Source organism: Podarcis filfolensis (assembly GCF_964270895.1).
Source record: "Podarcis filfolensis genome assembly, chromosome: 8".
NCBI lineage: Eukaryota > Metazoa > Chordata > Lepidosauria > Squamata > Lacertidae > Podarcis > Podarcis filfolensis.
The window spans coordinates 47,765,666-47,909,844 of record NC_139611.1 but is presented as its reverse complement, the minus strand read 5'-3'; the positions used below and the strand labels follow the sequence as shown (position 1 = coordinate 47,909,844).

The following is a 144,179-nucleotide window of genomic DNA, read 5'->3' as shown; positions in this document are numbered from 1 at the left end:
AGCTTTCTCGGTTGGGTGAATAGGACTCTGCCATTCATGTCTAAATTGCTCCCCACCTCCGTTTCTGTATTCTGTTTTGTTTTTCATTTTTTTAGCTGCTTTTATTAATCTTGTAAATCGCCTTCAGATACTGTGTGGAAAGCAATAAATAAATAATAAATCTTTACACCACTTTCCCTTATAAATATGCTCACAATAGCTCACAGAAGAACAAAAGTGTAGATCAATACACCACTCAAATAGAAATCAAATACTACATCATTTCAAAATATAATGTGGCAATGCAACAAATAACATTTTTGAAACAAGTTATTGATTTTTCCATTAATAAAGATCAAAGAAGAAGGAAAAAAGGGGGAGAAAGCAATTTTTTACATAACATAAAATTGGCACAACAAACAATACAATGTAATATATCAATGATACAGCTAAATTTTTAAGTCTAATAGATGTCAAAAAGCCTAAGATATATCAACCTATATTCAAATAGCCCAGGCATAGAAAAGAATGTGATACAGGGGGATGTCTAAAGCTGTCCCCTTCATTAATGTTCCTGAAAACACTGACCAATCTTTATCAAATGTGTTGACTTTCATAACACCCTGAATGGCTCTGGGATACTAAGATGTTCCAAAAGGGCTATATCCCATACAATATATAATTATACCATCTCTTTAGGCAAAGGCACTTGAGCTTGCAATTGCAGCAATCAACAGCAAAAAAGCCAATGTTTTATGCAACACAACTTCATTAAGATCACTTTCTAAGGACAATAATATTGATGGTGGTTCAGGAGTCCACATCTGGTTGGTGATAATATTTCTGAAGAAATCCATCCCAAGAAACTCTGAACTTCCCCACACTCTTACCACATATGCAAGAAGATATGAGTATATAAACATTTTAAGGTCATCATAAAACAAACTATCAAACATTAAAACGTATCAATTAATGAGACATATACTAAACATTCACCTGTCAACAATAGCATAACCAGCAGACACAGCATGGCAGTAATTTGTCGAATAGTACAAAAAACTAAAAAACTGGGACGCGGGTGGTGCTGTGGGTTAAACCTCAGCGCCTAGAACTTGCCGATCGCATGGTCGGCGGTTCGAATCCCCACGGCGGGGTGAGCTCCCGTTGTTCGGTCCCAGCTCCTGCCCACCTTGCAGTTCGAAAGCACCCTTAAGTGCAAGTAGATAAATAGGTACCGCTTTCTAGCGGGAAGGTAAATGGCGTTTCTGTGTGCTGCGCTGGTGCTGGCTCGCCAGAGCAGCTGTCACGCTGGCCACGTGACCCGGAAGTGTCTGCGGACAGCGCTGGCTCCCGGCCTCTAGAGTGAGATGAGCGCACAACCCTAGAGTCTGTCAAGACTGGCCCGTACGCAGACCTTTACCTTTACCGTTACAAAAAACTAATGAAGTGTGAAGCGTGCATTAAAATTTATAAGATAACTAATTTACAAAAATGCATTATATTGGTGAAAATTTGCAAAAATATGTATATTAGAATTTTGCACTACATTGCTGATAAAATTTCACAACAATTTTAAAATAGTAATAATGACATATTGATATGGAAATGTGGAGAACTGAAATTAAGATTGGGGAAAATGAGAAACTCAAATTGACAGAATAGTCTTTCCCTGCTTTGGATCTCATTGACAGAGCGACCCAGTAAACCCTTTCTTGATCTTCTGCCAGCAGGTAAAGGCTTTTTATTTAGGCCTTTGTTCCACAGGCTGAGTAGGAAATATATTGCAATTAAGCCTGAGCTGAATGGCCAACTTCTTCTCAGACACTGTTTGGGAAGTGGGGGGTAAAACAAAAACATGAAGTGGATAAGACATTTCTCTGCAATATTTGAGCAGGGTTGCCACTTACCCTTGCAAAGTGGCCAAAGGATTCGGGTGGAACTTACCCCCTTGGTTTGATATTTTTTTATGTCCTGTGCTGCACACAATGGTGCATGGTTTTTTTTTTACTGCAACTTCCTGCCAAGCTCTCTTCCTGAAGTGCTTTGGGAGCGACACAACTTGATGTCATATGCTGCTCCCAAAGTTTGACAGGAAGTGAGGCAAGAAGTACTGCAAGGCTATCCCCACAGCTTGGTGACAGCCACACTTCCTGAAATTCCTTGGGCCTGATAGATCATGTTGCATCACTCCCAAGGGGTTCCTGGAAATGTGGCTGTTTGGAAGCTGCAGAAAGTTCCTCAGACCACAGAACAACCCCACCACACCTTCTTCACAGGGCCTTCATTTAGCTCCCAAGCATTTCAGGGAAATTTCTCTCTGCACCCCATGAGAAAGCAGCAGAAAATTCACATATTGTTTTCACAGGGGGCCAACATTTTGGGGAAACTAGGGGAAAGATTTCAGCCCCAAATCAGTTGCAATTGGTTTCAACTGGTGTCATTTCATTTTATTGATATTATTATTGTTAGCTGCCTTGAGTACCATTTGGTGGAAAGGCAAGATATATAAATTTAAGCTTCCAAATAAAAAAATGGAGTTCAGCAAATTAGGTTGCTTGCCATGCAAATTGATTTGAAGCTAGAAAAAATCTATTAAGATTTGTGAGTCTGTGTTTGTGTATGGGTTAATAATTTTAGCTTGTTGAACTTCGTTTTCCTTTAGGGTGTGGATTTTTGTTACTGTTTGGTTTAATGGGTACAGGATTTTCCATGTGGCTGGTCCTATTGCCTAGATTTGGCTTTAAGCTGGGATCAGAGGGGAAAAAACATAATACTCTAAGAACTAATTACAGCTTTAGTGGATAAGCTAACTTTAAAAGATGTAGGAGAATCCGTACTCATCGAACAGTGTGTGGGTGCATATGTGTGTGTAGAGGGGGGGTGGTGGATTTCTTTGTCAATTGTCTTTGTTGTGGGAAAGTATGGCAGACATTTCAGGAATGATAACCTGGTAAGTGCCAGAAAAGATGTAATCATGTCACTGATATTGATGGGAAAATATAACTTGGGGGTTTCATAGGGATTGCCTTGGTAAATCAGCTAAAGTGTACTTGACAGGATTAGTCTTGTCAATGAGACACAGTGGGACTGGTCAGCATGGTCTGAACAACTTTTGATCATTTGTAGTCTAAAAGTCTGAGAGAGAAAAATGGGCGGCTAAGTATGTTACAGTATAGGGTCTAATAATAATGACTCCCCAAGGATCACCTTAAACTTTGCAAACTGTTAAGTTAAAACCTGGCCGTTGCTATCCCTCTAATGGATTTTCACTTTACCTCTTACTGCTTCTATTTCTAGCTTGGGCTCAAACTGGAGCTGGGTTCAAATATTTTCCATATACATGAAGGAACACATGAAGAGGGAGAAAGTGGTGCTGTGCTACTGGCCCTGTTACTAATGCCTCATGCATCACTGGGCCCACTTCTTTGACCTTTGTGTGTTCATGTGACATGCTGCCTACATGTGAATGTCAAGAAGGCCAATGACTCTCTTTCTACATTTATTTAGCATACATTTGGAAAGGGCCTGGATATGGCATTCCAGTGACTGCTAATTATTTAAGAGCATTTCTTTGGACTCAGATTTTCAGCTATCTGGAAGGTGGGGAAGCTGAGCAGTTAACTACTGGCATAGAGCTGAACAAAAAAAGTTTCTATTTTTTCAAGAACACTTTTTAAAAGTGCAGAAAACCCTTCAGTTTTTGAAGAAGTTCTCTTGTAAAATAGTTTCTTCTTCACTTATGTTGCCCTCACTTGTCCACCGTGTTATAACAATGTAGTCAAATCTGGCTAGCTATGCATTGAGATAATATCCAGTGTTTGATCCCTGATTGACTAATATTAGAAGGGGGAAGTGGCAGAAGTCAGGGGATGCAATGGTACTGAATGAAAAGCAAATATTCACATACACTTAAGTGTTTTCCAGGAGCAGGGAGAAATCATTTCCCACAGGAATCGCTATTTTCTATCCCAAGATGGAACTGAAGAATATTCAGTACAGCTCTAAATGCCTATATAAATCTTAAGACTGTTTGAGTGAACAAAATTTAATCCACAATGGCAGTTTAAATAAAAATAAAATACAATCCTTGGGTCTCCCTTCCCCCCTTTCCCTCCCCCCCTCTCTCTCACACACACCACAATGGATATGTCAGACATATGTCATTGGTTACTATTACGCCCATGAACCATCATCTTTAAATTAAAGTGTTTGGGTGGCTTGGTTTTTGTTGTTGTTGTTCCTTTTTTGCTTTATATTAGACATGTAGCAGATGCTACTAGGTCAAATAAATCTCTGAACAGCATCATTAAAAATAAATCAGACACATGACATGTTCCAAACCATGATCTTAAAGATACTTTGTAAATTGGATGCCCTTCCAGGGTAGGGATAAAGCCGGGTCATCCCTCATTTGGGCCTTAATTTGTGCAAAAGTTTGCCAGGATCTGGTTGTTAACATTTTCAGTACATGAAGTTAAAAAACCAGTGGTTTGTATCCAAGCTGTTTCTGCTCTTTGGCCTGAGCCCAGAGCCGTAGCTAGGTGATCTTGCGCCCCTGGCAGAACCGTCCAGATTGCATTCCCTAGCCACAGACAAATTAGCTCTTCTTTCTGCCTCTCCCCCAATTCAATTCACCCTCTATTTAAAACCATTTTTTATGAGGCAATAATTGATATTTATATTTCTGGAAATATTTTTAGCTGATTTTGCACCTCCCAATCATCTGTGCCCCTGGCGGGGGCCCACCTCACCACCCCCTAGCTATGGGCCTGAGCCTGGGCCTTTTGGCATTGGCAGTCTTGAAGACTGAGGGGCAACTCCTCCTCTGACATCACCAAAGGCAGGGCTGCCACACATGATGGATTGTCCCAGGATTTCAAAGGCAGAAGTGACGTTTGGGAGATTTTCAAATATGGCTACCCTAGCCAAGGATTCTTCAGCAGGTCTCCCGCCAAAGGACTCCTCCTCCAGGAGATCCTCAGCACTAGTTCCTAGAGATCCTGCTTGCTCCTCAAAGTCCTAGATCTGTGGAATGCCTGGTTTGCCCTCCAAGGGCTCGGGGTCTGGCACCAGGGCTAGGAACTGACAGAGGTCATTACAAAAGGTAAGGAGTCAACCCCAATCTTCTTCTCTTGAAATATGATTACCGATGATAAGCATGGAGTGATGCCATCTACATTTTCTGTTGCAAAATATCTAATGTTGGGGTTTTATATAAGTCCACTACACACAGTGTGGTTTTCTATGGGCACATGGTGTACAGTAAACACTTAGCATGCGTTTCAGGTCCTTGTTAGAACAAGTTTGACAATCCAAAGAGAAGAATGCTTTCAACATTGCAACACCCAAAGCCACTTTATAGATCTTGTGGGAGAAATCCCATCCTTGATGGGCTTGCACTCTTTTATTTCTTTATCCAGAGTGTTTACATCTTTGTGGTGTTAGTAAGACAGACTCAGCTTTAAAATACCGCACTGAGAAGGAAGGAACATTAAATCTTTGAAATGTGTCCTCGGGATGTAGAGTGCACGGGGGGAGAATTTAAACACAAAACAGCAACTTTTGGCTAAAACTGATAGCCTAGATCTCACCAACAAATATATTGTCATATTTTAAACCAAAATCATATTTTGAAAGAACATAGTGTCTGTTGTTGTTATTCATTCCAAAGAATATTGAAACGTAATAGGAAATTTAGAAAAGGACAGAAATGCAAGATTGGCTTTCCCACTCCCTCTCCTTCCTGGTAAGTGACAGTGACACTGTTGACAAGGAGGTCAAGTATGTGCCCTTGCCCCACTCTGCTGATCCCTACTGGTATTGGATCCAGAAAGACAGAGAAGTAAATGGATAGCGGCAATAGCAATAGGGAGACGAAATGGGTGGCAATCAAAATGAATTGCAGTGGACTTTTTAGTGGACCAGCATGCTTCACTTCGATCGTTTTAAGTAATGATTTGATGAACACCACAGCCATAAAGAATAGGCTTAATTTCACATTGTATTTGGGAATGTGTGTTATTTTGCTCATCAGCTAGATGGTGCATGGTAAGTATAAACTGAGCTGAAAACTTTGCCCATGACAAAGCCTATCAGGAAGGCATGTAGGGGAGGTAACGTAACTCAATGACTCAGTGATAACCATACATGCTTTGCACATAAAAGATAGTAGATTCTGTCTGTTGCATCACCTGGAAAAGAGGCAATTAGGAGATGACACAATGGCCATCTTCAAAGATTTTAAGAGCCACCAAATAGATGACGGAACAAGTTTGTTTATTGTTGCTCCAAAGGATCCAAACCAATGTGTTCAAATTACAGGAAAGGGGATTCCAACTAAATATTAGGGAGCACTTGATGACTTGCAGTTGAATGTGTGAGCACAGTGATGCATTTGACAGGCTTGTTCTACGTGAGATGGCTCATTCACATGGTAAGGCACCTCTTTTGAGGCCACAGTCATCAAGTAATGAATATGGAAGTATGAATGGGCAGTTGTCACATGACTTCACTGCCAGCGATTCCCCCTTTAATTCCCAGGAATCAAATCACATTTAGTGCATGTTTAACTGAAGCCAGTGTCTGTGTGAACAGGGCCTGTTTCATTCTCACTTGCTCTGATGCATATGTTTCTGCCTGGTTTCACAGCTCAGACCCTGTGCATTCCTGACAAGGGTCATGAGGTCTATAAGCTGCAACTGAAGGGTCCAGATAAACAGATGACTCATCAAAAGGCAGTTCAGGGAGGAGGCAGGAATAGCCTTCATTGAAAGCTTCAAGAATCAATTGAGACATTAAAAGGACAATGTTGAACTGCCATGATTGCTGGGCAGTTTCTCTCTATCACTACCACCTCCATTACAATATGGTTACTTGGAATAGCATGCATAGTTCAGACAGAGTCTGCAAGTGCTATGAATGGCAAGGCTAATGGACACTCAGACAGAAAAGAATCACAACTGGGTAGAAGAGCTAAGTGGCTGCTTTGCTGATGGTATCAGGACATTGATAATGGGACTCTTGTTTATCTTTCCATTGTCAAATACTCATTCTACTATCACTATAACATTAGATTGTCTTAGGAGGGCTGTCAACTGATAAATTATTTTGTTACAAGATAGGAAAATTGGAAGCTGCTTTATACTACTGTCTAGCCCAGTATTGTCTGCACCAGGGATAGGGAACCTGTGTCCCTCTAGGTAAAAGGTAAAGGGACCCCTGACCATTAGGTCCAGTCGTGGTTGACTCTGGGGTTGTGGTGCTCATCTCGCTTTATTGGCTGAGGGAGCCGGCGTACAGCTTCCAGGTCATGTGGCCAGCATGACAAACCCGCTTCTGGCAAACCTGAGCAGCACATGGAAATGCCGTTTACCTTCCCGCCAGAGTGGTACCTATTTATCTACTTGCACTTGGACGTGCTTTCGAACGGCTAGGTTGGCAGGACCAGGGACATAGCAACAGGAGCTCACCCTGTTGCGAGGATTCGAACATTCTGATCGGCAAGTCCTAAGCTCTGTGGTTTAAACCACAGCTCCACCCACGTCCCTCTAGGTATTGGACTACAATTCCCATCATCCCTGACCATTTGTCATTGTGAATGGGGCTAACGAGGGCTGGAATCGAACAACATCTAGAGAGTCACAGCTTCCCTATCCCAGGCCTACACTCAAGATTCTGTGGAACACAGTATGAAAACCACTGCTTTGGTGTGATGAATCTATTACCTAAGCATGTGAATTTTTTAAGCTAGCAAGATGTAAGTAAAAGATAAATGTTTTGAAATAGGCTAAGTGGGAAGAGAATGTTGTTCTTCTAGTTCAAGGTAGCTTCAATCTGCTACATCAGCATTTGGGCTGTTTGACGTAGTAGTCGTGCCAGAAAAATGGCATTCGTGCAGTGATGGAACATACGCTTCTGCATTCTAGAAAACAAGAAATGACAGGAATATGTTGTAAAAATGTATCCTCTCTGCTGGGAGGTTATTTCATTGCACAATACACTTATTCTAGTTAATTTGAAAATCACATTTCCACCATGGGCTCATCTTTGCTTTAACAAGTGTTTTGTATTAGCTGAAATAATGGGTTTTTCATTGCAAACTGAAATCTACTTTCCTTGTTTTTCCAAAGGGCATCTCTCTAAAGGATTATTTGGAAGAATTGAAATCCAATCCACTTAAAAGGCAGCAGCGAATTCTTTGTCAGGGACTGAAAGGGAGGGGAAAAGATCAGTTTTGATTTAAAGCGTAAAGCACAGTGCAGTTACAAGATATGCTGACTCAGTGTATTTCTACACTGCTCATCTCTAATTAAGAGGATCAGATTATTTTTTTAGTGGACTCTGCTCCTGCAGTACAAATAGTGTTTTGGTACTTGCAGCAACTGGTTTGCTGGATCATACCAAGTTTGATCTAGGCTAGTATTCTGCCTCCAACAGAGGACAGCATGATGCCAGCATATGGTTTTCAGTGGTATACTGACTCTGAACACAAGCCTTTTTATCTATCATATATTTCATGAAATTGTCTAATATTTTCTTAATGATATCTGTTGGCTGTTGCCATTTATTGCAATTGTGAATTTTGTATGTTAAGTATGCACTATATGCAATGAATTGGCCTCAGAAATTTTGCTGCCTGAGATGGACAAAAGAGTGCACCTCCATTTCACACAAAGACTGGACAGGCAGTTGACTCTTACTTCAACACGGATGACATGAGAGGTGCAGGGCTAGCTCTGTGGCAGACACAGATGTGCTATTCAACTCCTTGCTGTCACCTGCAGCACCTGCCACCCAAGAAGAGATGTAGTTTGCCATAGACTTTTGTCCCAGCTGCTATTCAATGGAACATTTATATTTCCTAGTCCATGGCTATTTGCAATCTGCTATATCTTTACCATCCCACTAAATTATAGTGGTGGAATCTAACATTATTGCTGACCTCTAGTCTAACAATAGTGTAAATGGTCTCTTACATAGGTATCTAATGTAGCTTCCAATACTACAGATGTTTCCTGGTTGTTTCTATTAAAAAATCAATGAGCCAGATAATTGCTTATCAAGTAACCGTCTGCCCACAAGACATGAATGGTGAAAGGGCACCACCCAATATTATTGATAATGTCATCATCAGCATCACCACCAGTGCTTTTTTGTCTGGGGGTACTTACACATACACAGGACTTGCACCTCCCCCCCACATGTTAAAAGTGTGGCACTTACTGTAACAACTTCATGTTGAGTATTGGCACCTTTTTTTTTTTAAAGGCACTGATCACCAACATCATCAGATAATGAGGCTTGCTATGGATAAATATCAACTAGATACTATTTAATATGCAGTTAACTCAGAAAGGTAGAGGACCCATGTTGGGGTGAAGGGAAGTCTCAATACTTCATTATATATCTTTACTTTATTTCCAACATTTCAGTATATTCTTTTGTGTATATTTTTGATGGAGAAGGTTAACCGTGATGTATTCCAAAAAGCAATAAAGATTAAAATGCGGACAGATAATGAGGCTTGCTGAGATGAACTCAACAGAAGAATTTTAGAGTATTTTGTGATGAAGAAACTGAACACCCTGACTTAACTTGCAGTTTTGTGCTGTGGTTGAAAAGGGAACACAACAAAAGTTTACTCCAATACCAACTGGATTATCATCATTAGCAATGCCCTGCCTTCTTGTGTTTTTATACTTTTCCTAAATACATTGGTCAATGTTTGGATTGCAATCCATGCACCGTGTTTTTCTAACCTGACTCTAGGAATGTTAACAAGTTCTCCACACATCCAACAAAACAGTCCTGCTTTACATTAAAATGAATGCAGCTTATGTATGTTATGTAAATAGTCACATAACATACATTAAATAGTGGACAGTGAGATGAATAATGTAGTATTTGGCAGAAGCTGAACTGCAGTGGAATGCAAACAGTGCTGATTGTGATGAATAGGTTAGAAGAGAGATCAGTGTCTTCTTACATTCCTGTTGGTGGCAATCAAGATGTTGGACTTCAACCCCCATCAGTCCCAGTTTCATGACCAATTAATAACATGAGAACATAATATTGTCAGGCATAATATTGTTAGTCCAGCAATATCTGCAGGGCCAAAAGATAGCCATCCCCTCATTCACTATTTGAAGCTTTACACTGAGTCAGACCAGTCAGTGGTCCATCTTGCCACTGACTGGCAGTCTTTTCCAATCAGAACATGGTAGTTGAGAGATCATATTATGAAACCATGCTTATGACTAAAAAGGTTTGAGGCAGGCACTCCAATTATGTACTATAAAAGCTTAAGTGGCTTACTCTCATTAGCTATATTTGACAAGGGTATGAATGCAAGGAAACAGATGCTGCAGCCTTGAGTTCAGCATGCAGTTTTGGGTCTTTCCTTCTGAGGAAACCAGTAACAAGAGTGGGTGGTGCTAGTGTTATTTCTGGACCACAAACAAATGTGTGCATGCGTGTGATTCTCTTCCTTGTATCCAGTGGATTCCAACAACAACACAACCTCATAATGGAGGAGATGTGCTGGAGAAGGAGTTTCAGTTTCCACACCATTTAAATGGGAAGGTTGCACCCAAATACCTGGGGAACCATGAAAACATAGATTTTGTCTAAGCCAAGCTGACAGAACTGTCAGGATGTTACAGTTCTCTCCTTGGTTCTTTGCCCAGCATGGTCACTTTTTCAAAGAATAAACTATGGAAGAAATGAATTGAGCTGGAATTCAGAGGCCCGATGTCAGGAGGCAATAAAAAGCGAGGGCAAAGCTTTCAAAGGGGATATGTTGGGAAGGTAAGAGGCATTACCTTTGCAAAATACTGTGAACATTGCAGCAGCAGTGTAATTCACTCCTGTGGCTAACAGAACCACTGCCATCTATGTCCTTGTAATGAATTCATTCACTCATAAGGCAGTGAAAGATGTGGAGGAGAGAGAGAATGGAATGAAACTACCACACAAACCAAAGCAGTTGCGATTTGCAAATCATCTGTCTTTTCAGTAATATTTCTGAGGTTTGGCAGCAGGAGAGCAGTTTCATTCCCCCCAGAGAAGCACACTCATAATGTTCTAAAATGCATTTGCTCTTATGGGAAAGATGTTGAGCGCTTTGAATGCAGCAGCCTGATCTGAGCAGCTGTTCACTTCAGACTCTCCTATGCAAGGGCAAGGGGGGGGGAACGTTTTAAAAACGTCAAATAGAGGTTCCCATGTGTCCCCTCACTCAACCTCAAGGAGAGTCTTTGCAACACAGCTGTCACCTGTCCACAGCAAGGAAAGCTTTATAAAGGGCCTATTCCTTTAAAAAGGGCCACGCTTTATTAAGGGAATCCTGCAGCCAACTGTTTGACACCATGGTCAAAGCCGAATTCAGCTCTACTACCAGGCTTAGAATTCCCATGACCCTCAATATCCCATGAGGGTTACCGTCTACAGCAAAAAATGATAGGAATCTTTTGCCTTTGACAAGCAGTAGCATTTCATGGGAAGGATAGGGGGGGAAATGGTTTGCATTTTAATGCTCATGCTTCCTGAACTGAAATGCAGCTTTCCTCCAAAGTCCATGCTTTCTCCAAATTTCTGCGATGAAGTTCTTCCGTCCCGAAATACATATCATAGGGAAGAGTGAGCACAAAATCATGCTTGGAGAAAGCCCTGGAGAGGAGGAGACATAGGCAGTGGTGGGGACCTTTAGGCTAAGCAATTGCTTCATGGGGGCAAGAGCTGCTGGAGATGAGGCCTGACACTCCTGTGCAGATCTTGTTTTTGCTAATGAAGAGTTAACTCCAATTTGCTCAGTGTGATTTACTGCTGGCTTGTTTCTGTCATCTACTAATAAGGTTGAAATCATTATGATGCTCTCAGAAATAACATTCGCTCACCCCCTAATCTATTGACTATGAAGGTTTTGATAAAAGCTGCAGGTTTTTCCCCTGGAATGTGGGAATCTGTTAAACATCGCTCTCAAAAAGTTTATTGCCTAGCAACCGAATGTTCACCTTCCTTGGAGCATGTACCGTTCAAAAGCCATTTTGTGAATTTGGCTCACAGCATTAAATCAGTGCTGTAAATGTTCTTTTTTTTTTACATTTTTGTTACTCTGAGAGCCATCTGGCTTTTAAAAAACCTCAAAAACCACCCTTAATGTTAAACATTGTTTTATGTGTTAATTGGTGGATGGACACTGGAGAGAAAGAATAGGGTAATATGCAATGAAGCTGCAGCAACAGAATTGTATTAGAGATCTATGCCAACGGTCTTCCCTGAATGCTGTGGCTGATTTGGAATTTCAGCACTCCCGCTTTGTTCGCAAGAGCTACCTATTTTTTATTTCTCACTTTTGATTTTGTTCTCTTAAGACATAAAGAAAATAGAATTATTCTTCCAGGTTTGACTGCAACCTTGTTCAAAAAAATTAACAAGAGTGAATATGAGTGAATTTCATTCTTCTAGTTGGTTTTTTTAAATTATTTTTTTAAAAAATCAGAATTTGATTTTAAACACCCCCCCAGCAAGGAGCCATTGCACTATTTAGATGTAGATGAGTGAACAGACTTTTAATCCAGAGATTACTAGTGTCCTGCCATCCAGATCTCGCCTATGAAGGAAGCCTTGCCAAAGTTTTAATGAAGAAGTGGTAAAACTTTTGCCTGCAATTTCCCCCCTTGTAAGATAAAAACAAGGTATGTACAGACTGTCAGAAAGTGTGGATAGTGAATACTTGGTGTGGGTGTAGGAAATGGAAGTAGTTCTCCTTTTTCTGATATCATGGATTTGCCCTAAGATCTGGCTATAAGACACATTTAAGTGGTACATGCATAGGTTCTGTTGACATACTTGGAAATCCAGCAAAAGGCAATTCCTCCAGCCATATCTACAGAGATGTGCACATCTAGACTTTTCAGAGCCTTTAGTAAATATGAGGAGGTCAGGAGCAAGGACAGTAGGGGTTAAAGTGCCCACTTAAGTGGTGCAAAAAATGAGGAACAACATCACAAAAGAAGAAGACACAATTGCATAAAATACATATGCTAATTCATATCTATAGCTATAGGTGCAAATATAGAAGTAATGGTTAATTTCCTTCAAAGCAAGGAAGACTGACCAAGAGATCCTTCTTCTTACTAGCTGCTAATGGTTGATGGGCAATTTCCAGACCTTTCTCTTCATTCTTAGGGTTTTCTTTAAAGCAGATTCAGACCGGACAGTTCCTCAAATACACTAGGAGTGGGCAGCAACATCTCAAGGGCCAAACCTGGAGTAGGGCCACATCCAAGACCGTGACTAAATTTGTCCAGGTACTTTTCAGCCCCCAATGTTATTTCAAAACTCCTTCAGCTCCAAAAAAGTTTGTTTGCCTGATATACTTTTCCTCCTTCATCTCAGCATTGCCCTTGTAGAACTCAGCAGGGATAAGGATAAAAACAAAACTATATTTAGTTGGATCTGCTTTTATTGGCCCTGACTCTAGCTGCCATTGGGCTCCCTGCCTTCTGCCCCATCAGTACCAATGGGCACCCATTACCACTGCTCTCCACAAAATGCTTCTCAGTAGATGATCTTACAGCTGGGTTACATGTTGCTCCTATAGGTCAGCTGGCTAGCCAGCTAATTCACATGAAATTGCTATAGATCACAGACTGACACAACTCTTTCTCACACGCACATAATGTGCACACACAATGACTCATACCATATGTTTTCATTAAAATAAATATACTATAATCGAGATAACATACAATATAACCCCAGGCCTCACTGCTGTCAGGGTTTCCTCTTGGAATCAGCATTTATGAGCACATAAGTCATTTCAATATGAAGCCTAGTTTGCATTAATTAACTGATAAAACATATTGTTGGACTGTGTAGATAAGCACCATGTTCAGGGCATTCAAAAACAGAAAGCCAAACACTGGGCTGAAGAGCTGTTTTATAACATTAAAGATCCAGGGGAAACTGAGGTCTTTAGAATGGGAACTCTTGACATAATTGTAATGCATTATATAATATCATTTTTCTTTTTTGGCCAATGAAGTGATGGCTTCCCCTTTTTATTTTTAGTGCAATGGTTGCTTAGAGCTCAAGCAGACTTCTTAGTCATCTTTCCGCATCAAAGGGCAGAGGTAAATATTTGATTAACAGATGTCTGAAGGAGGAAACCTTCATGCTCATGCCAACACTTACTTAGCAAAGACAATAATGCCTGTTCCGCAGTTATGGTTATCATTGTTCTCAGACAGAAACCCTCCAGAACCATGGTTATAAAATATCCCTTTGTTGTCTCGACAGAATAATTGTCAGACAGAGTGCGGTTAAGTGGGACTTGGCCAGAAGCTTATAAATCGCCGTCAGAAGTTTATAAATCTCCCTTGTCAACTTTCCTCATCATTGTGGTCAGCTTGCACAACCTTGTTTGGAATTGTCCCTCCTTGTCAAAAACAGTGAAGAGTGATTCAGACAAACAAACTTTCTTGGAGCAGATGGCATTCTAAAATCACCCCAGGGGCTGAAATATACCTTGACAAATTTAGCCATGGTCTTAGATGCATCCCTACTCCAAAAATGGGGAATGTGCTGTCCTTCAGATGTTGTTGTTGGATTCCATTTCCCATCAGTCCCAGCCATCGTGGTCAATGGCTAGGGGAGATGGGAGTTGTGGTCCAATAACATCTAGAGAGCCACAGGTTCCCTTTCCCTGCACTACAGTGTCAATCATAGCTGGAAAGATTAGTTCCTTCCCCATTCATAGCCCTGCCCTTCCTCTCCTATCAGTCAATTTTGTTTTTTTAAATAATTTTTTTATTAACTTCCCACATTTTTAACATCTTTACAACAATCATTTTTCACCTCTATTTTTTAGGTTCTTTTGAACCTTTGGGCTTCCCTCCTTCCCTCTGTGGGTTCTTTCCTTCTCCCATAATTTACTGTTTCTTTTACATTTTCCAATTCATTATATATATCACAAGTAACATATAGTAAAATTTCACATTGCAAGTATCTTCACATTCCTGCCGGTGTCTTTAAATTTTTACAGTGATCTTTTGAATAAAGTATAAATTTATTCCAATCTTTTTCAAATGCTTGATCTTCCTGGTTTCGGATCTTTCCTGTCAATTTCGCCATCTCTGCATAGTCCATCAGTTTCATCTGCCATTCCTCTTTTGATGGCACTTCTACTTGCTTCCATTTCTGGGCTAGTAGTACTCACGCTGCTGTTGTTGCATACAGAAATAATTGCTTATCTTCTCTCGGTATCTCTTTACCTATGATACCTAATAAAAAGGCTTCTGTTTTTTTGTTTTTTTTAAATGTGTTCTTAAACATTTTCTTCCTTCCATAATTTTTCCCAAGATGACATTTGAATATTATATCCAAAGTCTCTAGCCCATTGTATAATAACTGCCTTAACCTCTTCATCCTTTGTATGCCATTCCAAAAGTAATTTATACATTTTCGATAGTATTTTCACTTTATCATCCAACAGATCTATTTCAAACCTTGATCTTATTGTATCAAAACCATTCTTTTAATATATTTGAAAGATATCATTTATCTGATGGTATTGTAACTAATCCATCATATATTCTTTTATTTCTTCAAGTGTTTTCAACTTTAATTGGTCTTCTGCCTCAATTAATAAATCTCTATAGGTGGCCCAGTTCCCTTTAATATTTAGCTTTTTGATGGAAACTACTTCTAAGGGTGAGAGCCACCAAGGTGTTTTCCTTTCTAATAAGTTTTTATCTATCCCATACCTCGTAAATTGATTTTCTCAATGTGTGGTTCAAGAATCCTTTATGTACTTTCACTTTATCATACCATAAATATGCATGCCATCTGTTGTCATGACCTTCCAAGTCCAAGAAATCTGTATTATCTAACAAAATCCAGTCTAGTAGCAAACAAAGGCAGGACACTTCATAATATAATTTCAGGTCTGGCAAAGAGAAGTCACCTCTTTCCTTAGTATTGGTAAGTAATTTATATTTTATTCTTGGTTTTTTTCGCTTGCCAGATAAATCTTGATATTACTTTTTGCCATCCCTTGAAGTGTCCTACCCTGTTAGTTACACTGGATAAAGGGTCTTCTACTGTTATTACAAGGTCATCAGCAAAGGCTTTCAACTGATATTGTTTTTGCCCCACCCAAATTCCTTTACCACCTTCATCAGATCTTATTGCTCTCTCCAGCCTATCAGTCAATTTTGGATTATGAGCAGGGGTTTTTCTTTGTTTCTGGGAAAAAAGATATCTCGTAATTGTAAGTGCTTTATACATAATAACTGATCTGTAGCAAAATGTTTCTCCTCAAAGGCAATTTGCAAGCTAAGAAAAATGGGATATGTTTTTGTTAATTTGTCTTTGGGAGAGGCAGTGAACATGGTGAACAGAACCTGGAAAACTCATTTCCTAGCCGGCATGTTTTAATTTCTATCATCTGGAATGATGCCATGTCACAGCATGGTATAATTTGAAGGATTATGCTGGCAGCTGCCTCCCTCCCATCCCAGAATGCATTGTAATCACCTGACTTTGAGTTGGTGCTGCTTACCAGATGGTAGAAGGAGGAGGGAAGAGGTGGGGACAATGCTGGTGCGGCGCAAATGCACTGATGGAGCCAACCTAGAGCTCCTGCTGGTGTGTTTGCACTGAACCAATATCCCTGCTGCCTCTTTCTCCCCTCTGCTTCCTGGCAAGCAGCAATGATGTGACTGACCAGAAGTCAGGAGAGTAGCACCACCCTACTATGATGCCCACTGTTGGTTGTGATGTAATGTCATTCTGGGGCATAATAAGGATTTAAACATGGGTCGAATTGTCAGGGGACCACTGGTGAGTTTCATGTCTCCCATCTGCAACAAAATGTGAAAATCAGTATTCAAAAATTCAGCCCAGTCCTAAACAACATGATGGTGGCTGTGATTTAGCTGTGATCCCTTCATTGTGGGGGTTTGGACTCTTGGGGTACCTTCCAACTCTACAATTCTATGATTCTGTGGTACTGAATTGGGTTCATGCAATAGTTCAGAATCTTACTTCCTCCGTACTCATTGGTGCCCTACTGTTTTGATCCCTTTAAACCGAGAAGAAAAAATAATTAAGGATACAGTTATTGGAGAAAGTCAACCTTCTTTCGATGGGAAACCTCACTCCAGCAGTGTATAATAATTATTTGATAGCATTATTCAGTATGTTGTAGATTCAGTAAACAACACTGTTGGATTTTCAAAACCTTTTCACCAAGTGTCTAAAAATGGCTTTTGAGGATATTACAAAAATGTCACCTGGTAGTAGATTTGCTTGGATGAATTTTACTTATTGCAGCCAAAGAATGTGTGCAAAGTACTTGGAGAGGTAGAGCCTGTCAGTGCCTCCTCAATAACCCTTGAGTCTTTACCTAACAATCTTCTGTCTTCCATCCATCCATGAATCACTAGATTTGACTTTACTTGCTCCCATCACCCACCAGAATCTTGGTCCACCTCAATTCTGCCCTCTGGTCCTATCCATAAGACAAGGGAGGCAATTTTTTTTATCAAAAGCAGAGACTCTCTCACCCTCTTATAAGTGAGGAGTTTTGGAGGACCATTATGCTCTCAAGAGAAGTTTTATTTGGAGTGTAGTCAGAACGTAACCCCCCCTCCAGGTTTTTGCAGCCTGGTTCCATATACTTACTTCCAACCTAAAATAATAGAAGTACTAACTGGAACAGGAACAGGCAGGGGCTGAAACGGAAACAAGAGGATACAAGCTTTTCAAGATGTGTGGTACTAATTTTCCCTCAACACAGTACAAGTTAAACAGATTCTTCTGTTTGCTGATGTGCCAGGGACAAGACCCCCAGTTCCTACACTTTTATTTTCTTTAATAAAAATCTTTATTTGTATCATACTGCAAAAACAAATGGCCTTCTTATGTCTGCAGCAGCAGCTAACAGCCTACCGGAGGGTGCCCACGACAGGAGGGCTTTGAGAGAAGCCACCCCAAAATTCAAGAGACCTGCCCTACTCATTTAGCTTTGAAACCAAAGATTCTTGAGAACTTCTTACATTTCCCTTCTGAAACTCTGTCCTGCTTCTCCTGAACGAACCAAAACAACAGCATGCAGGTCCACGCAAGTCAAAAACCGGTAGGAAAACCTGGTATAAGTTAAGAAGCAAATTCCAGTGTTTCAGTACGGGAAGGGGGGGGGCTTAGCTAGCTAGGCTATTGTGAATTGGGTAATAATCGAGCAAAGCAACTTGCCTACAGTTCAGAAAGTACAGGTAAAAAGTGAGACAAGGCTTAATAGGTTGGATTGGGTTCCTTCTTTGGGACTGTTGCTTTAGTAAGACCACATACATGTGAAAATATTATTATTGTTATTTTTTGAATTTATATACTTCCCTATCCCTGGAGGTCTCAGGGCGGTTCACATAAAAAGAGCACAGAATATAAAATTAAAATAAAAGCAATAACCGAATCATACCCCTCCCCAAGAGCCACATTTTAAAAGGGTATGGGATGTTGGTCAGGTCAACAAAAGGCCTGGTTAAAAAGGAACGTTTTTGCCTGGTGCCTAGAACTACTACTACTACTACTACTATTTTGGTACCGATTCTTTACATAGTAAGCTTGATAGTAATCAGAATACTTCTGGGGGGGGACTGAAAGCTTCAGAACTGCAGACTATGTCTCCTTTCATCTTTGTTGAAATGGTGGCAAAGAAACAGGGATGGGGGAGAAATCAGATTCAGTTTGTATTTGAAGGCAAACCTACCAAAATCATACTTTCTGAAACAATATATGTGCTGAAACACAGCTGCCTTTCGAAATTCATGCTTCTTCAAATTTTGCAATGCAGTTCTTTAGCCAAGTAATGAATATAAAATGCATATATTGGGGTAACGTATGCGTAAAAATGCATGTCTTAGGGCTCTTCCACACTTCCCCTTGTCTCATGCTTAGAAAGCATGGATCCCCACTCCTTTCCTAGAGAAAACACCACTCTTTAACGATAAATTGGAACAAATGGCAATCTACTGAATATCTGAATTGCCATTTGCTCCGAATGAGCACTAAAGAGTGTTTTTCCCCAGATGAAAGCAGCAGAACAAGTGAAAGTGTGGATAAGCCCTTAGGGAAAATGTTGTGCAAATATAATTAGTCAGGAAAAATTGCTTTGCCAAGGTGTGCATATTAAGCACACAGGAGAAATCTGCACTAAAATGCTTACGAATTTTCATGAGGACCTCTAGATATTTTTGCACACAGATTCCCCACTCTTGCCCAAGGGCTTTGCCATAGGTCAAGGTGTGCAGATAGGTTGTTGTGCAGATGTGGTTGGACTCCTAACTCCCACCAGTCCTTGGTCCACAAGGCTAATGGCAAGGGATAGTGAGTTTTGGGAGTCCAGCAGAATATGGAAGGCTACTGGTTTTCCACTGCTAAGAGGGGCAGACCAACCACAGTTGCCTACTAAAGCAAAGGAATGGGACTTGGAAAGTAACAGGAGTTACTACAGTGCTGAAATGCCTTCTTGTCCTCTAAGCAAGGGTTAGGGGGCAATGCAAAGCAGGAAAGACCCTTTGCTCACAATTATATTCCATCAGCCTGTTTGTTGAAAGACTTCTTATTTTCCTTGTCTCTTCTTTTGCTGCCCACCCAAATAGCCAAACATTTCAAACCAAGGTTTGAGTAGTGGAATGTGGACTACATTCTTCCCCTGCCTGGGAGCATTCATTGGAGGGAATTCTTGTGTTGTCTGTAATGAGTCAAAACACTGCTCTTGAATTAAATAATCACTGTTGCTACCTCTTCCAGCTGTTGAAGAAATCCAAGGCAATACTTGATGAAGACAATTAGCATCACAATCATGTTCTTTCAGGCCCAAAGCACGTGTCACTTTAAAAGATGTGGTGGCTGCTGATCTATGGTGATGTTTTGTTAAAGTAGACATGCAGCACCATCTCATTTATTTAGTATTAGTTTTAAACTAAATAGATGGTCATTTATGTATTATTTAATTGTTTGGCTCCACCTTTCTGAAATCCTCTACCCAAAAGGAAACTAATGAGGCATTAAATAGAAGAAACAAAATAAAATAAAGGATACAATCTCATAAGATGCTGAACACCATGTATACAACAAGCAGCTAAAAGCAGAAACATCAGCTGACTCAAAGCTATTCACCATTACCTAGAAGCAGAAGAGTACACTCAACACAACAACCCAATGGCCTGTCTGAAAAAGTATTTGCCTGCCAGAGGAAAGCAATTGAAAGGTCATTGAAGAAAGTTGCAAAGCCAGTGCAGGAGTGGGGGACCTCTTTCTAGTCAAAGGGCTGCACCTCTTTCTGGGCAAGTTGATGGCCATCACCACATCTTATGATAGTGAAGTCCGTAAATGTTTTTCATAAAGTAATACTTTCCTTTGTCTGTCCTGAATTTCCCAACATTCAACTTCATTGGATAGCCCTGGGTTCTAGTATTATGGGAGATGGAGGGGAAAAAACCCTTGTCTTTAATCCACTTTATTCACACAATGCATAGTTTTATAAACCTCTGTCATGTTCCTCCTTATTTGCCTCCCCCAAGCTCTAGAACCAGAAAGCCCCTAAAGTTGTACACTTTCCTTCTAAGGGGAGCTGCTCCACCATCAAGAGCCTTTTGGTGGTCCTTTTCATCCATCAAAACATTATAAAAATTCACACTTCCTGAAACAAGATGCAAATAAAAATACCGTCAGCTTTCAAAATCCACACTTTACCAAACTTTGCAATGCATTTCTCCAGCTAAGCTGTTGTTGAGAGTGTGCCTCCAAGAGTGAATTCAAACCACTGCGTTAGCAGCAGCAAAGTGACCTCTCAGGGGCAAAAGCCTGGGCAGTGTATATGGAGGTCCTGTGTTGCCCAGATGTCAAGACCCTCCTCTCAGCCTTGCTGAGGTGGTCCAAAGGAGAGCAGAGCAATATGTTTAGCACAGCTTGGCTGCAGGAGTTGCCAGAAGGAGGTGCAGAAGGCACCATCCAGCCATCTTAGAGACTCCACTCCAGATGTGTGTAGGGTTTACTCATTAGCCTTTCCTTTTTCTGAATATATTTTGCAAGGTAGCAGAGGTTTAGGAGGGACGCAGGTGGTGCTGTGGGTTAAACCACAGAGCCTAGGACTTGCCAATCAAAAGGTCGACGGTTCGAATCCCCGCGACGGGGTGAGCTCCCATTGCTTGGTCCCTGCTCCTGCCAACCTAGCAGTTCGAAAGCATGTCAAAGTGCAAGTAGATAAATAGGTACCGCTCCGGCGGGAAGGTAAACAGCATTTCCGTGTGCTGCTCTGGTTCGCCAGAAGCGGCTTATTCATGCTGGCCACATGACCCGGAAGCTGTACGCCGGCTCCCTCGGCCAATAAAGCGAGATGAGCACCGCAACCCCAGAGTCGGCCACGACTGGACCTAATGGTGAGGGGTCCCTTTACCTTTAGAGGTTTAGGATCCACCTCTACCCCTCACTTCCCTCTGCAGCACATGCAGTAATCACCTTCTTGACCATTAGACCTGCTATTGGTCACACCCACTCAATCTGCTGGAGCAAGTAATGTGTACAAGAATTGCATACCCATGGGGAACTCAATAGCACAGCCAAAAAACAGAGTTTGAACTGACTGCCTCCTAGCTGGTGGGTGCTTAGTTTTAGCCCCCATTTTCTGCAGGGGTTGGCTGCAAATAGCTCAGCTCAGCTCTTTGAAGTGCTGCTGATCAGTAGATTGGTGGCACTTTGAGACACAAGGGGCCTTCAAAGCACCCTATTGCCTAATGTCATTGACACATCAGGTGACTGACAGGTGGGTGGCCTCACCCATCAAATTTGGCTTGCAAGGAGTAGGGGAGTTCCTGATGCCTGCTTCAATAAATGAACAAATAAATATGGCAGGAAGCGTTCCCTGAAATATTCCACCAAGTAGGGCTTTCTGTGTTAAAATGAACATTTTGAAGCAGTTGCCATTGCAGCTGTTTCAGTACAGATGCTACATGAATATTTGTTTGTTTATTTATTTTTAATGCTGCCCTTCAGTCAAAGTCTAAGCTTGAAGACATCAGGGCATGGATAGCAGAGTTTAGCTCCCCATCTTCCTGCCAAGGACAAATCTGGTCTACTAGCTGAAGTTGGTAGCAACAAATACACATACAGAAGTGCTGTCTAGGACCGGCACTGCCATTAGGCAGAGTAAGGCAGACACCTCAGGTGGTGGATACTGGACACTGGGGAGGGGCTACATTCTCTGCTCCCACAGCTGATTCCTTGTGTTGGGGGGACAGAGCTGTGTGCACTCTGCTTAGCCTAGCCCACTGCCCTCAAGGCAGTTGGAGGACTCTGTCTCATTGCTAGTGTTGAAATAAGATTCATTTGCTTCTGTGCATGGAATGTGGTGGTAGTGGAGAATCATCCTGCTTTGCCTCAGGCAGCAAAATGTCTTGGACCAGACCTGATGTAAACCATCAATCAAGGTGACTGTCAGAATTCACCAATGAGTTCTTAAACATTCTCAAAATTTGTCTGGGATTATCAACATTTGTGCATATATGTTGACATTCACCCAAATGTATGTACTTGACCATATCTGTCAAAATCAATGGACTTAACGTGACCTGGATTATACCAATTGTTAAAATAACCTCCAAAGTCCCTGGTTCCTGGGTGGCAGTGATTATGATGGATGTGTGGGTACATTTATATTTAGTCTTTGTAAGACAACAATGTGTGGGAAAAAGTTGTAGAAAGCTCTGAATCTGTGAAAGTTAATTCTCCCCCCCTTCAAAAATGAACCTTTCTTTAGAAGAGCTGTTTATTTAAATGTCAACAGCAGACATCTCTTTTATGTGCTTGGCAAAAGGTTACCATTTTTTAATTCATTTTGACTTGATTAATTAGACCACATTGAAGACATTGGAAGGAAGGAAGCTGACTGGTGGCTTGTCTCTCTTTTGTTTGAAAAATAAACACACTCTTTGAGACCACCACATTCTTCTGCTTGAGCACAAAAGATTATATTTTCATGTGTTTTGGGTTTTTTTTAAAGAAAAGAAATCAAATATAGTTCTTTTTTGCAACTTTTTTCCTTTTGCACATCTGCATCAGTAATGGAAAGCAGGAAGAAAGACACAAATAAACTTAAGTAAGGCTAGCTGTAGCAAATTGTTTATGTGCAACGCTTTGCGGAATTTTTTGGAAATAACAAGAGGGACCAATGGAGGTTCTGCACTGGTCCTACTTTGGAAACAGACCAGGCAATTCAGAATTGCAAAGCTAGGAGAGAAAGAAAACATCACCAGTGCTTGGCATCAGCAATGGCCTCAAAGTGAGCCAATAAAATGAAGCAGAATCCTGAAAAGACTTAAGTTGTTATAAGTCCTTAGTTCTCAAGGCCAGGAAGTGGGGAGATTACCTGTTCTGAATGGAGTTGCACTCCTCTGGGAGAAGCAGGTACATAGCTTGGGTCCTGGATCCAATACTGCCCAACAATGTCATTGGAAGCACAGGTGGTCTCCGTGCCTAGGAGTACCTTTTCCAGGTCTGGCTGGTTTGCCAGCTGTGGCCCCTTTTGGGCTGAAAGACTTGGCTACTGTACTCCATACTCTAGTAACAAGTTTATTGCAAGCTGCTGTATGTAGGGCTGCCTTTGAAGATGTCTCAGAAATCTAAATTGGTCCAAAATGCTGCAGACATATTACTAGCCGTTGTCCCACTTATAACTCATATAATCCCCTTTTAAAAACAGCTGCGGGTGTTACCAGTTCTTAATCTAGGGTGGTGATGGCCTAAGAGAAGGCATTTGCTGTGGCAGCCCCTAAGTTGTGGGTCACCCTCCCTACAGAGATGCATCTGGCACAATCACTATGCAGTTTTTGTTGTATGCTGAAGATTCACCTCTGTACCCTGGCTGATATGTGAGGTGTATTATTTTAGGACCTACCCTATTCCTATGACTGCAATTTTGTTTTTAATTTTGCAATTAAAAAATTAAATTATTGTTAATTTTTTTTAAGGTCGTTCTGACTTCCACTAGGATCTTAGAGTCACCATTCTCCAAGACACTTTTGATATCCGAGGTAAAGAACAAGATGATGCCCTCCATTCCGTGTACAGAAACCAACTGGACCAATGGTTTAATTTCACTTCAAAACTGGTGATGGGGCACTGTCCCCCCTGCCCATCAGTGGGCAGCAGGCTCCATCCTCCAACAACTTGTCACCACTCCCTGTCTCCAGCACTCACTGCCCGGTACAGCTGCCTCACTCTGCCAGTTATGACAAATTCACCATCCCTGGTGGAAGGGTTGTGTGATGGGGATAGAGGGGCAAAATCACTGACATGGTCACTGAATGTGTGAATAAGGCTTCTGTTTGTTTTTAATTCATTTCCCACTAAGCATGCCAGAAACCAGGGGAATGAGGTGACATGTCTTCTATAGTTATATCCCAGTTGTCCTGAATTTTTTTTTAGTGCCGCATCTCATTTTTATTCTGAAATGACAGAGAAAAGAAACACCCAAATAATCACCACAGTAACCTTTCCCTCTCTTAACAGCTTCTAATGTATCGTTTTTGAAGAAGAAAAAAATCATTAAGACCCCATGGTCCCAGTAGCTAATTGCAACAAATGTATGTTTAGGAAAATAAATCTAACCAGGAAGGTTTAATTTAAAGTAGTGCTAAAACCTTCCTGCCTTTGGAGATCTGTTTTTCTTTCCTAATTTGTCATGCTGATTTGCAAAGCTCCCTCATTATTCTGGTAATAGAGGCAACCAAAGATAATAACAGACCTTCTTTTCCTTGGACAATTGCCAGACTTGCAAGTACATATCTCATTTGTCCAGACAGTTTGAGACTCTCTCAATTTTAAATTACAAGTTTAGCATCAGGAGTTGTAGCAACTAATTACAGATCGCCCATTCCAAAGGGCAGGGAGAAGAGTGTGCGAGAAAAAAACCTAGAGGAATGTGCTACCAAGCATTTTTATTTTTTTAAGATTTATGATAGGTTATTAAATGAATGTGATATGAGGAGTGCCAGCAATAATTATTTCCAAACTAAAAGGCCTTGACAATTATTGATTGTTCTAGTTTGGAATAGGACAGGATTTTCCTGTGCATCAGGCTGACTGTTGCTACTTTTCCTTCCTCTCACTTCTTTCTTGGCTTTCTCACTTGAAGCTGTATATATATATATATATATATATATATATATATATATATATATATATGGGCTTGTTTATTCTGTTTACCACAAGTGCTGTCTTGAATAGTATGCTTTATTTGAGAAATATCATTTTTGAATGGTGGTGGTGGTGGAATTTAAGTGACTCTAACTGTTCCTTCATCTGGAATTAGGGTCTTAGGCTTTCATTTTCACCTGTTCCTAAATTAATGCACAAAACAAAAGGAAAAGATGAGAGCTCAGTGGTGCAGCACTTGGTTTACATGCAGAAAACATGAAGTTCAATCCCCCGAGTTTCCAGGTCAGCCTGGGAAGGTCCCTGTCGGAAACCCTGAAGAGCTGATGCCAAGTTGACAGTGCTGAATTAGATGGACTGATGGTTTCACTTGGCATCATTTGCTTATTAGTTACATTTACTTCCCATGTCCCTATGCTCACAGAGTTATGGATGGATAAGAATGGGTATGTGCTTTGGTACTCCCATATGGACTGGTCATTATTCTTTTGTACCACTTTGGTTGAGGGGGAGCACTTAGGGGTCTCTGGAGGCTGAACTAAGTAGCCACTATTTATAAGTGCTTATTCCACCTCCTGCCCAGGATCTTCCAGAGGTTGCACCATTATGGAGTATGACCAGGAAAGAAAAGGCCCATGTGTGTCTGTGTCTGCTGCCATTTCTCCCTCACAGTGTTCTGGAGCAACACAGTGCCAGGGTGTTGTGGAGGAATACAGTGGCAGTGATCAAAAACAGTTCTACATTCATAGACAGAAAGAACGAAATAGGAAGGAAGGAAGGAAGGAAGGAAGGAGCGATGATCTTGGCTGCGTAATGCAACATCAGTGTGGGAATCAATTGCAGATGATAGCAGTGCCTGGAAACAGGCTGTCAAGTCGTTTATCCATAGCAGTAACCAGAGGAGAAATGACCACTGGGTGGAGTGCAGACAGAAGAAAAGCCATGGTGCATCTACAGCAGCAGCACAACTGAGCACCTTCATCTGCCCCAGCTGCAACAAAACATGTCTCTTCTGTATCGGTCTTTACAGTCATAGCAGGTGCTACAACCTTCCAACAGCTTGATCGTAGTGTTGGATTACCAAATAGGCATGGGTCCTACAACAATGGATCAAAATAATATTGACTTGGTCTTAAAGGAAATTAAAACCAAGCTTTCTTAGTTCAATGTTATTCCATTGAGCATGCCCCCCCCCCGAGATTTTGACTGCCTAGAGGCCTCCACAGGGTTTAATCCAGCACTGCTTGACCCCAGCCCAAAGGCACATGGTCTCCTGAGACAGATGGATGCCAGCATTTTTAATATGTTTCTATCAAAGAATAAATCTTCATTAGAAAACCCAAATTACCTTATAAAATGCTCTCTCTTTTTTTGCACACACAATTTACTTGCTAATGAAGAACAAAGCCAATTTTGTCCATAATTCCACTGGAAATCAGGAAGCCAGGCAGGCAGTTCCACTATATGGGCTCAGCCCTCCCTTATAATTAGCTATGGACTACAAAATAGCCAGTTGCTGCAGCTGCTCTAACTTGTTAGGCTCCTGAACTGAACTGAAATTCTAGCTAGCTAGGCTGACTTCTGCGGTGCTGTGTCAGTTCACACCAGTCAGAGAATATGGCTTCATGCTCCCAGTGAGAAGCCTCAGAGAAATATAAGCTCCCCAATGGCTTTGTAATATGATGCTGGAGCTGCTATGAACATCTTTGCTGAGAGGTGATGGGGATATGATGGGAGGTTATGAGAAAATCATCAGGTGTGTGGAGTGAGAAACTACAGTTCCATTGCACATGGAAAACACGTGACACTGAGGGTTGGCCTCAGACTAATGTCCACAGGTAGAGGAGTCAGCAGTGAAGGCAGTGTCATGCAGTGATTGCTGCAGATGTTCACAGCGACTTAAGTTTGCATGAACAATTGTTTCAAGACAAGTTTTAGACTGGGGTGTAGAACTTTTCCGGCCCAAGGGCTGTATTTCATTGTACGTGGAACCACATGCCCATGATGGGCAGGGCCAGAGACAAAACTGGGTGGAGCAGCAAATGCAACTGTACACAAGGCTACATTGCAGACTCTCAAAAAGCCAGAGATATATCCACACCCATCTCTGCATCCCTCAAATAGGCAAGCAGAGGCATTATTGCAGATCAGGGACAAGCTCCAGCCCGGCAAAAGCACTCAGAAACAGGGCCAGTGAGGGGTGTGGCCTAAAAGGAAGGTGTGGCCAGGAGAGAGTCCTCAGTGCCAGATAGGACTGGGGAGCCACATTTGGCCCCGCAATGTGGGATTGGTTCCCACATCTGCTCATGACATTGCCAGGAAGTGGAGGAGGAGATGACCCATAGGCCACATTCTGTGACTCCCCTTCCCCAACATAGCCATTACATGCCTAGTGGCGGAGCTTCATGCTCTGGCACCAGTGTGTGTGTGTGTGGAGAGCAGGCAGCGGCGGGGCTGGCACGCATCCTGGGGGTGGGGGGGCGCCGCCTGCGGGGGCATGGTGCCCAGCGCAGGTGGGGGGCCAGCCACAATGGCACCCTGGGGATCACGTTGCCGGGGGCGGTGCGCTCCCCCCACACTCCTCTTCCCCTGCAAGTGCTCATGCTGCCTCCCTCTCTAAAACTGGTAGCTAAGGAGACTGCACCCCTAAAAGTTGAAACAGACCCTTTCTGTCCTCCATGCAATTTGAACAATGACTACTATGACAAGTGGTTAAAGAAAAATCAACAGCAACAAATACAAAAATAGAAAAAATTGATCCAGAAGAGGAGCTTTTAACATGACTCTCTTGTTTTTGCTGCCATTTGCATTGGTGTTAGCTTGTTTTTAGCTAGCATTTTGATCTTATTGTAATGTGTTAATTTTTTGAAAGTTGCTTTCTGTACATCTGTAAAAAGTGTGAAGTTAGTAGTAATATTGTAATAGGAGACTGTTTTCTTCTTTTTGAACAATGAAAATGATCTTCAGCGGTTATGGTCTATTCAAGACTACACATGTCTACTCAGAAGTAAATCCTACTGTTGCCTTGGGGCTTAGTAACACAGAACGCGGCCTTATATCAAGCCAGACAATGGGTACAGATAGCTTAGTATTATCTACGCTGACAGTCCGTGGTTGTCCAGGGTTTCAGACATTGAACTTTCTTTAACTGGATATGCTAGAAATTGAACCCAGGACCTTTGGCAGGCACAATTTACTACAGAGCCACATCCCTTCCCCTACCTGGTTAACTCCCAGGTACGTTTGCATACATACTTAATGGCACCTACAGTATTGGAAAAGTATCCTCATAGGAGGGCTATCAAAGAGTTAATTTCAAAAAGATTTAAGCCCTGTGATACAAAATCTTCAAATAGATTTTTCTTTGACCGAACAGGACAAGTGTCAGCAGCTCTGAATATGGTAGGAAGCTAGGAGGGGGTGGATGGAATAACCCTTTGGATTTCAAACATCTTTCAGTGAGGAATTAGTTTGAAAAAGATGTACAACAATAAGCCCTGAAAGGGGTCCCCAGACACCATAATTCAAGGAACAGAATATGATATAAAACTGGCAAGCATCCAACTCTGAGCCAGGTGCTTGATTTGGCTTTGAGTCAAGTGCCCTACGGCCACCTACAGAGCTTTCAGGTAGGACCGAGAAGCTGCTCACCTCGATCTGCCCTTACTTTGGTTCTATTTCAGGTACATGCAAAGGATTCCCAGATGACTGGCTGGCGTCCAAAATAATATGCTTTCAGATCACATCATCTCTGCACGGTGATGAGGCTGCGTGGAGAAAAGAATGTATCTGGAAAAGAAATACTTCTCAAGCCTTTTGGTTTCTTCGGTGGAGAGCCTAGCTAGGAAGGGTATGGTTTGCACATGATTGCTGTGTTGGTGGCTCATAATATATGATGCTGAGCACTTAGGATAAATAAATAAATACACTCAGAATTACTTGTAGGAACGTCAGAGAAAACTGAAATGGAGTGGAAATTACCGATGTTTGCTTCTTTGTCCCATGTCCAGAGCAAAAACCAATCCAGCAAATGCAATTGGTTACTACTTCTTCTTCTTCTTCTTCTTCTTCTTGTTGCTGTTGTTGTTGTTGTTTTCAGTCCCCAAACTATAGGTAATTGTTTTTCTCCTATTTGTATTGCATTTCCTTTGCATTGTAATGAGTGGAGTGGAAAAACGAGCATTTCAGTTCAATGCACACAGGATTGGAACCCAGAAGTGGCCTGAAAAAGGGTGTAATGGGGGCGGGGCATAATGGGGTGTAACAGTGTGTAATGGGGCGGAGTGGGCTTACACGTCACAAAGGGTACTGCAAAGAATGAGTACAGGGTGGAATGGAAAGTGATGCCTTGTTGTATGCCCAATTACTGGCAGGTGGTGATGGATGAAGGTGATTAACCTCACTGGAGTAGGGAGAGTGGAGGAGATTTTCAGCCTTTGATTTTGCTTTCACATCTTCAGTTATTAGATATTGGAAGGTGTCTACCGTAAATGCACCATTAATTAAGTGTGGTTTCTTTATTTAATTTGAATGTTATTTCCTGCCCAAGATGATGATACACTCTCCCATATTAGGCCAATTGTGGTTAAAATATTAATTATAATAATAACTTTTCATCTCAGTTCTTTGGTTCTGTGCATATTAAAAGCATAAAGTTGATTCCAGCCAAGTCCTACACAGAGTAGACACAGCGATTTCAGGGTGTCTACAAGTCATGTCCATTAACTTCAATGGCTAGGACTAGCACTGAATACAGTGGTACAGTACTTCGGGTTATGAACTTAATTTGTTCTGGAGGTTTGTTCTTAACCTGAAACTGTTCTTAACCTGAGGTACCACTTTAGCTAATGGGGCCTCCTGCTGCCGCCATGCTGCCGCCGCACAATTTCTGTTTTCATCCTGAAGCAAAGTTCTTAACCCGAGGTACTATTTCTGGGTTAGCGGAGTCTGTAACCTGAAGCGTCTGTAACCCGAGGTACCACTGTACTACCATTAAACCTTATGGAAAGGAACTATACTACTATTATTTTTAAATATTTGACTGCTATCCTATACACACATACTTGGGAGTAAGCCTTGTTGAAATCAATGGGATTGGCTCCTGAGTGAAAAAGTTTAAAATGGTGCTGGTAATTAATGGGATTTAAGTTAAGTCATGATAGACTTTCCAGCTTATTTCATTTGGATCCAGCCATCTCAGAGGATTAGACAAATTCGTAGAGCACGGGACAATTAATATTTAATTTTATTCATTTAGAATGATCCGTAAGATGCTTGGGCCCAGTGCCATCACTCAAGATGGGCTTGTGATCCAGCAGATCTTTGAGTGGGTCAAGGAATCACTTCCAGTTTCAACTGCTGATGTTTTGCCGGCTGAGAGGTAGAATACTATTGTTATTTTTGTTAAATGTCGCTTGGAAAGAGCTGTCTGAGTTCGGGTCCTCATCATAGCTGTCAACTTTTCCCTTTTCTTGAGAGGAATCCTATTCGGAATAAGGGAATTTCCTTTTAAAAAGGAAAAAGTTGACAGCTATGGTCCTCATCACAGGCCACAGTATGGTTTTTTGGGGCCAGCTTGAAGAACAATAGCTTTCCCCAAGGTAATTTAAAGAGCAATTGCTTTTCCCTAAAGAATCATGGGAACTGTCATTTGTTAAGGGTGCTGAGAGTTGTTAGGCGCCTCATATTACCCTCACTAGAGTTACTATTCTCAGATTTCCCAGGGAAGAGGGATTGATTGTCAAACTTCTCTGAGAACCATAGCTGCATGAGCAGGATAGGAATCTCCTAATAACTGTCAGCACCTTTAGCAGCTACAATTCCCAGGATTCTTTGGGGGAAAGCCATGGCTGTTTAAAATGGTATTATACTGCAGGTGGGGCCTCAATTATGTTGCAGTCCTCGACCCACTGAGCCAGGAGTGAGACCAGACTGAAATTGTCAAGTCTTGCTTCTAAGTAGGCATGCATAGGGTTGCAGTGTTGGGTCCCATTATGCACAAGGCTTTGCAACCCCAACAAGCATCTGATTACTGGCATTTTGTGGACTGTGGCTTTGCCTGCATGATTTGATTGAGCACTGCATAGGCAAAAACGAGTCACCTGACATCACTGTGATGTCAGGTGATTGACAGGTGGACAGCTTCTCCCACCTGTCAAACTTGGCCCATGGAGCAGGGCAGGGTGTGGTAGGAGGGAGAAGAAAAGGATCTGGCCCACCGGCTGGATCCAGTTTCCCCAGCCAAAGTATATACACACACTTCCATAAAATATCATATATCACATTAAAAATCTATTTTGAAACCGTTTTTAAAAACTTGGTTCTGCTGCCATTGAATACAGCTGGAGAATTGCTGTTGATTCCAGTGCTATAGGAACAAGCCATTATCAGAATAACAGTGTAATTTCATTTCCTGTTCATTCCACCCTTGTGAAATTTCAGATCGCACAGTTGCTGAGGTAGGCAAAACCAAACACATTCCACTGAATGCAGACACAATAAGAAATTAAATAAGTGCTGTCACAGCAACCACTGGAAACAATGGTTTAGAAAATAACGTAAACCTCCTCGGCATGCCAGAGCATTTCTCTCTGGGATTTGATACCAGACAGTCAGTTGTCAGTTTTGTTTGCAAATTAGGAATTTTGCTTAAATAAATAAATAAGAAAGATGTGTGAGAAATTAGGAATTGCAAACTAAAAACAGATACTGTCTGTTGCGAAACAAGAGTTGTCAAGAATTGGCTCTTGCATAGAAAGCAAGATTAATCTACAGTCAATGTATATTTCTGAGCAATTTGTTTTTTGTTTCTCTCCCCCCCCCCCCAAGGAAAGGATAAAATTACTGGAGGCAGAACTAGCTGCTGTGAGAAGAACAGAGATGCTGCTCTGCTGTGTTTCTCCCCAACTTCCTTGTAACAGATAGTTTAGCTTTCCTCAGCCTGGTGCTCTGCAGATGCTTTGGACTACAATTCCCATCAGCTTGTCCAGAACCCACTAAAACGTAGAATAGCCCTGAATAAAGTGGCCAATGATGAAAGGGAAGGGAAACTTTGAGTGATGGCTTTGAGAAACCAGTAAACAGGACATAGTCCAGGGTTTTGAAAAAATAAACAAATCTGCAAACAATGACATTTTGCAAGGGGAACAAGCCAATTTTCTCCTTTGCCTGGGACGTGCATATTGAAAAGCATGGCCAAAGAAGGTAGGCACTCATGCCAAGTTCAAAACACTCAACAATCATCATAACAAAGCATGCCGTTGGGGGGCATAATGTTCTGGTGAGCACAGCTTCTGTGGAAGGGAAGACAAAAAGTGGCTTGCCATTCATTGGCCCTGACTCTGACCTTACTCTGATCTGTGCTCAGTTCAGTCCTCAGCATCTCCACAGGAAGGACTTATTGGTGGAAGGCCAGCCTTGCAAGTAGAAAGTCCCAGATTCAATTCCCGGTGACTCTAAGTAGAGTTGGGAGTTTCCCCCATCTGAAACTTGGCAGAACTGCTGCCTGTCACTGAGTGGCTTGCAAACCATCTTAGGAAGAATTTTTATTGAAAATCAGTGTACAAATTCATCATCATAATTGTTATTTTATTAATAATATTTTCATTACTGTCATAATTATTAATTATACTAAATAGATTTGTGGAGGTCAGGAGCAGGGACAGTGGGTACCAAGGTGAGCACCAACACAGAGCCAAGTTCAGCAACACTGGGAGGATCAAAGTTTCCCCATCGTTGCCTTAAGGGATCCTGAATGGAGTGGCAGCAAGTGGAGAAGCTGGGTCTTCCATCTGCCCTATTTCCTCACTGAAATCACCTTGTGAACCTGCTGGTTGCTCCCAGTGATGCAGTGTTTCAGAAGTGCTGATTTTGACCAGGAAAATAGTGTACAGTGAAGGGTCAGCTCTCCCCTCTCTATAGTATGCTGATGTTTCTAAGAAAAGAAAGAAAACAACCCTTGGGTTCACATTACAAGAAAAATGACACAGGCCAAATATTAGGAAGAACTTCCTGACAGTAAGACGTGTTTGGCAATGGAAGAGACTGCCTCAGAAGGTGGAGGACTCTCCTTCATCAGAAGTTTCCCAGGAGAGGCTAGATCAACTGGCTACTATCAGAGATGTTGTAGAAGTGGATTTTCTGCATCAACACAGGGTTGGGCTTGATTATCTTCCTGATTCTGTGATTCTTTGATTCTATAACTAGCATGCGAGAAACCATAGTGTGGTAAACATGTGTCTGATTTGGGGGCCAATCTGGCATTTTGATCTAACCTGGTATGATCCAGGTCCAAGCCAGCCTAGATCTTGACTCCAAAGTGAATCAAGGGCCTTGCACAGTCTTTAATTAGGGTTGTTTTTTTTTTAATTAGAAGACAATGAGATGCACACAAGCAGCCTACATGTCTTTCTTCCTCTTAGGGTTTTACACCCTAAATATATATGTTGTTGGGAAAGGGGGAGAAGAAGAGCCTCCTCTACTTGCCAACTGACCATGCCCCCTACTTTGAGAGCCCCAGATCACTCCAGATGGACCCAATCTAACCTGGGGCTGTCTCTACATGCTTCAGCCGAATTCTGGGTTGGCCCAAACTGGTTCAATCATCAGAAGCTGATGCACAGTCCTACTGTTGAGTGTTATTGAAACCAGATCTGAGAACTATGTCCTTCCAGATGTTATTGCAGAAAAGCTACCATTATCCTTGACCACTGGTTGGGACTGGTGGGGGCTGTAGTCTGGCAGCATCTGGAGGTCCACAGGTTTCCCAGTCCTAGATTAGTGGTCCACAGGATACAATGGGAATAACCTTGTAAATTCCACCATGAGCTTCTTACAGTGAGCATGTTGCAAATGTGATAACTAAAATACATCTCAAGGGTGATTCCCCCCCTCCCTGAAGATCAGGAGATAGACTGCTTAGCTGGAGTGGAATGCTCAAAAATAACTTTTTGTCTGCTGGGATGAAGCTGGGTTTGGTTGATGCTTAAAAGACAAATATCTGCAGAATTGCTGTTGGTTGATGGTTAAGACACACATTAAATCCCACTCCTGGTTCTTGGCAGTATCTGCTTTCTATCTCCAGTATCTCCTGTGTTAGACAAACGAGGAAGCTGCTGCTGGTACTGGCTGAGAAATGGGTAGATCAAATTTAATTCTTAATTGGAAAGGGCAGCTGAAATGTTAAATAATTCTACAGAGCAAAAGTTCAGAAAAGTCTGAAGCATTTTGGAAAGAAACACTATTGAATAAAGATGTTGCCTCTCCACACACGGAACTATTTTATGACTTCTAGTGACCCAAAGTTAAAATATAAATAATGATAAAGAGATAAATGTTTGAATAAACATTTGAAGAACTAAACACACACTGAGTTCTCATAGGAAGATCCTTGTTGGATGGGATCAGGGGCCCACCGTGATCAGTGAAACTCTGGGTAGCCTGCAAGTCGAGCACAAAGGCAGCAATTGCCATCCATTGGTTATTCCCTGAACCGCAGCTTGAGGCAAACTGCTTCTGGATACAAGATGGGATGTAGCCCAGAACCTGCTTTACTATAAATGCCTCTGCTGTGCAAAGCAGGGTCAACCTCAGTGGGGTGGTCCCTGAAGAGATTCTCCTCTTTGGCTCCTCACTTCGGGGACAGGCAAGGGGAGACCAGGCACTGGAGACCAGGCACTGTAGGAGACAGGCATGTGGCCCTTACCTAAGGTGAGAGCCTGTGGGAAGGGAAGTTTCATTTGGTGGGTTCCCACTGAGTGAAATATGGGGGGAAAGAGTTGTAGTGAAATTACTATCTTCCACCTCATAGTGTGAGGGGAGTTGCAAAGATGCTTCCCCAATTTCATTGGTGGTGGGCAGAAGAACTTATAATTGGAGTGGAGTGTCTGACCATCATTCTAGATGCTTGTTCCTGGTACCCTGTTTCAGTCACCCAGAAGTTACCAATAGCTTATCCACTGAACCCTCTGGTTTGGTGGGGCTGTCAGTGAATGCCAGTCCAGTTCATAATAAGACTATTCCCATCCATTATTTATTCCAAACTCAATGCAACAATTTAGACGAAATACTTCATTAACAAGCAAACACCCATATATGTGCAAGATACATCAAATGAACTTAACATTCTCAAACAGAACAAGCTAACTGACAGTCTTTCTCTTAATAGTCTATTCTTCTTAAAGATACATTAACAGGGTTGTGCGCAAAGGGAGATGAAGAATTGGAGAGAGGTGGTGGCATGGGCATGGGGCAATCTAGGTGCAAGGGAGAGTTGAGAAAAGTAAAGAGGAGGGTGGAGAAAAAAGGAGTGAAAGTGAAAATTGGGGAGCAAAGGGGATTGCAAGAAGGAGGGAACAGGAAGCATGGGAATGGGATTGAAGATGAAAGCAGGGTCATGAAAGGGTCTGAAGAGGAGGAGGGAGTCTCTCCCTAGTTGGGCAGAAGGTGAAAAGGGTGCTTAGTAGTAGCAATGTGTAGGAGAAGAAAGATGTGGGAGATTACCATGGAATGGCTTGTGGGGTTGCAGAAAAGGAGGGAGAGGGGGCATGGACATGGGGGTAAAGGTGAAAGGGGGCAAAGGGGGACTGCAGAATAGTAGAGAGAAACAGAAGGGAGGAGGGACCCAACACCAGATCTCCATCTCCAGTGTTGTTGGGAATGGAAATCCAATGTACATTTGGTACCTGGGATACCCTCATGGGAGCCAAATATTTTAATTCACAAATAATAACAAATTTATTAAAGATTATATAAACACCAGGCACATTTTCGCTCCAACAATCTTTTTCAGTGGCACAAGGAAATAATGCACAAACCTAGCCTCACCAACAAGCACATTGTGGGCAATTTAAACAAAGAAATAGAATTTAAAAGATAATGAAATATTTACGCAGATTTGTGGGCCACTAACTACAGGTGTTTGACTTCCTTTCAATGATACCTAGTAATGTACAGAACAACCTGAACCATGTCTTCCCAGTACAATTGAATACAATGCAGCTTATTCCCAGTTAAACGGATTAGGATTTGTATTGATTTGCATTAAGTTTGCTACTTCAATTATTTCAGATCAGTCCAGACGTTTCAATAAAATGCTTCTTTATGTATTTCTGATCCTGCTATTGCTGATTACCGTGTAAAGGTTTAATTCTATTTTTTATGATATTAAGACTATATTTGAAATTATGTTTTGTTTCGTTTTTACTCCCAGAACGCTGAAACTTGTATAGCATAGATTTGGAAACGACACCCTTACATCTGTCAAAAGGTGCAATTCATCTATGCCATTCCATCCCATTGTTCCAAAAGAAAGGGGGGCATTTTGGCATGCCTACGACACTGTAAAGTGAAAAAAAATGTTTTTATTAGAGTTCTGTGAATTCAGAGTTACCTGTTCTTTAATTACGCTGGGCAAGCTTCCAGGAAACTCCTCTAAAACAGAACACTTGAAAATTCTAATTTGGGCCACCCACAATGACACCCCTTTTCCTGCCCTACATTAATTCTGCTTACTGATGGATATTTTATTTAATTTTCCTTTGGGGAGGGGGGTGAAGAGAGAGAGAAAGAGATCCATTCCTGAATCACAGCTTTTCCCTTGTTCATTTTGCAGCCATCCAAGTGTTCAGTGCATTAAGACAGAAACTCGTGATATTTGGAAGCTGTCCAAAGGAATTTGCCCACTTTCTAGGATGTCTCTTTTGCTTTCCTGGCTTGGAATTCCCCTTTCTAGTGTGTGTGTTCATGTGTGTGTGTCTTTTTCTTTTTAAAAAATTGCTGGTGGTGACATTGGAAAAGCTAGTCATTTAATCTCTATTCAAATCACAAGCATTAGCCATTAGCGATCAGTGAACAAGAACAGAATCTCAGAGAAGGTGCTGTGTGTTAGCCCTTAAGCACTCAGTATGGAGGTGCAACCTTCATTCTTCCCTGGAATCCGGATCAGGCAGCAAAGCATGGAAAATACAATACAAGGATGTCAGCAGGATAGCTGGAACTTCATTCGCAGTGCCAGGAGAGAGGATATCCTAGCAAACATAAATAAATGTGTAGAACTAATCAAATTAGGATGACCATGCTGTGAGGTACAGAGCAATTCATGAAAGCAGAAAATTGCTATTTAATATTTGTAATCAAAGCATCTATTCGGGACCAGAGCAGTTTGAACACTCTGCGGAAATGTAAACACTGAGCTCTCTTGATTTCACTGAGAGTTTGGGGTGCAAGATGGAATGTGAGTTCAAGGCCTTTGTTCCATCTTAACCAGATTATGAAGCTGTGCAAAATGAAATTATCGGGATAACAATAACAACAACAACAATAATATGAATACGCTGACAACTAATTCCAATGAGATTGCTTTTTTTTGCTCAGAGCTTGCCAAGATTTGTAGGTCTCAGTCACAGAAATTGTAAGTTTTAGAGCTCTTTGGAGGAAATAACTCTACTCCTAAAATGATGTTTTGAGGCTTCTGCAGAATGTAGAATTTAATACAGAGACTGGGGAGATGATTGGAATTTTATTTTAGGAGTGTTCCTGGCTCACAAGGCACATAAATTAATGGAGGAACCATACCGTTTCAAGCCATGGATGTTTGTTGTTACCTAGTCTGTTTCCATGTCAGCTGAAATGTAGTTATCAGTACGGCGTGGTAGACTGTGTCCAGGAATAATTCAGTTAGCCATAAGCAAAATCAGCCTTCATTGTGGGATGCTTTAAATGTTATCTTGGCTGTGTGAGAGCTGATTTTTCATGAACTGTTGCTCATCGTCATGGCTTTTGACCTGTGGGGATGCATAATGGTCCATTCTGTCTCCTATGCTATTCAACATCCATATGAAACCATTGGAAGCTGACAAATAGGGATATGGACCATGGTGATTCAGTAGGCTAATGGCACAGAGTTCTATCTTTCCATTCTATCTGAATCAAGAGAATCTGTGTGGGTGGTGCCTAGAAGCAATGATAGGCTGGATGGGGGTCAATAAAGTGAGGCTGAATCTAGATTTTAAAAAAGTACTGTGGGTGACCAGTCCCTGTATCCAGGATTTAGGTGGACAACCTGTTACCGGAATGGTTTTATTTTCCTTGAAGGAAGACTTTTGCAGTCTGGAATAACTCTTGACTTTCAGTCTGTCACTAGAGTCCCAAGTGGCTTCTGTGGCTAGGAGTACTTATGTTTAGCTTAGGCTGGTTCACCAAATATGGCTGTTACTGGACCGAATTTTTTAGTCTTAGTTATACATGTCCTGGAGACCTCCCAACCCAGACTATTGCAGTGAATTCTATGTGGGACTACCTTTGAAGATGATCAGGAAGCTTAAGCCAGTACAGAATTTGGTTCATTACCTTCAGTGAGTCTACTCTGAGTATGTCTAGCATTGCATACCACTCTACATGTCCCATTAATCTATAGTATCTTATCTTCTAATATTCAACATATTCACTATCCCAAATCGCAAGCAAAGAACACAGAAGTTTCATGGTAGGAATTGATGGGAGCATCTCTGATTGATAAAAATGAGGAGACTAGAACTACCGCTTTCACCCGCATGAATTGGCATTGGAAAATGAGGCCAGAGTTGTCACATAACTGAGCACTCCCAAGTTATTTGCTTAGATATACTTAGTGGTTGCCAATGTGTTGCACAGTGAAGAATTTGCTCAAACAAAAGAAGCCAAAGCAAATAAGCTTATTTGTTCTGCATGCCTGTCAGTCCTGCTGATGTTAATATGAATTCTGCATGTGGGAAAAGACTGGAAGGCAAGAGGAACTCTTTATCAACTGTTTAGTGCTGTGACATTGGTTTCTCAGGAGAAAGAGAGAGAAAAATACTTGTTTAAAGGGGTGCAACCTTTTTCTGGAGTATCTTAATACTTAATACAGTACTTGCCCATGCAAGGTGCAAATAGATGACCAACAGACATTGGACTACAATTTTCATCTTTGCAGCCATTGGGCAGATGGGAATTGGGGTCCATCAACAACTGTAGGGTCACAGGTTCCATGTCCCTGATCTAAGGAATTCTTTACTACCCTAATATGGTTATGATTCATAATTTATATGGGATTAGACAAATTCAGTGAGGATGGGCATTAAGCAAGAGAGGTGGTGCCTGCAACAAAACATGCAGAACTCCAGTTCAAAGTTGCAGCCAGCCAGGCCCAATTCCAGGATATACCTTTCTACTTCCACTTGCCCCACCACTTTCTCCCACAAAAACCTGCTATTTACCACTGAATCGGAGCAAATGTCCATCATGTTTTCTCCAGGCTGATGTTTACTCTGATTTAGCACTGAAAAGTGGGTTTTTCAGGGGAAAGCAGTGGGGCAAAGGCAAAACCGCTTGGACCTAGAAACCACAAGACAAGCTTTTTAAACCCATATGAGGAAAGTTGCCCATGCAAAAGTTTCCATCGACCAGATGATTTTGCCACAGCGACTGCTTTTTATTTTTTATTTTTTTACTAGGGAGGTTGCTCAGGCATTTATTTTGGAAATTGATACATTTTATCAAGAGCAGGGATTGGGGAGAAACTGGATCTTGTTCACACTTTAATGAGAAGTGATCTAATTCACGCTTCTCAGGACAATATGTGAACGAAACACAGCCAACCTTCTCTCAATTTTGCGATGTGGTTATCCAACCAATATATATATATAATGCATATAATAGTGAAAATGACAACATGCAAAATGCATCATATTAGGGGAAATAACCAGTAAAAATGTGTGTATTAGTAAAAATTGCATACAAAAATAAATTTATTAAGAGAAATTCTCATTTTTAAGTTGCCAAATTTTTATGAGTCCCTTCCTCTTTTAAACAAATTGAAATTTCATGTGAAAATGTAGAGAACTGACTTTATTATTGGAAAATGAGAAACTGAGATAAACTGAAACTGACAGATTTATCTATACCTAGTTCTGCTTATTGTATTTAGACAGTTATAATGTGCCTTCTCCAGTTTTGTCAAGGCCACCCACAGTAAATAGCAATACCCATCACTCCCAGTGGACAGTTAGGAATGATAGGAGTAGTAGACCAACAACAATTTTGCCAGTGGAGGTTTTGATATCCAAGTCTGCATCTGTATTGGATTTGAAATGGTTTTATACATGACATTGTCCTAATTGTTTCTATATGTGAAATTGTTTTAACAGTTTTTATTGTTAGATCACTTTGAGAGGTTTCAAAGGAAGTGATTAATATTTATTTATTCATTTACTCCTTCCAACAATTGATATGCCATTTAATAACAATGGTCTCCAAGCGGTGTACAACTAACTCAATACAAATGCAGATAAAAGTCATTAGAATTATAAAATCAGATTTCAGTTAACATTCCTGCTGGAATTCTTTCTTTCTTTTTTTAAGTATTCAGTAGGCACCATTTAGCAGGGAGGGTCTATCTGATTTCAACTGGAATTGAGTTCCACAAAACTAGACCCATAAATAGAATTAAATAAATGATTTGGGAGGGCTGATGTCCCCCTTCCCTGCTACGGAAGGTTGGAAGGGAAAGAAACCATTCCAAGCTAAGGAAGTTATTTAATGTTTATGGACAGGAAACAATGCAGAGAAGTGAAATGTGCTTATTGGGCTGCATAATCACATTGCAAATAAACACCTTGCTTGTAAAAGGCAATTGGACATCTTCTCAGCTAAGTGTTTTTTGGTTGACAGGTATGTGAGACTGGAGCTGCCAAAATGGGACCCTGGCCCCTTATTGTGAGGAAGAGCTCCCCTCACCCCACATGTTTTCAAGTGTTCTATACCAGAACAGTTCAAACAAGGGAGTTGAATCTCAAGTGTCTCCCTTGAAACACAAGTGGTAAAAGCTACACCACAAAAAATAGATTTGGGTGGATTTTCCAAAGGTTAACCCCCAAAAGAAGCAAATCAAACCCTGCAATCAATGACTTTTGGTCTAATTCAGCCCAATTCACTTCATTTCTCTGGGGCCATTTCCTCCCCACTCTAAAACCACTTAAATTTATTGTCCTTTGAGAAGGATTCATGTAGGGAAGCCAGAAGTAGCATACAGTTAGGGTCCTTTTCAGATGAAGACTTTTCTTGCTGTTTCCTTGACATGCTAGTTTTTCTGTGGAAACCCTCCCTCTCAAATAGAGCACCATTCAATTACCGTATGCAAACCCCAAACTTGGCATAGCCCTAACATAGCTTTGGCACCTCAGCAAAAATTCAGCCTCTGGTTTAAGCAGTGCAAAGTGACTGCAAAGTGCTGTTCAGAGGGACCCCAACCACAATGGGTTCATTGGTGAGGGACTTATTTTGGTTGCACTGGAATCTCATGGTAGAAGCCATGTTTTTTCTATATTAAGACCTGTGTCCACTCAACTTCCATGGCATGGTTGAAGAGATATGGTGGTTATCTAAAGCTGGTATGAGCTAGTATGACTTTTTTTAAAAGAGGGTTCTGCTGGGGTGCTCAGACCCTGACACCTGTGAAAGGATGCATTGGTGCTAACCCTAAATGCTTATGTGTACACAATGAACACAGTCATCTTCAGAAGACATAGGAACATTGGGATCTATATTATACTGAAGAATACCATTGGTCCATCTAGCTGAGCACTGTGTACACTGACTGGCAGTGGCTCTCCGGGGTTTCAAGCAGGGGTCTCTCCCAACCCTACCTGAAGATGTCAGAGATTGAGCATGGGCTCTTCAACATGCAGAGGAGGTGCAATATCATGGAGCTATGGCCCTTACTTATTGAGCTCCTACACTACTCAGCATAGTGAGTAGCTCCACCCAGAGCATCCATGTGCTGGCCCCATGCCTGGTTTCACATCCTCTGCTCTCATGTTGTCCTCGTGTTGGTGGCAAGCCTGCAGAGGTGAGGCCTACTAAACATGCACAGGATATCCCCATTCACAGTGCTAGCAGAAGATGTGATAGCAGGGGTGGGGCCAGCATGTATGGTTGCACTCTCTGCTTATATGAACACTTTCTTGGAATGTAGTACATCTTAAGATGGCTGCCACAGTTTTATAGACATGGGAGAGCAAAACAACTTTGGACCCAAACTCCTGTCTGAATTTAAGCATCATCCTGGATGCATCTCCAGATATGTGAACTTGGGCAAAAGTCCCCCTATGCTGAAGTATACTTATATTCTTATACATGCACCTTGCCTTGCTATTGGGAAAGGGTGAATCTGTCAATTTTATTTTCCTTCACTTTCTCATTTTTCCAACCTTATGTCCAGTTTGCCAGATTTTCACATCAATTTGCATTTTTTCTTTAAAATCTGCACAAAATATCCACATTTATGTGTGGATTTCTCTTGATATATATGTATTTCCACATGCAATTTGGTCTCATATATGAATTTCTTCAAGTAATTTCTCCTAACACAATGTAGGTTTGTACATTATTTTCACTCATTGCTGCCTTAGGATCCCTTGGGAGGAAGGGCAGGACATAAATTTAATAAATGATAAATAAATAATATATGCATTTCTGCAAACACCTTTCACACTATATATATATATATATATATATATATATATATATATATATGGTTGAAGAATTGCACCACAAATTCAAAAAGTGCAGATAGCCATAAATTTTTATTGAAACTTTCCATCATGCAATGCAATTCAGTTTGTTTATGGGTTCAGAAAGTGCAAATTAATTTGCCTTGCATGAAAATGCAAAGTGAACACTTTTCTCCCCAAGGTGGTTGATAAGTTCTGATGCCATCTCTTGCAGAAATCTGTGATTGGTAGGGAATGTAGTGGATGATGTTTGTCCAGATAGTGGTGGCAAATTCCAGAGAGGGAAGTGGTGCTCATCTTTTCCAATAAAAATGACACTGTTAAAACTAAGCCAATTATTACAACATATGTTTTCGCAAGTTAGAAGCCACTTCATCCCATTCATGAATTTTAACATCTGTAGTGAGTGAGACAAAAAAATGTTTAATTAGGATGGGAAAACTAGGAAGACGGCACTGCCACCAATTATCACTCTGTTGTGAAGGTCGGTCCCTCTTCCTTTTCAGTTTTGCATGGAACAGGCACATACTGAGCAGTGATGGGGAACAGTGACAGGCAGGGATGAAGTGCTACCATATACACAGAAGGGATGATGATGTCATCTCCTGGGCCATTGTTTGGCAATCCTCTGCATGACAAATAAATAAGCTTGGGGTCACACCGGATAGCTAGATGAAGATGTCATCCAGTGTGGGGCAGCTGTGAATAAAGGTAAATCACGGTTGAATGGTTGATGGATTCCCATCCCAGAGTCATGCCTAGTGTTGAACTAGGACTCAAGTTCAAATCGCCACTCATCTATCAAACCCACTGGGCCAGACCCTTGCTACTTCAGGTGATTGTTGTGAGGATTAGATGGGTGGGGAAAGCGCCTTGTATGCTTTGCTGTGCTCCTTTGAACAAGTGTGGGATGCAAATGTAATAATAAGGTGTGCTTCCTGAATTGTTACTATTTCACAGGAAGGATTCAAGCACATTTAGGTTTGTGCAACCTAAGTAGATCAAGTATACTGTCACCCTAGTACAACAAATCCACTCTAAAAAAAGAAAAGGGCATTTTGTGGCTAGAAAAGTGGTGGGGAAGTGTATTGAATACTATGAAATGAATGAATGAATAATAGGAACACATATAAACCTATCACAAGCAAATCAGGATGAACGATCATTTTTATATAACCTCTACACAAACAAATCAGAATGGATGCTCAATAAAGACTGGATATAATCTAACCTCTACATAAGCTTTCTGCAAGCAAATCAAGATGCATGCTCATTAAATAAGTTGTTTGGAGTTCTAAATAAATGAAGTGTGGCAATGGGGGGAAAATCCGCTAAATTAATGTTTATGACAAAGGCTCTAGTTAATCACTGTTTCTGCCACAATGAAGCTGTAGTCCTATTATATACTTATCTTGGAGCAAGTCCTCCTAATTTCATCCAACAGAACACATGTCTGAGTATACGTGCATAGACTTGTTGTCAATCTGCTTATCTTTAAGATGCCAATATACTATTAGGGTCCTTCTTGAGTGTTGCTGTTTTGTGAGAGGGAGTCAAGCTCATGCCAACAAATTCAGGTTGCACAATAACCTGTGGACAACAAAAAATCAGACTATTTGCTGTGATGGAAAGTGCACACTGGAAAGCATGGCATAACAATTGCTTGTCATGATGTGTAACCCCTGCAAACAAATCAGGATGGATGCTCAATAAACAGGTTGTCTGGAAGTTGACCTTGAACTCATAGACCCTAGAGGGCAGGCAGAGGGAGCTAGAGCCTCTTAAGCTTGGCTGGGGGCACAGAAGGAATATTTGAGCAAAAAAGAGACTGGCATTGCAGGCAAGGCTGGCTGATGTTCTAGAAATGTTCTGGGTTTGTTAGCTTTTACTTTGTTCTGTTACCATCTCTGAGATTCCTTCCCCCCCCCCCCCAATCAAGCATAGGTATGGCAGGCATACCTTTCAACAATGGGTATTGTTGAACTGATAACCCATGAAGGAAGCCAGTGTAAAAATCCTCACAAAACAAGGCAACATCCTTCATGCCCTGACCACCTTTCTCCCTCTCCAATACCCCTCTCTCTGGCTATAGTCCTGTTTACACTTGCCTGGGAATGAGCCACGTTTGGAACATGTTTCTGAGTGAACCTGCTTGGAGTTGCTCTGTGATTTACTCCCTCTCCTCCTTCGCCAACGATGATGATCATTATGACCATGATTAGGAGCATAGGAACCTGCCTCAACGTCATGTCATTGGTCCACGTTGTTCAGCACTGTTTACATCAGGGATGGTTGACCTGCTGCCTCCAAATGTTGAGTTTCAACTCATATCAGTCCCAGCTAGCCTGGCCAACAATAGCTAGAAGGCCACGACATAGCCACCTGATCTACACTGAGCTCTAGCAAAGTCTCAGACAGGGGTTTTTAGGATTCTAAGTGATTTACAACCAATTACACAAGTTATGGTCATTCCTCCGGTGTATTAAAGCTAATACTTTATATCCAATCTTAGTCCTAGTTAGAGCAGCGCCTCTGAAATCAATGGGCATGCCTAACAGATCTATTAATTCCAATGGCTTTGCTCTGAGTAGCACTTAGATCACAGTAGCAGCACTTTGTATCCAAAGCTAGTTCCTCCGTCGAAGTTAATAGACACAACTAACTTAGCCTTGGTAACCAATGGGCCTACTGTGCATAGAGGTCGGCTGAATACAATGCAACAACAATAAGAAGAACAGTAAGATTCCAATGGCTAAAGAAGATCAAAGAAACAGAACCTAGGAAGGAGCAGCCCAGAGCAAGGGGAGCCTGCGAAGGGCCGATCCTTCTCTTCTCTTCCCTCCTCGCGCCCGCCCCATCCCCGGTAGTTGAGAGCAGGCGCTGCTGCCAAAGCGCCCGGAGCCACCAAGCAGCCTCCTCTCTCTCTCTGTCTCTCCCCCACCCCGATTGGTGCGCTCCATCGCTGCGCCCCCTCCGAGCCGTTGCTCCCGCTCCCCGGGGGCTGCGACGCGCAGCGAGTTAGCGAGCGAGCCGGGGCAGCTGCGCCTTGGGGCCGCCGCGTCCTAGTGGCGGAGCTGCAGCCGATTTCAAAAGCTGCGCGCTGGCCGCGGAGGAGGCGGGGAAGGCAGGCGGGCGGGCAGCAGCAGCAGCAGCAGCAGCAGCAGGCTCTCCTCGGCGCTCCTTTCTGCATGGGCTGCCCTGCGCCCGCGGTGGGCGGTGCAGGCGGGGGATGCCAATCCCCATGACCATCTCCCCGAACATGTGGCGGAGGAGACGGGATCTCCCGCTGCACGTGTCTGCTGCTGCTGCTGGAGGCGGCAGCGGCGGTGGCCGCGACAGGTAAACCGACCGCACCCCCACCCACCGCGCACTCCTGGCCGCCCCCTTCCCAGATGTACCGAGGCGAGAGGAAGAATCCATGGATTGCCTCCTGCTTTTCCTGTGGACTTTGCCCGTGGCGATCGGCAACGCCACCCCGATGCACTCGCTCACCATCCTCTGGCTCGGCAGCATTGCAAAGGTAAGTGGTGGTGGGAGCCATCGGGGCGAGATCCGATCGAGGTTTCCCCACGTATCCCTGAGATACCCCTCTTCTTTCTCTCTTTTTGCAGAGTCTGCAGCTGTGCTGCCTCTGTTGCGTGTCCTTGGCGGCCGCGTTAACCGGTGACAGCGGCGGCATCGGCGGATTTAACCACGGTTCGTATCCTTTTCCATTACAATGCGAATGAATGAGCCTCTTTCTCGCCTGTGCGGGAGCCCATGGGAGCAGGAGGCGGGAAACTCTTCATATTCTTTGGTTGGGAGTAGTTTCACCAGAGGCCACTGTGCAAACCATAGTTCAGCAGGGAAGGACTATAGCTCAGGGGCAGAGCACCTGCTTGGCAAGCAGAAGGTCCCAGGCTCAATCCCTGGCATCTCCCGGTAGTGTTAGGAATGGCCCCTTCGGAAGTCTTGCAGAGCTGCTGCCTGCCAGTGTGAATGCTCTTGAGCTAGATGGACCAATGCTTTGATTCTGTCAAAAGTAGCGATGACTGGACCATTGTGGTGGATTGAGTGCTGGAAGTTGGACTTAAGAGACCAGGTGTGTTCAAATCCTGATTTGGTTATGGAGTTCAATTGAGGGTGTGATGCTATACATACTTTCCTGAGAGTAAATGGTACGCAAATCGGTGGAATTTAATTCTGACTAGAGATGTGTATAGGATTGCACTGTGGGGGGACTGAGGCAGGTGACTGCCTCAGTGTGGCTCATCTGTAAAATGGGACTGTTTGAGGGTTGTGACAAGTGAGCAATGCAATAATTGCAATGAGCTATTTCTTTGCTGAGACAGAAATAAATAAGAGGCTAAACATTGTGATGGCCAGTTGTGTTAGTGGTTTGGTAAGAGTTGAACAATTTTGGGGAGAACGGCTTTGTTAATGGCTATTGCCCTTGATGTTTAAATAATAGAATCATAGAATTGTAGAGTTGGGAGTGACTGAAAGGGTCATCTAGTCCAACAGAAAGTTAAAACGGCTATAGAATCAATAGACTATAGGAACAGTCTGGAGAAATTGGTGGAAGGATTACAGAATATGTACCCTGATAGCTCAGACCCAATTAAGCTGTAATAAAAGTTCCATTTGTTTCAACATGGAGGATCAAAGAGTGGGCTACTTGGAAATTAATGTCACTGGAGCCAGAAGGGCTTGCTTCTGTGTAAATGAAATAGAGGTGGAGATCATTCCTGATGACTGGTGAACAAAAACTGGTGAATATCAGTCTCTTTGCACAACTCTTTCAGCAATATGGAAAGAAACCAGCCTGAAGTGCGAAAAGAAAGGAAGACAATAAAGCATATGTGCTTAAGGATTTGTAAGAAATAGATCAAGTCTCTCTCTCTCTTTGAAACATCTCAGTAGAAAGAATCTCTATACGTTCAAAGCACTTCCAGCCTTCTGACCAAAATGAAAGAAAGAGAATGAAATGCTAATGTAATGTAGCAGTGTATTAAAACGTGTGTGAACAGGCAGGCAATGATTCCTAGATTTCAAAGAGAACAGGTGATTGCAGGCAATCATCGACTGAAGACGAAGCTCCCATTTTAAAAAAAAGATAAGTTAATGTTACAAACAATTGCATGGCATGCTTTAGCACTCCAGCTCATATTGCAGAAGAATACAAAAAACCCTACTCATGTTCTGTGTGGATATCTATATACAAATAGATTCAGCAGGATGTCCAGCTGTGAATGTTCTGTAGCTCAGGAAGATCGAAGCGTGATGCTCTTGCTAGCTGGGAGTGTTAACAAGTACAGTGCGCACAGGACTGGGAAAGGCAAATCCTGGTGTGCCTTGTGTCTGTTCGCTGGGGAATTCCTCCCTCTCGCAGCTGCTTGCATTTTTGGCTACCAGCCTGTTTAGCATCCTGAACTTCTGCCACTGATTAACACCACTGGAAAGTGAAAGGCTTGTGATATATCATTTCCACTGTCTAACACAAAGGCAACCTATTGCTGCTTACATTTAATGGAGGCATAGAACTGTAAAGTTGGAAGAGTATAATGCAGGATGAGCTAGTTAGCAATTCTGCACCACTTTAACTCTATCTCTAGCATTTGTCCTGCCATACAAATTTGGCAGAGAAAGGTGCTCTGCCAGTTGCTTTCCTTGTCCAGATTACCATTAAGGAAAAAAGAAAAGCATTGGATTATATCCAACTCAATTTTATTCAAAGTAGACCCATTGACATTAATCAATCTTCACTAATTTTAATGGGCCTAGCTTTGGATATAGTCCATTATGATGATGGCATGTGGAAACAGATGTTGCTGAAGATCTAGAACTCCTAGGAAATCTGGGATTTTTAAAGAAATGCTTTAATTGGAAGGGCAGAATTTCCTATGGAGGCATACTTACTATGACAGATATTCCCCCACAATGTGCAACCACTGGGGAGTTGGGGGCATATTCCAGGAAATGTTCTCAGTTCATTTAGAACTAAAATCAAGCCTCTACAGAAAACTTTTTCATTCCTTCTGGGCAAACTTTTGAGGGCTCTATTCCTGTGGTGAGCAGGACCAGAGGCAAAACTGAGCAAAGCAATTAATGTAAGATTTACCTTTGGACAGCAGGCTAGTTTACTCCAGGCAAGCAAGAGCCATGATCAGAGTTCAGGGATACATTCCATCCAAGCAAAAGTGTAAAGGCAGGAGCAAAGTGGGGGTGAGGGGTGTGGCCTGGGGAGAGGGATAGTAGCTTGGGGAGAGTTCCGAGACCCAGCTAAGGAGACCTGCAGAGGTCACACACCCTGCTGGGCCTCCTCTAAGTCCCATTGACTGTTTTGGCAGGTGAGATAGTTCACTTACCTGCCAATCATCTGATGCTTTGCAGGTGCTGCTGATCAGCTGATTGCAATGCCTGCAAATTCTGCTTTTTGCAGGAGGTCGCATCTTTACCTGATGCACACTTGTTGTCATATAGAATGTTAGGTGCAGGGCAGGTGGGCATAGCTTGTTGGACCCAGAGGCACCCCACTGCTGCACCAGCCTATCTCCTGATTTTCTTTGCTATCACTGCCTATGTTCGTCTGCTGTCCCCAGGCATGCAAGCCATGACATGAGTTGAAACCTTCCACCTGCATTATGTGCTCTCTCTCTCTCTCTCTCTCTCTCTCTCTCTGGTTGTATGGATTGGGGCCAAAATGGGTGGGCAAGTGTGTGAGCCACAATGTCTTGGAGCGGGGGGGGGGGCTATAGAGAGAGGACCCGCCCCTCTGGAGTGCCTTGCCTCAATTTCAAAACCTGGAGCCAGTATTACATGCATATGTAATCCTTTCATGTTCATCCTGTCACCTATAAATGCACATAGGATCATAATCAGGATGCCAGTGATCAGCAGTGCATAGCTGTCAACGTTTTCCTTTTTTAAAGGGAAATTCCCTTATTCCGAATAGGATTCCTCACAAGAAAAGGGAAAAGTTGACAGCTATGCAGCAGTGCAGACCAGGTTTAGGAATTTTGTTCTAGGTATATTGCCTCACAATCTTTTCATTGTACTTCTTTGTTTATTTGATCATGAACAAGAAATCACACTGCAGCTGAATTAGCAGAAACAGGCAAAATTTAGAGGTTTGAGGTGATCTTTCTTAACAGCTACAACCTTAAAAACCAGACTAGCCAAGCTGCCATTGGTGGGATTAGTGGAGGAGAACGCTGAATCCTTTGAGACACTAATAATTAAATCCTTTAATCCAGTTGAACAAATTGTGTGCAATTCCTCCTGGGACTGCAGTATTCTTTGCTCTGCTTTTGAGAGACAGGGAGATTGCACGGGGGTGGGGAAGCCACCTTCCCATTTGTCATCAATTAATTGAAGGGACAACGGAGGAAAAAACGACACCTTGGTGATGACAAATATCTTTTCCAAAGTGACTGTGGGAAACTTCACAGCTACGCCAAGCCGTCTCTCCTGGCGGGAATGATCAGAGGGCAGAGAGGAAACTAGTCCAGTTTTATAATCCTTGTCATTTATGTGGGGCCGGCTGACATTGCTTTAGAAGTATTTATGCATGCATGGCTGTATCAACACAGACTGCAGACTCCCTGTGCCACTTTGCAAATGGTGATAACGAATGTGCCCTACTGAAAACCTGTTTTGCTGCATAAAAATGTCTTACAGAGGTTAATTTTTTAGGCAAGAAAGCCTAAAACTAACCAACTGATAAATGAACAGGCATGCCCTTGGCTCATGAAGGCTGATGGCTAATAAACCCTTTCCCTTTCCAGATTACATCTTTGTCACCCCTGTTGAAGTGGACTCCAGTGGATCGTACATCACGCATGATGTTTTGCGCAGTGCTAGAAGGAAACGATCAACCGCGAGCTCCAAGAGTTCCTTGCACTATAAATTTTCAGCATTTGGACAGGAACTTCTCTTGGACCTCCAGCTTTCGGCCTTTTTTGGCAATGGTTTCACTGTCCAGGTGCTTGGGGAAGATGGCATCGTGCATTCTCAGGAACATGAAGTTGAACAGTGTTTCTATCAGGGATTTATAAGGAACTATAGTTCTTCTTCAGTAGCCATATCTACATGCGTAGGCTTGGTAAGTGTATGCTGTCCCCTCAAATGCAACCTAGCCTCCAGACCCTTTCCTTTATTGCCTTGGCTTGTACCAAGAACACCGTTAAGGAACAGTAGAATCCAAAACCTGTTAAAGAGAATGCAGGTGGGATGGACTCATTTTGACACAGTTATTATGACCCTGCAACATTCAGTTTGACATACAATCCTTCTTCCAACTCCCCACCCCCATTACCTGTCTTGCCAATGTAATCATATTCAACAAGAGAGCTATAATTACAGATGATATCTTTCTGTGCTAAACTAGTGGTTATCTTAAGATTGGTTCCTGAAAAGACAAGCCTTCTGAAAGTACTTCTAAGGGCAATTATGTGCAGATGTTAATCCTTGGGAATTTCTTTTCTGCCCAAAATATTCACAGTGTATATATGTGTAACTGGTTGGAAAGGTTTGAGATCCTTCCTGTGTATGTATGTATAGTCTTTGCTCATACTTCTTCTACTGTTAACTCTCATTTCCTCATATGAACCACAGTGAAGGGCAGGGAAGCATAGAGGTTGTTTTCATTGAAGGCTACTCATTTGATGGCCATCATGACTAACACTCTTACTAAGAACATAGGCTATCAAAAAAGGGTCCAAGTTTTTAATTGCTGCAGTTGGTGCCAACCAATTGTCTATTAGACTCCTAGACTGTGTTTCTAGTCTTTATGGATGTGGATAATTTTGGGGGGAGCGTGTGATGAAATCACAGATGCTGGGAATAGAGAAGGACAATGGATGCTACTGATTTGGGACTGCACTCTAGTAAACTGCAGAAAATTCTCACCCAAAAAGTCTGTTACTTAAACTTCATAGTTGATGTTCACCAACTAACAGTGTCTCCAGCCTTCCGCCTTCTATCCTCCAATACACTCCCCAACTGCCCCTTTCTGCTGGTACCTGTCAGATTCCAAAAATGTCAGAATCATTGGGTTGTATGCAATTAACTTTACACAGAATAGGCCAGTTGAAATTAATGGACCTAAGTTAGTCATGTCCTTTAATGTCAATGAGTCTACTCTGAGCAGAGCTAACATTGGACCCAACTCATAACAACAAACAAACACACACACACACACAAACATTTAGAGCCAGTTCTTATGATTATACTGTTAAGGTTGTATCCAGATTGTCATATTTTGTGGGAGGGATTCAAGAACACACTGGAAATTTAGGTTTGTGAAATTGAAATGTATTGAAGTGTTTTTTGCTCCAGCACACCAGATCCACTTCAAAATATGCAACAGACTTTTTGTAGTTAGGAACGTGATGGAGAAATGCACTACAAAGTGTGGGAGGATTAGTGGGAAGACATATAAGCATCATGCAAACATATTATAGTGAATGAAAATGAGATGACTGCATGTTGCAGAACTTTCCAGCATTCAAATCAGACCAGGCATAGTCTAACCTCTGTGTAAGCTTTGTGCAAGCAAACCAAGATGAATGCTCAATAAACAGGTCATATGGAAGAGTCCCCGTTTTTGTTTTGAAGTAAATTGGTACATATGCTAAAAGAATGTTCTAAACCTCAAATCCTAATTAATTACTTAGCAATAGGTTCATGTAGGGTAGCTGAGTGAAAAATAGACTAGGGGTCCTGCATATGTAAAGTTACACCTGGTGAAATTCCCTTTCCTACTCAATTCTTCAGAGCATGGGATCCCTGTTTCCTTTTTCAGCTGGCCACCTTCAATTACTATTCACTGTCTTTTAAGGTAACAATATCAGAATGAGATGCTATGTTAATTGCACACAACTATGAGTGTTATGGGATGCGGGTGGCGCTGTGGGTTAAACCACTGAGCCTAGGGCTTGCCGATCGGAAGGTTGGCAGTTCAAATCCCCGCGATAGGGTGAGCTCCCGTTGCTCGGTCCCTGCTCCTGCCCACCTAGCAGTTCGAAAGCACCTCGAAGTGCGAGTAGATAAATAGGTACCGCTCTGGCGGGAAGGTAAATGGTGTTTCCGTGCGCTGCTCTGGTTCGCCAGAAGCGGCTTAGTCATGCTGGCCACATGACCCGGAAGCTGTACGCCGGCTCCCACGGCCAGTAAAACGAGATGAACACCGCAACCCCAGAGTCATCCGCAACTGGACCTAACAGTCAGGGGTCCCTTTACCTTTATGTATGTTATTATATTACTTACATGCAACTAAAATTAGCTGTGGCCCTGGTGTGATTTCATCCAGGGTTATTCTCAGTAAGCATTGAATCCCTGGAGTGCAACGTTGGCAGCAGAGTGGATTTGAATGTTTTGTGGTTTCAGAAAAGACTGCAATGATTAAGCTTTTTAAATAGCTTTTGAAATTTAGCTCAGAAGTGCAGACAAGAATGAAATACTGACAGTTACAGTAAAGTGACGTGCCTGGCTCTTACTGATGAAAATGCATTGGGAAAAATATAGCACTTTTTTGTTAGGTGAATAAATGAAGTTGCCCAATACTCTACAACTAAGCGTGAGATGGAGATGCAAGACATTCTTCAGAGTGATTTGTCAGAAAGGATTGGGGAGAAGGTTATAGCTTAGTGGCGGACCACATACTTTGTGCACAGAAAATCTTAGGTTTTGTTCCCTGTTTCATCTCTTAAAATGACCTCAGGTCTCAGGGCTGGAAAGACCTATCTGAATATTTTGAGAGCTGCATTCAGAGCCTCCCCAACCTGATGCCCTCTAGATGTTTTGGACTACAACTGTGATCACCCTCAGCCATCATGGTCACTGATCAGGGATGACTTGAATTGTTGTCCAACCAGGCTGGAATGGACAATGCTTTGATTAGATGGACCACTGGTTTGATGCTGTAGGACTCCTTGCCCCTGTGAGTGAATGAGGAGTTGGACCACACCTGGTGGTCCTGCTCCTAATGTCAGCTGTTCCCAGTTCTTACATATTCAGGTCTGAATGAGATGCCTTCATTTACTCAGTTGCATGGAGAACATAAGTCAATAACCACTTTTCTATCAGTTTGCAATAACAATGCAGTAACAATGATCAAGATTCTGTAAACAAGGAGTAGCTAATGTGATGCTTTTGTCCTCTGCACCAACCCTGTACCCTTGCTTAGAGGACAAACAGGCTTTTTGGCACTGAAGTTCCACTCCTGTTACCTACTGAGTCCCACTCCTCTGCTTCTGGCAATTATGGTAGGTTCCACCTGTCTTAATAATGGGAAACCTGCCACTCTCCATATGTTGCTGGACTCCTGACTTCCATTATCCTTGACCATTGAGCATGTTGTCTGGGGCTGAAGGCAGTTGCGAGCCTAAAAACGTTTGGAGAACTACAGGTTCTCCAGCTCTGACCTATCTCCTGGAATAAGAAGCAACACTCTTGATCAAGGGTGGGACCCTCCAGACATTGTACTCCATCAGCCCCCAGACAGCATAGCTGATTATCAGGGATGTTGGGGGTTGTAGTTCAACATGCTGTGGAGGACACCATTCTGGCTGCAGGGGTGTAACCACATGCTTGGAATCCTGTGCTGTGATTGAGAGTCTCTTGTGGACAACCACCATTTGTGTCTCCACCCCCCTTCCCTTACTATGTTTTGTCACTTGGCTAGCCTTCTTTCTTATTTGCTTTGTTCACTGCAATTAAACCGAAAGTGGTGTTGCTTCTACATGGTTGGTAGCACTAATCTTTCCATTGTTCCTTTCATTAGCAGTAGCTTCTCCACAATAAAATGGCAGTGACCCATTCTTTTAAGCCTGGAACACCACAATGTGATTTGGAAGCAATTGTATTTCAATAGACTGCAGGGATTCTTTGATCTCACTTGTTTTTTGGTCTCTGTGTGTGTAGTGCGGGGAGCAGCATGCTGGGGAGCATTCTCTAATTCAGCAGTTCAGATGTCTACTTCATGCTTTTGCCTGGATAGAAGATTATGAAGAGAGAAGAAAAGTCCCCCTATAAGCTAGCTGGGTGGGGGAGGACCAAGGACCTGGTGCTTTACTGCAACTCTGCAATGAGGCTGACACTGAACTCCATGTGTCATTGATTGACATATCCATCATGCTCCGTTCTTAAAAAAAGGGGGGGGTATAAGAAGTTGGACCTTTGGTTCTTCTAGCTCTGTCTTGTCTACACTGGCGGGCAGAAGCTCTCTAGGATTCCAAGTGAGACACTTTCTGGTATTATAGGAGATGGAACCTGAAACAGTTGATCTAACAGTGAGCTATGTCCTCCACTCAAAGAAGAGCAGAGGAAGTGGACATCCTGAGTCAGACAATTGGTCCATCTAACTCAGTGTTGTCTGCACCAGGGGTGGACAGCCTTTGGCCCTCAGGCCACGTTTGGCCCAGCATGGCTCCCAGTTTGACCCACGACTGTTTCCCATAACTCATGGCCACTTGTCCCACATGCCAGTGATGGCAAGTGTGTGGCAGATAGAGATGCACCTGGATCAGCTGCATGGCTGAGTTCTGCATGTGGGACTCACTTGTGAAGCCACTCCTTGCAGAATGCAGACTTGAAGTCACTGAATACTGACTGATGTACTATTTTTCAAGCCTGCTGCTTGCAAATCAGCTGCACTTCAAAGCACCATGCAGGGCTCTTTGCAAGGCCTTTGTGGTGCTTTGAAGTCTCAGCAATCATCACCTGACATCTTTGTGATGTCAAACCTCGTCCATGAGGGATAGGAAAGGTGAGGTTCTGGCCCACTATCCAGTTCAGTTTTCCAATCCTGGTCTATATTGACTGGGAGCAGATTTCCAGGATTCCAGATACAAGTCTTCCCTAGCCCTGCCTGGAGATGCTAGGCATAACATTAATAAATAACTTCAATAAATAATCAGCATGTCAATAACAATAATACAGTTCAAACATTAGCATATACAAGTGAGGCCTGCAACAAAATGCTGCAGCATAGTGTGCTGATGTTTGGGATTCCAGCTACTTTACTCCATCTCCAACCCCCTTGTTTTCATTCCTCTTCCAACTGTCAATCAGCATTCATTCATTCACACACACACACACACACACACACACACACACACACTTCATATAGACTGGACTGGCCCAAGGCATTTTGCTGTCTGAGGTAAAGGACAAGATGATGCCACCTCTCCAAATCCACATATAGAAGCGAAATGGACTTGCGCTTGAATCTTCCTTCAGCATTGATGATAGGGTAGCATCTTCCACAGTATCTGAGGGAAGCAGCCTAGGTTAGGGTTGCAGGGCAGATTGGGTGGCACATGCAACTCTGTCTGCTCCACAGCCCCTGGCGTCTGCTTCCTATCTCACTCTGTCTAATGGTAGGGCCGGCCCTGCATGTAGACATGGTCTGAGTGTAGATTCCTTGGATAAGAAAGCCACTGATTATGTTGCTGTCTGCCTTTCTGATCCTATCGGTGGGGAAAGGGACTTTGCTGCTTTCTTGCCAAATTCTTTTTTGGCAGGTCTGCTATGAATTTAAAGTGCACAGCAGGCACTGTGCACTGATACGCTCTGACATTGAATTGACTGGCTATGGACTGATGAAAGCTAAATTAGTTTTGGTTTCAAACAGTAGGGAATAGACTAGAATGCTGTGCATATAAAATTATATATATGGTTTAAAAAATCAGTTTTACAAAGGTGGCAGTCATGTTGACAAGGAACATGTCAAACGGGAATTTCGTTCCAGTTTAAAACTGATAACAGGGGATGCCAAATTGCAGTTGCTGACAATGAAATCTTTTTTTTTTTTTAAAAAAAATTGCTGTCTTCAAATACAGAAACTTGTCAGTTCTTGAAAAATCTTGATATATGGGTTTGCCGATGATAGGAGTGCTGAGAAATAATATCAAGCAGATACTTCTTGGCTTCCTTCTCCATATTTTTGGGGGAGGGATTTAACAGGTGCTGAAAAACAGTTAATGTGAGTTGTTGAAGGTCAATGCAGCTTAGCTGGAAAACCTTCCCAGAAATGGCCTGTACTACCGTTAGGCCAGATGTGGGGAACCTATGACCCTCCAGATACTGCCAAACTACAACTCCCATCAGCCCTAGCAAGCATGGCCAATGGTGAAGGATGATGGGAATTTATTTATTTCATAACATTTACACGCCGCTTGATTGTGAAAAACCAAACCAAACCCTCAAAAGTGGTTTACAGAAATATAAAACAAAAAAATCAAGAAAAAATGACAACAGTACTTTAAAACATACAAAAGTTTAAATATTAAAACTGATTAAAATTACCTCAACTTTCTAAGAATCTAGGCAGGCTTGTCTAAACAAGAGTTTTTTAAGCAAGTGCCAAAAAGAAATGCATGCCTGCTTGGTATCAATAGGCAGGGAGTACCAAAGTGCAGGTGCTGCCACACTAACTGAACTCTTACAAATCAGAACCAGTATTATGTAGCACCTGTATTAGCAGGGACACCATCTGGGGAGGGGCTGGGGGACTGAGGGCCTTCTTGGCAGTGGCACCTTCTCTGTGAAACGCTCTCCCATCAGATGTCAAGGAGATAAAGAACTATACAATTTTTAGAAGACATCTGAAGGCAGCTGTGTATTGGGAAGTTTTAAACATTTGAAGTTTTATTATGTTTTTATATGCACTGGAATCTGCCCAGAGTGGCTGGGGAAACCCAGCCAGATGGGTGGGGTATTATTATTATTATTATTATTATTATTATTATTAATAATAATAATAATTATTACTTTATTAAGCTGGCTCTGGATGGATGTAATAACGTTTGGGCACCCGATGTTGAAGAACACTGCCCTAGAAGTTACGTTACCAATCTTTTGCGACCGGTTTGCCCAAGCACTAGACAGCCTCGGCATTGTCTTGCCAGACATATGGCTAGATCTAGTCCTACTTAGCATCAGTGAGATAGTTCTTACTAATGAAAAGCCTGATGCATTTCGGGTGTAAAAGCCTTTCTAAGGCAAACTCTCCTGGTGCATACGTTACATATGAAAATCATGAAGTGTGAGGAATCTAGACTGAGCCTACTCTGTCCTGCTCTGGACCCTATGCACATGTAATTTATACATACATATGAAAGATTTGTTCTGACCTTCAAAAAAGTTTTTTTTTTAAATGCATGGACATCCAGAGTGGGGAATCCATATGCAATCCATACCCCCCTCCATATATTTGTGGAACATCTGTACAGGGCTACTGGTACCTCCGGGGTAGAATCTTGGAGCAGGGGTGGCCCAAGACAGGTTGCTGCCTGATGGGAAGGACAATATGGAGTCCCATTTGCATTCCATGGACAGAAGCTGGCTGGACAAGCAAGTTGAATTTTACTTCAGCACTGGTGATGTGATAGTATCTGAGCACTGATCTCATGTCTAGTTTGGTCCTTGGAGGGACCACAGATGCACTTTTTGCTAAATTACCAGTGGCAAACCAACTGAATGTTCATGGAATAAATAGATCATTGTAACCTTGCATTAGAACCAGAACAGTCATCCCCACCCCCATCTCTCTCTGCAAATTTTTATACTTAATTTGAGGAAAAAACACATATGCATGGGAATGTACTTATAGGGGAAAATAAACTTAAGTTCTGTGCCACATTCCTAATTCTGCATTGATTTTTTTTCCTCCTTCAAAGAGGCTTAGGATGTAGGATGTTATTATCAATCCCATATGCTTTAAATTAGTCTAGTCCAAACCACAGGAAATGTTTAAAGTTAATATTGTAATTGAAAATGTTTCTTGTAGGTAGAAATATATATAAAAATAGTCAAAATTTAGAAAACCTGCCAGTAGTTGGAAATTGTGTCAGATGAGAAGGCTGGGAACAAATTTGAGTTAGGAAGGCAAGTTCTGAAGCATAGCACCTGTTGTGCTGAGAGGATTTCCTGGGGAAGGGTTGATGTGGCAGGTTATTTGTAGGCAGAGATTATTCATTGTAAAAAGATGTGCATATTAGAGCTTGAGATTTAGATGTTTGAGATTGGGTAGCATGCTTCCTAAATATATTTTACTTGGAATCAAGATTGTGCCCATTTGCCCCACACCGGCCAATTTTCAAAGCAGGAGTGGCTGATCTGTAATTTCAGTCCAGATACTGTTGGACACTAACTCCCATCAGCTGTAGCCAGGGATGATGGGAGCTGTAGTCCAGCAACACTGGGGGTGCCAGAGGTTTCCCAACCTTGACCTAGGTGCTCGAATCATAGGTCACCTGTTCTGCACCAGTTACACTTACTATCTGTCTGGCGTTCTGTCCCAATTCAAGGTGCTGGAATTAAAGTTTTAAGCACCAAATGTTTTCTAACCACACTATCTGAAGGATCTCCTATGCCCATGTAAACCACCTAAGCTTTAAGGCTGGCAGCTGGGGCATCTTCTCTCTTGTATCGTGCAATGCCAGACACCTTTGCGATGCCAGTCTTTAAATATTTTGGGCTGACAAAAGAAAATGAGCATTGAAATATCCGGACTGTTAGGATTTTATTAATTTTTTTTTTTTATAAAAGTTCATCTGTGCAAGAGTGTCTATGTTAAGCTTTGTAAGATGTTACAAAGTAGTAATTTGTTTAGAACTTGAAAAGATTACAGACAGTGAAAAATGCACCCCAGATCAAGGGCAATGACCCTCTTAGTATGGCAAGCTAGACTAAGATATTGGCAAGTGGATGGTGCAACCCAACTGTCATTCACTTGAAATCATTGACAGGTGGGTTGTCCTGCTTATCAGTCAAAGTCCTAAAAATCTTCATTCTGACAGCATGGTGGATCAGGGTCTCGGTTGCTTTGTTTTTTAGGAGGCACAGGGCAAGCCACACAACTCACACAGCTCTGTCCTCCATCTGTCATTGTCCTTCAGCATCTGCTTGAGATGGTCACCTCACTCTTCCTAATGATAGAACCAGCCCTGTTCAGAGTATGATGTGTGGCTTTCAACCCAACAGATGAACACCAAGGCACTATATCACATTGCTTCTCTTTTAAAAGAAGAACAAAAGAACTAATATCCTAGTAATGATAAATGTGATGAAGATATAGGTTTCTACCTCAGACTGTGGAACAAGTTTCTACAACCTTTTGGCATTTTTTAAAAAAATGAATATGCATTGCAAGGGGATATTTGTGATATATATCTGCCACAGTGGTGAGACTATGTTGTGATTTCAAACATAGTTAAATATAGCATAACACATTTTGTACTGTTGAAAATAAATCACAACTCTGAAGTGTGACTATAAGGGGGGGGGGGAATGTCTCACTTACTCCAAGGGCAGACTAGGGGGAAGCAGCCCTGAAATGTCAAGGAGATGAATTAGATCTGTTTGAGATAAGTCTTTCCAATATATCATTGTATGTGTCTAGAACAAGCAAGGTTACATTTTGCAGGTGGTTAAAAATATATGCTAGATATATGCAGGTAAAATAAGATGTTCTTCTGCAAATCATTGCCTGATCCTGGATGGATAGTTCAGTTCTGGCTGCAATGCAAACAGTGTCACATGTCTTTGCTGCTAAACAAGGACTCTGTAGTAAGCATTTGATGTGACATGTAATCTTAACTTATGGTAGTTCACCTGTGATTACTCTTATAGGGTTGCCAAACGTCAACGAAAAGCTCAACAACTTTTCTGTCCGGATTGTCACTGTTTGAAATATGGCAACCCTACTTTCATGCATTCAAGCTGATTTGAGCTTGCTTCATGCATTATCCCTTTCCAGCAGGCTTGGGGCCAGCCCTACCATTAGACAGAGTTAGGCAACTGCCTTAGGTAGCAGATGCTGAGGAGTGGTGGTGAAATGTTGTAGGACACAGTTGTGTGGGCTGCATTGCCTTTGCTGTCCCTGCAATGTTAGTTTGCTACTCTTCGGAGAAAGCTGTCCCTGGGTTGAAAAAAAGATTGTAGTCCAATCATTTTCTGTATGTGGGATGGAGGATGGTGCCACCTTCTTTCTCAAGTGGCAAAATGGCTTGGACCATGCAGAAGATCCTGTAGGGTCAGGCTGCTAGCCCTGCCCCATTATTGCATGCCTTCCTGACTCCCATCCCTGACAAAGAGTTGTGTGTGGCTATCTGCATAGAGAAATCTGAAACCTTGATTGAACAAGGTTCCAGATCATGTGGAATCCCATGCAGATAAAACTCTGCATGCAGCTGCTGGGTGACTTTGGGCTAGTCACACTTCTTTGAAGTCTCTCAGCCCCACTCACCTCACAGAGTGTTTGTTGTGGGGGAGGAAGGGAAAGGAGAATGTTAGCCGCTTTGAGACTCCTTAAAGGGAGTGAAAGGCGGGATATCAAATCCAAACTCCTCTTCTTCTCTTCTTCCCTGTTCATATGCCCATATGAGATGCACAGATGTTGGAGGATCAGAAAGTTGTAGGATGTTGAAGGCAGGGTCAGCTGTATGGGTCCACTGTCCCTTTTGTACATGGTGCTGGATAACATATGAATGGAGGCTTAGATGTTGTTTTCATCAAGTTGCATGGGGCTTCTCAAATCTGTGAAGACACACCATTCCAAATCTCTCTAGAAAGGATCAGCAGTGCATACCACCTAGATAAAAAAATAGGGTAACTTCAGGCCAAGGAAATCCTCTGTTTGACCCCCAGACCATAACCTCCCTGAGTGCTTCTGCTGGGCTTCAATGCATGAACTGTGATAGTGCCTCTTGCTTGCTTAGCAGAAGGCTGGAGAGATGTGGTGTGTATGGAAACCTCTGGCTTTTGTATGGTTGGAATGCAGCCTACTGCACAAAGTTAACAGCCACATCCATTGCTTTGCATACTCTTGTGTCTGAATCTGCCCATCATGTGACCCCGGAAGGTTGCCCACAAGAGAATGCTGGCCTTGGATTGAAAAAAAGGTTCCCCACAAAATGACCACATCATTTTGATTCAGAGCACTGGCTAGCTGTTCTTTAATTCTGCATAAGTGGTGTAAATCTGAGTCCTGGAACACCCCCAGAATTCAAAATATCTGAAGAGTCTGCCTTCTTCCTGACTAGGAGCACCTCTGCCTTGTCTGGATTAAACCTCAGTTTGTTAGCCCACATCCAACCAATTACTGCCTCCAGACACTGATTCTAATTTCAATAGCTTCCTTTGTACTAATCATAATGAAGCGAAATTAAGACAAGGTCCATGCTAGTGCAGTCCTGTCCTCACTGCAGCCTTGTTACACCCTAGACCCACCTAGGTAATCAGCAGTGTCAAGTGGGTGGCTCTCCGACTTTGTCCCACCTCATGATCACAAATGCTAGCAAGGCAATTCTTATATAGGCCAACGGCTTAAAATATCTGAAGCTTATTAACATTAGCAGCAGTTCATGCATATAAATATACTCACGCCTTGCCTACCATTCAGAAATTCTTCAGTTTGGGATTACAGTTCTTGGAGTAACAGCCTTTTAGGCTGAACTCAAAGGGCCAAGTGCATGTAGAAGCATCACAGTAGATTAACAAGAATAACATATTCCTGAAAGAAAGAGAAATTTGAGCCAATAAAGGGATTACTGACTGTCATCCATGAATAAATCTCCAATTTGATTCTGAAGAAATCCTGTGAAGTGCACCCAAGCACCGAATTTCTGAATATTGTTATTCTGCTGGTCTGCACAAATGCCCTGAATAATGAGAGACAAGTCTCTGCTCACTGTGCAGTGGTCTGGGTCAGTTGCAGCGAGGGTGTTCTCTTTAGCTCATGGAGCAATCATTATGAATGGGCTAATGAAACTCACCTGCTATTCAAATCAGTCACAGAGTTCTTGCAAATTCTTTCTTGGAAAGTTTGCAAGGCTAAATATGGTAGCATTTTATCGCTTGGAGAAAGTGAATGCTCCCAAACAACCTCTGTATAAAATGAAGGACAGAACAATGCTATTTCATGGTGTTATTTCCTATCTACCCAAGACCACCCTCACTGGTGTAATGTGAGTTTCTTTTGTGGTGCTAATTTACCTGATTTATGAAGATGGCTGATTTAAGAACTAGTTTCTTCTGCTACTCTGGATTGCTACTTTTCTGTGACATTGCTGTATTGTGGTACAATGAATTGTTTGTGTGCCCTTTGCGCTGAAAGGTGGGTTATAAATGTAATAATAATAATAATAATAATAATAATAATAATAATAATGGCAAGCAGTGTTTTCCTATGATGACTGTTGCTGTTCTTATATTTCTGGTGGTCTACATATACTAATATGCATAAGGCAGTGATTCATGTATAAACGAGAGCAGTGTGGAGATTCTTGGTTTTGCAATCCTACAGTCCCTTGGAGGGTATTCTAGGGCCATAAGAAGCAACAGACAAGAGAGAGAGAGAGAGAGAGAGAGAGAGAGAGAGAGAGAGAGAGAGAGAAAGAGATATTAAAACTTAAACTTCTTCCACAGGCCTTACTCTACTATGTCAGAGCTCTGAGTTGTTCCATCTAGGTCAGTATTGTTTACACTGACTGGCAGAGGTTTTCTAAAGTTTCAGACAGGGTTCTCTCCTAGCTGTACCTGGAGATACCAGGAATTGGACCTTCAAAGCAGATTCTGTGCCACTAAGTTACAACTCTTCCACATATGATGTCAGTAGGGCTGAGAAGGCAGCATGGTGGGGGTGTACTGAAGGCATGCTAGAGCCAGAGCAGGGGGGTGGGGAGTGTTGGATCCAATGCCTCCACATTCCCCTGATATGCCCCCAAATCAGGGAAGTAATTATGTTAGCCCTAAAGCTGGAATAGTTTGTGTCATCATTTCAGTTAGGAGGAAAATGGTTATCACCACCACCACCACCACCACCATCATAGATGGAAAAAAATGGAGGAGCATGAGAATACCCTTCCACCCAACCAACATGAGGCTAGTAGGGTGTTCATTGGTGTGGTTCGATTCTCCTTCCTACCACCCATTTTAGGACTGCAGCCTTAGAAAGATGAAATAAATTCTTTGGCTGCATCTGACTGAGAGCTCTCACTAAGCAGAGAAAGTAGGCTGGAAGTTCAACAGTCATACCCAGAGAACCAGCTGTTGCACATAATGTACTCCCAAGTCTGGCATCTGGAGATTACAGCTGCCAGATTTACTTCCCTGTGAGACGAGAGTGCATTGACTCTGCTGCCAGAGCGTAGTAGTAACTGCAAAAGAACAAAGAAATAAATGACTGAGATCCAGGCCGCTTCACTGCTGGACTCTCAGGCAAGGCACTAAGGGAGAACGCTTGTTCCAATGGTGCTCCAGAAAGGAGCATCTTCAATACTTTGCCTCCATTTGTTCAACACTTTATTTTCTATTGTGCTCAACACCCATTTCATGAACTTGATATGTGATTTGCATGGGTGATTTATCACTATCACATGAGACAATAAATTTGAGCATGTGGACCTGATCACAGTCATTTTTAATCATTCACACACCCAAAGGTTGTTGAATGGGAACTGCTGTTGTGAATTTTCCCATGAGTTAAGAACAAGCTAATGTTAAAGCAGCACTGGTCACATGTCCTGCATCAAAACAAGGCCTAATTGGGGTGTAGGACAAGTTAAAGTCCAAACACCCAACCCACTGGGTGGAGTGGAGTTGCTGCACTAGCCTCCTGGAGGGCACTGATGCTTTCCAGAAGGGAGAGGGGGAGTGGCAATCCAGCAGAGAGGTCAGTGTGGGGCAAATACACTGGCAAGACTGCCATATTAGCTCCAGCAGTGTGTTTTGAACCATGCTGACCTCCACCTGCTTCCCCTTTCTCCTGTTCCCTCCCAGTCAGTGACAGTGACTCACAGCTAGTGTAGTGGCTCTGCCTTACCCAGTAGCCAGTGGCGTAGCGTCGGTTGTCAGCACCCGGGGCAAGGCAAGTAATTTGCGCCCCCTAACCCGTGGATTTGCGCCCCCTAACCCATGGATTTGCCCTAACCCCAGATGTTGCGCCCGGTGCGGCCCGCCCCCCCTGCACCCCCCACGCTACGCCACTGCCAGTAGCAACCACTTCCCCAGCCAGCCATCTCTGGGCATTCCCCACAATTGTAGTACAGAGCTGGGTTTGCCATGTGACCTACCTGACTCCACCTGCAAACTAGTTCTGCTGCCTGCCCATCACCATGTTGAAACAATATTCAATTGCCTAGTCCAGTTGGCTTCTGTATACAGAATGTGGGGTAGGGATAGATGAATCTTTCACTTTTGGTTTCTCGGTTTCTCATTTTCCCAATCCTAAATTTGGTCCTCCACATTTTTTGCAGAAATCTGCATTAAAAAAAAAAAAAACTAAACAGCCTCATGAAAATGTTTCAGCATTTTAGCGCAAAATTCTCCTAACGTATACATTTTTGCAAGCAGTGATTAAAATAAATCTTTTTTGCAAGCAATTTCCCCATATGTAATGCATTTTTTAATGTTATTTTAACCAATGCACATACTTCTATGCACATTTTCCCTTAACAGATGCATTTTTGTCCACATTGCTTCTTTGGAGAACTACAGTGCAAAATTCAGAGAAGCTGAACTTGGACGGATAATTGTGGTTTGGTTTCAATATTGGTTTGAGAAGTGAAAAGTAGGTAGTTTTTCATTAAAATGCAAATAAAATCAACTTCTCCCCCCACCTCCTCAAAAGGGATGGGTACTATTTCTTTGCTGCATGCAGCAAAATGTCCTAGACTGCTCCTGCAGTTACATATTCTTTTTTCCAAGTCCCCCGAGAACAAATTCATTGATAATATAATACACAAGATATTATGCAACTATCTATCTGATTGATTGATTTTTTTTGTTCCCTTTTTACACACCTCTTTTAAGAGTCAACATATACCAGAAATGGATATTATTTCCCCTGGAGATATTCTATTTGCAATTAGGGTAGAAAGTTGTCCTAATTTGTATAGATACTCTGTCAATTATAAGCAAACACCACACTTTGTCAAGCCACCCCTTCATAGACTGTCCCTGGGGGCATTTCCACTCTGAAGCCAGGTGAAATTTGGCTGCTGTTAACAAAAGGCTTATTCATTCATATTGTGTACTTGGAATAGCTTGCTCAGGGTGGATATAGAGATATGTGTGTGAAGAGGAAGCCCACCAACAAAAGAAAAAGAATCTTGACTCAGTTGAGAAGTCGCTAAGTAGCCTAAAGCTAGCTACTGTCCCACAGTCTCCCACTTGTAATAAGAGGATAATATACATTACAGATCTTCTGAACAGAACTGTTATAGTGATGATTGAGATAATGAATGTGGGGTGCTTTGAACACTCTCCAGCAAGGACAGGAAACCTACGACCCTCCAGATGTTGTTAGGCTCCCATCAGCCCCAGCCAGCATAGCCAATGGTCGGGGTGATGGGATTTGTATTCCAGCAACATCTGGAGTACGTAGGTTCCTCACTTCTAAAGCATTGTGCTAATGCAGAAAATATTATTAAACCCACCATTAAGCCTCTTCTCGTGTCACTGATTTGCTGGTGGTCCCAAGGACCATCGTTTGAGAACATGCTGTTCTAGGTAGTAAAAGTTGGAAACCCTCCACTTGGCAAAGGTTTGCATCAAGAAATGGTACTCGCAAGCTTGAAACAAAAATTAATCGAATACATGTCTGCCATATGGTAAGAAAATGTTCAGAAATCTCTCCCCCGCTCCTCTGTCTACCCACCCCCAGACTTGTTTATAAACATCTGAAAAGAAAACAAAGTGGGGAAAGAGGGAAGGAGTATAGCTTCATGTAGCTTCTCTCATGTCACCCATTCCTCTCATTTTGGAATTTCTGTAGGGCAGCATGTGACTGATCATCTTCATGTATGAAAATAAGCAAATAGATGCTCCTGCATGGTTTAGGGCATATACAGCCATCCCAAGCAAACTGCAAAGGCATAGCATGTAACTGCTTTGTATGGGGTAGGGAAGTGCATAATGTTGCTGTGCTAAATGGAACATTTTTAAAAAAATAAAAATCTTGGGTTGTAATCCCCAAACAGGTTGTGCTGGAATGATACTAAGGCTCTTTAAGGATCTGCCTCCACATTTCCTTTCTGCACCAAAAATGTGAGGCATATAGCTGGCAGTGTCTTAGAGCACGTACAGAATGTGCCGATGTGGTGTAGAGCCAGTGTGGTGTAGTGGTTAAGAGCGGTAGATTCGTAATCTGGTGAACCGGGTTTGATTCCCCACTCCTCCACCTGCAGCTGCTGAGTGACCTTGGGCCAGGCACACTTCTCTGAAGTCTCTCAGCCCCACTCACCTCACAGCCGCTTTGAGACTCCTTAGGGTAGTGATAAAGCAGGATATCAAATCCAAACTCCTCTTCCTCCGATACCACAGAGTGACTGTAGAAGATTCCCACCCACCTGGAATTGGGGAATGGGCTTTCAGAGGACAGGATGATGTTTCCAGGGATCTCTCTTCCTAGAAATTAAAGATTGCTAGTGAACACATTCCAGCCAGGCAAAAGCACTTGAGAAGGGCTTGGAACAAGACTGGTGACGGATGTGGCCTGGGGAAAGTATTGAGGGCTGAATAGAGAGGCTTGGAGACCTAAAGTTCCCCACTGTATAATTCCAGAGCAAACTATTTGTTCGTCTTTCCTAGTCTTGCCTACTCTGAGCAGCAGTGGTTTCCCAGGATATCAGGTGGAAGTGTTTCCCATCAGCTACGTACTTCCTGAGCCTTGTAACTGGAGATACCAGAAATTGAAGATGGGATCTTCTGTGTACCAAACCACTATAAAATGGCTCTTCTTTTCATAGGTCCTTCATAATATTCAATGTGTTGGGGAGGTTTGTAAACTTGTGTCACTGTGTGCACTTGCATAGATTTCTAGTCACATTTGTTCCACAAATCCTGTGTTTGTATGCACAACTATAGTTTAGTTGAGTGCTATAAAGCCAGTTTTATGACACTGGGGTTTTGGCTCAAGAATGTGTCATTTTTAACAGACAGCACAATGATGATTCAGTTGTAGTTTAACAGGCATGCTTTGCACTCTGGGATCTGTTTGCTATTAAATCTGGAAGTTTGGGGATGTTTATCTGGTTTACTATATATCTAAGGTTACAGTTGTTATCTAGGTTTCTTATTGTTGCAGAACATCTTGAGGGAAAGAGCGAAGAGATGGGATCTTTAAACCTGTTGATCTTTAGCAGAAATACTTGCTGTTCTGGAATTCAGATTTAACACAGCCTGAACTGTAGCCAAACAGGAATAAAATTTACTACTTTATCACCCTTTAATATCAGAATGGGATTCAGATGGGCCAAGAATGTTTCTTTATTGTATATGGGCAATTTCTGGAAAACAAAAAGGATGACATTTACTGTCCTTTCCCTGCTGATTCCCAAAGACAAGCCAAGTAAACTAGTATCATTCAGGGGGGAAATGATCACAGTGGTCCTATGAACATTCCCATTGTGATCAATACAAAAGGTACCTTTTGGGATTGTAAATGGAATAAATAAGGGAGAGTAGGCTGAGGAGCAATGTGAATACATGTAGGAAAATCATGATCAGCTTTAGACCTTCATGCATTTCTCTGCATATCTAAACAGCAATAGGGCAGAGGAAAGGTGTGCACTGGCCACAAGCTTTGGTTTGGACTAGGGAACATGGACAGATTCAATTTTGTTTGCATTTAAATGAGAAACTACCTAATTCTCACTTCTCAAACCAATAGGAGAACTGAAACACAGCTAGCCTTCAAAATTCACACTTCTCTGAATTTTGTGTTGCAGTCCTCTAACTCAACAGATGTATAAATTCGGGGAAAGTTTGCCATATATTGAATGTATAACATAAAAAAAATATTTTTATTAGTGAAAAATGCATGCAAAAATATGTTTAGAGGAACTGAATTAAAGACTGGAAGAAAGAGAAACAAAACAAAATTGACAGATTTCAGATCACAATTAGGCACTCAGCCTTCAGTGGCTGTCCAATTTGGTTCAGGTGGAAAACTGAATTGCTAAAACATATCTATCTCTCCCTGAAGCTTCTTTTAGACAATAAATGAATCTGTTCAAAACATTTCACTTGCCCCTCTACAATGGTCTGTTCCACAGAAGGATGTGGTATCTTATGTTTTACCATATTTGATGTGTTGGGTCTGTGGACTTTTATGCAAGAGATTTGAGTGGATTGAGGTGGTGGTGGTTCCCATGTCTAGTCAGGATGAGGCCTAGGGCCAAACGTGACTCTCTAGGCCTTCAGAACTATCCACAGTCCTGCTTCGCATCCAAGCGTTTTGCCTGTCTGCAATGTGTCTTTGTACTTTAAGAATGCCTCTTGCTTATCTGCATGGAGGGTAGAGAAGGGTGAGGGTTAGAGTTAGAGTTCGATAGCATAGGAAGGGGTGTGTGAATGTGTGTAGAAGCTAGCCCACTGTAAAAAGTTCAAATTTACATTTGTTCTTCTGCCTAGTTTTGCCTCTGGCCTCACCTACTGCAGGCATGTTGTTCTCAGTGCATTGCAGTGAAATAAATGCGGGACTTGGACTGAAGAAGGTTCCCTGTTTCCTATGCTTAGTGGTTCAGCTTTAGGCTCAGTTGGCATGTGAGCAAATGGAGACCAGATAGTGGATGAATGGAGAATGATTGTGGCAGATCATTTTGATAGATTTCTTTCGTGAGCTGTTAATCAGGATATCTCAACACTAGAAGTGGGGCAGGAAGTTCCATGGAGGGGGAGAAGATCTCACAGGAACCGGTGGTACATGCATTTTAGCAGCAGAGATTAAGTGCTAGCCATGGGATATGTGGCGAGGCAAGAACATCATGAGAACATCTGGCTAGCACTATTTTAATATTCAGTGTCTTTTTGTGTTTTAATTTGTACATATTTGTGAAAGCATGCAAAATGAATTATATTCCAATAAATCACTTTGCAAAAATGTGTATATAAGGCAAAATTGCATACAAAAACGTTTATATTAAGAGAAATTCACACTAAATTGTTGATGAATTTTAATGAGGACTTTTTTTTAATGCAAACTGATGTGGAAGTGTGGACAACTGAAGAGTAAAAAAAATGAGAACGTGAAAGAAACTGAAATTGCCACATTCTCCCATCCCTAGCTGATACTGACCAGTTTGAGCCCAATTTTTCCCCACCTGGTTTCACTTAAGATTAAAGTTTTAGAGAGTGGCTTCCTGGTATTTGAACTAAACCTTACATTTATTTTGCAGAAAATAAATGATTTGTTGCTTTTTTATCATCATTCTCTACAGGGATGCATTTGTTTCTGTTCTCTTTATGACAACTCTTTCTGTATCACTCACCTATATTTTCAACATTTCATCATTGGTTCTTGTTGGTGCATGAGAAACAGTTCAAACATATGAGAAATACTGCACTGTCTTCCTTTCACAACAAAACAAGTGAAGCATTAGGGAATTCAGAGCATAATCCCATGGCTTCCTGTTTGCTTTGCAATGCATTTTGGAACTGTCATTACTAATAAAATATCTAGATTTTTATCCTGTGCTCACAGCAGCCTTGCTTAAACAGTTCCCCTTGACATAATTGTCAAACCTATCTTAGGCCTGTTTCTCACTGCGGACCAGAACTGTTTGGAAATGCTATTTTAAAAGGGTAACATATACTTTTGATTTAAAATGTAATAGAGCAGGGGTGAGGAATATGTGCCCCACCAGATATTACTGGTCTAGGAACATAGGAAGCTGCCTTATAATTAGTCAGACCATTGGTCCTTCTAGCTCAATATTGTTTACGCTGACTGGCAGTGCTTTTCCAGAGCTTCACACTGCTCTATCACTGCGCCACAGCCCTTCCCAATACAGCTTCCATCATCCCTGACCCTTGGCCATCCTGGTTGGCATTGATGGGATTTCAACACCATCTGGAAGGCAGCAGATCTTTCTATGAAGGACCATGGAAAAGGGACAAAAGGGGAGATTTAAGGGTGGATTTAATCATATTTGTAGCATTTACATAATGCTCTAGAGGCAGGGAACCTGTGAACTCTAGATGTTGCTAAAACGCAGCTACCATTGCATTGAACCATTGACCATGCTGGCTTGGGCTGTTGGGCTACAGTTCCCCACCCCAAAGTATGCAAAGTGTATGTGTAGCTGGCAAGCAAAGTCCTGCTTGCTACTTTCCTTGGAGTGTCCCTAACCCCAGCTTTAAAATTGGGGTTAAAGCTGATGCACATTGCAAAGAGGTGGGTCTGGGAATAGGGCAGTTTATATCTCTGCTCTCCCTTGCTACAGGCAGGCTTGCACACTTTGAAGGTACATGCAAATAAAAATCCATCTGGCATCCATTAGAGTGTGGTTTTGCACTGCATTTAACAAGGCATATCTTATGGCTTGTAGTCAGCAAATGCGGATTTAGGATGGAGTTTGGATACAAGGAATTACAAAAAAGGAAGCAATGATTGCCAAAGATAAAGGGATGGAAGATGCTTCCACCACCTTCACAGTCGTGAGCAGGAAGTGCTTTCCATATGTTGAATTGCCCTGCCTGATGATGGCTTTGTGCTTGTGGTAAACATTTCTGCATCCTCCCATGGCACCCCAAAAATTGCTTGAAAGTTGAGTGACTAATGGAAATACTTTGAGATATGGAACAAATTGCTGCAGTTCACGAAGAGAGACTGATGAGAATCGAGTGTTTTTTCCTTGACGAATGGAAGCTCTCATACCTGGTGAGGCCTGTACTTTCCTACATGCAGATTTAATTTGAAGCCTTACCTTATTCCTGGCCACTGACTTTGCCTTGAGTCTTCACTGGTCCCACATGAGCAGCATGAGCAAGCACACTAGACAGGAAGTACAAATGTTTCCCCACAGGTCATAGCATTGGCTAAAGAGAGTACACTTCCCAGAAGACCCTGTAGTGTGATGCACAACAGGGTTTGGGAACCTGAAGCCCTCCAGATGTTTTTGGATGACAACTCTCATCACCCCACCCAACATTACCAATGCTCAGGGATGATGGGAGCTGGAGTCCAGTAACATCTGTAGGGTACCTGTTTCCAGATCTATATGGTGTATGATGAAGGCAAATGAAAGATAGGGGAGCCCCTATGGTGTACAAAAGTCACACTATTTATTCAGCCCAATGAGTTTCAAATAAACCTTACTGGGGACACTGGGAAAATAAAGCAACACTATTCCCTGTGTGTCCCTCAGCAATGCATACAGGAAATTAGTCTTGCTATGTTTCCCAGGGCCTCTGATGATGATTACTCAAAATGATTTTGTTTGAATAAACAGTGTGTTTTTCCACAAACTGTCTACACAACAGAATACTACAGAACAGTATACAGCATACTATGCTGAGGCAGGAGATATGAAACTATCATAAGCAGGTCCCGTTTCAACAATTACTCCCTGCTTCATAAACCATGGTTTATGGTTAAACCATATTTCATGAACTGAGGATCATGGCTGAGTGCTCCTACCTCATTCATCCCCTCATTCTACAGGCAATCCTCGTTTTGTGCAGGGGGTGCATTCTAGACCCCATTTTTGGTGGGACCCATATAAAGCATTCTGCCCTGTCCTTGACCTAAAGAAAGCCCAAGCTCTCAACAAAATAAGTCAACTAACCACAAAACAATTGTGCAGAGAGAATACCAGCAAGGGCTTAGGAGTATCTGCATGAGATTTCTCAAATAACTGAAAGATTAAATTACTGCTCTTCTGTGTAACTTGTCACTAAGAACAGTTTGTATATCTGAGGGCAAGAAAGTAGCCAATATAACACCAGATTTAGGAAAGGGATGCTGGACATTTCAGGCCAGTTAGCTCAACATCTGTCCTCGGAAAGTTTTGTTAAAGATAAAATAATCAAGCACATCAAAGAACAAACCTTGCTGAAGTAGAGTGAACATGAAGCACTGATGACTACCTACATGGGTTTCAGACAGGGGACAATTCCAGCACTGCTTGAAGATACCCGGACTGAACTTGAGACCTTCTGCATGTAAAGCAGTTGCTCTATCACTGAGCAATGGCCCTTCTCCAGTAGTGCCAAATTAAGGGTGGTGTGAGCTGTTCCTCCACACAGGACACTGAGCTGAGGGGGTGCAAAATTATGATGATCATAATGCCTATATTAAGCAGGTAACTGGCGTGTGTGTGCACGCCAAATTTTGCCCCCTCTTATGGAGCCAAATGACCAAAGTCTGCCCCTCCCCCAAGCATGATGTTAAGAATAGCCATGTCCTTTTTTGCCTTCACTTTGAATTCTACTCTTTGAATCTGTTGACTGTATGTGTGGGGGGAAAATGTTAAAGATTATGCAAGAAGAAACCACAGGATTACAAATAAAGTGTAATTCCATCAGACATTCATTGATGTAGGGAGCAGGGGAATAGGAAGCAAGGCATCACTTTATTTTATATTTCAGCATTTCATTTTACAGAGAAAGCCAAATAATTTAAGTACAGAGGGGAACATTCTAAGATTGAATGTAGAGTATTTTACTTTGTTCTTAAATTTTGTACTTTAAAGTATGGAACAATGCATGATTTCTTAAAAACCCAGCCCAGGAAATGGATTTAAATACTGCATCATTGCTACACAACGTTGGAAACGGATGTTTCAGAGATGTTTTTAAAAGATCCACTCAACTGCCAAAGCACAAAGGCACCATTCAGTGGAACCTCGTCTCTCTCTTTCTCTGTTCATATCTGAATAATTAGAAGGGAGACTAGTTTTCCTACCTTGTTTTTAACCATTGCTGAGCATTCAGAAATAGCGTTCATTCTTGTGGCACTAACTTGAACTGAGTGGTCTTCTAGCCAAAGAACAAAATGGTTGTTTGAAGGTTCAAGATCACTGAAGATCCTTTAATTTGTGGGGAAACTAAAATGCTATGTAGTTTAAGCCAGCTTAACATTTGAAGCTTAAAAATATAGAGTCTTCAAGAAAGCTATGTCATTATGCTGAATGCATCCACACACCCCTTTCATAGCAAAACTGAAGCCAGGCAGCTCGAAAGCATTCATCATTTAAAGTTTGTCAGGATTTTTGTTTTGTTTCTGCTCATCTTTTAGTCTTATTTTTAGCCCAAGTCCACTCCTCATCCTACAACACAAGTTGTTCAACACTTGTTACTTCATCTGACTATCTATCAATCATTTGGATCCTAAATTAACAAGGAATTTTTACTAGTTTTGTGACTTGAGTAATAAAATGTGTTGTTGTAACTAAAGTAAGTTAATGAAACATTTCCCCTCCTTTCCCCTGAAATGCCCTGAAAAGGCACTCTGGAGAGTATGGAACTCCCCTTGAACAATGTGAGGTGGAGTTCAGGAGGCTGTTAGGGCAGTGGGAATTACAATGTGTATCTGAAGAAGCAGTGGCGTAGCGTGGGGGGTGCAGGGGGGGCCGGCCGCACCGGGCGCAACATCTGGGGTTAGGGCAAATCCACGGGTTAGGGGGCGCAAATCCACGGGTTAGGGGGCGCAAATCCACGGGTTAGGGGGCGCAAATTACTTGCCTTGCCCCGGGTGCTTACAACCCACGCTACGCCACTGTGAAGAAGTGTGCATGCACACGAAAGCTTATACCAGAACAAACTTAGTTGGTCTATAAGGTGCCACTGGACATTTTTTTTATTTTTTGTTTTAATGAGAATGAGAATCATCATTGGCAAGGTAGAAACCCACTTTGAATTTCTGCTTTGGATCTTGTGGTGCCTCTTCTTGGGCCTCATACTCAAACTGCCATTTCTTTCACCTTTTTCTAACTTGTTCTATCTTGAAGTTTAATGGTTTTTCTAGCTACTTTGCAGTCTCAGTAGCATCTATCAAAACTTGTTGAAAGTCCCATCACACAGCAGCCCACAAGGTAATTCTTGGTCACTTGCAATTGGTTTGTAGCTGAATTTAAATCAGCTTCCCTATTTTGTAGTAGCTTGTTTGTAAAATTAACTTCAAAAAAGGATGTTGCACCATGTAAAAAGAGATACCACAAATTTGAATTTACAAATTGCATCAGCAAGGGCTTCAGCTTCAATTTGGGAAGTATTTCCAGATAAACTTTTAAGGCATGTGTCATCAAAGATCTCTATTAAAGCATCATATATATCTCAGTGGTTTCAAAGCACCGATCCAACTCTCCATCTTGTTTTGCTCAGTGGATTAACAGTTATACCTAAGTCTGATACATGGTTAGTTAGAATTTGCTAATGCCAAGTCGATGCAGAGAAATAATTATAGATCAGTTGAACAAAACTGAAGAAACGAGTTGCTTCCAGGCAACACTTAGTGGCATTATTGACTACTAAATTTAAAGAGTGTGTATTTCAGGGCAAAAAAAAGACGTGTGTTTATGTCCAGGATTCTCTTTTATACTTAATTTTCTTTGCCTTTCATGTTATCATAACCTTGACCACACAGATACTCAATTCATAATCCTATTTGTTCAAGAGTTTCCATCATAAAGGCACTTTAGTGGAACAAATCCCAATAAATGTTCTCAGGTTCAGACATCTCATTATCTGATAGTTTGATTACATCAACATAACATTCATTTGCTCAGTATGACTAACATCAGATATGCAGTCCGGAATAATTGAGTAGCATTTGGCTGAGTTTGCATGCGCTAATTTTTTCTGCTTTAGTATCTGCTAGAAGCTGTATAAGGTCACCCTGCACCCAGCTGATATCTGCCTTGCCTTGCCTTGCCTCGGCACAGAAATTTCTCCTTCCTGTGGTCATGGCTGACCATTTACTTTCTGCCTTCTTCTTGGCTCTGTCCACACAACCAACCAGAGACAGTGATGGATGCTGAAGAGAGAGCCAATAAACAATGAGCAGCAGCAGCAAGGGGGGCACCCAGGGGTGAGCAGTTACCCCTCTGCAGTGGTATGGGTCATGACATGCATTCAACATCCAGTGTTGCAGTGATCAAGTGTTGTCTGTGGAAGTGATACTTTGGCATGTTTGAATGCGCCAAGAGATATAAAATGCTACAGGTGAAACTTCCATATCAGCTCAGATTATGTCAGATGCAATCCTTTTCAACTGCGTCACTTTGCACGTTCAGCTGTGAGTCATCGAGTAATGAGTAATGAAGTGATATCTATATCTATATCAGAGTGTGAACCACTTCTAGCAGATGCATCATTAAAAAGCTTAATGTTTTCTGTCTGGAGGCTGGGCTCAAAACCACGGCCACCACCAGATTTTTATTCTCTCTAACCAGATGCAATGCAAACCACCATGACATAATAGCGATACAGCTATTGTTCAATTACATTTGAAGTATTCCAGCATAAAATCTAAAAGAAAGAAGAGGGGAAATGCAAGTTGTACTATGTAAATCAAGGATAGCACAGTGTGATCAGCTGCCAACCTGTTCCCTGCTGTCACCAGCACTGGCACTTCAGCAATAACAATCACACTAGACTGTGATTGTTATGGCTGAACCTATCTCTGGCCTTCTGGGTGCACAGATCTCATGGCTTGATAGTATATCACCAATCTATGTTTTTTTTGTAGTTGGCATGGGGCAAAGACTAGGTCACATTTTAAAGCTGTTGAAGTGGTGGCCTGCTGTTCTGTGCATACTTCCTAAACTTTTAAAAATTATTTTAAAAATACTGTAAGATACCATGTCACAAAACACACACATACACGCATTCTCTCTCTCTCTCTCTCTTTCTTTCTGGAAATGAACTTTTCCAGTTTGTTTAAACATTCAGGCATTATGCAGATTTATTTTGATGATTCAGATATAATTTCTACTTACATTTAGTCTCAATTGGGCCTTTTTTTGGTACATCATTGCCATACATAAGAAGATAATGGCTTCTAATGAGAGATTGGAACTTGTGATGTTGCTGAGCCTCACCATTATTACCTGGTTTGTTATATGAATTGGTCCAGCTGTCCAGTGAGCAGATATATTACAATAGAATAGACTGTGTGGTGGAGGCACTTAGCCAACATCCAGGCAAGTAAACTGCTGCTAGTTTTTGAGGAGGAGACAGGCAAGGTGCAGGGAGGGTGGCGCAGTACTGATAGACCAGAAGGAGTGCCAGATTGACTGTACTGGTTTCAAGGGTGCCAACCTAAATAAAATATTGGGTGGGGGCAAGTAAGCCCCACCTCGCATAATCAGTCATGTGATGTGGTGCACACACACCATTTGAATGGCAATGCCCATCAACTTTGTGGGGGCCTGACCCCCTCAAATATTTTATGGGGGTACGAAGCGATCTTGGCCCCTCAGAGTTGGCTCCTATGAGTGGTTTGATTGTGCCACAGTGCCCTCTCCTTCCCCTCCTGGTAAGCAGTAACGACTCATTACACCATTCACTACTAGTTATGGAATTATGGCAAGATTAATATATTATACTAGAATAAGGGAAGGAAGACAGGGCCAGAACAGATTTATGTATAGACAGAAATACAACACATCTCATTCTAATGGGGAAGACTTTGACCAGAGGATCTGAATACTTGCTCAGTCTGCTGTTGATAACCAAATTTAAGGCCCCTGATTTCTGTCCTTAGGGTTCTTTGTCTATAAATGGAGCTTGGACTGGGCAGCCCTACAAACAGAAGAAAGACTTCTGACAGCACTTGAAACAGAGAACTGTCCTCTGCAAAGGGGACACTAACCAAACAATACAAACAATTTGAGTGTTTCACTGTTTTCAGTTAAAGTCATAGGCCTCAGTCACAGCTGATGAAATATTTTAAAATATGGCAATGTGAAAAGATGCAATGAACTTACAAGCCAACATATGACTTTTTCAAGTCATAAACCTTACCCATTTTCTCCCACAATGTTGTGTAAAGGGAAGCTTACCCCTCACAACTTTGAACTGGACTGTGGGGTTTAATTGGCTTAATCAACTGATTAATCAACTAAAGCTTTGATTAATCAATGGGGAACAAATTCAATCAGGGAGGAATAGTTAAATTGGCAAGGCTCCAATTAGGGATACATTCCTGTTTGTTTGTTTTTTGATGTAGTTTTGGCATGTTACAGTAATAGGAAATTTTAAAAAAACAAAATATGAATAACAACATGTAGCTAAAATTGTTCATTAAATTATTCTTACATTCTTTTCAGTATCTCAAAAAGGCACCCATTTCCAGCCTTCTGTAATATGCAGATTTATAATAAGGGATGGTGATCAATCATCTGAGCATTCTTTAATCAGCGGACAGTCCTAATAAGTTCCTTACACATCATTGGAATTCTCAGCCCACCAATGTGATGTCTGCAATGCAGTGCACATCACAAGCAGGTTCTTGAAAGGGAAACACAGACAATTCAAATCATATGGTTCAAATCATTTATGAAATGAATCCTCTAGGAATAATTTCAGATGTTGGAAACCTTTAGAATAGCAAAATAAAGAACAGATTTACTATGTTTTTCTGTCTCTCTCTTTCTCTCTCTCTCTCTGTAAAATCAGTTAGCAGATGCCCTGTTTCTGGTGCAGAATACCAGAAGACTATGAGGTTCCCTTCCCCCCTTTTGCCTAGAACTTCGTATGAATGGTGTCATTTCTTAATAAATGATGACATAAATCTTAAGGATTAAAATATCAGTTCTGTCCCCTGTAGGGATCTGCTTCTCCATGCCCTAGTGTGGCTTGCCAGTTTGAAGATTACCAGCACATTGAGCAAAGCAAGCAAATGAATTAAGCCCTTGCCAAAGATGAACTTCTTTTGTATTTTCATTGACAGCAAAGGTTTTACTCCAAAGAAGATGTTAGATGAGGCTGGGCAGGCTTAGTTAATTTCTTTTGAAAAGAGGAAGGAACAAATAGCTCCTGGTGAAGTCTCTTTTCTTATTTTCATAGTGTAATAAACTGCAGCCACAGCTGCATGGGGTTTGAGGAGGCCCCTGAGGAAAGTGTCCTCTGCTGGGCCTCCTGCTCTGTCATTGGCTTTTCATAGGGGCTGCTATGACAGTGATCCAGGGAGCATCAAGCAGCCCTTTACATTTACAGGTATGCCCTAGAATGACACAAGGTCAGAAGGCTAGAACTCTCATAATGCTAGAACTCAAGGCCATCCAATAAAGCTGAATGTTGGCAGAATCAGACTGAAAGAAAGTACTTCTTTACACAGTACAATCATGCAGTGATGAGATTTTCTCCCTGAAGTGGTAGCGATGACCACCACTTTGTATGGCTTTAAAAGGGGATTAGACAAATTCATGTAAGGTAGGAATATCAGTGGCTACTTGCCATGATGGCTATGTTCTGCTTCCACTAAGAGACAAGATAATAATAACTATTATTATTTATACACCTGCCCATCTGGCTGGTTTCCCCAGCCACTCTGGGCAGCTCACAGCATATATCAGAACATACTAAAACATCAAACATTTAAAACTGCCTGATACAGGGCTGCCATCAGATGTCTTCTAAAAGTCAGGTAGTTGTTTGTTTCCTTGGCATCTGAAGGGGGAGGGTTCCACAGGGAGGGCGCCACTACCGAGATGACCCTCTGCCTGGTTCCCTGTAACTTTGCTTCTCGCAGTGAGGGAACCAGCAGAAGACCCTTGGAGGAGGACCTCAGCGTCCAGGCTGAACGATGGGGGAGGAGATGCTCCTTCAGGTATACTGGGCCAAGGCCATTTAGGGCTCTAAAGGTCAGCTCAGAAATGCACTGGGAGCCAATGAGGAACCTTTAGGACCAGTGTTATATGGTTCCGGAGGCCACTCCCAGGCACCAGTCTAGTTGCCACATTCTGTATTAGTTGTAGTTTCTGGGTAACCTTCAAAGGTAGCCCCAGGTAGAGCGCATTGCAGTACTCCAAGCAGGCGATAACCAGAGCATGCACCACTCTGGTGAGACAGTCTGCAGGCAGGTAGGTACTCTGGTACTTCTTGGTATGCCAGACCAATAAATATATAGAAAAATGGAAAGGGTGGGGGAGGCATCAGCAGTAGAAACTATTGGGCCATTGGAGCCCTTGCAGTTGCTCAAGGATACCAGGTGCTGATCGCAGCAATCATATCATGGCTCAGTGAAGTAATTTTTTTAAAAAAACCTTCTGGGTGACAGTGAAGGTCTATCCAGTCCAGCATCCTGTTTTACACAGTGGTCAGTGGCGTAGCGTGGGGGTGCAGGGGGGGCCGGCCGCACTGGGCACAACATCTGGGGGTTAGGGTTAGGGGGTCAAATCCACGGGTTAGGGGGCGCAAATCCACGGGTTAGGGGGCGCAAATTACTTGCCTTGCCCCGGGTGCTGACAACCCACGCTACGCCACTGGTCAGTGGAATACTTTATGGAAACCTGCAGGCCAGCTGTGAAACTGTTGGCCAACTACAAGTGCATGATTTTCATATAAACATATAAAGCTGCCTTCCACCAAGTTTAGATAGCACTGGTTCACCTAGGACAGTATTTTGCTTTTGTTTTTTAAACTGGCAGCAGCTCTCTGTTAAAACAGCAACGACAAAAACTCCCGCTGCTTCATTTCCTTTAGCTGGAGATGCCTGGGACCATGTTCTTTCTCTCTGATCTGTGGCGCTGTGAATCTTTTCCAAACTAAGAATATGCTCATATTAAAACATACTCTGCATTCAGTGTGCTCCCACTGCTAGATATTGAAGCCACAGTCACACATTAGCCACAATCCATATCAGTCCTGCAGTTTCTTGACAAATGTTTGATGCATTTTTTTCCTCAAACCAGTTTCCATCTGACTAGAAAACTGGATGCAGAGTAGGCAGTAGTAGGGACATTTGAAGAAGCCATTGCACATGCAGAGATCATTGTGCACACACAGATAACAGCTTCATGGAAAGGAGTTCCATGGGAGTGGGGAAACCAATAATGTACATTGGAGGAAGACATCTCTGCCCCTTCTCAGATGTGAACACTGTGCAAATGAGGCTTGAAATGCAGATTGGGGATGGGGGATGACCTTGCTGTGTTTTAAGCTGCTAATGTGAAGATATCCTAATTTTCAACTAACAACATGAGATACAATCTGTGTAGTAAGAAAGATAATGACCCAGGGTATCCTATTTGTGCGGAAACATTTTAGGTCACCTCTAGACTGTCAGTACTTTGTGAAAGGGATTCAAGTGCATACTGGAAATTGAGGTTTATGCAATGAAAGTGGATTAAAGAGCTCAGTCACACCAGTGCAACAAATCCACTTAAAAAATAACAACCTGCATTTTGGCAGTTAGGAAAGTCACAGAGTAATACATTGCAAAATGTGGGATGATCACTGATTAATGGGAAAACTTATAAACACTCCACAAACAAATTAGAGTGTGTGCTCATTGTTGTATAATCTCCCTGCAAACAAATCAGGACAAATGTGCAATAAAGATCAGACATAGTTTAATCCCCACATCAAGTAAATCAGGATGAATGCTCAATGAACAGGCCATCTGAAGGAGTTCTTAGGATGTCATCATATACCCAGTAACCCAGGAGGAATTTAGGGTGGCCACATATGTATAGTCAGAAATGTGTTACTACGTTACCAAAAAGGTCAAAAGAGGACACGTACCTGCATGCTATTGTATTTCTACCACAGCATTGGACCTCATGGTATTTATTTGTGAAAAAAAATCTATATACTGCTTTTAAATGTGAAATGGTCAGGGCAGCTCACAAAATACCATTAGAATACCATTACAACATTGTACCTTGCTTCTGAGTACACAGTCTTTGAGTAACCAAACTTATTTGCACATCTGGTTTTGATGAATCTGTTACACATATACTACAGAAGCTGACAAGTGGTTAACAAGGTTTGCAGCAGCACAGACCTCAATAAAGTCCATGTTGGCCCTTTAAACTAGAGCTGGATATATTAAGAACAATAATAAGGGAATGGGTTGCTTTTTTGCATTTTCATTCCTAATTCGGGTGTGTGTGAAGGAGAGTGCACAACTTTGTGATTCACAAAGCTTTGCCAGCTTTCTGACTTGTGCACAGTTCTGTCGATATTTTAAATACTTTAATAACTAAGAAGTGAGACGTCAATAGGACTAGCAGATATTTACAAAGAGATTTGTAAATGTTCACATGCCTTGCTGCCTGCAGTTCCTTAAGAGACATGGCCGAATCTATCAATTTTGGCTTCTCTCAGTTTCTCAAATTTGCAATCTTAAATTTGATCCTCCATATTTCCACATCAGTTTGTGTGTTTTTAATTGCGAAAACAGTAACACTTTCTCCCAAAGAGTTCTGTGAGCTGTGGTTTTTAAGGGTGTTGAGGCTTGTTAGGAAACCCCCTATTTCCTGCCCAGAGCTACAATTCTTAGAGTGGTTTAATAATCAACCCATCATCACAGGGAACTCTGGAAATGGTAGCTCTGGGAGGGGGATACGGATCTCAGCACACTTAACAAATCATGGTTCCCAGAATCCTTTGGGGGGAAGCCATGATTGTTTAAGGTTCTATCATAGTGCTTTCAATGTGTCGTGTGAATGTGACCATAGTGTGATCAAATCTCATACAAGGCAACGGAGCAGGTTGGTGACCTGCTCTTAAGATTCCTCGTGGCTGCATTTGAGAAACTCTTTGCCTAGTGAACCTAAGTATAACCTTATCTTTTCTTTATATTTATCTCTTTAGTCAGGTTTGATAAGGACACGGGAGAATGACTTCCTTATATCTCCATTACCTCAACACCTAGCACAGGAACACCACTATACGCCACCTGCCGGACACCACCCTCATGTATTGTACAAACGGACCGCTGAAGAGAAGGTGCACAAAGTAGATTCCAATCCCCATCACTTCCCCCCTGGCCATCACAGAAATCACACTGCCCACAAGTCTCACGTCCAAGCTCACGGTTACCACCACGGAAGGTTTCAAAAGCAGCATTTTTGTGGACGTCGCAAGAAATGTATGTAAGGAAACTTTCTATCTCTTTTCTTGACGTAGTAGTTCTTAGATTATTAGGTGTTTGTTTTTTGCAGTGGTCTGCAGGCATTGCTTTGGTGATTGCTGCATTTTTTAAAAAAATATCCAAATAAAAGAGAATGAGCAGTGCCTCCCCCAATCTGCACTATACATTTAAAGCCTTATCGTACCATTGTAAACAGTGCCCCCCAAGAATCCTGTGTACTGTAGTCTGAAGTGTGTTAAGGGTGCTGAGTGTTGTTAGGAGACCACCATTTCCCTTCCCAGAACTACAGTTTCTAGAGTTCCTGGGGAAGAGGAATTGATTGTTAAATTGCATGTAGAATTGGAGTGGAATTGTGGCTGGTCTGATGAGAATTACAGTCCAAAACATCTGGAAGGCACCAGGCTGGCAAAGACTGGCCTGCATACATAGCTTCCCAAATCCATAACTCTGGATAAACAGAGGCTCTGGGCATGTTGGCCTTAAGCATCTGGAGTTCAAGGGGCAAGACGCAACCACAAATTCATTTCTCCTAGATTAATCCATGATTAGGACTGCTTTGGATAGCTTGTTCGCTTGCTTATCCCCATTATGAACACCAAACCTGGATGTATTTGGCAATCTTATTAGGAAAGCAAACCGGAGTTACAATGGGAATTGATTGCTGCAGCTTCATCTGAGATTCCTTGTTTTTTCTGGATGTTAGTGTTCCCCATTAGAGACCTAGTTATTTATTTGTGTGCTTTTCATTTGCTTCAATTTGAAAGATGACTTTGTTGTAGTTTTTAAAAAGACTGTTTAGTTAAACCCATACTTGGATTAGATCAGCTTTAAAAAATAATAATGGGAAAAAGAAAACTTTAGCACAGTGCAGCATTTACGGCATATGTGTAACATTTGCCCCTTTTAACTTTCTTTAATAATTGCACTCAACATGCAGCTTGTATAGAATCAGCATTAGTCAGCATTCTTTTCAAGCCACTTATCCCAAGATACATAATTACAGAGCAAGGCATGCCAAGTGGATCGTGTTTAGCAAGTCACGCTTTAGTAAAATTCTTCCCCCATTTTTTAATAACCCTTTTCTTCTTCATAGTAACAGCAAAGACAAGACTAATCTCAGGACAAGGTGGCCTGAGAAACTACTGTCTGCATGCACTAAACATATATATTATGTGAAGAGCATATAATCTCATATTCCCAGCTAAACAAATGAAGTCATGTGCTTTGTGGCTTGACTTCGAAAGGCAAGGGGACGGAAATTTACTCACACAACTGATCTTTCCCCATGTTCTTGCTGCTGTTGCTCCCTGAGCCCCACCCCCACCCCCCAAAGCCTCTGTGCAGGATTAGGGGAGGCAGTGGCAGCCTGAGGACCAGGCTATGGATCCCAGGACTGGAGTGCCTAAACAGCAGTACTGCATCAATACCAGTCCTTTATCTTTCCTATCTTTCTAGATAGTCATGCTTGTTATGTTCATTTTTCAGAGTACTCTGTCTTTGGACCATGTGATTACCTCTGCCACTCTCACCACCTAGAAAGAGGAAGGGAACAAATGGATCCGTTTTTTTGGGGGGGTGAGGAGAGAAAAGCGCCCACATTTGTTCCTTTTCAGTCACTTGGTGAGCGAAGGGAAAAAAAAGGAGACTGAGGTTGGTGATTATGCACAGGCAGGTGCACTGGATTGGTCTGGTGCAGTTGTACTGCACTAACCTCCTCATTGCCTGGCCCCTTTCCCTGCAGTAAACTGTAGTGACCCACATGCCACAAAGATAGTGTAATTGCTTCACGCCACCCAGCAACCTGCTTCTGGCTAGAGCCCAGTTCTCAAATAAAGTATGACAAGATGAGGTGTGGGGGGGAAGTATGACAAGATAGGGGAGTCATCATTAAATCTACAGACCACCCCCTGACTGCGTAACTTAGCTAAACCTTGCTTCCCCAAGTCAACTTCCAAAATAGTAGCTAGCGGGGTAGTCAAATATGGTGAATGTCATCTTTGCCTCTCCAACCCTTTCCTTCTGCAGCTGCAGAACAGTAGCTTGTTGGCACAGTCAAAAGATTTGGCCAGCTAGCTGCATTTGGAAAGAATTTTGACACAGTTGTGGCTGGTTTCCAAGGGGGAAGCCTATTTATTTGGAGGCTGCAGTTGGTAGTGGGTTGCCACTGGTGGATGAGTTCCAAAGGGAAAATTCCGAAGGAGAGTAAGTTTCTCCCTTGAAATATGGCAAGAGTGAGGGACCTCTGGCATGGACTATTGCTTGTGGATGTGTTTGTTCCTAGGTGAAAGGCTGAAGCAGCCTCTCTTCCCCCTTCTCTGTGATTGTCTCTCTCTGTGTTAGCCTGGTCTCCAACTGAAAAGTGACATGATTGATTGGCTGTACTCTTTATTGTACTTTTCTTTTGTATTAATATGTTGTTCACTGCACTGGAGGCCTTTGGACCAAAAAGTGGGATATAAATAAACCAAATAAACCATAACATACCTTATGGTAGAGCTTTTCCCCCCAATGTGTCCATTTTCTCTATGCAGGTATTTTACATATTTGTGAGCACCGAAACATGTGATTCCTACTTGCAGTTTGAATAGATAAGTATAGTCAAGCAGAAGCTTCATCTGGCAATACTGCTGATCTCTACAGTACCTGATTTGACCAGTCTTGTAACCCACTTCTTTGTCTAGCACAGAATGGCTTGATAATGCTCAAATGGCCCAAATGTTCTCTTGCCACAGTTTTTTTGCAGTAGAATACCATATGCATGATCAAGTGAATGAAAAGTATATTTTGTAGGGTTGTGCACTGGATTCAGCTGATGCAGAATGCCAAAATCAAATTGGGCCAATTTGGGTCAATCTGGACTTTGGTCAAATTGGATTGATATAACCCTTGATTGCTTCAGGTTGGGTCAGCTCACTTGGAACTATCCAGAGCTGTCAAAAGGTGGTGCTGTCAGGCAAAACAGATGGGAAGAGTAGCTGAAGCCCATTTGTATAAGCTGTATGTACATTACGATAATTGCTCCTTTGTATCACTGTAGTACATGGAAGTTTCTACTCTAATCAAGACTGGTTCTATTCAGCAAGGCTCTACACAGACACAGTAAGAGAGATGGCAAAGAGCTTATAGATACATCAAATTCCAGGGTTTGAAGGAAGCAAAACCAAAGTTCATTAAGAGTGGCCATCAGCCGTAAGGCATGGTCCTAGTCACCCAGATCTCCCCACACAGTTCAGGGTGCTACAAGCAGAGATCAGGAACCATTTGACTTCTGAACGGATTGTATCAGATGACTCAAGCAACAGAGAAAAGCTATACAGAAGGGAAATAATAATGTTGTTGAAATAGAAAAAGCAGCTAAATGATGGGATGTCTGGATTTATAAAATAAGGTAGTATGATAAGACACACATTTCTTAACTTAGCTGTAACAATAGTTATCTACCTGTCCCTATAATAAAACATTGGGCACAGAAATACTTTGTCTGGTGAGAGAAGCTATGAAAAGTTTAAGGTGTTGAGTAAAAGGCTTTGGGTTGCATCCAGCTAAGTTCTACTCAGACTTGACCCACCGAAATTAATGAGCCTTAGTCATGTTCATTAATTTCAATGGGTCAAATTTGAGTTGAACTAGCATTGGATACAATTCAATGTTTCCCATGCTGTAGATACAAATCCCATGGTTGGCTCTGAGTCATTTCACAAATTATGCAGAGGCAAGGGAGCTGCAGCCAATCAAGATTCCTAGTATTCCAGGATTCCATTTGCACAGTAGCTGTCCAAGCAGACATGTACAGGCATTCATACTTAACATTTTTAGGTGTGCTGTTAAAATAAATAATGTCTACCAAGGGATAGAGGAGAAATTCATTTCATTTCACACTGAAAGTTGTACCTAATTTGTAGTTTCCAAAACAGTATGTGAACTACATAGTCACTTGTCAAAATTCACACTTCTCCAAATTTTGCAATAAAGTAGGCCAGCCAAGCAGTGTGTACAAAAATGCATATACTGGGTAAAGTGTGCATAAAATGTCTGTGTTAATAACAACAACATGCAAAATGCATAATATGAGGGGAAACTGTTTTGTAAAAATGTGTATATTAGGCAAAATTGCACACAAGTGTTTATATTAGGAGAAATTTGTACTGCAATGCTGACACATTTTCATGAGGATTTTAAAAATAAACAAATAGATCAGAAACAGATGCGAAAATGTGCAGGACTGAATTTAAGAATGGAAAAAAATGAGAAAGTAGGAGAAACTAAAATTGACTGATTCACCCATCCTCAGATGTATCCTTGACATGTCATGAGTAAAGAGACCTGAGTGTAGGCTTCTGCAGCCCTTCAAAATCTCATGTGCCTAGAAGTGCAAGTACTGTATGATAAAGACACAGAATCATAGAATCATAGAGTTGGAAGGGATCACAGGGTCATCTAGTCTAACCCCCTGCGATGCAGGAAACTTGAACCGACAACCGTGAGATTAAGAGTCTCATGCTTTACCAACTAAGCTATTCAGTTCATCCACAAGCATATAAAATTCATTATAGAAAGAATGGCTCATTGGTCATCCCACCTTCAACTCTCTTAAAAATGCATGGTTTCAACCCTCATTTAGAATCCTTTATTTGATGGAGGGGTTGAAACTTTGTCTGTTAGGATAAATTAGCATGAACTATACACATCTGTTTTCATTTGGTCCAGAAGGCATCATGCTTATGGTCAACAGGTTTCCTGCAACTTTATTCCAAAGCAGTAACCATAATATTGGTTGCTGTTGCAACAATGCTAGCACAGTTTGCTTTGTGCATGTGCTCTTGGAGCTGCTGCTGCTCTGACGATTGGTGTACAATGCAGCCTGGGGTGTGTGGAATCATCAGTGGGCCACACACATAGCATAGCTTTCTGAATTGGTCCCTAGATATACAGGAGAATGTGTGTGTGCGCGCACGTGCCCCATAGGGAGATAACAAATAATTAGGTAGAAATTAGAAATGTTTCCCATATCAGCATGTGAAACTCATTCTTTTCGAGATAGATTTTTTCCCCTCTCTGTGACATGTTGTATTAAGTGTCTTTAAAAAGAAAATTAACAAAGACGGACAAATCAGGACTTAATAATGTATTGAAAAGGACTCCCCAGCTAACAACCCATTTTAATCAGCATTTGGCATCTATCACAATATCCTAGATTCATTCAGGGTTCTAGTCCCTCAACACTTTAGGACTGAGCTAAACTGGTCATAAAGAAAGAAAAGTCAGTTCTGAGCAATTTCCAAATCTCTGCTCTGTTTCCTTTTAGACACACCTAAACCACCCACAGAGGACACATTCGTCCTGTCTGATGAATATCGGAGCTTGGCAAGGCTGAAAAGATCCCCCATTAAAAGTCAGAAGAGTGGAAGTTTGAATGTTGAAACTCTAGTTGTGGCAGACAGGAAAATGCTGGAGAAGCACAGCAAGGAGAATGTGACTACGTACATCTTGACTGTCATGAACATGGTAAGAAAGGATGGTGCAGCTGATGAATCCTTTTATACAGTACAAGAAGCCCTCAGCTTGCATTCACATTGGTTAGGCAGGTGGGGAAGTAAAATGAATAAATGGAGAGACAGGGAAACCTACTGCTCTCTGCTCTCCATTTCTTTATCCCCCCCCATCTGTGCCTTTCTTGTTTACTGGGAAGGGAGCTGGGAGGGTTCTGACAGCACCCTTGCAGCACCTTCTCAAAGTCTGGTAAGCTTGACAGTGCCTTCCTTACCAGCCTCTGCCACCTCACTTACTGGAACCACTTACCACAATGTACATTTTGAGATGAGCTTCCTAGAAAATTGTCATTAGCTGGCAATGCTACAAGCATCTACTCAAGCTTCTTACATACTGGGGCCAGTGTTAGGGGCTGGCATGTTTGTGTGTCTATTGAGCACCCACACCTTGGTACCAAGAGTCTCCTTGACCTGCTCATTCCCTTCACTGTTGCATCTTGCTTGTTCACTCTGGCCCCAACAGTGGTGGTGATGGTGGTGATAAGGAAGAACAGTAGATGCTGCTGCCTGCAGTAGGCACTGTTCCAATACCCTGTCCTGTTAATGCAAGATTTCAGCAAGAGCAGTGGGATTTTTCACCCTCTGTGCACCCTGCACCACCCCCAGATTTGCTTCATGTCATGAAGCCTATGAACACAGGAGTAGTCAGATGACAAGGTAGAGATTGGTGATTTGGAGGTGCCCAGCCTGGGGGAAGGTGCTGGAGGATTGGAGTACAGTGGTACCTCGGGTTACATACACTTCAGGTTACATATGCTTCAGGTTACATACAGACTCCGCTAACCCAGAAATAGTACCTCGGGTTAAGAACTTTGCTTCAGGATGAGAACAGGAATCATGCTCCAGCGGCGCGGTGGCAGCAGGAGGCCCCGTTACCTAAAGTGGTGCTTCAGGTTAAGAACAGTTTCAGGTTAAGAACGGCCCTCCGGAACAAATTAAGTACTTAACCCGAGTACTTATAGTACTGTATAGTACTCAAGTAATGAAGAACCTAGAGAAGAGTCTGACCTCAGGGAGGGCCAAAGTGGGGATCTGGACTGGGAGAAAGGGCCAAGCAGGTAGTCAGAAGAGCAACCCACCTTAATAATAATAATAATAATAATAATAATAATAATAATAATACCCCACCTATCTGGCTGGGTTTCCACAGACACTCTGGGCGACTTACAGCACATAAAAAACAGTAAAACATTAGACATTAAAAATTTCCTGATACAGGGTTGTCTTCAGATATCTTCTAAAAGTCAGATCGTTGTTTATTTCCTTCACATCTAATGGGAGGGCGTTCCACAGGGCAGTTGCCACTACTGAGAAGGCTCTCTGCCTGTAACTTTGCTTATCGCAGTGAGGGAACCAGCAGAAGACCCTCAGAGGAGAACCTCTGTCCAGGCTGAAGGATGGGGGAGGAGATGCTCCAGTTATACTGGGCTGAGGCATTTTAGTTGTTTAGTTGTTTATTCTCTTGACATCTGATGGGAGGGCGTTCCTCAGGGCAGTTGCCACTACCGAGAAAGCTCTCTGCCTGGTTCCCTGTAACCTCACTTTTCACAATGAGGGAACCGCTAGAAGGCCTTTGGAGCTGAGCCAAAGTAATCAGATGCCTGAACACAATATCACTGCTGTTTGAGAGGGCCTTGGTGCCTCCCATTAGTGGGAAGGGACCATCCATCTCAAGGGATGCACCTAAGGATAGATTTGATGGTGAGGTGCCCCAGTTGTCTCTGTGGAGGTAACTGCCTGGCTTGAAGAGACCTTGTGAACTTTGCCTACTTACAGGTGTGACTGCTTGCTTGTTCAGTCCCAGGTCTGGGGGAAATGATCACACAAATAACCGTGTCCTCCTGCTCTTAAAAGGGGGAGCTCAGGGTGTGTGTCAAGTGTTGGAACAATTTCTTTGTTTTTGCCTTGCCGTGTATTGTAGAGCCCTACCATGCCTTAGGAATCTGTACCCTGCACTTCAACCTTTGTTGGAGCCCTGTCCTATTTTTTGGAATAAAGTGTACAATCATAACACCCAAGCTGAGAGTCTGAGTTTTGAGTTGGCAGTTTAGGGGCTATGTGGTGTTGGAGAGAGGGAGAGAACATTCTGTTGTGCAAGGAGAATTCCTTGCGCTGACAGAATGCTCGTCTTTGTGCTATGTTGAATACAACCCAATTATTCTAATTTTAATTGTAAACCAGTTTGGATGTCTATTTTTGTGTTGGAAACGTGTGCACAAATGTTTTCTTTTTTTCTTTTTCTTTTAAAAAACCCCCAACATAAATGTGCACAAGTGCATAGATACAGTTGTGGGGGAGGGGCAATAATGGAGGGTGGCAGCAAGAAGGAGGGCGTTGAAACAAGGTAAACTTTCAGCAAATGGAGTATTCCCTCACCACCCTGCCAGTATTTTTTTGGTTTGGCTGTGCTGACTATACGACTTCCAGAGCACAGATGGAAATGAGAGAATCCTTGGCAGAGCTTTGGTTCAAAGCTGCCTGATGGTCTTGTGTAGCAAAGATAGAATGAAATATATGTATGGAGATGTGCTTTTCTTTCTTAAATCATTTCCTTTTTCACAGCAGTGCTTGGCCTGGTCCACGCATGGCTTTTGTACTTGCAAGAAGCTGTGTCATTTTAAATTAAAGAGCACAATGGACTCAAACCCAAGGCCTTGTTTGAGTGATTAAGCCTTGCTCCGGTGTGAGGAAGGAAATAAGGTTATGAACTTGCTCCTTCCTTCCCCTTCTGACCTCTCCCCTTGCTTATGCTAGCAAGAGCATTGCTCAGAAGTCTGAATGCCTCCTTCTTTGGAAATCAGTCCAGTCACCCTTCATTAATGAGGGACAGGGTACAGATGGTTGGATCTGAAGCTAAGGGCAGAGGGGAAGGATGTGAAGGAATACCACACTTGCTTTTTGTACTAGCTCATAGCTTGTTTCCACGCACAATTCTTGCCCTATGAAGTTCTAACCAGGGTCACAACAGTACTTTTTCACCTGCACTGGCTTCTAATTCATTTCCAGCCCCAATTCAAGGTTCTGGTGTTGACCTTTAAAGCCCTGACACCTGGGTATGGAATAGAACAGCTTCTCCCATAAGTAACTACTCAGTGGTGTTTAACTGCACCTTGTGATGTCATTAAATTGACACAATATGCTTAATGTTAATTTTGACTTCAAATGATGGGTTATGAAGCTGGCTTGTTTTGCCAAACCATAGTTAGCTGTGGTCACTGTTTATGGGTTGAATGCAACACTAAAGTGTGGTTAACAGAAAACAGAAGTGAAAGCTTCCTTTTGCCTCCTTGTGTGGCTGTGCCAGAGGAGGGGGGAAAGAGGAGGGCACATGACCTTGGGGCTTGCTGTGGCTCACTCAATGTTCAGATGTGACCATTGGTAAGCAACTGAGCTGTGAACCTAGAAGAACCCCAGTTCAAATTCTGGCACTGAGTCATCAGGCTATTGTATTGAAGACATTGGGCTGTCACTACCATTAATGTTTGTCTGCAAAAATGTTTAAGACTGATGATCCAATTAATTTCATGTTGTGAATTGCATAGAAATATTTCCTGAAGGATCATGTCTTTGTAAATTAATATGTCACCCAGCACATCTTGGTGCTGTCTGCATTTAATATAGTACTTGTGAAGGGATAGATTAAAAACTTATTTTCCTTTTGCTTACTGCTTGTTATTTTCCTTTCTCTTTTGTTTGTGCTAACCTTCACATAGGTATCAAGTCTTTTTAAGGATGGCACAATTGGAAGTGACATCAATATTGTAGTTGTGAGTCTTCTTCTTCTGGAACAGGAACCCGTAAGTGATGTTTCATCCGACTCAGAGAGGTTGTATACAAACTCAGTTCCGCAGAGGGGATTCCATAGGGGAATTCTCATGATGTTGTAAATCATACATATGAACACGTGTCATTTTGGTACTATCAATGATTGAGGCTACAGTGTGCCCGGAAAGCAGGCACTGTGACAAGGCAGGCTTCTTGCCATCTCATTGCATCTCTCTCTGGCATGCACCCTCAGCTCAGCCCCACCACTCCTGCCTCACATTTGCTGAGTGACAACAGCAATCACCCACCATCTGTTTCCAGGTTTAGAGGAGAAGGAAATGCAGCTCACTGGCCTTGGAGCCAATCCCTTTGGAAAAGTCTCTTCCCCCATTCCTGGCCAACTGGGTATTTTGCTACCCACCTAGCCTGCCACCCAGGTCATGCACCCCCTTTCTCCCTTGATCTGGCCCTGTAGATCTTTCCTCATAAGACTTTCACTACCTTTGAAGAATTCTTCCTTTTTCAGTTGCTGGTAGTAGATTTTTTTTCTTGTTTGTAGGGTGGACTGATGATCAACCACCATGCAGACCAGTCATTAAACAGCTTTTGCCAGTGGCAATCAGCTCTGGTTGGAAAGAATGGGAAGCGTCATGACCACGCCATCTTGCTTACTGGATTTGATATATGCTCCTGGAAGAATGAACCATGTGACACTTTAGGTATGGGCATATTCTATGGCAGCCTCCCCCAACGTTGTGTCATCCACATGTTTCCAGCTATGGGGCTGATGGACAGGATGGATGCTCTGGGAGGGGTGGCTTCCTAGGCAGGAAACCATTTGCTAGGATATATTATAGGGTATCACGGCTGAGAAATGAACATATCTCACGTTGTGGTAGATGCAATCCAGCTGCAAAGTTGTGCCTGTTTTAAAAGCATAGAGAGTTCCAGAGAGTTAAGGAATCATTACAACAAGAAGCTTTTAAAATAAACTGAAAACAATGAAAGAAACTTGAGAGGAATAGCTTGGAATATGATCTTTGCTTTGGTCATGTTATAAGGAATCAAAGGAGGCACATTGCCCAGGCTGTCCAAAAGCCACATATGAGTTTCCCAATTTTAATGCCCTCCCCTCAACAACATACTTACCTTCATTGCTAATCCAGTCCCAAAGGCAGCCCAGTACAAATGAGTCGATTTGAAAGTACTGTAGCAAGTTTATATGTCAGTCTTTCACAGTTTTCTACAGGATTATCTGATCTGCAGCATTTTGGACTCAGTGGTATTGAAATGAAGGAAAGGGTCTTCTGGAGGATGGGCACTGTGCCTGGGGAATATCCAATGCAGCCAGGTTGCTTCAGATTTTTGAAAATATCTTTCTGGCTGACCTTCAGGAAAGAGCTGGCGCCCTTTTCCAGAATAGCTTTCCTAACTGACGGGACTGTTGTTGAGTCAGCAGAGAAAAGGAGCCTGTGTTAGTTTTGTAGGCTAACTGCTGCAGACAGAATGCATTTTTCTTGGATTGGGCCCAGCATTGCCATGTGCATGTGAATTTGCCTTGTGCATTCTTCTACATGACAAAGCTTAAATGAGCACAAAACCTTCCTAACACAAACTATGTTCTGAATCTCTGTGATGTTATGCAGCAGAATAAAGATATAATGCCATTCAACCATCCTTTCCCTGGCAGGTTTTGCTCCAATCAGTGGAATGTGCAGTAAATACCGCAGTTGTACAATCAATGAGGACACGGGGCTTGGTTTGGCATTTACTATTGCCCATGAATCTGGACACAAGTAAGCTATTCCTCGTGAGTCTTTCCCTCCCTACAAGCTACTAAAAGACTGTTATTATTATTACTAAAGACACACACACACACACTGCTTTGGCTGATATTTTATTATTATGTTTGATAGAAGATTATGACCTTGCTGATCCGGCAGTGTTCCATCATTACAGTTGTTATCTAATGCAGTGCTAAGTACCATCAGTGAAAGGATTTCTGCTTCCACAATGGGACTTTTCCCCCTCTTCTCCAACTATGCATATCCCATGCCCTCCCCAAACCTGCTCTAGAGTGTTGGGGAAAACTTCAAAAGAGATTTAGGGGAGATTTCATAGTGCAGCTGATCCTTAGTGGGATTTACAATCTGTGCTGATCAGCTGACCCCTGTAGAGGAAGATCTTTTCCATCATGGGCCTGAATTTAAACTGGCAACTCCAAATGTAGAGGTGGCAGCAATTACCATTTTTTAAAAAATGCTAAAAATTCTTCAGCATTTCAGTGTAAATTTATTTTAATAAATAGTTTTGTATGTAATTTTGACTGATGCACACATTTTTGCAAACATCTCCAAATATAAGGCATTTTTGTATGTTATTTTCATTAGTTTTAATGCATATTTTTGCCTAAGATATGCATTTTTGTAAATTATTTGGCGTTTAGAGAACTGCATCACAAAATTTAGAGAATTGTGAATTTCAAAGGATATCTATGTTTCAGTTCTCACACTGTTTCAGAAAGTTCAGCTTTGAGAGATTCACCTTTAAAAGTGAAGTGAATTAAATTTCTCCCCCTTCCCTAGCCTAAACCCACTGGAGGGTTGGGGATCTGAGGTTTTGGATGATTTAGTTACATTTGCATTTTAATCAACTATTTTACATTTGATCTTTAAAATCAATTATTTGCTACCTGAACTTTTGAGATGAGGGATTGATGAATGTTGTACTTAAAAAAATATATATGAATGTTTGCTATGACATTGCGTTCCCAAGGTATCAGTTGCAGGCTAACCGTGGCTTTGAGCACGGAGGCAGAATTAAATCCAGAATTTCTTTTGTTCAGGAATCTGTATGAAAACACATCCTGCACAGAAGCTCCTCATTGTTGGCTTGACAGTTCCATTCAGCTTGTCCCCTTTTGTCAATGGGCATGCTGCTGTCATCCCATTCACTTGCTACATGGATCTCTGATTCTGCATGACTGCTTGGAGCTATTCAGTTCTCATTGTGTAAATATACTGTAGAGCATTGACTGTGACCTCATGGCTATATGAGTGGTCCTTTTGCAGGTCCATCTGAAAGGAAAGGAGGAATTAAAGGCTAATCCTAAACCTAGTGGTAACTTTGTCAGGGATTTCACTGGGGGGAAACAGGAACAAATATCTGATGGAATTCAGAACTATATCTTTCGGGCTATGTATAGATGTACATAATTGCGTTGGTGGGATTGAGAAGGAAGCACACTGTTAGTGGTTCATACCAATAGCCTTCTTCCTAGGATCAGGTTCCCCTGTTGGAAAAGTCTGTTTTGCTCATCACTGATTGGCTGGATATTGTGTCAGCCATGAAGAAATGTTACACCTCTTCTCAGAGCAGTACAACACATAGCACAGATTGGCTTGTCTTTCCATCCGTCACGAAATCTCCTTTCTCCCCAGTATAGGTGCCATCTCACACTGAAGATTGTGGGTGCCTGCAACAAAGGGCTTCAACTTTGCCCATTGACTTTGTGGGGGCATAGAGGGAAATGTGGGTGGAGCCAGAAGCAAAAGCAAGTAGAGCAACAGATAGGAACACAGAAGCTTATACTGAGTCACACCATTGGTCTCTTTAGCCAAGTATTGTCAACCTTGGCTGGCAGTGGCACTCCACAGTTTCAGACAGGGGCCCCTCCCAGACCTGTCTGGAGATGCTGGGGATTTTCTGCATGCAAGGCAGATGCACTACCAGTGAACTTAATCTCTTCCTTTGCACATACCAGACATGCAAAAGTCAGAGGCTTCTATGCCCATCCACCATGCAAACAGTTTAAGGACATATTCCTACCAAGCAAAAGCACTCAAGGAGAGTACAGAACAGGGTTGGTGAGGGGTATGACCTGGGAAGAGAGAAAGAGATAGGCAGGGGAGGGGCCTGGGGGAGAGTCCTAGGAGCCAGACAAAGAGGGAATGTGATAATTTCTCCTGAGGTTCCTGGTTTCTGCTGTATTGGAATTAACTCCTTAAGAGAATGCTGGTGTGATGCTCTCTTGTAGAAGCCCTATAGAAATTAAATAGGAGCAGTGCCAGAGGACACTTCCTACAACTGATTGATTGTGCCCAGAGAAAATAAGTAGATAAAGCTGGGTAATAAGCACACATTTTTGCATCTTACTTTCTTCTTCTGTTTATCATTAAGTAATACAGATCATTTCTCATTCCCTTTAGGAGTTGTTTCTTCTTCTTCTTCTTCTTCTTCTTCTTCTTCTTCTTCTTCTTCTTCTTCTTCTTCTTCTTCTTTTTCTTCTTCTTCTTCTTCTTCTTCTTCTTCTTCTTCTTCTTCTTCTTCTTCTTCTTCCTATTATAACCTTCCTTTTTCAGCTTGGCATATGAATGCTGATATCCGGACAGGAAGGATTTATGAAATGCCTTCCAAAAAAAGTATCTTGGAAAGACTGCAATTCTTTCATTTGGCAATAACTGCTAGAAATTTCTTCCATTGTCATTTGTCCAAGCGTGTGCCTTTTCAGCTGTATAATATAGGAAATTGGCAGCAATGGCCTTCGGATGCCTAGAGGCAGATGATCCTTAGAAGTGTTGCCTAATGATCCTATTAGCAGTCAGATAGTAATTATAGATGGGAGGGAACGTTTCAAACAATTATAGGATTTTTTGTCAAATAAATCATTTAAAGTTTGATGCAACTTCCTTCCCTACAAAATGAAGGATACCACAGCTTAGCTCAAGTTTAATTACAAAAGCCAGAGGCTTTAAAGTTGGAAACCTGGAGGAAACTAGACCTGACAGTTAAACTTCCACAACTTGAACATAAAGTCACATAAAAAGATACAACTGGTGCTTGATTCAAACACCACTTTTGCTTTTTAAATCAGATCCCATTTCCCCATTTTGCATATATGGGCTGGTTTTGTGTTTAAAGATATGGGATTGGATCCAAAGGCTCCCTTTCTCTGACATATGGAGTCTTCGCCCCTCATAGAAGGAGACTTTCCATCAGATAGAGTCATTCCATCAGATGAAGACTCCTGCTTCCATTGACCCTTTGGAACCAACCTACTTTTGGTTTCATACCTAGTTTGGCCCTTTGTGAAATGATGATTGACACATCTACAAGGCCTCTCCTCCTTCCGCAGGGGAGGTGTTGTGGGCGGGAGATGACTCCCGCGTCACACAGGGGTCGTTACACCCCCTGCCCCATCCACATGGCTGGCGCGCCACGCCTCCCAGTTGAGCACCCAATCGGGTGGCTTGGTGGGGGCATGGTTTGCTGCTCAAGATGCAGCCGTGCCAGTCATTCAGCCCATTTGCTCACCTTCTCTAGGGATTGGAATGTGTTGTTGGTGTGTGGAAGGGCAAGGTGTGGCCATCGCCTACCCCTTCAAATTTGCGTATTCCATTAAAGGAATCCGGCGGTCGTGAATCCTGTCCGATGCCTGTGTGCCGGGGGGCCATGGCACGACCTTTGGTGACATCAGGGGAGAGCTTATAGTTGTATTAGCATCAATAGGCTCCCCCTACTGGTGGTTAACCCCCTCTTCAGACTCACCCCTCTTCGAGTGGGTGGAGTCAAATCTTCCGTGGTCCAATGCCTAAGCCAATACCTTCTCACTTGCGGCAGTCAATAAAGTTGTGGCCTTTTCTTGCCCATTAACCTTATATTCTGTGTCAATGTGTCTTTATTCCACCAAGCGGGGGTCAGGTCCTCGAACCACAATCAAAGGTTTACAGGCCCTTTATCATTTTGGTCCTCCTCCTCTGCACACATTCCAACTTATCAATCAACCAACCAACCAAACCAATTGCATTCTGTATCAATTGTCATTTCCAAGTGCTTACCCATGTGGAGCACTCATGAAGTAGTCTAATAATTTGCATTACCACACCATTGCCATATCATTTGTCCTTACACATTGTGAAGGCCTCTGCTTTTGTTTTTGTTTTATCTTGGAACTTTCTAGTTTTGGCATGATTCATGATGGAGAAGGGAATCCTTGCAGAAAAGCCGAAGGTAACATTATGTCTCCCACCCTCACGGGAAACAATGGAGTGTTTTCGTGGTCAGTATGCAGCCGGCAGTATCTCAACAAATTTCTCAGGTAGGCTTCAGCTTGGAAGGGCATCTTTTTGATTTCTGATCCTGAGGAAGATAGCCTTGAAAAGTAAAACCCTACTGGAGCATAGTGAATCAAGTGATTAGCATCACATTGAGCAGGATACTGGGGTCACACCTACTAGCTGAATGTCCTAGTTGGTCCTATTCCTTACTGACATGGGCATAGCCCGGGGGGGCAGGGAGCAGCTGTCCCCCGATCAATAAAACAATAAAAATCAATACAAATCTGAGGTTCTGTCCCCCAGCAAAAGCCTGCCCCCCTAAGAAAAGCCTGCAGCCTAACAAAAATCCTGGCTACATGCCAGTGGTGGGTGGGGCTAGTTTTGTACAGTTAACTAGTTTCTACATAAACTCACATGCTGTTCAGCCAAGCAAGCAAAAGTCATTAAATTAAATTATAAAATTAAATTAAATTAAATTAAATTAACACGGACACTTATTTAGACAGGAATAATGAAATGTTTAAAAGCAAGTGGGACTTGCAAGTCTGTTGGAGTACATTATGGTATATTCTCCCCCCCCCCCAAAAAAATGTGAAAGTATTTGTTAAAACTCAACAATATATTGCTGTACTCATGATGCAATATACTGCCCTCTCTCTCATTTCTTTCTTCTTTTAATTTCTGTATCCCCCCCTTTTCTTATAATTTTAAAACTTCAATCAAAATTATATGGAAAAATAAAGTAATATTTAGATACATATTCTTGAGACTTAAATAAAATATAATAAAACCAGACTAATACAGAAACAGACCGGAATAGAATTATGGGTGAAAACATGTGGACGTGATTTGAGCTAGGAATAATTAAGTCCCTTGATCTCCTTATCTAAGTCTCCCATTTCAATTATTGTGTTGTTTTAATTGGATTGCTTTATTGTATTTTTAATTGCAAATATTTCTATTGTAATGTTTTAGTGGGGCTGTCATTTTGTGAATTTTAATGATGGATCTCCATATTTTAATGTTGCTTTTTTTAAATTCTTGTAAACTGCTTAGACCACCACATGTGATAAAAAGACCCTAAGCAAATGTATTCTTAACAGATGCTTTCCTTCCTTCCCTTCAGTACTGCTCAAGCAGCTTGCCTGATAGATGAACCCAAACAGGCCGGACAATACAAATACCCTGATAAGCTCCCAGGACAGATCTATGATGCTGACACTCAGTGCAAATGGCAATTTGGAGCAAAAGCAAAACTCTGCAATCTGAGTTTTGTAAAGGTACGAGATTCGCGTCTTCCAGACAGACGTTAGAACTTGCACTGAGGAATAGCAATGAATTATAAATGGGATGATTATGAATGAGTGGAGGGGTTCCAATGAGCTCCAGGGTCTGCACTGTTTCTAAATCTTAAATAATTTGGCAAAGCCATTGCTTGCTTTGAAGGTGTTGGCTTGGATGGAAGTCAAGGTGGTCCAGCATAGCTGCAGGGAGAGATTGTGCTTACAGGATGCAGAATCTAATTGCAATGAACGGGGGGGAATAGAGGCGCAGGAGATGCCCAAGCTTCACTGTGCTTTTAAGAATATTTTAGTGTGATTTCCTGCCTAAGATGGAACTAGGCTGATCAGTTTTTTAAGCAGTGCATAGTTGTAGCAGAAAAAGGGATGTTACAGATATGCTTGCAAACTGCATAGCATAAACCAGGTCTAAAATGGCATTACCTGTAGTAGTAATGCTACTATTGCTACTAGAAGTGATAATAATTACATTTGTAAAGCACTTTCAAGTCTAGAAGGCTCTTCCCATGCAATAGCTAGATGACAAAAGAAAGTACTTTTCCATGCAGTGCATAAACTATGGCATTCACTCCTGCAAGTGGTAGTCACCTACTAGGATGGTTTTAAAAGAGGATTAGACAAATTTGTGGAAGATAAGGCTATTGGGGCTCCTAGCCACAATGGTTATGTTCAAGCTCCATTGTTGTAGGCACTATGCTTCTGAATGCAGTGGTACCTTGGGTCATGAACTTAATTTGTTCTGGAGGTCTGTTCTTAACCAGAAACCGTTCTTAACCTGAGGCACCACTTTAGCTAATGGGGCATACCACTGCCGCCACGCCACCGGCACACGTTTTCTGTTCTCATCCTTGGGCAAAGTTCTCAACCCGAGGTACTACTTCCGGGTTGGCGGAGTTTGTAACCCGAAGCATTTGTAACCTGAGGTACCACTGTACCAGTTTCTGGCAGAGCTTGGTCGAGCTCAGCTCCTGCTTTTGGGCTTCCCATAGGCATGGTCAGCTGCTGTGAGAACAGGATGCTGGACTAGATGGGTCATTGGTCTGATCCATCAAAGCTCTTATGTTCTAATTCTTGCAAGAACCGTATATCAGAGATTGGGGACTGAGGGTGTGAGAGAGAGGGGCTTTGCGTGGCTATTCCCTCCCCCTCCCACAGATGGAGTAAATAAAGACACAGGACACCAGAATTTAGGTTAATGGGCGAAAAATGGCCACAACTTTATTGATTACAGGAAAGAGCGGTATTTGCTTAGGCATTGGCCCTAACAGACTATCCGGTTCTAACCGGGAAGGGTTAAACACCAGCAGGGGGAGCCCCCGAGATGCACATCCCTAGGCGCTCCCCGAGGGGTTACCGCTCGGGAGCGCGCTTTAGGCCCTAGCCTCCGTAGGTTTCGGACGAGGCGACGCCCCTCGGAGTCCTTTAACGAACTACCCTTCAAGAAGTGGGGGAGGTGATGGCGTTCCTCCCCCCCGATCTCATTTGCATAACAATACCCCGGGCAATGCCTAACCGCCAAGACCAAGAAGTTGTGACGTTTGCTACGAGGTAGGCGAAAAAACCAAGTGGCTTCAAAATTCCAGCCAATTAGCCAAATGGAAAAACTCCTACCAGGCCCCTTGCGGCGACCAGCCAAAGCCCATAGCAAAGTCTGAATGCTAAACCTAAAGGGCGGGTGGGTGGGAAAACACAGCTGCTGCGAAGGAGGAAAAGGGGCGAGCCAAGGGCTGCCCTGACCTTAAGTGCCCCTAGGTCGGCCCGCCCCTGCTGCCAGCCGATTGGCTGAGGCTGCAGGAGATGAATAATAAAAGGGAATCCCTGGTGTGGGCGGGGTCATGAGCCCGCAACACCCCCCCCCCTCCTAAATTCGGGAGTGGCTTTGTCTCAAGGCCACCTAGTGATTTCATGGCAGAGATGGAATTTGAATCAGGAAATTCCTGATTCACAACTCGGTTTTTAGCCAGTATGCTACTCTCATGCTTAGGTTTGAGTTCTCATCTAATTGATAAAGCAATCAATAAGATGCAAAAACCTTTAATTAAGCATAACTTCATTAAATTGATTTATGTTATAAATATACTTGGGTTTAGGAAAAAAAGAGTTAAAAATTAGTTATGAGCAGAGTGGAACAGTTGCAGCCTCTTATTGCACAAGGATTCCAACATCTCTTTAGTTCCAGTTTAATTTGCTGTAAATCCATATTTAGTTTTCCCTTGAAAGAATTTCAAAAATATACCTCTGGATTCTGATCTTAAAACCCATTCCACTATTTCAAGTTACTGTTTGGAAAAACATGCTTGAAACAAGCAACATCTGGTGTGCAATTCTTGTTGAGGCAGATTCTAGAGCCAAGAGGCCATGGCAGTCATCAAGTACAGCTTGTGACATCTGTAAGCAAAGTTTATACATATATAAGATAGCATCATGACAATTCACAAATTAATTATTGGCAGTAACATGATATTGGTGGTTTTCCTATGCTAACACTGGTTGCTAGAGATTTAAAACCTTGGTCTCAATTGATTCCTAAATGAATAGAAACAAATCAAATCTAACAGCTGACACAGGCACTGAGAGGTGACCAGCAGGAGGTGGGAAAAGGAAGGCAATAAGAGCATACTAGGCAAAGTCAAAGACTGATATGAAAGAGTAAATGCATCTATGAAAGGAGAGGAAGAGAACACAGGATGCCAGGGGGTGGGGAGAGGCGTACAGTTTCATGCTTTTAGACAGAGTGGAGGAAATGGAGTGATAAAAGAGAGCTAGAGAAGAGGAGCATGCAGTATTTGAGGCAAGCCACAACAAGACGTAGGGGACAGAGTTTTGGCAGCTATAATGGGGAGGAAGGGGTGGATCTTGTTAATTTCAAGGAGGGAGAAGCAGAAGCCTTTGCTGCAGCTTGAATTGTTAAGAGGCAGGGTGGGCAAAGGACAAGGTATGGAATCCAAAATAGCCATGAGGGGATTTGTTTAGGAAACCAGTTGGATAGTAATGTTGATGAAAGAGAAGCAGCAGAACAATAATAATATGAGTCAAGCATGCATTTGGATCAGACTGGTGCACAAGTCGGGGAAAGCTTTTCAGGAGAGCATAAGAATAGCCTGTTGGATCAGACCAATGGCCCATCCAGTCCAGCATTCTGTTCTCATAGTGGTCAACAAGATGTGTATAGGAAGCACAAAAACAAGACCTAAGCAGGAGAGCACAACTGGAGCTTTCCAGACTAGAGCTTTCCAAATGAAGGGCTCCTTGGTCCCATTCTTATACCCCAGTAGCAGAGTGGGTGCTCTTTCCTCAAGGTCTTCTGCCCCCAAATCATACCTTGATGGCATTATTGTAGAGGAGGAAAAGTTGAGAAAGTAAGTTAGTGTGCAATACGGGTTGGTTCATATATCCCTAGTGACAGCAGCAGCATGGGAAGACTTGAAGTTGACTAAATGAGTTATCACAGATCTAAGACTACAGAAAGAACCTGTGACAATTACAATGCATTGCAAAGCAGACACTTCAAAGAAAATGGACACAAATGATGATGTGTTGTGGGGGGGGGTAAGAGTCATCTGCTTGTATGTGTGAATATTCTAGATTTCTCAAAGATTTGATTTTGTTGATTTTATTGGGTTTCTTGGTTATCTGTTGTTAACATTGAATGGAGAAAAATGAAATGAAACTGTAATAATGACAGTACACAAGCACCTATATAAATTTCAGGCCTCTTATTCACATCAGAATAGACAAGTTGGATTTTTCCAGTCAGGAAAGACTGAGATTAATGGGAGTGTCTTCTTCTTCTTATAAATTTCAGGATATATGTAAATCACTGTGGTGCCATAAAGTAGGCCATCGATGTGAGACAAAGTTTATGCCAGCCGCAGAAGGAACACCCTGTGGGATAGGCATGGTAAGTTACTAAGGCTGCAAAAGTGGGGGAAGGGCCAAAGCTCAGTGGTAGAGAACCTGCTTTGCATGCAGAAGGTCCCACCCAAGAATTTCCAAGCAGAGCCAGAGGAGATCCTTCTCTGAAACCCTGGAGATCCGATGCCAGTCAATATAGACAGTACTGAGGCTGACCAACCAATTTAGCACGAGGCAGCTTCCTATGTTCTGAAAAGGCATATGCACATAAAATCCACTGTGTATTGTACTCAACAGTGTTATAAACATCCCAGATGAGATCTAGGAATGGCACACACATTCTGCATCTAGGCACATTGAATTGTATGTGTGTGCCCACCCTAATGTATTATTATACCCAGTGACAGCTGGTACCCATTGCCAGGGCAGAAAGCTGGGAGCCCAAATGGTAAGTGGAGCCAGAGCCAATGAGAGGCAGAGTCAACTAATTCTAGCTTCGTTCCTATCCTCCCCCTTGCTGAGTTCTACAACAGGCAACACTGAGATTAAGGAGGAGTTGACAGCCAGAACCACCTCCTGGACTGGTTGTAAGAAAGGAAGCAGGTAAGGGCCGGATGAGGACAGACTGAGGCTGATGGAGCAATTATTGTAAATTTCTATATTGCCCTTCATCTGAGGATCACAGGCCAGTTTACAATGCCTCATTCTCCCAAAGCAGGGGTCGGCAAGGTTTACCAGCCATGGGCTGGATCACTCCCACGGAGATGGTCCCTGGGCCGGACTGGCACAGCATGACACCGGAAATCACATCTGCGCATGCCTGCGACGCTGAAAATTGCTTCTGTGCATGCCCAAACCCCGAAAATTGCACCTGTGCAGAAGCAAGTTTCGGCATCTGGACATGTGCAGACGCAATTTCCGGTGCAGCCCGGTGAGTCCCTGCGCCACGCTGTGCCGGTTTAGCACAGCGCGTGGGAGACTCACCAAGTGGGCGGCTCAATTCAGGGGTGGCTCGTGGGCTGGTAAAATGGTCTTTGTGGGCCGCATCTGGCCCATGGGCAACATGTTGCCGACCCCTGTCCCAAAGGAACCAACCTCCATTGGTTATAGCTCACCTGGGACTGTTTTGACCTTAAAGGTAGGACAGGGACAATGGTTGGGAAGGGATAGGAGGTGCATTCACTCAGGTCTCTGCCACTAATTCCAGTTCCCCCATTTTCTTGCCACCTACTCTTTGCCTTAGCTTCCTTTCCACTCTAGTGGTTCATAACTGATTATAACTGGTTCTTTTTTCAACCTTACCCAGCCATCCTGGTAGATACTGACAAAGCATTGGTTTTCTACATTATCTCCTACAGTGGTGTCGAAGAGGTCAATGTGTACAATATGGAGACCATGGTCCCAAGCCTGTTAATGGCCAGTGGTCTATGTGGTCTGAGTGGTCCAGTTGCTCTCGGACCTGTGGGGGTGGAGTCACGTACCAAGAGAGACACTGCAATAATCCAAAGTAAGACATTGATATGAAAAGGTATTATTTTTAATCATTATTTGTATCCTATCAAGATAGGTGGCAAAGTAAATATTTGTGTTAAGTTTACACACCCACACCCACACACCCCTTTATAATGTTTATGGGATGGATTCAACCAAATTTGAATGTTTTGAATGTTCAAATGTTTAAAGAGCATAGGGTAAGGAAGAGTAGGGTCTCACCAATCATGGGAGGGTCTGGAACACAGGAAATTGATTTATATGAAGCCCAGACTGTTTGTCTCTCTAGTTCAGTATTCCCATACTGACTGGCAGTGGCTCTCCACAGTTTCAGAGAGAGGTCCTTCACTACCTGGAGACATCATTAGATTTACCACTGAGCTATGACCTTCCCCAAAGGTATTAAGTTGAAAACATAGAATCCCCCATCAGACCTTTCCAGTAAACATGGGAAATTGGGGGTGAAGGGGGTGGTGCACATTTATAACACCTGACATCTGGAGGACCACAGATTCCTTCACATCAATTCCTTAGCAAAAGAATAATGTCAAGTGATTCATTTTTTTTAAAATGACACAGCCTCATAAGATAATTCTGAAGAAGGTATCTCTTAACTGTGGAGTCTCAACTAAATTGAGTGTGTGACATATTTCATTCAGAGCTGAATGCCATTTCTCATGCTGCCTCAGCTATGTATGGAGAGGATTGCAGTAGATTACATTTCATTTATGGATTATGAGGGTTCTGGTATGAGCACCTGCTCCAATGTCTGATGTTGGTTGATCCCTCTTTCTAGTGATAATTCACCTAGAGCTGAAAGAAGTAGATCTTAAACCCTATCAGGATTATGGCATGTCCAGACAACTCTAATTTTGGCTATTTAGTTATTTGTTTGCATGTTACACATATTCAGCTTTCTCTTCAAATTAGGCTTGCAGCCAGGCAATATAGAGGATTATATAAAGCTAAGATCTGCTTAGCTTTACCTCTAGGATTGTAGGGCAGTTCTCAAAACATATCCCCTACAATGTGCAAGTGGGGCCTAGAGAGAAGGAAGATCACCCCTGCTGTCCCATTGTTGATCTCTGCATATTGTAAGCTTGTTCAGGCATTATACTTATACAGGTACAAGCTGTATGTATAACTGTGTGAAAGAGTGTACTCACATTGATTTGTACAGCTACACATGAACATAGTGCACTCATTGAATGTTACATGTGAATAGCAGTAGGAGTATATAGCTCAACTATTTGTGTACATAAGTACAAAGATTACACAGTCATTAAATGCAATGTGTGAACATACCTTAGCACAGGCTTCCTCAACCTCGGCCCTCCGGATGTTTTGAGACTACAGTTCCCATCATCCTTGACCACTGGTCCTGCTAGCTAGGGATCATGGGAGTTGCAGGCCAAAAACATCTGGAGGGCTGAGGTTGAGGAAGCCTGCGTTAGCACATGCCACATGTTCAGAACACTGCATTCTGCAAGATCACTGATCAAACATTTTGCAGGATCTCTGAGCATACAGAGACAATCAAAACATGGTGTCTGGGGGACAGGGACACTGGATTCAATCTGGTTTCCTCCCTCCACATGTAGATCAGACATATATATGTTATATGACCAGTGGACCCCTCCCATGGAATTATTGTGAAAAGCCAAATTCATGGTGGAAATATTTGTTGTGGACATGAAACTTCAGTATTATATTGAATGGTTGGATCTCAACCTCCTAATCATAAAATGAGTACGAAATGCATCAAGCTTCTGAAGTAAAATGCCATTGAGAGATAGAATCATCACTCCATTGAGTTATGGTGGTGGCAGAAAATTAATATTGTCATATACTTGGTAGGAACCTTTTAATCTTTTTTTGTGCCATAATGATTCATTAGCATTCGTGGATGGCTCACCTGGCACCTCTGTTACTTATGTTTAGGTGCCAGGCAAAAATATTCCTATTCTCTCAGGCCTTTGGCTAATTAAAGAATCTATAGGCTTTTAAACTGTAAGCAGAGGAAGGGGGTATTGTTTTTGTTTGCTACCATGTTATGTCTTTTTGTGTTTCTATATTGTAAACTGCTCTATGATCCTCGGATGAAGGGTGGTATGAAAAGGTCCAAATAAATAAATAAATCTCATTTTTCTGTTTTGTCCAATTAGTACATGTTATGGAGTTCATTGCATATACAGACAATCCTAGTTCCATTGATTCCTACCACATGGTGACCACATGGCTCCTATTGTGGGGCTGTTGTCTGAGCCTACCATTTCTCATAACCTTTTGTGTTTAAAGTTATGATTCTAGCTTTTTTTCCCCTGGCATAATCAGCAATTTTATCATTAGAATGTACAATATAAATGGAATGTGTTGAGCTTGTAAGAAAATTGGCCCTGGTATTCTGAACATCTCATGGCATTAGCTACGACCTTACAGCACCAAACGCCTTTGGAGGTCATCCACAGTACAACAGAACTATGCAGATTTGCTAAAATCATTATGTTTGTACAAGCTGCTGTAGTGTAAATTCGTGGATCTGTTTCCCATACATCACAACATTTTACAATCGAGATAGTTTTCTCTGAGAAAGAAATAGATTACATAATTTAATAGCTTGGCTGTAAAGAACATGAAGAGAGCCCTGGAGACAAACGTTCATAGTAACTCATATATGTAGGATTGAGTCTTACCTGCTGCATAATAGTGTATTGTTCACAAAAATATTAGAATGCAATTTTAGATGTGCTTGTACTTTTTTAAAAAAAATCTACCAAAGCAACAAAATAGCTTCAACATATGTACTTTTTATTTGCTGCATGCTGTAGCTTGATGAGTGATCAGGAGGGCTGCAAATGAAATTGGAGTGTACAACTAAAAACAGTAATTAGTCTAATACTGGAGGGATGGTGCAAGCATGGAATTCCATAAACCTTTGACTCTATACAGAAAATATAGAGCTTTAATAGCCCAGGCATGACCATGCTTACTTTGAAGAGGTGTGACTTTAATAGACCATAAGAATGTAAGCAGGGGCCTAGCGGGTGAAACTGAAGGCCCATCTAGTCTAGCATCTTGTTTCACACAGAATCCAGCCAAAAGCTTCTAGCAAGTTCTCAAGCAATGCAACGCAGGGAAGCAATAGGCTCCCCCCAATGTCTCTCTCCCTCCTCACGCCATCAACTGGTATTCAAAGATTTACTGATTGTGAACCTGGAGGAAGCTCCATTCACCTCTTGGAACTAAGAGGCACTGACAGATCTATGCCCCTCTTTAGTTGTTAAAGCCCTATTTGAAGCCATCCTAAGTATAGGATGGCTTCAAATGGGACTTTAACAAATACACAGAATTTAACAAAATCTACACAGAATTTAGTCCCATTTAATTCAGTTGTGCTTGCTTCCAGCTAAATGTACATAAATGTACATAGGACTGCAGCCTAAGCTCCTATCTTGTTTATTAATTCAACTTACATTATTTCTAACATTTATATCCCGCCTTTCCAACGAGAAGATCAAAGTGGCACACATGGTTCCCCCCTCTCCCCATTTTGTCTTCACAACAACACTGTGATATAGTTAGACATGTCAACCATGACTGGTCCAAGTTCACCCAATGAGCTGCATGGCTTAGTAGGGGTCCCTGGTTACTAGTCCAATAGTGTAACCATAGGAGCCAACTCCTAAGGGCCGAGATCCCTTCACACACACACACACACACACCCAATAAAATATTTGAGGGGGCCACCAAAAGTTGATAGTCATGTGCTGTATCTTGTGTTCGATTATGTGAGGTGGGGCTTACCTGCCCCCTCCACCATATTTTATTCAAGTTAGCACCCTTGACTCTAACCATTATGCCACACTGATAATTATAAATTCCAAAAAATAAATGTTTCTGACTTCAGAATGTGAGCAGGTTGTAGTAAAAGCAAGACAGTCTGGTGGCATCTTAAAGGTTTGCAAATTTATTGCACCATAAAGTTTTAACAGATTTATTGCGGCATAAAGATTACTAGGACCTATTTTAATCTGATCAAGTGGGCACTGGACCATGAATATGCAGTATATACCATGATCAATCTGCTAGACGAAGATGCTTACTATTGCACAGTCTCAGATTCATAAAGAGGCTGTTTGGGGGGTGGAATTGGGGGTTGCAAGAATTTAGGCCAGAACCAAGAACTTCACATTTAATAAAAAATTAGATCCAATGTTAATAAATTGCCAGTGGTTGCAAGAGGATATTCTGAATCCGAATTCTAGCTTTCAAGGCACACAAACCATGGAAACATGTTCCAGCTTGTGTTGTAATAATACAAGAATTATAATGCTGAGTCTGAGCAGAGGAGATATATATATATACATTTTATATATATATATATATATATATATATATATATATATATATATATATATCACACACACCTGGATTTCTGTCCTACATATGTTAACAATTTCCCCCCATGATGGATTCAACTGAATAGGATATTAAGAGATATGTATTTCTAATACCTCAAAATAGGGCCTCTGTTCTGTTGTATGTAACTGACTTAACATTCAGTGGTAACTATCTATACAGGGATTTGAGCACCACTGTTGAGTAAATATGATGGGTTAATTTGGAAACATTTCTCCCTGTCATGTACCAGGGCAATTTAATATAATGTAAGGGGTCCTGTATCAGGTCAACCAAGATTAGCCCAGGGCTGACTACATGACATGTGTGTATTTAGAATACATGCTTGGGTGGTTGATGACATTTGAAGACAAAAAACAAAAACAAAACGAACAAAATTCATCTTGCTTGCTCAATGAATGCATTGTGTAATCAGACCTGTGGGAGAACCTTCTTTAGGTCAGTTGAGGAAAAGTTGCATGATGTGTAGAAGTTCACTGACCAGTGGAGCCAAATTACTTCTGGCCAATTACAGCTGCATAATAACCTGTTATTTTATTTTATTTTATATTATTTTAAAATGTCTTGGTTTTCCAGCTATGCCTTGTAGTCATATGTGTGCGTTGCAGTAATATTCAGAAGTATGGGTGTTACAGCTGAAGAGAGAAAGTATAAATCACTCCTCCCTGTGTATTGTGATCTTGGTAACAATCACCCTACAGCTGTAATGTGTTTGAGATACACTCGAGATACAGCTACATGCTACATATGCTGGTCTCCCCACACACTTGTCCCTGACTCCCCCAGTAAGCTAAGGTGTCCTACAAGCCAGGAGGCTAGCATAGTGACTCTGCCCTACCAGCAAACAAATTCTGGTTGAATCCATAGATAAAAGAAATAGGAGGGAGTTCATACCCCTCTACCACTGCTCCTCTTCCCAAAGCTATTTAAGTGTAAAATAATAAATAAATGTTCAGTGATTGACTGGATTAGGAAACTTACTATGTTCACATGCTGACATCCATTGAAGGGATAAAAGGAAGTACCTTTTCATTGAGTGCATAGTTAAACTATGGAACCCGTAGGAGGCAGTGATGGCCAGCAACCTAGATGGTTTTAAAAGAGGATTAGACAAATTCATGGAGGAGAGAGCTATTGATGACTATTAGGCTATTCGTGGCTACTAGGCATGATGGCTATGCTCTGCCTCCACAATTGGAGGTAGGATTGCTTCTGAATACCAGTTGATTGCTTCTGAATACCAGTTGCTGGGAGCCATAAGTGGGATGAGAATGCTTTTGGCCACTTTGAGAACAGGATGCTGGACTAGATGGGCCATTGGTCTGATCCAGCAGACTTCTCTTATGTTCTTACATCCTGGACATGGAAGATAAGTTGATCCAAAACAAGAGAGTGTTTCCTGATTTTATTTAGGATGCAATGACCTATCAGGTAACAAATCATTTTGTTGAACATATATTGGTTCTTACCGGATGGCATGTTCTAGCCTCATTGTTTTGATTAATGAAGCAAAAGACAGGATCTGAAACAAAGCTTCTTGGATTAGAATTTTTATTTTGATGTTGAAGTAGATATACAGTGGTACCTTGGTTTACAACCATAATCTGTTCTGGAGGTCCATTTATAAACCAAAACAGGTTGTAACCCAAAGCACGCTTTCGCCAATGGGGCCTCCAAAAAAAAATTTGTTCGTAATCCAAAAAAATTGGATTGTAATCCAGAAAAAGGTTGCAAACTGGGACATGCACTTCTGGGTTTGACTTATTTGTAATCCAAAACATATGCAAACCAAGACTTATGCAAACCAAGGTACCACTGTAATGATATGCATGTAAAAGTTGATCATCTGCTCTGTGTTTGGTCTTGCAAAAATGTTTTTCTTTCTCCATAGGCCTCAGTACGGTGGCAAATTCTGTCAGGGCTCAAGTCGCATTTATCAACTTTGCAATGTTCAACCATGCATGTCTAGTAGCCCTGACTTCCGTGCCCAACAGTGTGCTGAATATAACAGCAAACCTTTCCGTGGATGGTACTATAAGTGGAAGCCCTACATGAAAGTGGAAGGTAAGCCAGGAACAGCATGCAAACAGTTTCTGATATGTCTTGCATTATTCATTCAAAATTCTAATACCCTGCCTTGCCATCATAACAGACCCTCAAGACACTTTCCAACAAATTACAGAAAATTGACAATAAAATCCTTAATAACAACAGTGGCAGCAGTATAAGCTGTTGACAGCAACACAGAGAAATGTTGTTTATGAAAAGATCAGGCATCTAAAGCTTTACTTAATCTGACAGTCCATAAAGAGAGATGTAGCTGGAGGAGAATGACTGTAATGTAGTGGCTGAGAGACTGAGAGTTGCAGCTAATGCTAGTCATAATCAAAGCAGACATCAATAGTTTAAGTTCATTAATTTCCATGAGCCAACACTAAGTAGCATTTAGTTAGTTACAAACCAAAGCTGCAAATCAGCAAGCCCCTAGTTTGAATCTCACCTCTGCCATGAACCCACCAGGTGGTCCTAGGGAACCACTCCATTTCACCCTCAGTTTTCCCAGCAGGAATATGGGGGATGATAATAATAATAATAATAATAATAATAATAATAATAATAATAATAATAAATAATTTATTTATACCCCACCCATTATATTGTGTTATCCAACAGCAGAGGTAGTGAGCTTCAGGCCTCTATCTGTCTCTCAGGACTCTCCCAGGGCACACCTCCTCCCTAGTCACACAGCCTCTCCCCTGGCCACATACCTCACTAGCCCAGCTTTGCATCCTTACGTGTTTTTCCTGGCTGGAAAGTGTCCATGAACTTTGAGAGATATTAAGTGGACTAAGACCTGGGTAATCAGGGTTAAAATCACTACTCAGCCATGACGTTTACTGTGTGACCTCGAACCAGTCATTCTCTCTCAGCCTAACATAACCCTTGGGATTGTTGTGAGGATAACATGGCAAGAAGAAGAGTTTGGATTTGATATCCCGCTTTATCACTACCCTAAGGAGTCTCAAAGCGGCTCATAATCTCCTTTCCCTTCCTCCCTCTCAATAAACACTCTGTGAGGTGAGTGAGCCTGAGAGACTTCAAAGAAGTGTGACTGGCCCCAGGTCACCCAATGAATGCTATGTTGAAGGAATAGAAATCTAATACTGATAAATAATGAATGATAAAAATCACAAATTCATCTCCAGCCTGCCTGTCCCTGATTTTGAATTGGGGGAGGGATGTGTCTTGGTGTGGCCAGGTGGTAAGGTATATTGCAATTTACTGACCATTCAGAAACAGTATTATTAATTACACAAATGTTCTGGCTATCTCTGTCCATTTTATTCCTTGTGCTGTCATCCATCTCCAGGATGGAATGGCAACACTGTTTAATAATTCTACTCCATAATTTGCCCTTTTAATGTCTTTTCAGAGGAAGATCGCTGCAAACTATACTGCACTGCAGAAGACTTTGACTTTTTCTTTGCAATGTCCAACCGAGTAAAAGATGGAACCCCTTGCTCCCTGTACAGAGATGATGTGTGCATTGATGGGATTTGTGAAGTAAGGTTAAGCTAAAAGTTCTCTTTGCCACTTTGCTTTTTTACAGCTCAGTGGTAGAGCAAATGTTTTGCGTGCACAAGGTCCCAGCTTCAATTCCTGGCACCCCCAGTTTTAAAAAAGAGTATGCTGGAAAATAAACTCAGGTAGTTTCAGCCAAGTGGCATACAGGACTGTATGAACCAATGGAACTTAGGCCTTTTCTGCATATACATTTAACATACTATGATACCACTTTAAACACTTATGGTTTTCTCCAAAGAATTTTGGGAGCTGTAGCTTAAAGGTGCTGAAATTTGTTTGGAGATCCCTGTTCTCCTTATCTTGTAGTTCATTCTCTTACATGTATTTTTCTTCTTCTGACTCATTTGATCTTTAAGCTGAAATATCATAACTGTTGGGGGAAATAACTAAAATAATTCACATTTCATGATGTGTTTTCCCTCCCCACTTAGCCTTAAGTATATTTTTTACTTCAGCACAGCAGCTTGTAACCTTCTGAATGCTGGAAAAAAACAACTGAGAACCATTTGGATGAGCTTGAATTGAACTGTGAACTGAACTGAATGTGAATTGAACTTGTTCATTTTGTTAAGCAACAAATGTAAACTAGAATTAATTCCTTTTTGGACATGTTGAATTAGAACTAGAACTTGTTCCTTTTAAAAATGAACTTTGCAAGCTGGGGGGGGGGGGGGGTTGGAGTAGCCTAACTGCCTAACGTACCCTTTTAATGTACTCATGTTTTCTTTGTTGCAGCAAGTTGGGTGTGATCGTCAGCTTGGATCTAAAGCTGTTTTGGATGCATGTGGAGTTTGCAAAGGAGATAATTCAACATGCAAGTTCTTCTCTGGCCATTATTTGACCCAACATAGAACTAATGGTAAGAAAACCCATTGAGCAAGGATTTTGTGGTATATCTTCCTTTGCACTGTGATTTCTCATAGTTCAGGATTCCCGATGTGGAAAACTGAGATGAGATAAAAGGTGAGATAAAAGTTAGAAGTGTATGTAGCAGCAAATCTGTACCTTCCACAGAGATAGAGTTGTCCTAAAAATGGACCTTTTCTTTGTTCCACAGGTAAACTCACCATTCCACAGACAAAAGTAGATCATCCTACCAACCTTTTGCCCAGCCCCATCTCATCCCAAAGAGAGGCAATGGCAATTCCACAAATACATAGAGCCCTGAAAATTTACATGGTCGGACCTTAGTCATTTTGGATAATTGACCCCCTCCCTCCCTTCTTCCCTCAAAACTGGGTTATAAAGTTTTCTCTTCCACTCTTGCTAGGTGGATCGAGGCCTGCATCTCAATGGCCTATGGTGTCCAAAGGATATCACTGCTCATTTTATGATTCAGCTAAACAAGTTTATTGTGTTAGCCAAAGGCCATGACAACTGCAATATACTAATAGCATAATAAACACCAATTTTATTAGCGTGGTGGCAACCTTCTCAATTAATGCCCCCTGTGAGATGTGTGCTGGGCATCCATGTGGACCAACACAAACACTACAAGAACCTGCCCAAAGGAAATTTTGCTCTGGTTCTTGCTTGTATTTCCAAAGCCTTGCGTGTCTATGGCCATATTGTAGCCAGAAAATTGTAAGTGAGGTTCTGTATTACCAGAAATTATTACCTGCCTAGAGCAGAACTGATAAGGTCCATGATCTGTGGATAATAGTCTTACCTTTTACAACAGAAAAAAAGCCTGTGATATTCTGGTTTGATTAAAAGGAAATGCTTTTACGACTGGAATGAAATCCTATATTACAACTGGAATGAAATCCTACATTTTCTCCAACTTTTAGATTATTACCCCATTGTTACGATTCCAGCAGGAGCCCGCAGCATTGAAATCCAGGAAGTGCAGATGTCTAGCAGCTACCTTGCAGTGCGCAACTTGAGCAAAAAATATTACCTAACGAAAGACTGGACAATTGATTGGCCTGGGAAATTCTATTTTGCTGGGACCATGTTCGAGTATCAGCGCTCGTTTAGCCATCCAGAGAGGCTTTCTGCAACTGGGCCAACTAATGAGACACTCATATTTGAGGTAAGCTTTCTTCTCCTCATTCTTTTCTTGATGCAGACAAACTGAGCTTGGTGCAGCATCTGTCCAACAGGTTAAATAACACAAAAGAACAGGAAGCCATGTTCCTGTTTAGGATTGTTAGCATAGTCATGCTGAAAGGTTTAAAAGCATGGTTAACAGAGGTATGAGACAATAGTCTTGGGTGTTCTACAGAATATTGTTCCTCCCGGTCAGGGTGAGGGGTGGGGTTGTTTGCCCTCATTCCTCCATTGCCTAAAGACTTGGGTAACTTCAGATACTCTGGTGGGGGGGGGGAGATCATGTGACAGCCTGAAGGCCACCATTCACTTCTGCAGTTCATATTGATGTTGAAGATGTTCTGATAGCTGTTTGAAAGATTACTGAACTATAATTGACATGAAGTACTTTCAGTGCTAAAGGCACAACCCTGTGCATTTTAACTTGGAAGTAAGGTCAACTGTATTCAGTGGTGATGGCGATTACAGCTACTACTACAGCTTCTTCTTCTTCTTCTTCCTCCTCCTCTTCCTCCTCTTGCTACTACTAGCAAAATAAGTATGTGGATGTTTAAAGTAGGCAGAACATGGGGAGTCATTTTGCAATGCTTCTTGATGTCAGAAGAATGCATTATGTATAGCTTGCTGATTGTGAATTTACAGAAGCCTATAAAAACAGATACAACTAAAACACAGCATCTCTCTAGTGGATTCCAAACTTAATCCTGCAAAAATAGGCAGATTCTGACTGGAGGGTGGAAACTAGACCAAAATGGTAGACGTATGATAGGACAATGATCACCTGGTATTGTAAATCAATGCCAGCTTTTAGCACATGGTTTTGGTAATGTAGATGAGTTGCCTTAAGTGGAGACATGCATTATTTTTTTTTAAAAAAGTGTAATCCAGTTAAACGTTTAACACTAAAACGTTTTGTTAAAATTCCAGCATAGGTAATTTAAGGTCATCTGGTTTCAATTTATAAAACTTGTTTAAAGACTTAGATGGGAGGTGGATTGGCTTTGGGCAAAGAAGACCCCATTCCTGGTTCATCATTGCTTGCACTGTAGCTTAGCCTTAAAACTCAAGACTTTAGAAAAAGACAATGAAGCCATGATCAATCTTAGGTCTGAGCATGGATTCATTTTTGGGTTCAGTTTCTGTTTTCCAATTTTCTAATTCTATGTGTGTGAATTATGTATCTAGAGATGAGCAAATCTGTCACTTTCAGTTTCTCTGCTTCTCATTTTCTCCAGTCTTATATCCAGTTCCCCACATTTATCTGTCAGTGTGCCAGGGGTGGGAGTGGGGGCATTGGCCTTATGAAATTCATCAGCATTTTACTGTGATTTTCTCTTAGTATATAATTTATTATGCAATTTTGCCTAATATACTGTATTTGTGCATGCTCTCCTTTAAAGGTGTGTGCATTTGTATGTACACTTTACTTAACTAAATGCATTTTTGTACATTTTACTTGGCTAGAGAGCTGTATTGCAAAATTCTGAAAATTACAAATTTTAAAAGATTGCTGTGTTTTGTTTCACATATTGTTTCAGAAAGTGCAAATTAGGTTGGTTCACCTTTAAATGTGAGCTGAATCAAATTCTTCCCCATCCCACCTTAAGCCGAAACTACTTGCCCAGCAGCATTCTGTGAATCTTCAATCTATGTGGGTTTTTTTTTGTAAACCCAAAGGAACAGGGGGAAGATTGCTCTGAAGTAGGAGAAAGGCAGACTGAGAGTGATTAAGTAAAGATGTAAAGACCAAGTATCTTTCCCCTTGTGGGAGCAAAAAGCAGTTTGGGGCGGGTAATTTTGAGTTGGAGAATTTTCTTCAGTTCGCATTAAAGTGAACTAACCTAATTTACAGTTTCTGGATTTATATGCAGATTAGAATGCTTAGAATGCAGTTAACAATTGGATTGCAGACATCTCCAACCTTTGTGATACCAATTTTGTTTGAAAATGAATATGAAAATGTATATTTTATGGATGAAATGTGTACTCAAATGGATATTTTAGGAAGAATGCATAGGAAAGCATACAAAGTTACGTATTTTAAGGGTGAAATTCATGCAAAATGTGCACAAAGTGCCTATTGTAGAGAATAGTGTGTATAAAAATATGTGTAATTTAAATGTGTGTGTGTGTTTATTTTTAAAAAGTCTCCAGAAAATGGGATGGAACAGACTTGGGACTGAACATTTGTAAAGTTGATATGGAACAGAAATAGACTGATAGGCCCATCCCTATTTTTGAGCTAAACAATACCAGGAGGGGAAAGAGTTAAGCAGCCTCTCCCAATTTGCTTTGCTTCCACTCAGAGGAAGCTTGCTCCAGGCTGATTTGGATTATAAATAAAATCAAATTCTGAGCAAAGAGTCCCGAGCTTAATGCATAGTTTCAACCTCAGATTTCAAGTCTGATAGCTTGACCTATATCAGTTTCTCCAGGCACTCGAGCAACAATCAGTAATAACATTAATCTGATAACAAAATCACCTGCTTCCATCTTTTGAAATGGTTTGCCATGTGTGAAAACTTTAAGAAGGTTTCGATTAAAAAAGAAGAAGATTATGACCTGTCACAATATAAATGGGAATATGGCAACCTTCAACAAAACTGTCTCATACTGAATGAGAGAATTACCAAACTGTCATAGAACTGGATAAGTTTATCTCCACTGCAACATGTAAGAGAGGGATGGGACATTAAACAAAGTGGCAATCATTCACTCAGGGTGGAGAGAGAGAAGAGACAAGGCAAAAGGGAACCTATTATCAATGCAGGAAAAGATGTCTAATTAAAATCGATAAATCATTTCTTCCCCTCTTTGGTGATGGGAAAATGAAAAAAGGAAGCCAGGTGGAAGGACTTTGCTGATAATTTAGGCTAGCAGTCACTGGGTGAAAGCCAGCTTGGAGTTTGAAAGCCTTGCTTTTATTATTAGCTACTAGATGATAATTTAGCTCTGATTTCCCCTAAAGAGAGTGTGTGTTGGACAAAGCAAAGCCTGGCTTATGAGATACAGATGTAAATTCAATGTAAGGGATAAAAGGGTTCTGCTTAAGTGAAAAAGATTAGATGGGCTCTATCCTTTAAATAGGTGCCTTTTGCACATGATGTTTACAAAAGAAGAGGGAGCGAGAAATATATACCATGACAAATATAAGCCAGCTGAAGAAGAAATGAGATCATAGGAGGACCTTTCAAAGGCTACCTTTTCCTGTCAATGCCCTCGGTGGGCTTGTGTGAACTCTCCATTTTTCATGTCACTTTTAAGATTTGCTTTCTAAATGCCCTCTAGAAATAGCAAGGCACATAAAACCTCCCTGTCTTCGATTTCAAGATTTTTCTCAGTACACGCAAGTCAGAGTTGCCCACCCTAAAGTTTCTTTGAGTGTGTTCCACAGTCATTCTGAAAAGTCCCTCTGCAAGAAGTCTGCATTTTCTCCTGTGGACAAGATCCATTTGTAGCACTCTGGTTGCATAATGGACTTCCACTAGTGCAGCCCATCAGGGCTAGTAGCCATTGACAGCCTTATCCTCCTTCTGGAGTTTGTTCTAGGAAGGAGCTGATACACACACACACACACACACACACACACACACACACTTTCTGTTGCTCCAGAGTGTGGCTTCTGGATCAGTGTCCAGAAGAGGGTGACCAAGATAGTGAGTTCTCTAGAAACAAAATCCTATGAGAAATGGTTGAAAGAGTTGGGTATGTTTAAACTGGAGAAGAGGTTAAACAAATTGATGAACATCCTGCTTGTATGAACTGTTTGACAGTGGAGCAGATTGGCTCAGGAGGTAATTTACTCTACTTCATTAGAGGATGTTAAGTAGAGGCTGAATAGCCACCTATCAGGATACTGTAGCATTAGACTTCCTGTATTAAATATTAGCGGCTGGTGCTCACTTGTAGTGGTTAAAGCAAAAGGCAAGATGGCCAGCAGTAGATGGAGCCAGAGTCAATGATAGGCAGAAGCAACTAATTCTAGTTTTGTTCCCAGCCTCTTCCATGACTTTTGAGATCCCTCCCAACTTTATGATTCTGCTTTATGAATCTATAACCACAGTGTTACTTTATGCAGACCCAAACAGTTGGTACATGATGCGGGTGGTGCTGTGGTCTAAACCACTGAGCCTCTTGGGCTTCCCAATCAAAAGGTTGGCAGTTTGAATCCCTGCAATGGGGTGAGCTCCCGTTTCTCTGTCCCAGCTCCTGCCAACCTAGCAGTTCAAAAGCACACCAGTGCTAGTAGATAAATAGGTACCGCTGTGGCGGGAAGGTAAATGGCATTTCCATGCGCTCCGGTTTCCGTCACAGTGTTCATTGCACCAGAAGCGGTTTGGTTATGCTGACCACATGACCCAGAAAGCTGTCAGTGGACAAACACCAGTTCCCTCAGCCTGAAAGTGAGATGACTGCCACAACCCCATAGTCGCCTTTGACTAGACTTAACCATCCAGGGGTCCTTTACCTTTACCTTTTACGTGCCATTCCATATTTGCTGGCTGAGCAAATCTTTAAAACATCCATTGAATGTAATTCAAGGTAATTAATTGCAAGTTAGTACTAATTGCCAGATGCATGTTTACAGCCTAAAATCACCCTAGGAAGTTTGATGACCTAAAGGAAATGTTGATGTACATTTACAAGGAATTGCTTCAATGATCCACAAATGTACATAGTCATTTGCACATCAGTAATAGCCAAGGGAAGGAAGGAAAACCAAGACAGAGAAATAGATGCGCAGCTGGTTAAGAATATTTATTGTTTTTACTTTGAAATAAAAATTTACAGGAAAAGAAAAGGGCTGTTTGTGAAAGAGAGTTCAATTTGTCCATTGTTTCAATTTTTTATGCCCTAAGCAAAAGTTTTGCTCTTCTGAATAGTTCTGGCAGATATTAGCCATTGAGCTTGTGTTTTTTTCAACGTACAAAGTTGTAAATTTTATAACTCTGCGCCCTGCGGTCAAAGCTGCTGAGTGTCGTGTCTGAAGTCAGGTGGTTGGTGTGTTAAAGGTAGACATTAAACAGTTCTGTGGAAGACCTGGAAATGTTTAAGGAGGTTGTTTGCCAGCTGTAAATTTGGGAGCAAACGCCAATTGGCAGGGAAGTCTCTGGAATGTGTCCAGTTAAGTAGACTGAAGCACTGGAGGTCTTTCCAAATTTGTAGTTTTAATAATATGCTGCTGCTCACTGACTTCAGATATTGGATTCCCATGGAAAAGCTTTCTAAGTGAATGCTTGACACTATTCTAGGAAGAGATAATGTTTTATATTCTACAAGTTCTTGTCACTTTGAAAAATGACAAGCTGAGAATAGCTCTGCCTTGATAATGGAAAATAAATAGTATCCTTAAATAAATATTATATGGTATTGTAAGATTAGACTATTTACTCTGCAGCTATGCAGTGCTTGATTCACTGTCTATATAAGAAATGGGGATCCTGTGGCCCTCCGGATGTTGTCAGGATCTCACACCCAACAGCCCCAACAATCATGGCTGTAAGATTGTGGCTTAAGAGCATGCCATAAGTTGAAGTCAGCCCTGATCAAGTGTAGCACTTGCACATTACCAGAGATATTGCAGTGAGCAGTAGGGGACATGTAATATATTTTAATTTTGTATGTAAGGGACATATGCCGCCTATTTCTGTAGCCATTGTTATGGTCATGTACTTGTGTGCTGTGTGTGTAGGTGGGGCTTCTCTCCAAAATGTACACTTTTCTTGCATACCTCAAGGTTCCCACATTCAGTTTAAGTTTATGCAGGATTTGCTATTTGGTTCATAGCACATTCACACTAGATATATGCCTTACTTTTAAGAGGAGTGTAATTGTATTCCACTAGTGGCAGCGAATTCTTTCTTGCTGATTAGCTGAGGTAGTTTGGTGGCAGGAAATGCTCAGTTACTCAGAGGAGCAAATAGTTTGCTATCTAGTTCTGTGAGGGAAATGAAAGTTGTCAGCTTGGATGGGATGGCTGAGGACTGGGAAGAGATAGTGGATGGGTAGGAAAGCTAAGGAAAGATGATCCAAAGGTAAAAGGATGAAGGAAGGATGCACAGTTGGTAATGGACTCAGGAAGACATTGACAAAATGGAGTGGTGTCCAGAAGAGGGTGACTGGGATGGTCAGTGGTCAGCAAACTAAGTCCATTGAGAAATGGTTGAAAGAATTGGGTACATTTAGCCTGGAGAAGAGAATAATAAGGAGGGGTGTGATAATGATATTCAAATATCAGAAGGACTCTCACACAGATAATGGAGTAGGCATGTTCTGCTTGTTTTAAAGAGCAGGACTAGAACCAATAGCATATCTCAGCTAAACATTAGGAGAAACTTTCTAATAATAAGAACTGTTGAACAACTGTCTGCCTCAGGAGGTGGTGAGCTCTCCTTTACTGGAGATATTTAAGCAGAATCTGGACAGCCATCTGTCAGGGATGCTGTAATTGCATCCTGCATTGCAGATCAGGGGATTGCATTAGGTCTAAGGTCCAATTCCGTGATGGTAGTATCTGTGTATCATTGCAACTTCTTACAATTTCTTCTCTTTCTCTCTCTCTCTTGCACATGTGCACAATGCGCATGTGCTTGCTGTCTGTCTGGGTGGTGCAAAAGGGAGGCTGATTATACCCCTGGTCTCCATAAAATCTCATACATTATTTTACATTTGCCTGATATTAGGTGTTTCCTCAACCCTGGGTCTTGCAATAAAGCAGAGAGCCAAGCTATTAGTTTTGCTGGATATATATATATCTGGACTAAGCCATATATTTCCGGTTTGGATCTCTACCAGAATTTGTGGACTGAAATAGAATCTGGCTAATGGGACTGGAAAATATATCATCCTCTTCTCTGTCTCCTCTCCCTCCTCACAACAGGCACACTTTTCTATAACAACAGTAAATAATAGTAAGCTACCCAGAACTTTCACATGTTCGGTGTTAATTGACTGAATATGCAAATTTATTTTACTGTTTTTCACTATCATAGCTCATTGCTTCTCTCCTTTACCTATTCTCCTAGGTGTACATTTTCTGAAGAGCTAATATCCACTTCTCTGCCTTGAAAAACGTTAATTGTATGTTCTTGGGATTTATTTTTATGTAACCTTTACTGCTGATTTTTCATAAGCCTTTCCCCACACCTGCTCCAATTTAGATTCCATATCCATTCATAGATTTAATCCAAGCAGGACTGGTTTGATATTGGCAAGCCACCACAATACCCTTCAGGCTTTGTTAAAATGGAGAAGTTACCCATGATTCCAAAATGCATGTGGAGCCTCCACAGATATATAATAACACATAGGGAATACACAGGGAAGGGCTGTAGCTCAGTGGTGGAGCATGTGTTTTGCATGCAGAAGGCCTCAGGTTCAGTCCCCAGCATCTCCAGGTAGGGATGGTTGAGAACCTTGCCTGAAATACTGGAGAGCCATTGTCAGTCAATGTAGACAATAGATGGACACTGTAGATGGACCAATGGTCTAACTTGGCATATAATGCATCTTTCTATGTTCCTAACATAGGGCACTGACTTATACTGAATCAGACTATTGGTTTACATAGCTCAGTATTGTCTACTAAACTGCCACTGTCTCTCTCCATTGGGAATTTCAGCTGGGGCTGATGAGAATTGGGAGTTCAGTGTATGGAGGACACCACATTAGCTCACCAGGGTTTCAGACAGGAATCCTTCCTTACCTGAAGATGCTGGAGATTGAATCTGGGCCACCCTGCATACTTGTAGAGACGTTGCAGTCCTAAACTACTCAAAAGTAAGCCCCTATTGAGTTCAATGGGATTTACTCCTGGGTAAGTGAGGTAGGTTAGTCTACGAGATGGTGACTGGCCCAAGGTCACCCAGTGAGCTTCATGGCCAAGTGGGGATTTGAACCCTGCTCTCCCAGGTCCTAGTCAAACACTCTAACCATTATGCATGCTGACATAGGGATCTGCACATTCCTAGTTCAAATGAAAAATAGAATTCCTTGTAAGCCTTCATGAACCTTGTTTTATTTATTCCATCTTTTGAATTAATGCAGCCAAAGTCTCAGAAACTGCTTCTGCAGGGTACAATAGAATTTACCTCCAACAGCAAGCCTTCCTTGAGTTAGTAGTTATCTGAACTGAAGCAGATGGTTTTTAGTAATTGGCCATTGGCCTGTTCAGAATCAGCAACAGTGTAAAATTAAATGGCCTATGATGGAAAAGACAGACTTTTCTTCTCTCTCTCTCTCTCTCTCTCTCTCTCTCTCTCTCTCTCTCTCTCTCTCATTTTGACTGTACAGTATTGAGGACTTATGAGCTAGGGGACCTGAGTTTCTTTCTTTCTTATGCATGTATTCCACCCTTCCTCCCAGGAGTCCAGAGCAATACATTGCATTATCTCCTTTTATTCATGCTAAATCCTCATGATGAGGGTTACATAAAGGTCGAGTTGTCACTGTGGTGGTAAACTGGACTGTTCCTTCTTCAACTGAAAGTTGGTGCTCATTCCCACTCTAGCAAATGGAAGAAGTCCTGGTGTGTGTGTGTACTTTTCTCTTTAGTGTGAAAGGAATCTCCTATGAAAATGATTAATATATGGGACTTACCTGGGTACCCTTTGCAGGTAAGGATCTTCAGATACACATCAGTGTCCAGAACCACAGCAGATCAGGATGATTCTATTATATCTCTAACTGTATATTTTAGGCACAGTCTTAAAGGCATCTGCTTCCTGGTAAATCTTGTGGTATTCAGCTGGGCTTTCACCCAGGTAAGCTTGCCTGAGACTGCAGCCTTAACCTTTCTTTTCTCTTCATTCTTAATAACGTATTTCTCTCTCCATGCTGTCTAGATCCTTTTACAAGGCAACAATCCTGGCATTGCTTGGCAGTATACCTTCTCTAAGATTATAAATGAGAACAAGATATTCACAAAGAGACACAGCTACTCATGGGTAACAGTGCAGTCAGATTGCTCAGCTACGTGTGGTGGGGGTGAGTAACTTACTACAAAAGTCTGAATTCAATGAATATGTCAAAAAGTCATGAAATATAGTTTCCAGCATTATTATTTTTTTAATATTGAATAATACATTTGAGTAGGGGCTTCTGATTTCAGGAATCCTGGTTGATAAACTGAATTTCAGTTGATTGAATGTGCACAATACATTATTGCTTCTGATTTCCCTTTCTTTAGTCTGTTGTTGTTTATAGGTCTTTGTGTTATTAATTTGTTGCTTTTATTTATATTTACATATATATTAGACTTTCCATACCTACTAAACACAAAGTATTTTGCAATTTAAAATAAAGAAAGCATAAGGGGCTGGATTCAATTAAATAATTGTGCTTGCAAGTGTCAGCATAACAAATCCTTCTAGCTCAGTGGGGCTTTCCTCCTTCTCTCCCCCATATCTGTGCCCCCATGACCCCCATCAGCTCAGAGGGTGAGAAAAAAACCCTAGACAGAGGAGAGATAAGTTTGTATTAGTGCAATTCCACTGTATTATTAGGTCACATTTCATCAATTCTTAACTACTACTTCTTCTTCTTCTTCTTCTTTCATTTATCAGCCCCATTTTTGTCATACCAACTCAACAAACTAACACACAAAAAACTACATTAAAACATCCCAACCATGCAAAAAGACCATAAATAGTTAAAAACAAACATTTTTGCCTGGCACATAAAGGGAATGGTATAGGATAGCCATTGTTAATACAGCACTGCTCTAAGCACTATCACAAAGGTTTCTGTTACTTATTCTCTATTATCTCTCCCTAATTTTCTTCATTGTCTTTATTTTCCATGACTTTTTCATATTTTGTCTGCCATTTCATGAATCAATTTTCCCAATATTTTCCTTTTATATTCTCCATTATTTCAGGCCTTGTGCTATCTAGATTTTTAAACCCCATTCTTTCCTTTTTCCTTCTCTTTCTTGCCATCTCACGTTTCTTATCCATCTTCTTACATTTCTGATCATATCTTTTCTTCAAAAAGATCTGAATTCATGCCTTAATTGTTTCCAAAGATAAACTTGCTTGAGATAGTGTCTCCTCCCTGTGACCCTATTCCCCTTCTTTTTCCTGCCATCTTCAAGAAAGCTACAGTACATTATTGTTTAGTCATTCCCCCCCTCCCATGCATTAAATAATCCAATACAGGCTCCCCTTCTTTTTTAACAAAACCTCAAAAACCTTATTCAATGGTCCAATTCCTTCAAAACCTTCAAATTAATTGTAACTATGCAACATTTAAAATTATACTGAAAAATATTAACACACGTTGTGAGAATTCCTCTGACTCATGTTTTAAAACCAGTAAGAATGCTTTGTAACATTAATAACACTAAGGCTTGCATCCAACATTAGTACTACTCAGAGTAGATCTTTTGAAATTAAGACCTAAGCTAGTCATGCCAATTTATTTATTAGAGCTCAAGGTGGTGGCATTTTCATCTGAGGTCACATTCCCTCATAGAGAACCTTCTGGGGCCCACATGCCAGTGATGGGGGCGGGGAAAGGTTGAGAGGCAAATTGCCTGATGAACTACAGTGCTATGTTCAGTTACTTTTTCATTTCTACAATAACTTCTCTCTCTCCTACATCTTTTTTTATTTCTCTTGGTTTTCTCCATAGGGCACTTGATAGCGAAAGCTGTATGTTTACAAGATCATCGTGTCCGTGTCAATGCCTCTTTCTGTGGCCCAAGCACAAAGCCCTTGACGGAGACAAAGATATGCAATGCAAATCCTTGCCCAGCCTAGTATGTATTCTGAATTTATCATCCCTTCCTATTTCTTTTATGGGTCTTTGTGTTCGAGTCTAAATTCACAAATCTGTGGAATAAACCTATTTTGCTTCCTAGACAGATGATTCCAAACCCTCTTCTATAAAACTTGGAAGAGTTTGATTTGTATGGGACTAGGGATGGGGCAATTATTTGAACCCTTCCTCAAATTGCAACAGGATCAAAGTAGGCCCATTCCAGCTCAATTCTGCTTCCACCCCCCAACCTGGACAAAGCCTATAAGTGCAAATAGCAGGAGACAATAGGCTTGTTCACATGTTACACTGAACACAGATACAAGGTGTCTCTACACATGTACAAGTGTTTGTGTGGAAGTGTTTATGTTTGTTAATTGGTACACATACTATGCACTTGGTGACTGTTACATGTAAATAACTGTGTGAGTGTACATCTCAATTATTTGTGCACACAGGTATGTAGACTGTACGTACTCACTGAAAGTAGCATGTGAACACTGCTATGAACATCCCAGTGCCTTGGAGATTAGTATGGTTTGAGTATGGGATTGAGTATAGGATACTCTAAGAGTTGCTGGGGGAACAACTACAATTGTGGGACAATAAGTAGGGAAGAACAGCCAGAATAATGGAGCCAAAAGGCAATGTGAATGAAAGTAAGTGTGTTTAGCCTAGAGCAGTGCTCTTTAGCCTTGGATCTCCAGGTGTTGTTGGACTACAACTCCCATTATCCCCAGCCAGCTTAGCCAACATAGATGGATGATGGGAGTTGTAGTCCAATAACCTCTGGGGACCCAAGGTTAAAGAACAAAGAAGATGAAAGACAGGTATGCTGTCTGTTTTCAAATGTGAATCACATAAAAATTGTTTTAATGAAAAAAAAGTTCTACCAATTCTTCATCCTGTTTCCAACAGCAGCCAGCCAGATGCCTGTGGTAGCTCATATTTGTGCATGAATGTGATAAGCATCTTCTTTCTTTATTTTTTCTCAGCATCTGGTATTTAGAGAGATACTGCTTCTGTTAGTAAAGATTATATCTTCCCAATATTTAAGCCATTTATAGAGTTACCTTCTTAGTGAAAGGGATATAAGAAAGAAAGGGAACCACAGATGGGGAAGCTCATCTGTTAACCAAATCTGTCCAATTCAGAGGAGCAAATGAAAATATACTGCATTGGTATCCATAACAGCATCCATTAAAACATTATTAAAATGTCAATAAAAACTCATTGGTTTCTAGGCACTTCTGTATTCTTCTGTGCTATTAGAAATGTGGGCATTGCTATGGTTGTATGATGGTTGTGTCTTCAGAGCTGGGAAGGAATTTTCCCTGCTCTGCATGTTTTGCTTTTCCCATAGCAATTGTCACAACTTTGGCGGTTTAGGCCTTGGGTGGAATCCTTTAGTCTGACATCTGAAGTTGAGGTGAAGTGATGACTCACTCGCTTCCTGAGGCAGCGATAACAGGGTAACCCATTAGAGGGGTCATGAGGGGAGTCTCTGTCCAAAGCACATGACAGAAGTGCCATACAGCTCCCCTCAGCAATTTGGGGTGGGACCAGCTGCATAAACAAGTGTTTTCTGTTGGTTCCACCTTCCCCTAACTGACCCTGACATGTCTCAGACCCCCAGCGGGAGCTGAGAGGAATACACACCCAATGCCTATGCCAAGGTTTACCGACACCTAAATTCAATAAAGTTGACGTTATCGTGTCTTTTCCTTTTATGAAGGCCTGGCCCCCGGGGCAGGGGTGCTGCATCAGCATATGCAAATATGCACCTATTTGCTGTGCAATTCAATTTGTCCAGTGCACAATTTAATAAGTTTTACATAAACCATAATTTTTCACCCACGGAGTAGAATCTTATGCAGAAGTCTGTGGGTGTTTCCCTCCCTGATGATGATGATGATATATCACCACACAAATATACTGCATAAGATCGGAAAGGAAATTATAGCAGAACCACAAGAAGGCAGAGATAAAGTTTAATTGGAGTAACATATCGTGTGACAGCTTCTGCAATTTCATTGCCTAGCCTTGAGCCCCAACATTGTCTGAAAACTAATTTGAAGTAACCTCCCCACACCAAACAATCTGTTTTGCATGTGACTAATCTTCTGCCAAGTGTTATTTCTGTACCCATGGGCTCTACTTCTTGCAGACAGAAAAGTCTTCCATTACGTTTCCTTCAGCTTTCTCCGGTTTGTTTGTATTTGCCTTTTAATTGTGGCTGGCAACTTCTAAAACATAGCATTTATTTTAATCGCCAGAAAAAGCCACACAAGTAGCTATCATCATTGCATGCCTCGACTCTGACGGGAAACTCTGTGTGCACTTTGAAGATGGGTGTGTGGATCCTAAATGTTGAGTTTGCCTTTAGCTCTGGCTCCACCAACTCTTGATCACTCTGCCTTCCACACTACCAGTTTCAATGTCTCAGACCATGTACCTGCTAGTCGCAAAGAAAACAAAGCTCCCACAGCTGCCAATGGGAGCTTTCCTCCCATTGTGAGGAAATTCATCTGCTAGTTGGTAGCTTCTAAATCTTCCATACTCTAATTACAGGATGGTTTAATTTAGCAAGATATTTCTTTCTTCCTTTATTTGAAAGATGAGTTGAGATTGGTGAGAGCCTTTGTGGTATAGTGGCTGTTATGCTGGATTTAGACCAAGGGAGACTCATGTTTTTAATGTTCACTTGATGATACTCAAACACAGGTCAGCGATAGACTAGCCACAGTGACTCATGCATTGGTAGCCTCAAGATTCAGTTAATGCAAAGTGCTCCACTCAAGGGTGGTTCGAAAGCTGCAGCTAATGCAGGATGTAGTGGTCAGGCTGCTAAGTGCAGCCGCCTACCATGAGCATATAATATCATTTCCAAATGAATTGCAATGGCTACCAGTTGGCTACTGAACCAAATTTGGTCTGGGGAGGACCTGCCATTCCTAGAAGACTGAACAATGGCCAATGTTACTTTCAGATTTGTTCAAATTAGATATAGCCTGTGAATCAGGAATTATACAAATGGGGTTAAATTTCAAAGCAAAAGAGGAAGGAGGAGAAAGTGTGTGTGGCAGAAGGTGTGTGAAAAGCAGTAATATATGGAGAGAGAGAGAGAGAGAGGGAGAGAGAGAGGGAGGGAGAGAGATCAACCCCAATCTGATGGGAATTACCTCAAGTTTAATCAGAAATGTTAACTGCCCAACATGTTTTTGATAATCCTTCTACTGGGGAGAAATATGACTACTTATAATACTCCAACTGAGGATCAGAGAAAATATATGTATTTCTATCTTTCCTGCCATTATAGTTTTTCTCATAATGTTGTATATCAACATCCTTTGAGGCTGTAGCATTCCATTTAAGTACTCCAAACAATGAATGTATAGGGGATTGCTGCTGCTTTCTGGTTCCTTGATGGAACAGTTTAGTAGTTCACTGAAGAAAGGTACAATCTGTCTCTATGCATGTACAAGTGTTTATGTGGAAGAGTGTACACTTGTTGATTTGAGTACAAGTGTACTTGAGTACAGCTCCATTCTTGTGTTCACAGGTGCGCAGATTTTACATTCATTGAACGTTTCAGGTGAATAATTGTATGAGTATCCAGCTCAACTGTTTGTGTACACAAGTAGACAGATTGTACACTCATTGAATATAACATGTGAACCCCCTAGTAGCTATAATCATAGCTGATATAGAAATGTCTCCTTTGTTTTGCGCTCATTGTCTGATTCTTGGCTATCTAGTCAACACATGCATTCTTTCTTGAAGTTGGTCAGCAGGTGAATGGAGTGTTTGCAGCCAGTCTTGTGGTGGAGGGCAACAAAGTCGTCCAATCCAGTGTGTCCAGAAAAAGGCTTTTCAGAAGGAGGACATTGTGGCCCATGCTCTCTGCCCAGTAACCACACCAGCACAAATCCAGGCATGTAACCATCAAGACTGTCCACCGGAGTGGAGTCCTGGCCCGTGGTCTCAGGTAATGAAAAGAAAAGGCTAGCATTATTTTGCACTGTATTTATTATAGGTAAGAACATAATAAGAGCCCTGCTGGATCTCCATCTTCTTTAGCATCCTGTTTCTAACAGTGGCCAAGAAGATGCTTCCATGAAACTCACCAGAAGAGCAATGAAGGCAGTAGCCCTCTCCACTGCTGTCCCATAGTAACTGGTATTCATTCGCCATAAGGGAAGACCTAACATTAGTTAGTGGGGAACCTTTTATGGCTGGAGACCAGACCTTTATTTCTTGACTCCTGCCAGGCCAAATTTGACAGATGGGTGAAGTCTGTGCATTTCAGTATCCTGATTGTTGGGACAGTGCTGGGATGTTCAAAATCCCTTTTTGCAAACAGCATGGTGCTTTTTAAATATCCGAAACCCGGATCTTCAAAGAACAGCAGGGTGCTGCTTGCAAAAGGGCTCTGTTCTTTGACCCTCTGGTGGGCTTGTTTGCTTTCTCATCAAATCTCCCAAGACAGCACCAAAAGCAAGGTCTCTGAAAATTGATCTTAATTCCTGGACCAGCAAGCATGGAATCATGTCTAGAGAAGCTATGAAGTAGTGCTCCTACATATGTGACCTGCTTTCATGTTGTCAGAGGTGGTTTTAGGATAGCCCAGCTGGTTTGGCTGCACTGGGTGCCGCTCCGCAAGTGGCTCCACAATAATGATGTAGAACAGAGCACGAGAGGTGGTAGGGTGCTGAATTTTAGCATCGCACAGGGCACCCCTGAAATGTGAGCATTCAGAGTCTGCCACTGGTGATGTGGATGAGGTCAGTGCACATGCCAGTGGTGGGTGAGGCCAGAGGCAAAAGGGAGAGGAGCAACAAGCGCAAATGTGCTTTTGTACTGTAGGCCTCTTTCTACACACTCTGTCACAGCCTCTCTATGCTCCATCTAATGGAGTACAGTACAGACAAGCAGGAGGCATTGTCAGAGTTCAATGACATATTCCAACCAGGGGGGGAAACAACACTCAGGGTGCAAAGCATTGAGACATGTGGTCTTGTGAGAATACTGAGGTCTAGATAGAAGGATGGAGGGTTGCATTCAGCTCCTGATCCTCAAGTTGCCCACCTCTGGCTTAAGATGTTCAGCTGGAGTAGAGCAAAGAGGCATTTAGGGAAAGATATTTCTTATCTCATCAATTTGCATACATTAACCCCCACCCCCCACTAATCAGGCGTCCAGTGTAACATGATTATGGATAAATCCAGGATGACTGATGTCTTCTTCTTTTTGATAAGGTATCATTCCAAGCAGCTGAAAATCCTGGTACAGTTTTTTATTGTTGTTTAAAAAGCCCTGCACTTAAAAGTAGAGTTGGTAGCTTAGGGCCTCAGGCAAATTCCAATATATGCACACACCCCTGCTTCAGAAAGATGTGGGGTGTCTGAGAGATTTTATTCTGAAGTGAAACACATATACTTGTAATGTTGCCAAGGGAGACATATCACAATTTTTTATTTAAGTGAATGTGCTGGTGCAAAAGCATTCTAAGAGCCAGTTTGGTGTAGCGGTTAAGAGCGGTAGATTCATATTCTGGGGAACCAGGTTCGTGTCTCCACTCCTCCACATGCAGCTGCTGGGTGACCTTGGGCTAGTCACACTCCTCTGAAGTCTCTCAGCCCCACTCACCTCACAGAGTGTTTGTTGTGGGGGAGGAAGGGAAATGAGAATGTTAGCTCCTTTGAGACTCCTTCGGGTAGTGATAAAGCAGGATATCAAATCCAAACTCTTCTTCTTCTAATCTAAGGATTACATTGTAGCTGTGAGATCACAAGAAAAAAGACTTTGTTCAACAAACATTATGGAAAATGGATGCATTTATTTTTTCCTGATCATGTTGCCTACATAATAGTAGTACTGGGTTGTAGTGGTAATACTACTAGTAGTAGTAGGATTGTGGAGGCCGTCTAATGTATCCCCACCCTATTCAATGCAGGATTCAATTACATTCTTCCCTGGCACACGGCTGCCCAACCTTTGCTTAAACATCTCCGGTGAAGGACAGCCAAACAGCTTTCATCATTATTTTATCTCATAACATTTAGTCAAAATTTATGTAATTTACACTAATTAGTTTTACTCCTGCCTAATTAGAGAGAGCAATCTAGAATGGTGTGTCACAGTTTCACCCATTGAGAAATGGCTAGCAACAGCAGTTTCCTTTACTTCCCTTTCCTAATTTGGATTGGGTTTAGGTTCCTGAAGGGTGAGGCCAGTGACCCTTGGCACAGTGTCATCCAAATATGAGTCTCCTAAGAGTATGTTAGGACCCCTTGGGGGCTTGCTGTAGTGGTGCTGCTGATTCTATATGGCAACCACTTTTTCCCCAAACAGAAGACAATGACCAACTTCTGAGACATTTCGGGGGGGGGGGGCAGGTAACAACCAATCCAAATCATGACTGGTAAGAGAGTTTGGTGGTGTTTTTATTTGTTTGTTTTAAGAAGAGAGTCAAGGGCCGGTGTCAGTGGTGTGATGTCACATGGCACTGGGGCCCTAGCCATTACCCAAACATGTTGGTTGCTGACATGCCCCGGAAGATGACAATTAAATGAATTACCTGAGCATTGTCCAAAGGCACTTGATGGAGCCAACATACTGTGGGATGGGCCACCACCAGCCTAGAACCACATGAATACTGCCTTGAATTCCACAGTGAATTCCAGGATGGGGTTGAGAACCATTTTGTTTGTTGTCCTACTTTGGCATTTCTTGTTGTTTAGTCATTTAGTTGTGTCTGACTCTTTGTGACCCCATGGGGCATAGTAGTGTCTATTTAAAGTCTTTAATATCCAACTTTCTCAAATTCCCATGAAGTGTTCCAAAACTTGTGGAAGAGGACTTGCAAAACGTGATGTCGTCTGCAAAAGTGTAGGGCCTTCCACACTGAAAATCCTGCCGGATAACATGTGCAGCAGTCAAACAAAGCCAGAAATGCAGCAGACGTGTGTGTTGGAACGGTGCCCCAAAAATGATCGTCTACAATGGGTGATTTCTGCTTGGAGTGAGGTACGACAACCAACATGCTCTACAGGACTTAGATAGCCAGAGGGTGATATTTGAAAATCAAATGATGATATATTCAAAGGAGTGTCAGGCTTCGTTGGTCAGACAATATCTGTTGTTAATAATGCAAAAGTTAATAATTCCCCTTTGTCGCTGGACTTTATGAAGAGAAGTTTGTCTCCTTCCTTGGAGCTGTGAGGGGAGACAGTTGATGCAGGCCTACCCACTGTGGGGCATATGGACCTATGGCAGGGATGTATAACCATTTATTTTTTTCAGCCCAAGGGCCACCTTCTGACCTTCAAAATGCACAAAATGCTGAAAGACGTTTTCCTTCAGCTCTCTGTGTATATTTCAAGGGAGGAAAAGCTAGCCACACTCACCACCTCATGGCCAAGAGAATAGTGGACTTAATGGCTTTGTGGGCATCAGAGGAAGACCTGAAGGTTGCCATTGTGCCAATAGGCACTATTTTGAGCTTAACTCTCTAAATGAAACTCCATTATCCAGTCAGTATCTTTTAAATAAATTTTCTGTGTGTACTTTGTTGTCCCCTGTTAGGAATAGTGGTGGTGGTGGGGCATTTGATTTAGTTTGTATTTAAAGGCAAAGTTTCCAAGTCCACATTTTCCAAAACAACATGCAGACCTAAACAAGACATCCTTCAAAATTCACACTTCTTCACATTTTGCAGTGCATTTATGCATCCAAGGAATGCACATGCTTACCTCAGAGATATTGTAGGTTCAGTTTCCAACTGCAACAATAAAGTTAGTACTGCAATAAAGTGAGTCACACACACACACACACACACAAATTGTTTGTTTCCCAGTGTGTATTAAAATTATGTTTAGATTATGCTGTGTGAAATACCATTATGTTGTTGTTGTTTTAAAAAATGTACATACCTTGATTAACACATACTTTATGGCTAAAAATTCCTAACCATCATCTGAGCCTTGCTCACAGAAGGTCATGCCTCAGCGTTGATGGCTGCTGATGGATCAGGGTGGTGGTTGCTGAAGGTTGGGGTGGCTGTGACAGTTTCTTAAAATAAGTAGCTTGATGGCTACCCTGAGAAAACATGCTTAGCCTTCCCCCAGGCCTCTCTGGCTACAGAAGTGGGTGGGCTTTAGTCCTAGCCAGTTCCACTGCGATGGCCAGAAGAGGGGAAGCAGGGTGGGGAACTTCCTTCCCCTGGAAATGGTTGGGCTTCCTGTTGCTGCACCCACATTCTCGTAAGGAGCTGCAGGAGCATGTGGGGGAATAGGGTCCTGCAGCCTCACCACCAACCCAGCAGCAGCAGCAGCTGTTGCTCCTCCAGTCCTTCAATTTGTAAAAAATGCAAAGTGCAATAAAGTGAGGCATGCCTGTATATAAAAATGTATATACTTGTGTAAAGTGTGCTTATAAATGCATATATTACTGAAAAATAACATATAAAAATGCATTCTATTAGGGGAAATTGCTTGCAAAATATTAGGCAAAAGTGCATACAGCAAAGTGTATATTAGAAGAATTTCATACTAAAACACTGATGAGTTTTATGAGGACGTTTTTATTTTCTAAAATGCAAATTGATATGGAGAAAATTTGTCTGGAAAAATGAGAAAAGGACAGAAACTGAAATTGACACATTCTCCCTTTCCTACCCATAGTGCTCTGCCACCTGTGGCCCAGGTGTGAAGCGGCGAGAAATGCAGTGCAGTGAGAAAAGTATCAGTGGCAAACTCATCACCTTCCCACAGCGACGTTGCCGAAACCTTATGAAGCCAAATATTGAACTGGAGGAAGGCTGCAACAGAGGAGCATGTTCTCTGCACCATTTATACCACAGGGTGCCAGGGTGGTATTCTTCACCTTGGCAACAGGTGAGAGAAGAGGTTTCATATGGAGATCTAAACCAGTCATTTCTACCATGTTTCATAATGTTTGTTATCACCAAGTGCTTCCCTTTCTCTAGTTTAGGGAAAAGGAACTTTTTAAGCCTGAGGGCCACATCTCCCTCTGGGCAACCTTCTGGGGGCCAAATGACAATGGTGGGTGTGGCAGAGGCAAATCAGGCAAACAAAAAAATGCATATTTTGCCTTTGCACAGTAGACTAGTTTCTTCAGACTTGCACATCTCTTTCTATCCTCCATCCAGGCAAGCAAGGAAGCATTCTCAGAGTAGAAGAGCACATTCCTGTCAGGCAAAAACACTCAAGCAAAGCAGGGCTAATGGGGAATGTGCCTCAGGAGAGTCGCAAGGGCCACAGATAAAGGTCTAGAGCAGGGGTAGGCAACCGAAGGCCCGGGGGCCGGATGCGGCCCAATCGCCTTCTAAATCCTGCCCGCGGATGGTCCGGGAACCAGCGTGTTTTTACATGAGTAGAATGTGTCCTTTTATTTAAAATGCATCTCTGGGTTATTTGTGGAGCATAGGAATTCGTTCATATTTTCCCCCAAAATATAGTCCAGCCCACCACATGGTCTGAGGGACAGTAGACCGGCCCACGACTGAAAAAGGTTGCTGACCCCTGGTCTAGAGGCTGCATTTGGCCCCTGGACCTGTTCTTCTTCCTTGTCTTCCTGTCCATTGACAGTGTCACTGTGATTTGTACATCACTTAAGGAAGAAGAGGAGAATCAACAGCACCATTTTGGTATAAATGATTCATTTGTCTGGAAACCGATAAGTGCTTTATATAACAATGTTTCTGCTGCAGCAGCTATGTTGCATTCCACCCTCTTTTCCATACCAATCTTCAGAGGGCTGCACTGTGGTTGAACCATTACAAATCTTTATGCACAATGTCCTTGGGGATCTACAGAGATTGTCTGGAATTCCTTAAATAGTGTGATTGATTACTGGATCAGTCTGTGTTTGTTTCCACAGTCTCTCAAACAAGCTTCTGTATTTTGGAACTTGCTTACTTTGTCAGTCCCATATCCCTAAGACAAGCATTTATTTGATAGCATATACATGCAGCTTTTGAACCTTAAGCTTCATAATCAGATGAAAGTGTCGTGGGGACATGATCTTCATGGATAGTGGGGTTTCTTGAAAATAAAATCAGGATATTTCAACCACACTGGGTCCCCTCCCCTTTGAGAAGGATAGCTGGCAAATTCCTAATACCTCTTAGCCATCCTGAGGGATTATTCAAAGCCAAGTGGCAAGGGGTCTTGCACAGCATTTAATTAATGTTTTAAACCCTGATTAAACAAGCAGTCAGGAGTTGGGGAAGGAGAAACTTGCAGACTGCCTACATATATCCTTCTTCTCCCATTCTCCTCGCTGCCAGCCTTTGACAGCCTTAGGTTGCTCAAAGGGGGGGGGGGGTTGACCCAGTATGACCTGAAGCAGCCTTAGCCCAACCCAATCAAATCCCTGGTCAACCCAAGTTGGCCTGATTTATTTTGAGATCTGGGATTTAGGTGGATCCAGTGCACAGCCTGATTAGAAATACAGACTCAAATGTGTAAACCTATCCAGGGAGAAAGTTCTACAATGCAGGTTGTAACACTGAAAAGACCCTACTCCTTGCTACCACCCTTGGGTTTTTCCCTCAGCCTTTCAGGGATCAAGTGTCAAATGCATATACTCCTTTGATGGCTTTGCATAGAAAGATTCATGTGGAAGAAGTGTAAATGGAAAGGAATTCAATGCTTGGAGCTCTGGAGGCCCTAATGGAAGTAAAATCTCTTATCCTTTCTGTCACTTACAGTGCACGGTGACATGCGGTGGAGGAGTGCAGACACGGACTGTCCAGTGCCTTCGTCAGGGTCAACCAGCTGTGGGCTGCCTGCCTCAACAGAAGCCCGCAATGTCAAGAGCCTGCAATACTAATTTCTGCCTTGCGCCTGAGAAGAAAGGTAAAGACTGTCCCACTGTTTAAAGTAAATGTGTAGCAGACTAGATCTCCCAAGCTTTGCCCCTTTCTGAGAGCTGATACATAAAGGCCAGTGAGAACTGAATGGTTGAATTGTTTGACAAGACAATTCTGCCTGAGTAGTTGGCAAAATATGGGTAAAAACATATGGAAGACCTGCAGAACTAGGCATCACCTGTCTATGGTGGTCTATTCCACGCAGGCCTCATGGGAAGTTTCCTTATTCCTGATAAGACTGTCCACCTAACCCAGTGTCATCTACTCTGAGCAGCAATGACCAAGGGAGACATTAGCAAATGGGATACTGCTCCACTTGACATCAGCCACCCTGCCCTGGCACCCGCCTGCTTACTTACATCCAGTCCAGGAGATGGTACTGGCTGTCCTCTTTCCCCTTCCTGGTCTCTGTATTGCCATTAAGTAGCTAGGAGGGTGGGGGCAAACCAAGAATTATTTGGCTCTGTCTGTCATTGGCTCTGGCTCTACATGCTGTTGGTCTCTCTGCCTTCCACCCCGCCACTCCCAATGGGCACCAACTGCCACTCACAGCAGCTCTCCAAGGATGCAGACAGAGGTCTCTCCCAAGACCTGCTACCTTGTTATTTTAAATGGAGATGCAAAGGATTGAACCTGCGACCATCTGCACAAAAAGCCCGTGTCCTGTTACAGAGTTGGAGTCCCTCCACAAGTCATAAAGTGAGTCGTTTTCATCTGTGAGGTAGACCTAAATCATTAGAATCAACTGTATCTTGGATAGTCAAAAGGGATGAAAGAATAAATCCTAGCCTGAAATTACTGCTTCCTTATTTATTCCTACCATTTTTATAAAAAACCCCACAAACATAACAACTTATTTTTGCTGAGTTCCAGAGGTTTTTTGGTGTGTGTGTAGATCTCCTCCCCTCCTTGAACTTCCAGGAATGGATCATTCCAAGAGGTTCCTGGGTCTAGTTTCATCCACCTTTATTTTTGCCCAATTAATACCAATAATAATATCCACTTTCTGTCCTGAGACGGTATTTTTTCCATTTCTCTTCCCCTAACTGGATTTCTTGTCCAGTGTCTGTTACTCATTTCACTCCAGTCTCTTCCCTTCCCCCTCCCTGCAGCTGTAGAAGTCCTTCTGACTTTATTGTAACTAGGTCTTCAGGCTCTGGAGATCAATTATTTCTTCACCGTGCTGTAAGTCTCTGTCTCCACCAGCGAACACAACCAGCTGTGCTGGAACTGTATTGAAGCCAATCACTCTCAATTACCCACCACATAGTTCCAGCCCTGTGAGTCATTGGGGAGAGATCATGAGAAAGAAATGAGCCTTTCAGGGAGAGTTAACATGCTTCCCTAGACAAGCTGGGTCTGCTCCTCTGTTCATTTCCCCCTCTCCTCATTTCCATCACTCAGCAGGGTACTGTAACTCAAAGCTCAGTGGTGGCTGGTGGGGCTGAAAGGCAGAGAGGCCAACAGTAGGTGGAGCAAGAAACAGGTAGAGCTAACTAATTCTTGTTTTGCTCTGATCCTTCTTCCTACTTAATGGCAACACAGAAATGAAGGAGGCGGAAGCTGACAGCCAGTGGCACCTCTTGGGTCAGATGTATGTAAGAAGGCAGACTTACGTGAGTAAGATGGCTGGTAGATAGCAGGAAAACCTGTTCTTTACTGCTGAATCAGAACAAATGGCAATGCAGATTTTCAACAGATTGCTGTTTGTGCTGATTAAAGGGTAAATAATGGGTTCTCTTGAGGAAAGTGCCAGCAGGGATTTGGGGGGGGGGAGACAAAGGGGCTCAGACATGGAGTTTTAAACTATGGATCTATGCCTAGAAACATGGTACAGAAGGAAGTCTGGAGGAGCCCTTAATGAAAACAGTTTTGGATAAGTAGAGATGTTGGATAATTCCGACAGACATAGAAATAGGAAACTACCTATTTTCACTTATTTGTTCCATGTCTGGAATGGAAATCAGTCCAGTGAATACAAACAGTATTTGCCTTCATTGTTGCTTTTAGACTGCAAATGATACATAACTGGTTACTGCCCCCCAATCATTTGCAATGTGTTTTCTTTGCAATGAAATGAATGGGGTGGAATAATGTAACAGCAATATGACTAATTATAAAAATTACATAAATTAAGTAATTTTGCCACATCAGATGGTGAGATGAATAACATAGGTTTTGGAGGAAGAACTTAAGTGGAATGGAAATGGTGTTGTGTGCAATGAATACAGGGCAAAACTGAAAAGGATGTATTCTTACATCCCTGTTGGCAAGATAATTGATTGTTTTTGTCTCCAATACCTAGCCTTCTGGGGCAGGCTCATGTGGTCCTTACTGGAACCATGACTTTGACCAATAATTTATGGATTATCCTGCGACCAAAGCCTTGACAAGGGAAATCTGTAGTAGTCAAGCCTCTTTCTGCCACTGACCTATTCATGTCACAGGAGATCTTTGGGCCAATAGCTGACAGCCTGTGTATTATGTCAAGATGTGAGTGATTTTATACAAATGAGAAGAGTCTCTTCTGTGCCATCAGTTTTAAGCCTTTCATCTGAAATAAAAAGGATGCGGATTAAAAGCCATGTCAATTTCCTGTACTATGAACTACTAGTTTTGAGGGCAAACTGGAAGGATTTCCCATGTTCCAATAATAGCTGAACTCAGCAGTAAATCTTTCCCAAGTTTCACTTATGTTGCTTTAATGCTGCAATTTAAACCGTTAAGGAATGTATTTCTAGAGTAGCAACATGATTCATTGCTATTCACTTTTAGGTAAAGCATTAATCAGTTGCAGCCCAACTACAGAATGCTTCAGCTATGCAATATTTTAAGCCAACTGATCTTTGCTTTTTCAAAATGATAGTCTAAAAAAAGGGGGGTGCTGTTTCTTTTTTGGAGAATTTGGGCTATACTTTCAGTGCATGGAAGGACTCTTTTCTCCTTCTCTTTCTCCACCCTCTCTTTCAGCCAGGCACTCTGCAATGCACTTACTGATGTCTCAGTTTGCATATTTTCCTCCTCCTCCTCATCCTCATCACTATTTCCTTTTGTGTCATGTCCTTTAGATTGGGAGCAAGAGGGGCAGGCATTGGCTTGTTTTTCTTTTTATCTGTAAGTTGCTCTAGGGGACTTTTGGCTCAAGAATGAAGTAAAAATAAATACATAATCTGAAATCCTCCTGCACCTCATAGACAGTTGTCAGTTTGCTTCCCTCCCAGTGTGCTCCATGACATATGGACTACTCTAACAGATAGTATGCTGTGGCTGCATATTCCATGCGGAGAGAGGAGAAAGCTATTGAATAGATTGGTGTACAGGAGAACTTCATGTAACAAGCATAGCACAATGTGTCCAGCACATTAAGCAGCATGTCTCTAAGCAGATGTTCTGTGGCTGGAGTGGGGACTATTTTTTCACACTGAGAGCCACATTCCTTTTTAACCTTAGGGGTTAGGGCCCATTGAACTGAATCTGTAAAGTCAGTCATGACTTAAGTCCCACGGGAACTAAGTGCAACAGTCTCATTCTGGATCAAACTCAATACTATTACCAAAACTTAATTCGCATATATGTGAAAGAGATTTCTTTGGCTGACTTTCTTGGGCATGAGATGTGCTGAACAAGAGATTCTCCTTATAGGTGTTTTCAGGTATCTGCATTTTGGTGGTTTGGTTTTTTTTGGTAAGAAACCCATCCCCTGCCCTACAGCTCTTGACATTCTCAGACAAAAAATGCATAAGTCCTTGGAGGCGGCTTACATGTATGAAATGAACCAGCTAATAGGAGCATTCAGCTCATATTTGCATGACTTGTATTCCTTCTGAAAAGAAAGCTAGCAGAAATTTACAGGTAAGTATCCATGATCCAGGCATGCCATGAGTCTTGTATACTGACTGAAGCTTTTCTGCAATCCCGAGTCTTCAGTGTTAATGCAGATCACATGAACAGAGCACTCATGGGAGCGATTAGATGTACATGTCATCAACCAGTCCAGGTGCATGAAGTGTCCCTGAGCTTCAGTGTTCCTGAGACATACTGCAAAATACTAAATATTCTTGTCTGGAATTTCACCATTGCAGATGATCCTTCTTGTGTGGACTTCTTCACTTGGTGCCATCTGGTCCCCCAGCATGGTGTCTGCAATCACAAATTTTACGGCAAGCAGTGCTGCAAATCGTGCACACGGAAGAACTGATGTGAATGGAATCACTTCAATGGCAAGAGCCTCCCTTGCAAGACGATGGCAAACTTTTCTAGAAGGTCTTCCAGAACCACAAATGACCAATGGAAGAGACTTGGGTACTGTAGAACAAGGTGTTCTATAGTACAGCTTTTAACCAAGGATTAGTACACAAGGACTGGACTTTTTCCAAACAGGGTATTTTTGAATGCTAGCAGATGGAGGCAACTTTTAGCCTTCTTTCTATTTGTCATTAACCCTACTCTGTTAATGGTCATATCTGATCTCCAAAGTGGAGTAGCACAGTCAGTATGGTGCTCATATTCTGCTCAGTGGTATGCACACAGAACCTGCAAAGAGGCAATATCATTGTAATACCAAGAGATATGTTGGCTATTTCAATGTTAGTTAGCATAGCCTTTCAAAACAAGCAGAAAACAACTCCAGAGAAATTACTTTGGTGGCTGCTGAGATAATGTGTTGCTGTACATAACATAGGCATTATGTTATTCACAGTAAGCACAATTACTGCACTATCAAGATAAAAGGTGCTTTTCTATTTCACTTGCTGCTGGGAAAGCAAGGCTTATCTCATGGTAGAATTTTAGTTTTATTTTGTTCCCCATTTCACTTTGATTAGTAACTCAGTCATGGTTTACTAACCACTTGAGAGGCAGGCACTCCTTGAGATGCCCATCCAAGAGAACAAAACGGGACTTTTCTTTAGAGCATCTTCATTTAGCGCATTGCTATGTAGTATGAAGCAGACTAGCATTTTATTCTTCAAGTAACTCATGAAAGCCACACATTTGCTGTTACCCAGTGCTGAAACAAATGATCACCAGAATCCCAGAATCCCATCGGCATCCAGAATATGCTAATTTAGAGTTCAGTTTTGAACACTCACAACTTTTGGAGAACTTGCAGAAACTAGGTCTTTCACCTGCAAAACTTGAGTTTCCAGACATTACACCTAGAAAGAAAACTCAGCTGTTGCCAGAAAAGTATAAATGGTCTGCATGAAATTCATAAAGCAGTTTCTGGAAACTCTGAAATTGCAAAATTAATCTTGGTGAATTCAAACAGGGTTCTAAATTAATATGGTTGTTTTTAGATTATAAAGTCAGTAGATAAGAACAAATTGCTTGATTCAATTCACTGACTGATGTGCCAGTACAATACAATGTTTTTTGCAAATTGAGTCATTTATTTTCTCCTTGCCACTCCACCATGTTCCCTCATGTAAAATGCCACTCTGGAGGGTTTTCTGGCCTCCTGGAGCCAATGCACAGTTTGTAAATAGGGGAAAGCTATTGATGCCTTCTGCATGAACATGTGCCTTTGTTCATGTGGGACCCAAGCCTATGATCTGTGTTATTTGTTCTGGGTAGCTAGCCCAGAATAATCAAACACCAACACAATTATTATTTTTTTGCAGTGGTGCTGACATTTGTATGCTCAGAATCCAATGGAACCAGGGCACACAATATCTTGGATGCCCAAACTGCAAACATTTGGAGGACCAAGCTATCACCTCTCTCTCTCTTTGCCAAAACTGAGACAACTAAAGAAAGATTGTAACCTAATGACATTTTCTGAGGAATGGCTAAAAACGACATTTCCCTCTGTTTCCACTCAATTCCACAGTTTCATTTGATGAATGTAGTTCAGTTTCACTGATCCAAACTAAAAGTAGCCCCATCAGCACCAATGCAGACAGTGGTCAGTTAAAAATAGAAGTTGCTTTTGCAAATGCTTAAATGAAACAAAACAAAATACATGTCTTCTCTGTGATATGCTTAAGAAATGATTATTGGAACCATATCTTGGCTTCTAAATTCTCCATGTCTTGAATATTGAACGTTGTAAACTTATACTTTCTAGGGGACATTTTCCTCCCCCGGCAAACTTTTGTTCTAAAAATGTGTCATTTTTTATTATTTGATGTAAAAATATTAATTTATTAATGCATAGCTCCCCCCTCTTTTTATTTTCTCACTTGCTTCCCAAGTAAGTGGCAGCAACAGCAAAATAGTGTTACATAGAAGTATGGATTATGGTGTAAAAAAAAAGAAGCGCAAAGTATAAAGTGTACTATTTAATTATTTTATAAGTTTTATAAGAAAAATACTCTAACTGTTTCATTATGTTTGGTACACATACACGTTTTGAATAAAACATGGAAGCTTGATGTACATTCAGAGCAATGTGAATGACATTTCTGTTTCTGCATGCTTTTACAACTGCTGCCTTGAACATTCTCATGCCTGGCATATAATTTTGATATCCTGGTTTACTGTAGCAATACGCACCAACATTTTTTTTTAAAACAAAAAATTTTTTTTCTTTCCAGTAGCACCTTAAAGACCAACTAAGTTAGTTCTTGGTATGAGCTTTCGTGTGCATGCACACTTCGTCAGATACGTATCTGACGAAGTGTGCATGCACACGAAAGCTCATACCAAGAACTAACTTAGTTGGTCTTTAAGGTGCTACTGGAAAGAAAAATTTTTTTTTGTTTTGACTATGGCAGACCAACACGGCTACCTTTCTGTAACATTTTTTTTTAAAATTTTTTTATTAAATTTTCCAACATACATTTATAGTATCCAATCTAAATTTATCACATATTTTCTCTTTTAGACTTCCTTCAACCTCTCTGACAATCATCCATTATTCAAATTTTTAAATACGCATTTCCTAATTTTATATTGCATTTTATAAACCTTCACACACTTAGTTTTCATCAATACAATAGTCCTCTATCATTTACAGAACTTCTTGAAATCCCACTAGCGTTATTTGCTCATCACATACACATTTCAGATAGTCTGAAAATTTTCCCCAGTCTTCAATGAACTTTTGATCTCGTATATATCTGATCTTTCCTGTTAGTTTGTCCAGTTCAGCATACTCCATCAGTTTCATTCTCCATTCTTTGAGTGTCGGCAGTTGTTCCTGTTTCCATCTTTGGGCCAATAATATTCTCGCTGCTGTTACTGCATATTGGAAAAGTTTACAGTCCATTCTATTTATTTCATTTCCTACTATTCCTAAAAGAAAAGCCTCTGGTTTCTTAACAAACGTATATTTCAACATCTTTTTCATCTCATTATATATCATTTCCCAGAAGCCCTTCACCTTCTTACAGTCCCACCACATATGATAAAATGTTCCTTCTTTTTCTTTACATTTCCAACACTTATTACATGTTTTATACATTTTTGCCAGTTTCACAGGTGTGATGTACCATCTATAAATCATTTTTATAACATTTTCCTTTAATGCAGTACCGCACCAACATTTAAAGGCTATGTTGATATATAGAAAGCTTCATTTTAGGCCTGATAGCTGCCTCATACCCTCCAACATATCTCTGATGAAAATAGGGATGTCCTATTCAACAACAACATTATTATACCCCACCCATCTGACTAGGTTGCATCTGGGTAGCTTCCAACATATATAAAAACATAATAAAACATTAAACATTAAAAAACTTCCCTATACAGAGCTGCCTTCTGATGTCTTCTAAAGGCTGTGTAGTTACTTATCTCCTTGGCTTGGGGGTTGCTTAACTCCATACCCTCCAACATCTCTCTGATGAAAATAGGGAAATCTTCAGGAAAAGTGGGACATTCTGGGATCAAATCAGAAATTGGGATGGCTTCTGTAAACCTGGGACTCTCTGGAAAATATATAATTCTTTAAAGAGGTCATGAACCCAGACAT

The 144,179-nt window shown here is 41.8% G+C and overlaps 1 protein-coding gene across 3 annotated transcripts; it reads left to right on the top strand.

The window, feature by feature from the left end:
* The first annotated feature begins 45,788 nt into the window (after nucleotides 1–45,788).
* Nucleotides 45,789–142,627, top strand: ADAMTS18 (ADAM metallopeptidase with thrombospondin type 1 motif 18). 3 transcript variants are annotated; one of them, XM_083629819.1, is made up of 23 exons: nucleotides 45,789–46,245; nucleotides 46,337–46,421; nucleotides 50,492–50,808; nucleotides 82,257–82,533; nucleotides 87,842–88,041; nucleotides 91,799–91,882; nucleotides 92,410–92,569; nucleotides 93,541–93,646; nucleotides 97,810–97,947; nucleotides 99,033–99,186; nucleotides 103,013–103,108; nucleotides 104,421–104,569; nucleotides 110,864–111,036; nucleotides 112,406–112,536; nucleotides 113,293–113,416; nucleotides 114,378–114,592; nucleotides 123,453–123,594; nucleotides 125,242–125,368; nucleotides 129,151–129,355; nucleotides 132,205–132,396; nucleotides 134,052–134,264; nucleotides 136,103–136,250; nucleotides 140,347–142,627. In XM_083629819.1, exons 1-23 carry the CDS (start codon nucleotides 46,144–46,146, stop codon nucleotides 140,460–140,462), a joined length of 3,654 nt encoding a protein of 1,217 aa, XP_083485945.1. In that variant the 5' UTR covers nucleotides 45,789–46,143; the 3' UTR covers nucleotides 140,463–142,627. The 3 variants fall into 3 exon arrangements, with proteins under 3 accessions (XP_083485945.1, XP_083485944.1, XP_083485943.1); XM_083629818.1 differs by having other exon boundaries at nucleotides 114,375–114,592; XM_083629817.1 differs by having other exon boundaries at nucleotides 45,790–46,245; nucleotides 114,348–114,592.
* Nucleotides 142,628–144,179: the final 1,552 nt, after the last annotated feature.

What these genes read in the sequence shown, in the direction of transcription:
- ADAMTS18 (XM_083629817.1), top strand. Translation starts at nt 46,144, where the DNA reads ATGGATTGCCTCCTGCTTTTCCTGTGGACTTTGCCCGTGGCGATCGGC. An exon ending in CTCAGCTACGTGTGGTGGGG is followed by an intron (nt 123,595 to 125,241) that starts GTGAGTAACTTA and finishes TTTTCTCCATAG; the next exon opens with GGCACTTGATAGCGAAAGCT. An exon ending in ATTCTTCACCTTGGCAACAG is followed by an intron (nt 134,265 to 136,102) that starts GTGAGAGAAGAG and finishes TGTCACTTACAG; the next exon opens with TGCACGGTGACATGCGGTGG.